Raw genomic sequence first — 144179 nt, forward strand, 5'->3', positions numbered from 1 at the left:
TCTCCTCTCCCTTTTATATCTCACGTTTGAGGGAATCACAACTTATCATTTCATGCCTTTTGACCATTCATTACCTGTAGTTTGAGGATGGACTAAGGATTAAGCCACTCCAAGGATTAGTCGAAAATCTACCTCGAGAAGCATGCCATAGAGTAAATTTTTCATTTTTTCACAAAAAATTTATGTAATGGTTCTTCATTTTTGAAAACAAAAATGAGGACAACAATTGGCTCTGACTGGGGAATTATTTCATTTATCCTTCAAGATTGTGAAACAAAAGAATCCAGAACTCTAAGTGCCTTCCTCTTATCCATTGGGTCATAGAGTCAAATAACACAAAAACAAACAAACAAAAGACAAAAATCAAACAACAAAAAGACATTATTTACAAGAAGTTACCTCAAACCTTCATTCAAATTAATGCTTCAAATGCTGACCATTATAGGGCAGCGCAAATGGTATATCATCATGATAAGCCAAGATAAAACTATCTTCTCTAGCAATATGGTGAATAGTGAAGGGTCCTCGCCAAAGAGAATCAAATTTTCCATGTAAACCTTTCGGTTCTCTTCGCTTATCCCAAAGAAAAACACGATCACCAACTTGGAATCCTCTTTTCTTTCCTTTTTTATCAAAAAGAACTTTGACTTGTTGTTGATGTTGAGCAATCCGATCCACCACTTGTGTTCTTTGTTCTTCCAACTGAGAAAGATACATAATCCTCTTGTCTAAAGCATTCTCAAAAGTTTGATCTTCAATTGCCTTAGCCAACTTAAGAGCAGGAAGTTCCAAAGTAAAAGATATTGTCTTTCTTGAAGGAAGAAGAAAGATTGTTGTCCCATCCCATTTTATTTTCAAAGTTGTAGTTAGATAGGGGGAGTCTTCCCTTAATTAGGAGAGTTTTACTCACACGCTATGGTTGAAACCACAATTTTGTATATTTCCTCAAGTGTACAAAATTTTCAACCGACAAGTTGCACAAAGAAACACAAGTGGGAGAAGGGAGATCATCTATCCCTACATGACCTAAAGAGAGGCTCGCCAAAGAAATAATAGCAATGGATGAGGAACCATTGGGTGACTTGGATAGTCTCCTAAACCGGACTCAAGAAATCACTTAAAGGAAGAAAGCAACAAAAATATCTAAAGTAATAAGTGATGACACAGATTATCGAATGATACAAATCGACACTCCAATGGTTGATAAATTTGAAGGTGGTATCACAACAGAGGAATATGATGTGGAAACTATTGATTTGGGTACACCTAACCCAGAGCAAGCATTGAGTGATATGAATGATTCAGTGAAAACAATTCACGACATGCTTAGGATGGAAGTGGAAAAGAATACGAAACTAGAGAGAGAAGTGCATAAAGAAATTACTTCCAACAATTTAAGGAGCCATTAAGGTAAAATGATCCATCAGTTACACCACCACCAACACTTCCTCTAGAACCAATGGATCATGCAGAGAAGATAAGGAATTCAACATAGCTAATGGATGCTTGGATTGATAAATCCTTCAAGATAGTTGATAAATTTATAAGAGACGTGACGAAGACACTTGATACAACTATAAAATTCTTGGGAGAACTCAAGCTCTTATGGTAGCATTTGATACTTTTGTCTACACCAGAGACGTCACTGTTCCTGTCTTGCAAAAAATGAGGAAGCCACCTAAGAAAATTTTGGTAAAAGAAAGGGTATTGAAGGACGGACAGTCATCGACCTTACTGCATTGGGGAAGCTTGCTTCACATAAGAAAGGTTGTTTATGAAGATATCAATAATGGGTGCAGTCAAGTTGATCAAGAAATCCACTCGATTCATGGAAAGATTGTATAAATCATTCTCGAAAAGGAGATAGAAGCTAGAATGCACATAGAGATTAGCAAGTTATAAGAAAGACTAAGGGTTATTTTCCATAGAATTGATGGATTGATAACAAAAAAGCAGCTAGATGACATACATACACTCATAGTTGGACTAATCGTCAAAAACTTAGCGAGTAGCAAAAACTCGCCGAGTTTTTGGGCCAGGCGAGTAAATTCAACTTCTACTACCCCAAAAACTTGCCGAGTTTTTGGCAAGTTCTCGGCTAGTCCGAGTTAAAAACTCGCCCATCTGTTTCATCATAGCCGAAAATGGCAGAAAGTATGGGCATTTTTTGTTTTTTGATTGGGTTTTGGGCGAAGAAGGGTAAAGTTGACTTGGAGTGACTTGCAAGGTGATTTGGACTGATTTTTGAGTGATTTCAAGTGGATTTGAAGGGGATTTGAAGGGGATATGAAGGGAAAATCAAATTCCCAAGTTAGTTAGTTTTTTTTTCTATGCTTTTTTAACACAATTTGTTTATTTTTGTTGCATTTAGATGGATTAGAAATGATTCCTAGGTAGTCTAAATCCTTTCTAAGTTATTTGCACAAGATTTAACACTAGATTTGACAAGTTTTGTTGAATTTTCACAATTTTTTTGAAGAATCTAGTTTTCAAAAAACAATTCAAACCTTACTTTTTATTTAAAAAAACTTTGAATGATGTCTAAATTTATTTAAACTAATGTAGATAGTTTGCTAAATTGTTTAACTAAAATATTTAAAAAAAATTCACTTTGTATGTGTAGGTTAAGTAAGCATTAATAATGGCAAGGGAGCAATGGCCACTAGATCCATGCCCTTCTGGATATATAAGCACCCATCCTAGAAGTGCTAGAGATGGGGCATGGAGGTATGCCTATGAGGGAGCTGATCCTAAGTCAGTTATATGCTTAAAGTGTGAGAAAATACTTCATGGAGGCATCAACCGCCTCAAATACCACCTTGCAAAAATAGACAAGCATGATGCTAGAGCATGCCCTGGGACCAATGAAGAAATAAAAAGACAAATGAATTCCCTACTTGCAGTTGGGGAAGAGAAGAAATTGCAAAGGGAGAGGGCAAAGCTAGCCATGAGATCAGCCATAGCTAAATCTCAAGGTGTTTTTGTTGACCTTGAAGAGGAACAAGAAGCACTTGAGAGCATAGTGGGCTCTCGGCGTGGCCCACATATCTGCAAACCCACCACCACCTCGCTCATTGTTTCTGCTTCCTCTAGTAGAGTAGTTGGCACTGTTCCACTTCCATCATCATGATCAGGGTCCATAGGTGATTATTTTGTGTCCAGGAACACACCTAGAGCATAACCATCATTAGAGGCTACTAGATGGAATAAGGAGGTACATGAGAAAACCGACATTGCAGTAGCCACTTTTTGGTACTTCAACAACATTGCATTCAATGTGGTGGACAATCCTTATTGGTTGAATTTGGTGACTGCTATGATAGTTTCAGGAAAGGGGTACAAGGCCCCTTTTCACAAGGATTTGACTCGGAGGTTAGTAAATTACTACATAGTCCACTTGATTTCATTTTTAATTATTTTTTAGATTTCTTGTTTATTAAATCAAAATTGTGTACTAGGACCTAATTTCACTTTGCACTTACAGGTTGCTCACAAATGCAGTTGCTAGGGCAAGAGAAGTGATGGAGGATCAAAAAATTGAATGGGCAAATTATGGTTGCACCATTCTTTCTGATGGGTGGACAAATCGCAAGAATTGCAAAATCATCAATTTTTTGGTTGCTTGCAAGGAAAATGTAGTGTTCTTTAAATTTGTTGATGCCTCCAGCAAGGTGAAAAATGTAGAAACATTGGCTGGAATGTTGGAGCATGTCGTCATTGAGGTGGGGGTAGAGAATGTGGTGCAAATCATCACATATAATGCAGCAACATATGTGTTAGCAGGTAGAATCCTTTTAAATTATCACCTTCAGGCATTAGCAATATTTTTATTTTTTGTCGCTTTGTTTTACTTGGTTGCATATTTCTTAAGAATAAATTCTTCTTTTGCAGAAAGAATCCTCCAAGAGAGGCACCCCACTCTTTTTTGGACACCTTGTGCAGCACATGTCCTTGACCTTCTTTTGGAGGACATAGAAAAACTTGAGTGGGTGACTCTAGTTGTGGAAGATGGAAGGAGGATCACCAAATATATTTACAATCACCCTTGGGTCCTAAATTTGATGAGACAACACACCCAAGGGAAAGATTTGGTAAGAGTTGGTGTCACAAGGTTTGCAACGATTTTCTTGATGCTGCAAAGCCTTCTTGCTACATTGACTTCTTTGAAACAAATGTGTGTGAGTGGAGAATGGCTTAACTCACCTTATTCAAAGAAGCCTGAAGGAGAGGTTGTCACATGCATAGTCTTTGACAACCAATTTGCACAAAAGACTACAGACATTGTGAAGGTTGTTACTTAAAAACTTTAAATTTTAAATTTTAGTTATTCTTGATTCAAGTCTCTCATTACTAATTTGTGACTTCATTATTTAATCTTTTTGTAATTTGTATATTTCAATTGTAGGTGTCGGAGCCCTTGGTTCGAGTTCTTCGCTTGGTGGATGCGGATAAAACCCCAATGGGATATCTTTATGAGGCCATGGATAGGGCCAAGGAGTCTATCAAAAATTACTGCAAGGGGGATAGACTCAAATTTGATCCCATTTGGGAAATTGTTGATAGGAGGTGGAACAATCAGCTCCACCAATCCATTCATGTAGCAGGGTACTTCCTCAACCCTCGTTTTAGGTTCGGGGGTTCTTACTCAAATCTGAATGGAGAAGTCATGGAGGGCCTCAATACAAGCATTGAGAGGATGGTACCCGATGTTGAGGAGAGACACCTCATTGTGAGTGAGCTCTAAAATTATGAGGGAGAAAGGGGTAAGCTATTCTCTTCAAAGTTGGCTAGGAGAGGAAGAACCACTCAAACTCCAGGTATAACATTTGCCATTTGGATTTTGGGATCTAAAATGATTGATAATTATGTTTTCTATTTTCTCTTTGCTTTCTAACTTTTCCATTTTATTTATTTTGCAGATGCTTGGTGGCAAAATTGGGGTGGAAACACTCCACATCTCAAAAAATTTATCCTCGAAGGCTTATGTCAACCTTGCAGTTCATCCAATTATGAGCGCAATTGGAGCTTGTTTGAAGCAATCCACATAAAGAAGAGGAGCAAGTTAGCACCGAAATGACTCAATGACCTTGTCTACGTGCAATATAATCTTCGATTGCATGTAAGGAAGGTAGAGGAACTAGAAGGTGGTCCAATTGACTTGGATGATATAGATCCTTACAGTGATTGGACATCACAGGAGTAGCCTCCATTATTTTTCGACACTGACATCATTGATTTGGAGAGGCAGGCTATGGAGGAGGGGCGTGGATTTGGTTTCACGCTGGATGACATTGAGGAGGAAGAGGATGAGGATGAGGATTCATTGTCAGTGCCAAAAGTAGGTGGAGACATAGCTTCATCCAGGATGAAGGATGATCCAGCCATACCGAGCGAGGAGGCACAATCACGCCCACAACAAACTTATACGACTAGACCCTCTAGTTCTACCTCTCCCCAATTTTTTGCTAGAGCTGGGAAGAGGAAGTTGTAATTGTAATTTGTAATGATGTGTAGTGCCCCGCCAGGAACCCTAAAGGATAGCAACACAACAAGGCAACTAAAAGGCGCAATAATTTTTTTTTTTAAAGATTAAAGGAAATAATCACAACTTTGCTCAATAATTAACATAAGCGGAAGACTAACATTACATCCTAAAGGGTTACCAATGAAGATTACTTCTAAATAAAACCACATCACAATATTAATCCAATCATCCATTTAAATTAAGGAAAGCCAATAACGATTAAATAATTCATATTCATAAATTGATCTCCAAAAGATAGGCTTAAAGAATTACAACATATATACTTCCAATGATTCATTTATACATAATAGGAAAGATAATTGAAACAATATATATCCCACGAACTTAAATTACAATAGTCCATAAATTACATGACTTCCATAGAACAATAAAATACAAAGGTTACAAGCTGTTGATACAATGACCACACGGGCCTCAAAGGTACAACATCAAGAACATGAGTGCTACACGAAGCATGAACCAAGATGCACCGGTGAAGCCAATCCTCGCATGAAGGTAGGAACAAGATATCCGATGGGGAGTGGCACTACCACCCGACCATGTGATCCCATAATGGAACCACCCCACCATGCTAGGAGATAGCAGAAGACCCTCAAGCAAACAAGAAAAGTACAACAGTACACATGACTCCGCAGTACACAAGAGACTCGACTCACAAAACACTAGCGACCCTAGAGAGAGAGTGTCATCACATGGCTTAAGATGGTTACCCTAGGTAGGTCTCCATAGGTCCCGGGCCCCATCTTGGGTTATCCTGGTAACCTCTCCCCGAACCCTCGGCTCCATCTAAGCATCATGCGGACCCTACCATCCTTTCGTGAGGACAAGGTGGTAGGTTTGCCATTCCAGGCCTTCCCAAACACCTTGAGCCTATACAAGCACTCAACCGTGTACGAGGTGCATTATCTTAATTAAATTAATAACTACCCACCCCCTAATCAAATTATTATGTTATCACTTAATAGTTGACTTTCGAGGGGTTATCCTGCCATCCACTTTGGGTGCGGCCCCCGCTCGAAAGCCACTCTCTCTACTAGGTCACTAACTGGATAAGACTATCTATGGGAACTCTATGGTGGACTAACAACCATAAATTATCCAGACATAACACAGGTGGAGGACTCACAGTCACAAACCCAGGGTTGACCATTAAGGACATAACACATAATAGCCCACTTCCTCAAGGTTTGAACATCGACACCTGACCAAGGGTAAACATCGACAACATAATGACAATTTTAAACATAATGCGACGACATTAAAACAACTAGACTGCAATTATTAAATACACAAGATCCTACACAAGCAATCTTTCTTTAAGCAGTCAACATTTAAATCAAATTAAACAAATGTAAATATCGGCTAATATAAAATAATTCCAAAACAACCACTATTCGTCGAATACAATCATCATATGATTATTTTACAATATTTGGATAACAACGCTAATATCAAATTTAACCTAAACTTTCCTTTATTCCAACATTAATACTAACCTCTAAATCATTTTATTTATTTTCACAATACCAGGCAAATAATCCTCATCACTAAAATTGAAAAATTATTAATTAATCTCAACATCATTACAAACTACAATTAACATATTATTATTATTTTAATATTAAATAATAAAATATTGTTATTATCGTTTAAATAACAATATATTATCACTTAATATTAACACAAAATAACACTTAATGATTTTATTTAAAACACTAACAAAATTATAATATCATTTCTTTTTTTTAAAACTAAAAAAAAATAATAATAAAAAAAAACAATTTTAAAATGCCCAACGTGGGGCCCCCAAGCACCCACGCAGCATGCTGCTGTTCCCAGACTGGGGAATGCAGCGCTTGCTGCATCCTCAGTCTGGGGAAAGCAGCGAGGCTGCAGGGAGAGGGGAGTAGCGTGGGCTGGGTTGAGCCCAGCTCCCCACCACCGCCCCCCAATCCCAAACACCAATATATTAAATTTTTTTTGTTTTCAAATTTTTTTCTGTTTAAATAACAATTTAAATTTCGTTTTTGGACAAAAACGCCTGAGACAAAAATAAAAGAAACTAATAACAGAGACAGAGGTGAAAACCTCTGTTAAAACAAAATTAACAATTAATTTCCCAGCCACCATATTTTTGACAAACATACAACCAAAAAAAACAAATTAAAAGAGTCACTGATAATGCCAATTTTACCAGCAATTACAAATCTTCTGAGACAAAACAGGGGCAATAAAATTTCATTCAAATCAGCCCAGTTCACTCTAAAATTCAAATTAAATGGGAATAGAATTAATCTCTAACCTCCAATTGAATTTCTTGGCTCCCAACAAGCATGAACAAGAGAAAAATTAACTCATAACCATCATTTTAAACTGAAATTTACCAGAGAGAGAGGTATTTTATGAATGCTTGGCAAAATTTTGCCAGCATAACACTACTAAAACCCAACAAAATTTCCAATTACAACAGCATAATAAACCAAGAAATTTCTTGCACAAACAAAGATGAAACAACACAAATTAAGTTAAGAACTACATGGAGAAAGTTTGAGTTTGGAATTTTGATAACAAATTGATAGAATCCTTCTTCCACAAACCCATGACAAACAAACACTCAACACCCAAAATTCACAATTCAAGCTTTTAAACAAATAACAGAAAATGGGAAGAAAGCAAGGATTTTTTTGTTGAAATAAACAAGGATTCAACCAACCTCTATGATTTCCAAGCAGGAATGGTATGCTTCAGCAGGAATCCCAGCTAGTTCAAACCCAAATCCACCCTTCAAGCAATTTTTCCAGAATTTCTTTTTCCTCCTCCAAAATAAGCATAACCCCCAAAATCCCCTCCAAGGTAATTTAGTATGACAATCTCTTTAACCTAATTTTCTAGGTTGCAATATTTCTATTTAAAAAAACATTAAAATCCCAAAATTGACTTTCTTTTATTTTCTTTTCTTTTTCATATCACTCAAAACAAATAAATGAAAATTCCCTTTTTGAAAATTACATTTTTCATAAATAGCAATTAAATCAACTTTTCTACTAAATAGGAAAACAATGAGTTAGCTTTATTTGCATATATTAAAAGCAATTAACTAATTTATTCTATTTCTTCCGTTGGATCTAAACACGATTACTTTGCCAAAATAAGCAACTAAAAGTTAAAATCTAATAAACTAATCAATTAAGCTTGATTCAAGACATAAGGCATAATAAGGAATAAATCGCTCAAGCCAACAAATAATGACAACTTAAACTTTAAATAAATAACTGAACCACTATGGCACGCAAATCGAGGAAAAGTAAAAAGACTCAAAATTCGAACAAAAGGGATGAACGACCGACTGACGGCACTCACAATAATAGACTGAGGTAAGGACTAGGGTCAAAAGCTATCTCCTCCACTCCCATCGGACATATAAGGCACGCTCAGACCTGTGAAGCCAAGTGGAGACGATACCCCGTACCTACCCGGTACTTGTACCTGCAATATCTTGCATCATCGAAGCATGCATACATGCATATAAATATAGAATACACGACACGCACACCGATGAAGGAGAATCGCGACGTTCCCTGTCTCATCGAAACGAGTGAAGGAAAATCGTCCCCTTGCATCCAATACAATAGCAAACACGCAACATATATATGACACATCGCCTAGATAAAGTAAGATGTCAGTACGAGCAATAATCCATGAAATACTAGAAATCACCAATACTGAAATACTGAAAATAACTCATGCATCCAATATCCAGATAAACATGAAATAATATCAAATACATCTGCAAAATGACGAGCAATAAAGTGCCAACTGAATAGTAAACTGCAACACAAAATCAGTCTAAAAAGTCCGATCGAGAAGGGGTACTACATGATGTATTTACTTTTGTTTTTACAAAAACTATTTACTATTTTGCTTCCAGCCATCAACATTCCTCATGTGGATGCGATTTTGTAAACACTTTGCATTTAAATATATCTAGAATCATATTGTTTCTTTTGTGTTATCATTTATTGACTCATTGGATGCATCTTTTCATTAAATTTTGCAAAAAAAATTCATTTTTTATTAAATTTAAGTGTGTTTGTAAGTTGCCGAGTTTTTCGCCGAGTTTTTCCCGAGTTTTTTTTCCAAGGGCTTGGCGACTCGAGCCGAGTCACGAGTAGTCCAACTATGCATACACTCATGGTACTAATTAGTAAGACAAGGGATTTCAAGCCTGGATAGGATTCTAATTTTGTCATGGCCTATGAAGAAGTTATCTATCTAGAACAGGAATTGAAAAATCTGCCAGTAGCTCCAACAACTGAAATTGAATGCATGACAACCAGGTTCATTGAATTTGCTAGAAAGGAAAAGGAAAAAGGGAACAAAATTCTAGATGACAACTTGCTATGATCCTATGTGGCAATTCATTTTCTTATTGGAGGATTCTTCCTCATTATTTGTGCCAAGTTCCTATTGGCTGATATTTTTGATAATGTTTATCTAGATAGGTTTTGAGTGTATTGAACCCTAATAGGGTTTAGGTGACGAAATCTTGACCCTTGATCTACCAATCTTAGCCATTTGGCATATTTGGAAGCACTATATAAACCCATTCATTTTCATTTGTAAGAGGTTAAAAAGTTAGAGAAAAGTTAGAGAAGTCAAAAGAGAGACTTGAAGAATTGTTGCTATTTTGTTGCTGAGATTAATAAAGACATTGAAGTGTGATGTTTTCTATTCATTCTTTGGAGCATTTGCATGGTTATTCAACTTCTCAAATCAAGCTTTAAAATTAGTTTAAGTATTTGAGTAGAATGTTAGATTGTTGTCTATGATTCATGGTGAAACTCCTAATCCATACCACTGGCAGTTTGTTGATTGCAAATTTGCCTTGTGTGGTCAATTAGAATTCTTGAATGTGCTTAAGTTCAATTGATATTCAATCATTGATATGCATTCAATTGATGGTGTCTATGCTTGGCAATAATTGGAAAATTCATTTGATCTCCATAGAAGATTGCATTAGCCTTAGTGGGGTTGTTCTTGTATGGCAAAACTAAGATTGATAGAGTTTCACTAGAAATCACCCTTCATCTATGCATTCTTAGGCGTATTTTAGCAGTCCTCAACCCTCATATTTTGCATTTTCTTTGATATACATCTAGTAGAATTAGCAAGTGAACCACATTGCATATCATTCGAACTTCATTCCTTGAAGTCAAGGCATTCATCCTTTAAGAAGTACGTAAGGAACCTTAGGAACCTTGGAGTCTTCCAATCGATCATATAATTTAACATTTGGGATGATTTTGCTCAAGAGAGGATTTATTCTGTGTTTGATTATGCCTAAACAACACATCTACAAGTTTCCCTTTTAGTTTGGTCTTAGTTTAGTTGCATCAATCTTAGAATAGCTTCCTTTTATTGCTTGGTCGGGCCAAGGTTTCAGTTTGCATTGAGTCATTACCTCATGCCTTTGTTGGCTCCTTTAGGTTAGTTAGTCTTTTAGTTTAGTTTTCTTTCGTTAGCTTAGTTTGCTTTGGTTAATTTTGAGGGATACCCACAATTGAGAAGGCGATCATACTCAAACACACTGGCGTTTTCAAATATTAATCATTCTTGAATGATTTTTCATAAGGATCTCCATAATACGAAGTTGTTCTTTTAGTGTTATCATTTGTTTGGGATTTATACTTAACTTGGAAAAGTCACTTATTGTACCTAGATGTTGACAACTTTTGATATTTTTACACACTAATAGACTTCGGGTTATTGTAATTCAAAAGTGAAGTTGTGAATAGTGAAAAATCTAAAGTCTTGCGCTTCAACACCATTGTATTGGTTAAACCCTAGTGAGCTTTATTTCTTACAAGCCAAAAGGCTAAGTGAAAATATGTGAAAAGAAAGCAATATCATGAAAAAATGACGAAGAAAAACAAAAGAAAAATTGAAAATGAAATGAAATCGAAACCAAAGTACTTGGCTATGGGAATATGAGAATAACTCCATTGGGGCTCTAGACGCCCAATGGAGCAATATTCATGAGGTCTGCAATGATAACCTTGTCAAGGCCATAGACGTTCCAACTGGCAGCAAGGCTCTATCTAGGATGGTTTTGGAATTAAGATAAACTACGTAACCATTCACAATATAACTTGAGAATTGCAGTCATCCTGTGAGAGGAAATTAATACAAATGCACACGCATTGGTTATCATAGGTTAAGTCACTTGGTACAATTTGAGTTTTTTTCTTAGTTTTCGTATATTTTCTAACCTTTAGATTTACTTAAAGAGCTTTTTCACAAATTCTGGGTTTTGAATGAATTTTATTCTCGAAATGTTCAAGAACATTTCTTCATTGGAATCACCAAATGTTGTGACCAAATCACATATCACCCCATCATAAATGAGGACCCCTCTTTGCTTTGTCGTAGCTTAGATTAAGTGTCGAAGTCTTCTTGTGAGATGATGCAACATGATCAGCATGTAGTGAGTTGAGCAATTCACCTTTAGAACTTGAAAAGCATCAAAATTTGACCAAGGCATGAAAACGAATTAGGTTGTCATTACTCTCCGCACCCCCTGTCAGTGCTCTCGGCACGCCCTTCCATTGCTCTCAACACCCACTTCCATTGCTTCTCGGCACGCCCTGTCAGTGCTCTCCGCACCCACTTCCATTGCTTCCGGCACCCCCTTCCATTGCTATTGGCACCCTTTGTCATTCACTTCGATGAAGTGTGAAGGAAAGCAAAGATTTGATTAAGTCAAGTTCGAGTATAGAATGAAGGGTGGCGATGCTTTGAACCCCACACGATGCAAGATGCATTGAATAAAGAACCACAATGCATGCGATGCATTCGATAACACTAAGCTTCCACGATGAAATTTTATGCTATGATCAATGCAGGTTGCAAGTACAATGAAGAATTCAAATGGTGATCGATGAAAAGCATTTAATAAGGGTTGCCGCACCAATGCAAGTATTCGAAATCAACGCCTTGTGATGTTTTAAAACTCGAAGTGGCCTATGCAATCTCAATTAAAGATCAAAGTTCTAAAAGTTCTAGGTTGGCAATTAAATATTTGAAGGTAAAATTCGATGCAATTCATTAATGATCGACCAAGAGACATTTAATGAAGGTGGCAAAGCATTTCGTTTTAATTGGACCTCATTTAATATATGATCCCTTTGAGTTGCTCTAATGTGTTTGATCAATTAAGGTGACGACTCTATCCAACTTAGCAATTTTAAAAGGATCATGATTTGATCGCTTTACTGCAAATAACATTAAATGTAAGAGCTCAGCGATTTGAGATATCAAAAATGTCATTTAGAATTCGTGAGTGATATTCAAAAATGGTGGTCGAAGTGTGAGTGATATTAAATGCAGATCGCCTAAACCAAAACCTTGTGATGGGTTATTGATCCATCCAAATGACTATAAGCTTGAAATTGATCATTGCATTTGAACAATTTCAAAATCGATATTGCACTTGAATTTAGAGTTAGCAATCTTGTACGAATTATGAATGCATAAATGATCTTGAGAAACAGCGACTCATGTAAGGGAGGTAATTTTGATCAGCAATTTGTATTTTTATCTATTTCGAATTCACAGCCACATCAACAGCAAAATTGCATCATTTTGGAGGATAATTGATTCTGGTCTGCACATCGAAAGCAAGACAAGATATTAATAAGGCAGCGAATTTGCATCTATTTTGATCACTGCGTTTGATCAAAATATCCATAAAGGGGAATTGAATCAGTATATCAGGTCTGAGAGGTTTCAAATCATCTTAAATCATTATGTTTTATAATAATCTGGTTTTTTGTCTTTGTCTGATCCTGATTATAATAATCTTCTTTATTTCATTTTGATCACTTTAAGAGCTTTTGTAAGCAATCATTAGCTTAAGACGATTATGTTTCAATGTAGGGCTAAAGGAGAAGCCTAGGGTTTCAAGATTATTATTAGAATTAGGTTCCTAGCTTAGATGATCAATTCATATTCGCAAGCAAACATCATTTCATGAAACTAACAGTGCAACATTCACTATTTTCATAATTTTAAAGAAATTTAAAAGTATACCAATTCTCGTAGGTGCAAGATGGCGGGAACAAGGCAAGCCCTCATCAAAGAAGATAAAGAACATAATTGTGGAGTCCAAGATCATCTAGGCCAGATTGATATGAAGAAGTTTCAAGGCTCACTTTACACCACCAAACCAATAAGATACGTCAAGTAAATGATAGATAGTGCTATTGTGCAGTGCAATGCAATGAGCTCATCATCGAATGTGCCAGACACTATGATCCAAATAGAAGTGTGATTGACATCCGATGGAAGAGAGACCACTACCTATCCTAAGAAGCAATCAACGAGGCCTTTCATATACCTCAATTCAAGAACATGATATACAAGAACATTGATAGTGCAAAGACGATCCAGATAAATGTTAAGAGATAGTTAACAAGTATTGGCTATTGAAGAGAAAGCCTTGATCAATTGGACAAGAATCATTAGCAACAACATTAATTTGCAATTCAGGAGGCTTGAACAAACGAAGACATTCTGCATGGGCTCATACATTATATACTCACTTTCTTGGGCTTATCGGTATGTGGGACTTGTTGGGACTCCAAAAATTTTGTTTAATTTTGAAGACCTAAGCTCAAAATTGTGTGTTCCATTCAGAATCGCCCTTCAGAGCAAGCCTATGTAGCTCATTTGGTGAGCTTGTACTTTGCATCAGAGAATTGTCAAGTGCAATCCTTTTGGGGGATGGTTATACACCTTATGGAGATGCCATGTGTCCGTCTACAGCTTCCTCAAATCAGATTTGATGTGTTTGTGAAGTCTCCTTCGGAGGTCCTAAGGTTAAGGCTGCATATTGCACCTTTCTGCATTTTTCTGAGTAGCCTTGTTTGACGCCTTGTTTTGAGGCCTTGTATCTTTTTACCAGTTGATTGTCAAGACAAACGGAGAGTTTCTAGTGATTCTCTACTATTTTTTGAGCTCCCATGCCAAGTGGCTAAGTCCCATCAATCCGTTTAACTAATTTTCAAAGTTGGTTCTATATGCAAAAAGTTCAGTTCTGCAACTGAACATAGTCAAACAGCAGTTTGAAGGCCACTTTGAAAATTTATATTTCATGCCCAGTCGACCTTCACTTCAAAGCAATTGTTCCCCATGATTATCTGTAAAATTATCTACCATATCCCAGATTTGTAGCGCCCCAGCTCGTCATTTGCTCAGTTTTCTAGACCCATTCCAAATGCATTTTTTCAAAGTTTCAGCATCAGCATGTTAAGATTTTCAGACGAGCCAACTTTGAGGGTGAGTAATTTTCACATGTGACTTAATCAGGTCAAACCCTCTTGCACACTCATTCAAGGTATATTGATGTGCTAATATACCATTTGGTGGCTTCTGAAGTGTTGATTTGATATTTTTTCAAATTAGGGTTTGAAGGCTACTCAGGTTGATTCAGCAGTTTCAGATTCTGAAACAACTGAGTAGGCAAATTTTAGAGGTCAGAGAATTTTAGAGGTGTAATTAATCAGCTAGCTAGAATAAGGAATAGAAGATGCCAATCGGTAGAGGAGATCAATGGAGTTTGTCCACGAAGCACCGAGTCAGTAAGCAGGCATATGTTGATTTTGAAAGGGCTAGCTTGAACAAGCCTTATACCCCCTTGCCCTATACTCTAGATAGTTTCCTTTCCTGTTTATACAAAATCTAATCTTATAGGTCAAGAATAAATGATTTGAATGTTGTACAACAATATATTTGCAATCAACTATTTTCGTTGCGGTTAACAAACCCTTACCATATTCCATTAGATTTCCTTTACACACTTGTAAGCCTATGCATTATTCCAAAACTAAATACTAAATATTAATGTTATTAGAAAAGCATGAGTCTAATTAAATCTCAATATATATGTTAAATCGTACTTCCTCCTTCCCATGAGGCATTAGGAAGCTACAAGAAATTTCAAATCGTATCACACAATGAGGCTACGAGGGGAATTTATCCTAAATTGAAGCCATAACTTTTTTACTATTGCTGCACATGGGTATTTGCCACTGTAACATGTAACAGAAAATTTATTTCTATTGCCCATCATCAGATGATGTTTAAACAAACCCTCTCAATAGATAATATTAATGCTTAGTACACTCCCACTCTACAGTTCAAGTCCAAAATGGTGCTTCTATCAGTTGTGTTCGTAGATTTGCAACTGCAACCAAAGTCTTCAAAGTCGGGAGGATGTAGTGAAACTGTTAAAATGACAATTTTCGAAGTCTTGTTCATAGGTGGAAATCGTGGGGAATATAGGCCGTTATAATTTTCAAACTCTTTCATCGTAAGTGTGGAAATGTAGATAATCATAATTTCAAACACATATTACAACGGCTATAATCCATTTTGAATAGTGTACATGATTAATTTTTTTTATTTTCATTGATGTGGAGAGATGTTGGAGGCAAAAGCAATATATGTCTATCACAAGAAATGGAAAATAAATCTAAACTCTAGACAAACACACATATGTGGTCTACAAAAATGACAATAAAAATAATACCATTTACAATGTATTTATCCAAATCAAGAAAAATTGATCAATAATTGGAAACCCTCTGCAAATATAAGCAATCCAAACATTCCGATGACAAATGAAAACCTTCCACAATTTTTTTTATTTCCTTTTTTTTTTAAGCAATAGACAAGAGAGACAATTTTACCTGATTTTGTAACTTGTTTGCTGCTTTTCGTGTTGTTTAAGCTCTCCCCTGCTGCTTTCATGCCCTACCATTGTGAGGATCGGCCCCCAAAACGAGTGACAATTTTCTAACCTCAAAAAATTTGAAGACACAAAAGGCATCAACTAATAAATTCTTGTTAGATGGTTAATGTTAGAAAATATCTATTGGCAAAACGCACAAGATCTAATTATAATAGATTCTAAATTTCCCATGATTGGAAATATTTTGTTGCTAGATACTAAGTTAAGAAGCAGTCAAAGAAGCAGTCTTAAGTAATCCTGAACTGAAATCTATATGAAGACCTAATCAAGGAAATATTTTGTCATATGCTAAAATATTTTACCGTAAGGTATATGTGGATTGCTTTGTAGGATAAATCATGACTGGACCATGCTTCAGAAGGTTGCAAAATCCTAATAAGTTCAGAGAATTTACATGAATTTAGTTTGTTATCATAAACAATCTACACGAGATATTTATCCCAGAGACTTGTTACAATAAAATCTGTCTCGAAGCTGCAAAAATTGTTACTAGTCCTCTGTATTCTTGTTGATTTTGATTGTAATGCCCCTGTCTAAATATTCAGGGCTAATAACTTTAAACTGTACAATATTTGTAACAAGATAATACAAATCTAAACTTCATTTCAAATGTTTGTATCCATTAATATCCTAGATTCAAATTTGGTTACAAATATAAAATAGATTGCAGAACCGTCCTTATATTCAACAGGACTATAATACATCATAAAATGTAAGAAGGTTCTGCGATCTATTTTATATTTGTAACCTGATTTGAATCTAGGATACCAATGGATTCTTGTTGATTGTAAATATTCAGACTAAATCATTTTAAAATGTGCAATATTTAGAATTAGATAATACAAATCGAAACTTCATCAAATGTTTGTATCCATCAATATTGTAGATTCAAATAAGATTACAAATATAAAATAAAAATTTTCTTACATTTAATGGGACTATAATACATCATGAAATGTAAGAAAGGTTTCTCCAATCCATTTTATATTTGTAACCCAATTTGAATCTAGAATACCAAAAGATGCAAACATTTGAAATGAAAATTTAACTTTATTTTCCTTGAATATTTAGACAAGGACGTTACAATCAGCAAGTACAGAGGAATACAGAGGATTAGAAGCAATTTTAATTCTCATTGCAAAACCTTTCTTATATTCAATGGGACTATAATACATCACAAAATACTGCTACAACTTCTTTAACAAACTACAGATAGGACAAGGAACTCTTACCAATTTTTCTCTGCAAACACGTCTTATTTCCTCTGCATTTTTCTCTGCGAACACGTATTAGTAGACAGGAATGATTGAACCTTCCTCTGCATTTTTCTCTGTAAACACGTATTATTTCCTGCCTTCAAGCTGCCCCAAAATCGCCTCCACCCCATTCGCTTGCATTCTGAGGTTTATATGGCTCTAAAAATGCTCGAAAAAACACATTTTATTTCTCTCATAATATTCTCAAGAAATTAATTAATCAGACGGTCTCTCAGCGAGGTTATTTGGGTGCAGGTCACATGCGAATCATACTGACACTCAGAACAATGACAATGCCACGACCCTCTGCCAAATTGTTTGCACACATCGCAGATAAAAGATTTGTCTGGATAGGAAGGAACGAAACAGAGAACCAATGTGTGCTGCGGATGAACTGGGTGATTAAATTTCATGGGCAGATTTACACTTGAAGGATGCAGATCTAATTTGCAAAGACTGCAATAAAACGAAAACCCCTGCCTCATCTCTTGCCCACATGCACCACATAAACAGGCCCCTTCTGCACAAGCCCATGTACTAGAATTCAAATTGAGAGATGATTATCAACAGGATAGTTGATCTGCTGAGGGATTTTTGCACAGCTTGAGTGAAGATTAAAATTGCAGCGCTCACAACAATAGATCAATTCATTTGCAATGGGTCTGCTGCATCCTCTGCAATATTGCTCCCCTGCACAAGCCCATGGACTAGAAATCAAATTGAGAGATGATTAGCAACAGGATAGTTGATTTGCTGAGTGATTTTTGCTCACAACAATAGATCACTTCATTTGCAATCCTCTGCAATATCGCTCCCCTGCAGCTCCTCCTTCCTTGCAGGTCCTTGCTAATATTTTCCTAAAACGGAAGGGGACGCCATGGCACGGTCACCCTCCCCTGCATAGTGCATTCCTAGGCCATACGACATTAATTCATAGGTCATTCGGCATTAATGGAATATCTGAAATTCCTTAAACCACAAAACAATAATCTCGAGAAATGAGTAAATCATAATGAATATCAAAACTAATAAGGCGAATAGCTAACTGTTGAAGATGAATAGTCAGATCATATATATGAAGTACTGAAACATGCTTGTACACACTCATGAACCATGCTTGTACCAACGCAGAAAGAGGAAAAATATCTAGCCGAGGGAAAAATTCTAGCCGTTTTTATTTTTAAATTTGAATTGGGAATTGGGGAAATCAAAGAAATTTACTCGTTTATATTTTCAAATTTGAATTGGGAAATCAAAGAAATCTAACCGTTTATATTTTTAAATTTGAATTGGGGAAATAAAAATATCTAGCTGTTTATATTTTAAAATTTGAATTGGGGAAATCAAAAGAATCTAGTTGTTTGTAGTTTTAAATTTGAATTGGGGAAATCAAAGGAATCTAGCTGTCTGTTTATATTTTAAATTCTGAATTGGGGAAATCATAGATCGCTATACCACGTGGAGACAACAATAAAAATAAGGTTAAAAATAGATTTAGTTTCCTTGTAAAGACACATATTGTCTATCACAAATCTATTTAAGTATGCAAGTATATTTGAGTGTCTACGAGAATAATTTCTTAAAGACAATATCAATATAGTCGAATCATCCTTTTCACATTCATCATTGGTATGAATTACAACCTTCCACAAATTTTAACCATTTTTTTAATAAGATCATTTTGTAGTAATTTTTTCAACTTTAACAGGTGAGTTTAATCCATTTGAAAGTATGAAGAAGGGAAATGACAAACTAAGCAAGCCTTATTATGAGAGGAAACACTACTACATTTTAACATAGTCATCTACATGAAGTGGCTTAAAACATATAAAAGAATTTTTTCATCTTCTCTGTAAGTAAATAATGGAGGAGTATTATAAAGGAGATTAAGTTTGTAGACTTGGAGATATGGAGTCTTGTCTTGTGTCTCAAGCATAGGTAATCTTAGAGATTTTTAGTCTTCTTGTTCAGCCTATTTACCCTCTTTTACTCCCCAATATAGTTTTGTAGATCTCTTATTTTCTTACCAAATTTACGTACAACTTGCCCTAGCTTCCTTATCTCATCCAAGCCTTTAGAAGCCCATCTAGCATCTTTTTTATCTCCATTTGTTAATTTCTTATATCCCTTTTTTCCTTTTTGTTGTCTTTGTACTCCAACTACTATTTTGACATAGATCATGAAATAATACTAGTAAATGCTTGAGAACATAGCTCTATAAACAACAACAACAACAATATTTGCTTGAAAGTTTCTCATGCCCTCAAAAAAAAATACCAAACGTAAAATAAAATGCCACCTCATATGATATTTTTCCAACCAATCACATCCTTGTCTCTCCTTCCACACTTTCTATGCATGACTACCCTATGTTGGCATTTTTTATGTTTATGTTATGATTGTCATTGATGGACACACACTTGCATTGAGATCCCCTTTATATGTATGAGCTAGAGCTCAATCGGTATCCGCTCCAACCGGTATGTTGTATTCTAGTCTTTAGACTATTGGTGATTTTGCAAAATGTGTTTCCCGGTCTGAAGCGGCATGTCGACCCCAAGCGGTTCACAGATCTCAAGCAGTATGAGGAAGCAAAGTGGCATAACACATTCTTACCAGTCTTCATTTTTGTCAAACCGGCAACCGGTATTTTGTATGAACCGTTAATACTTTGTGATGAGTTACCAACTGGTATTTTGTGATGAGTTACCAATCCACCGATTGTTTGACGGTGCCGACACACTGACGGTGCTTCTTGTTTTGTGTTACTGAGTATGTCTAGATTCATTGAACCTAGGAAATTGTAATATAATCCTATTGGACCGACATGAAATCAGATTCCTTTAAAAGGACATCATGTTTGGGTTTTTAGGTTGTTGTTGAAAGGGTTTATGTTGTGCTAGGGTTCAAAGTGGTTGATGAGTTGTTGTAAGAGTGATCTTATCTGAGAAGATCAAGTTGTAACTGAGTGAGAGATAGAGAAGACTGAAGTAATGTTGGAATGCATTAGCAGTGAGCTATACTGGATCTAACCAAGCAGTTTGTGCTATTAGATAGTGTAGACGTATAAAAATGACCATATTCCTAAATGAATATTTTATGTTCATTTCTCTATTTAATTAAATCCAATTTAATTAAAATATCCACATTCTTCTATTTTATTAAGTAAATTACTCAATTTATTTAAATAAAATTCACTATACCCATTTAATGAATAAATCATTTTATTCAATTAAAACCCCCCTATCGACTTTTAATTAAATTCAAATTTAATTAAATAGTTATCCTAAATTAAATAAATCTAATTTATTTAATTGCAACCAAATTGAATTAAATTACTTTATTTCAATTAAATCCTATTATCCCTCCATCCACTTGCAAAATCCTACATCTCCCACTTGCCTTCCTAAACCCCTTTCTAATCCCTTCTAGAATCTTCTAATCATTTCTAATTAGCCTAACCCATCTTCTAAACTTTGTCACATTCCTAAGCAAAGGGGAGGTCACTTCTCAAAACCTCAAAGTCTTTGATAACCATTAAAGGCTTCAAACCTTCAACCACTTAATTCCTCAAAGTCTTTGATAACCATTAAAGGCTTCAAGCCTTCAACCACTTAATTCCCCAAAGTCTTCAATAACCATTAATGGATAACTCAAACCCTCTTACATGGTTAAAGAATTTGTTTTAACTCAACCTTCACCCAACCCAAAGGTCTCATCAGGCCTTTAATGCTTTGACCATGATTATCTCTTAATCATTTGCACAAAGGTTTATCCTTGGATTAACTCTTAATCCATTGGGTAAGCCTAACTTAAGCTTAACCCTTATCTCTAAGGTAACCATAAAGTCTTCTCAGGCATTTAATGCCTCCAACCCCTTCTCTCAACCCAACCCTATGTTGACACTTGTCACCATTTCATGGGTGCCATTTGCAAACATGGATCCCCAACTTTCAAACTCAACCCTTGATTAAACCATTTAATCTTGACCATCCATTTCCTTATTTTTGCTATAAATAGAGCTCTCATTCCTCCATTTCGATCATCCTCCAAATTTGTAGTATCACACTTATGCTCAAATACATTCAAGCTCTCATATATCATTTTATGCTCATCATTTAGCCTCTCTTTGGAATAGAAATTAGTCTAAATATGCATGTTTAGAATACTTTCTTTATCATTTAGCTCAATCATAGACTAAATATATCATGTTAGGATAGTATTCATACTAACCTTGTCATCTTATCATCTAGTTTATTGCATTTATAGAATCATGCATAACTTAGAATACATTTCATTCTAGAATTTATCGAAACATCCCTCGTTCTTGCATTTGCCATCCCTAAACCATTTTGCTCAGTGATCTGAGAGCAAAAACATTGGTTTGAGGGACATTGTGAGATAGAGAACCATGGGACCCACCTTGGGAAGCTGAGTAATACTTCGTTACTCCATAGCTTGCACCAAGAAGTCCTGTGTGTGTGTGTGGACAAGTCTTTTAGCAATATTTTCACATATTGAGTTTTATCGACCCACTTTTCCCGCATACAAATAGATCAAACAATTGTTGATTACTCACATCTTTGACAAGTCTGTAGCCCTTAACTGGGTAGGCCCAAAAGCCTTTGTAAAATCCTCTAACAAGGTGGTTCACCTCTATGAATCTAAAATCCTCTAGCAAGGTAGTCTTTAATCGAACTTATCTCCTAACAGAGATTGAGATTCCTAACAGGATCTGTTCGGGTGAAGGACATTGTAAGACCTTAACCGGTCTGGTTTCTATTCTGTAGATAGTGACTTGTGAGTTCCATCTCACTGTGGTTTTTCCCAGTTGGGTTTCTACGTCAAATATCTTGTGTTATGGTTGTATTGCTTTTGTGGGTGAATGCTTTATTTGCATTTTGGTTTGCATGTGTGATAACCGATCTGTTTGTTAAACTGCTTTACCGGTTTATCTTCAGACTGCTTAAGTGTTTTAGGACAGAGATTTTTGGCATACTAATTCACCCTCCCTCTTAGTATTCATCACCCTATTCTAGTTACATTTCATTTTTTTATTACATAAGATTAAAAATCTTTTCAACAAATTCATTTTGTGTATATCTTATAATTGTGGTGTTCATGAGGTTGCAACTCTTTGAGGTGTTGGTGTTTTTGTAAGGACGCGAGGACTTTTCCATTAGTTTTTGCTTTCCCATGTTCATCATCATCCTCCGATTCTTGTTGGAAACAATCAAGCTCCACTTGAAGGCCATGGTGAAAATGATGTAAATAATGAATTGTAATTTCTTTTACTTGGTGTGAATACTATAATCAATAGTATATAGTTTGATATCTTCAGTTTTATTGGTTTGTCTTGCACTTTGAAAAGAAATACATTGAGGTTTTGTCTTCTTCGCATATGATATGTTATGTATCGTGCTATAGTCATTTTCCCTTTACGCTATATTTTTTTATTCTTTATACTATTATTAATAAACATTCTCGCATTTTGCATTTTATCCAAAACTTATTTGTCATTTTATTTGTGTATGCTTGACAAATTTGCCAATTATACCAAGGTGAAGATTTGAAGATGAAAGTTAACATTTGTAATTATGCATATCATTTTTTGAATCTTGAATTTATGATTTGGTGAATCTAAATTTTAAAAGACCTATATTTTATATTACATGTGATCTTTGAATGTTTTTTAATTTATCAATTATGATTTGTATGTACGTCAATTAATTTTGAGACTTTTGTTAACAATTCTAGATAAACATTAATGAATGTCTAGTGGATGCAAATTAAATTTTATGACTGTTGGTGTGAGAATTTGTCAAGATCTAGAGGCAATGGAAAGCACAAATAAGAGAGAACAAAAATGTGACAAGAATAAACTGATTCCTGTCAATGATGAAAACTGTGATCAGCTGGATCATCAAGATTTATTACACACAATGATGACATGTGGCTCATTAAAATGCAAGGGTAGGTAGGAGAAATAGTAAAATATTCCACATGAGGTGGATCACCCACCAAAGGTGGAATTGTCACACCACAATAAGCGGATATGATAAAGTAATACCAAGATCACACCATAAAAGGTGGAAATTCTCCTACATACACACTCCCAATGTAGCACATCCCCCTAAGTGTCTCATATGCAAACTACCATGATATGCATGTACCTAAGTAAACTTAAGTAAAGTGTAATTATATCCAAGATGAATAAATAATTACACCAACACCCCCCTTAAGTGCAACTTAGGGGAATGCACTTAAGTCTACAATGCAACTAAGCAATGCAAGATGGGTCCCAGCTACTAGGCCATGTTAGGTACCATGTACAAATGCAAATGCAATCTCCCATAAAGCGAGGAAAGACAGAAAAACCCAATGGGAAAAAAACCTCCCCCAAAAGAGAGATGATGAAAGCATACAATGCTCTCAATGATGAATAAGAGAGAAGAAGAGACCATGAAGCCCCCCCTCAATGTAAAATCTCCTACAAAGATGGTCCAATGATGTTGACCAAAATACCTCCCCATTACGAAGAAAGAGAACCAATGTTGCACCAATAATGCCAAAGAGCGACAAAACCCAGTACTAAGTCGATGATGATGAATCACTCGCTACAACAAAATGAAGATCAGGCACAGAGACAACATGCTTTGAGCATCAACTGGATACTTGTAAATAGCAGAAATACTGGTACAATCAAAGTCTCATGGGAGCCATGCACAAATGTGTACAATCTAAGTCTCAACTGGAGCCATGCACCAAGTCTCACAAGATAATCTTAATCTACGTGTACAAGAGGATTACATCAAATATGTCATCAAAGACAAGATACAAAGAGGTGTAGAACTTTATGATAGTGCGAGTACAACATTGCTTATGCAAGAGCATGAAAATATGGAAACATGAAGATGATGCCGCCAAAGAAGCCCTATAGAATATTGCAGATGAAGATGCCTCTGATTGGGATGTCGCCAAGCAAAATATAGGAGCAATAGCCCCCCCCCTTGGTTGTCAGTTGGAAGAACTTTAAGACAGGTGTGAAGTGGACAAGAAAAAATTGTTCCCAATTTGACTTATTAAAGAAAATTGTGTTTTTAAAAGATTTTTAAAAAGTCCCATTAAAAACAATTATTAAAAACCATGTAAAAAAAATGTTTTTAAAAAATTAACAAAGAAAAAATCACACCATGATTTTATTTTTCAATATAAAAAACTTAATTAAAATTTCTATTAAAAACATTCAAGTTTTTATTTAATTGAAAAATCTTATTTAAAAAAGCATATTTAAAAAGTTTTAATATATTAAAAAAACTTTTAAAAAAACTAAAAAGCCCCTTGCATGGGGGCCCATAGAGCCTGTGGCTACCCACAAGTACACTATGGGACCGCAATGCCTGCGATTACCTACGTACTTGCAAGTACTTTGTAGGACTGCAAGTACACTACAATTGCTCATAGTGCCTGTGGTTACCCGCACGTACACTACGGTTGCTCACAATGCCTGCGGTTACCCGGAGGTACACTGCGAGACCTACAGTGCTTGTGGTGTACCCACAACACCTGCGACATAATAAAGCCTCCTACATAATAAAGCCTCCTACATACACACAACACCTGCGACACAATAAAGCCTCCTATATACAATGTCGATGAGCCTTCTTATAAAGGCAAGACTAAGAGACAAGAGAGCACACAATGATGACATGAGACTCAATGAGATGTAAGGGTAGGTAGGGGTAGGTAGGAGAAATAGTAAAATATTCCACATGAGGTGGATCACCCACCGAAGGTGGAATTATCACTCCACAATAAGTGGATATGATAAAGTAATAACAAGATCACACCATAAAAGGTGGAAATTCTCCTACATACACACTCCCAATGTAGCACATCTCCCTAAGTGTCTCATATGCAAACTACTATGATATGCATGTACCTAAGTAAACATAAGTAAAGTGTAATTATATCCAAGATGAATAAATAATTACACCAACAGTTGGCAACAATAATGAAAGAAAACTGAGAGGGGGGGGGGGGGGGGTGTGAATCAGTTTTCACCAGATTCAACAATTTAAGCACAATCTTATATTTCAATCAACTGCAACAAGAATAAAGATAAAGACAATAACAAAAACACACATAACAACAAGATTTTGATGTGGAAAACTCGGTTAAGGGAAAAACCACGGTGGGAACCTACCCACAATAAGATGATACTTTGCAGTAATATGTTTAAATAATACAATGGGGAATGCACATGCATTTAGGCACACTGCTAAGAGCTGACTGCTAAAAACACAATGACCCAGAAGGCTCCAATCCTCAAGGAAGGTTCACTACCTTCCACTAATGTTCAGACTACAATCTGGAATACATGAACTACAAAGATAGCATCTGCTAATACCTAATGACAGTTTTGGTTAAGCTCATTTGTCTAGTCTGCAACAATATCTGCTCAATACATCATACCAAAGGATAAATTTTATTATGTGCACATACACCACTATTTGATAATATAGACACAACATTGACACCCAAATTACATGAATATAACACCTATTTATATAATTCATCAACCTTGACTACAAGGTCGACCAAACCCTCAATTACAAAATTACACCACACGATACATAAATCAACCACTAGACCAATGCAATGCCATAGGTGACATATCATGGACCTAAATCAAATCTCCAAACATGTATTACCACCAAAAATCTCGCCAAAATCAACCGCAACACACTACACCACCCAAAATATGCATAACATGAAGAATATCATCGAATCAGCAAAATAACCAATGCCACTCACAAGGATCAATGTGGACCACCAGAAAAAATAGGACATGATCAAGAAACACCAAAAATGACATTAGAACCATCCACAATAGCTACACCAACACCACTTAATCAAATCTTCATCGATCAACACGCTAACACTCAAGAGCACTCAACAGCAATTCGGACTAGAACGATGACTTGCGGAGCACCAAATCATGAACCATCTAAAATGAAGATATACATGAACATCCAAAACACTCACCCAAATCTGCAACCAAACATATAATCATACCGGAACACAACGAATCAAATACCAGAACATTGCAGCACCGAACACTAAAGAACAGTCTTCATACCAAAATCCACAAATCGATCAAATCACCACATAGCTTCATGGAATCAATAAGGAATGAAGTATATCTATTTGATTGAGCATCCCAAATAGATAAACCAACCAGATCAACTCAATGCAATCACCAAAACATCAAACACATGAATATGTTAACATCAATGCCAACAACATATCCTAGCAGCAGTAATATCCACTGATCTCCCCTTTGGCATTGATGGCAACATATGAATGTACAAAACAATCAATGCAAAGAAATGAATCAACACCAACAAACTCCCCCTAAGATCATGCACACAAATCTCCAAAGATAAGGCAATTTTTCACATGCTTCTCTCCCCCTTTGACAAAAATGCCAAAGAGAGAATACAAATCATGCATCTCTCCCCAAAACTCATCTTATAAGAAGGAAAATATCTCCCCTTAGGATAAACTCACAATTGGTCATCAGAATCACACACAAACTACTCTGACTGAGTAGCAGTACCAACTCATCAACCCGAATAAAAAGATAAGGCTTTGAAATCCACCGAATTGATGCAACTCCATGCATCTAGTTCTCAACAGGAGGGGCAAAGACCCCTAACTTATCTCTCAAATAGACAAATATTTCTATAGGAAAAGTTTTAGTGAAATATCTGCAATCTGATCCTTTGTAGATACATATTCCAATATGACTTTGTCATCACTGACTTTCTCTCTCAAGAAATGATACTTTTAATTGACATGCTTTGTTTTAGAATGTAGTATCGGATTCTTGAAAATATTGATAGCACTTGAGTTATCACAATAAATAATAGTAGGCTCATCGTAAATCACTCTAATATGCTTCAACATTTGCTTAATCCAAACTACTTGAATACAGCTACTAGCAACAGCAATGTATTCAGCTTCAGCAACAGATAGAGATACAACATCTTGCTTCTTACTAGACCATGAAACAAACTTCTTTCCCAAAAAGAAAGCTCCATCGAAGGTGCTCTTTCGATCATCAACATCACTTACCCAATCAACATCAATATAGACACATAACAAGAAATTATCATTATTTGGATATCATAAGCCATAGTCAACAATCCCCTTCAAGTATCTAAAAAATCATCTTCACAGCAGTAACATGAGTCTCTTTAGGATCATCTTGAAATCTAGCACAAAGACAAATAGCATGCATAATGTATGGTTTATTCTGAGTTAAGTACAACAACCCACCAACCATAGATCTAAACAAAGTCTAATTAACTTTCCAAGATTCATCATTCTTAGACAATTTACATCTAGTCACCATAGGAGTTCCAACAGGTTTTGAATCATCTAGCCCAAACTTCTTCAATAATTCCTTCACATACTTAGATTGAGAAATGAAAATGCTTTTGTCAATTTGTGTAATCTACAATCCTAAGAAGAATTTCATTTCACCTATCATAGACATCCCAAATTCCTTTTGCATATCATCAACAAACTTCATACTCAAACCATCATCTCCTCCAAAAATGATATCATCAACAAAGACTTAAACAATCAAAATGTTATCATTCTCAACCTTAAAGTATAAATTACTATCAGCAGTACCTTTACAGAATCCCAACTTCAACAAATACTTATATAATCTGGCATACCAGGCTCTAGGGGATTGCTTAAGTCCATATAGTGGTTTCTTCAATTTACATACCATGTCTCCTTCATTTGATAAACAAAATCCATCTGGTTGCTCAATGTAGACTTACTCTTCCAAATAACCATTCAAAAAGGTTGACTTAACATCCATCTGATATACCTTGAACTTCTTGTAAGTAGCATATGCAAGCAGCAATCGAACAACTTTAATTCTAGCTACCGGAGCAAAAACCTCCTCATAATCAATTCCTTCCATCTGAGAACACCCTTTACATACCAATCTTTTTTTTTTTCTTACCACTTCACCACCTTCATTCAATTTATTCTGGAACACCTATTTAGTGCCAATTACATTCTTGTCTTTAGGCCTTAGAACAAGCTCCCAAGTATTATTCTTCTCAATTTGATTAAGCTCTTTCTCCATTGCTTTTATCCAATTCCCATCCTTACACTCTTCTACAAAATCTTTAGGTTCAATCTTTGAAATCAAACATATATCTTCAGCATCAATCCTTCTCCTAGTCATCACACCTTTATTCTTAACAGCAACAATCTGATTTTCTGAATGATTCAATCTTACATGCCTCAGAGTCTTCTAATTGTTTTGTGTTAGAATCAAAGATCATTGAGAGGTGGGGGGGGTGAATCAGTGATCTATCAGAAACTGAAACTGCAAACTTATTCTTTATCCACCGATTAATAATGCATAATAGATAAGAACATAAACATGCAACAATAAATACACAAATCCACAACATTGAATTTTTTACGTGGAAACCCAGAAAGGGAAAAACCACGGTGGGGCTGGAACCTACAATATTCATATACTATGACCAGAAGTACATAAATATTACATAGATGGGGAATGCACTTGCATTCAAGCTCACTGCCTAGAGCTCACTGCTCAATAAAGTTGCCTGGAGGGCTACAACCCTCAAGGAAGTCTCATTGACTTACAATTTGTTTGCAATGTGTAAATACAATAAAATAAACTCTTAATCAGCATTTGACTATGCAAAGATGAGTTCTGGTTAGGCTCTGAATCTATGACTATCTATGTTCTGTTAAATACTCTATCTCTGTCTCAATCAGCAACCAGTTGATTTGAAAGCAAAATGCACATGTGAAATTACGCTCAATTTCACCAAAATGGATCACCATACATATAACACATCAAAAATCAACCACCACAATGATCTTGTATATCCGGTCTTACCACAAAAATAGTCTCCTTCAAGTCGGCTTTAATAAGTGTAACTTGTAGATTAAGTCGGCTTCAATCATGAACAAAACATAGCACCGAATAAAAAGATTATAAACAAACACTTCCTAAAGGTCTTCAGTATCATAGAGATAACAAAAATAATCACCAAAAGCACCGTAATCATCGGAGATCATTCTGGATCAAAGCATTACTCAAATACCTAGTTATACCTTGTTTCATCGATTAACTGTCTACCGGTTACCTCTATCTTCCAGATAAGTTGGATCATGACTGCCGGATCGAATCACCATGAATATTTTTCATCAATGACAACCCTAAAAAAATAATCAACCACCGAAAGTCTCCTGAAATCAACGAATGAGTGTCAATTGCTAACAATCTCCCCCTTTGGCATTGATGGAAACACCTATGAAAAATGATAAAGTGTTGAAACCTATACAATCCAGATGAAAGATTAAAATAATTCCAAGACTCCCCCTTATATCAATAATCCATGAATCAACAATACAGTGGACTGTACACTCCATACATATAATCAGTTTGTATACTGTACATTTTTCACCTCATCTCTCCCCCTTTGACAACAATGCCAAAGATAGGGTGTGTACGGGTTAGTGTAGGATCAAGTGGGGCCAAAAAGTGGCGATGTGAAAAAAATAGCCTTCCTCACTCGCCTAAAAATGCGAAAATCCGTGTTGACTTTTTGCTTGGCCTGGGTGTCAGTACACCTTGGCCTGGTAATTACCTATGCAAATCGGATATCGGATAAAATCCGATATCCAATTTTTATTTGTAATTTTAATTAAAAAAATATATTATATGTTACGTATTATATAATACAATATTATATTATATATGTTATTTAAAAATAATTTAAGTGTTGAAATCGGATATCCGATTTTCTACGACTTTTATATTTCGACAGTGACAGTCCCATGAGTCATTTTTAACTCACGGGTCGCGCAAATTCGTCAAAATCTGATATCCGGTGTTTTGACAAAAAATTGCTAAAAAATAGATTTAGAGGTAAGAATTTTGTCGTTTTGAATCATTTTCATTCATTTTTTGTATTTTTTGTGAATGTTTATTTGATTTTTCATTGAAAATATGTTTTTTTTTCATGAAAACTAGGTTTTTTTTAAATCAATTACCTAATTGTTTAAATTTGTTAACTAAATTTAATTGTTTACATTCAATTAGGTTAAAAATGGGGGATAACAATGAAAACATTGACCAACCACAACTGTAACAACCAAACCCTCATTTGCCAAACCCCCCCTCAATTCAAGATTTGCAAAAAATTTGAATGAATTGAGGGGGATTGCAGAAGTATATTGTAGGATCCCTTGTCTAAACCCATTGTTTGATCCTCTCACGCCAATCGTAAAATTATGGAAACCATGACTGAGGAGCACGATGCTGCCCTTTTGTGGCGAGATTCTATGAAGAAAAAATATGTAGATGGCTTGTTGTATAAGGATATCAAGGATCTTGAGATATCCAAAGCCGAAATCGCCTCATTATTTGTCAATCCCCATATTGGTCAGCTCGTAGATCCCAAAAAAACAAAACTTTCTATCAAATGGTGCACAAATTATGGGATTGTGAAAAACTTTTGGGATCGTTGGTGGATGGTTTTCGACAAACCACCCAATAACAATCTTGATATCCCCTTCTATTTCATAAAAAAATTCTATGCTGAGTTTGTTTTACACAAACATGTGAACTACTTTGACATCCAACCTTTCCAGGGTGTACGTTTAGGTATGCCCCAAAATAGACCTAGGGCAGTCAGAGTAGTCCAGGGCCCATATGTCCCCCCTCCTCTTGTTGATCCCCCACCTGCAGTTCAACATCCTGATATCATTTGTGAGGCGGCTTCACAGACCATATTGGCTATTCACTCTTTGAGTAGCCTTTTGGTTTCTCAGGCTGCGTCAGTAGCTCAGCCTACTATTGATGGTAGTGGTGCATTCGATGCCGGTGACACGTCATCCTCAACTCCACACATATGCATGCCCCATAGTTGTGTCATGTGTGGGCACGTATGCTTGGGTCCAGTTGGACAGCCCGTTGATCCTATTGTGGATAGTGCAGATTACAAGGTGCATGAGATGCATGATGCACCAAAGGTTATTACACAGACTAGAGGATACCCTGGGGAGTCCTCACATGCTAGAGGCGAGGAGGCACTATCATCATACATTGATGATGTATTGGTAAGATTTGTGTTTTCACAGTTCATGTTATATTTTAATTAAATATTTATAAATTAGATAATATTAAGTACTAATTTTTATTTACATGGTCTATTTAACAGTTGATGACTGAGGATGAGGTGAGACAGATTCAGGAGCGCACCTTGTCGGCCATTGCATTTGGCCTCGATAGCTTGACGGTACATATATTATTGCACCTAGTCGTTTGTATTTTATTGTACATACATGCTCATCATTTATATTTGTATTAATTAGATTATGTAGTAACTTGCATGTATATCTTATTTTACTCTTGTAGGGGACAAGTAGCACGAGTGCGGTGCAGTGTGATCTAGGATCTAGTAGTGCAATTGGAGACAAGGGAAAGGTAATTGAATGCAAATATGATTGAATGAATAGTTTAAATAACTTATAGTGATTATACATGTCTAGACATAGATTGATAGTTTCATATACTTGTTGTGTATATATACAGAGAACTCTTGGCTTCACATCCTTGATGACTACACCTAGTATACCTGAAGAAGAAGAAGAGATGCCTTGAGTAGATGTGTGTTTATTTTATTATTTGATTAGTAGATATAATTTTTTATTATCAGTGACAATTATATGCTAACTTGTATCAATCTCATATTTCTGAACATATGTAGGTTGTGTATCAAAATATTCAAAACATACCTCCTCTACCAAAGACATACATCAAGAGTCCTGCAAAGCTGAAGAGAAAACGTGGAGATGAGGTAAACATGAATAGTTCATTTTTATGTTAACTTTTCGAATGTGAATTATATAATATAACTAATATTAATCGTGCTTTGTTTTTCTTGTGCAGGATCCTTAAGAGCCGAGCAGTGCGGTGATGAGGATCAATTTTGATGATCCATCAGCAACTTAGGATGTTATAGATAGTTTTGGGATGCTTACATGTCTAGTTGGCATGTATATTTTGTATATGGACATACATTTTGTTTCAGTTGGCGTTTATGCCATATTTGTGTATGGACATACATTTGTAATCATTCAACATTTTTATATATACAGAAGTTGATATTTGATCATATAAATTGTTGCTCATCTGTGTGTGGTGTTATCATAGAAATATTTAATCTTCATTCCAATAATTAACAATGGTTAATAATGGCTATTTAATGAGCAATACAATTCATTTCATTTCATCATAAGTGTTGTTTTTATAATGAACAATATAATTCATTTAATGAACAATACAATACAATTTATTTAATGAACAATACAATTCATTTAATCAACAATACAATACAATTCATTCAATGAACAATACAATTCATGAACAATATAATTCATTTAATGAACAATACCCTACACATGCTCCTATTTTGCCCCCCCACTCGATCGAACGCTCGGGGTCATACCCTACCGGCGTCGTCCCTTGAGCACCCCAAGTCCTCAAAATTGTCAAACACGTACAGGTCCTAACTCGGAATCCGTGGTACCTGCGAACTAGCCGTTTGACCCTATGGGGCCATGAGAGGGGTCCCTACAAAAGTCTGTCTCGGTTTTTCAAGTTTCCCTATGGTTTTATTAGGGCAGCAATTTTTTGGTTGACGAAAAAATCGTCAGTCTCACTCAATGGAATGTTGTTGCATGGTCGATTTCTCGTTCAGCTCGTCGTGATGACGAACCATCAGCTCTGACATGTCTAGTTAAGCATTATTACCCTATGCATACTCCTATTTTTCCCCCCACTCGATCGAACGCTCGGGGTCATACCCTACCGGCATCGTCCCTTGAGCGCCCTAAGTGCTCAACATTGTCAAACTTTGATGGGCCCTAACTCAGAATTCGTGGCACCTGTGAATGATCCATTTGAACCTACGAGGCCATGAGAGGGGTCCCTACAAAAGCCTATCTCGGTATTTCAAGTTGCCCTGCAGTTTTATTAGGGCAGCAATTTTTTGATTGGCGAAAAAAACATCAGTCTCACTCAATGGAATGTTGTCGCATGGTCAGTTTTTCGTTCAGCTCGTCGTGATGATGAACCATCAGCTCCAACATGTCTAGTTAGGCATTATTACCCTATGCATGCTCCTATTTTTCCCCCCCACTCGATCGAACGCTTAGGGTCATACCCTACCGGTGTCGTCCCTTGAGCCCCCTAAGTGCTCAAAATTGTCAAACTTTGACGAGCCCTAACTCAAAATCTGTGGCACCTACGAATGATCCGTTTAAACCTATGGGGCCATGAGAGAGGTCCCTACAAAAATCTATCTTGGTTTTCCAAGTTACCCTACGGTTTTATTAGGGCGGCAATTTTTCAGTTGGCGAAAAAATCATGAGTGTCACTCAATGGAATGTTGTTGCGTGGCCGATTTCTCGTTCTGCTCATCACGATGATGAACTGTCAGCTTTAACATGTCTAGTTAGGCATTATTACCCTACACATGCTCCTATTTTTCCCCCCCAATCAATCGAATGCTCGGGGTCATACCCTACCGACGTCGTCCCTTGAGCGCGCTAAGTGCTCAAAATTGTCAAACTTTGAGGGGCCCTAACTCAGAATCCATGGCACCTGCGAATAATCCGTTTGAACCTACGGGCCATGAGAGAGGTCCCTACAAAAGCCTATCTCAGTTTTTCAAGTTGCCCTACGGTTTTATTAGGGCAGCAATTTTTCAGTTGGCAAAAAAATCGTCAGTCTCACTCAATGGAATGTTGTCGCGTGGCCGGTTTCTTGTTCTGCTCATTGCGATGATGAACCATCAGCTCTGACATGTCTAGTTAGGCATTATTACCCTACGCATGCTCCTATTTTTCCGCCCCACTCGATCAAACGCTCGAGGTCATACCCTACCAACGTCGTCCCTTGAGCAACCTAAGTGCTCAAAATTATCAAACTTTGAGGGACCCTAACTCAGAATCTATGGCACCTACGAATGATCCATTTGAACCTACGGGGCCATGAGAGAGGTCCCTACAAAAGCCTATCTCAGTTTTTCAAGTTGCCCTATGGTTTTATTAGGGCAGCAATTTTTCGGTTGGCAAAAAAATTGTCAGTCTCACTCAATGGAATGTTGTCGCGTGGCCGATTTCTCATTCTGCTCGTCGCGATGATGAACCATCGACTACAACATGTCTAGTTAGGCATTATTACCCTATGCATGCTCCTATTTTTCCCCCCCACTCGATCGAACGCTCAGGGTCATACCCTACCGACGTCGTCCCTTGAGCACCCTAAATGCTCAAAATTGTCAAACTTTGACAGGCCCTAACTCAGAATCCATGGCACCTACGAATGATCCATTTGAACCTACGGGGCCATGAAAGAGGTCCTCACAAAATCGTATCTTGGTTTTTCAAGTTGCCCTACGGTTTTATTAGGGCATAAATTTTTCGGTTGGCAAAAAAATCATCAGTCTCACTCAATGGAATGTTGTTGCGGGGCCGATTTCTCGTTCTGCTCATCGCGATGATGAACCATTAGCTCTAACATGTCAAGTTAGGCATTATTACCCTATGCATGCTCCTATTTTGCCCCCCCACTCGATCAAACGCTCGGGGTCATACCCTACTGACGTCGTCCCTTGAGCGCCCTAAGTGCTCAAAATTGTCAAACTTTGATGAGCCCTAACTCGGAATCCATGGCACTTGTGAATGATCCATTTGAACCTATGGTGCCATGAGAGAGGTCCCTAAAAAAGCCTATCTCATTTTTTCAAGTTGCCCTACAGTTTTATTAGGGCAGCAATTTTTTGATTGGTGAAAAAATCGTCAGTCTCACTCAATGGAATGTTGTTGCGTGGCCGATTTCTCGTTCTGCTCATCGCAATGACAAACCATCGGCTCCAACATGTTGAGTTAGGCATAATTACCCTACGCATGCTCCTGTTTTGCCCCCCCACTCGATCAAACGCTCGGGGTCATACCCTACGCATGTGACATCCATGAGAGAAAAGCTTCATATGAGAGAAAAGCTTCATTTTATCTCAATACAGTTGTACCTATTTCATTATTAGAAAAAATAAATATGCAAAGATCTGTTATTAGTATCCTCTATATTATGGATTTGAATTGATGTTCTCAATTAGTTATTATATGTTCAGCTTTTCTTCATAAGGCACAACCATGTGGTGGTTATCATATCAGGACAACCATCCATGACTTTCAAAGTAATTGATATTTATTCCTACACCTCACACTCACAAGATTAATAATGGAATGACATTTATGATTCATCAAATGCTAACAAAGTCTAATCAAATTTTAACTTCAAGATGTATACAACATATCATATTCAACTTCAAGATGCATACAACTTACCATATTCAAGCTCATGCCAACCACCACTTGGATATTGTTATATGTCAATTAAAGTACAATATATGTTATAAAACCATATAGTCTTACCAAAAAGCCATCATAGACCATCTATGTCGATTAAAGTACAATTCATTTGTAACAGGGGCACACTCATAATCTGAAGTTGCAAAGCCCTGTGGGAAGCATCAAATTAGAAATTTACTAATCTGACTCAAAGATGCTACTGCTAGAGAACACCATGCTCCATTGTGGAGAGAATATTAGGTGCATCTGATGTCAGCGTCTGAAAATGAAACAATGTTATTCAATTGCCAAAATCTGACTGACTTTATTTTATAAACCATTAATGAATAAAAATAGACAAGGTTACCTGAGTGCAAGTTCGATGACCACCTTGACTAGTAGGTGTTGATGTTGAAGGCCCAACATTAAAAAATGTCAAATGTCAAATGTTTGATTCAACAGACCACCTTGAACATCAATGTCAAATGTTTGATTCAATAGATCATCTGTCATGACAATTTGATCCACTACATATGTGTCCTGGCCACATGCATTTGAATCATCTTCATGATAATAAACACAACAAGACCCACAATTTAATCTTATTAATGCACAAAGGAATATGTACCATCACCAAGAGAGGGTCTTGTCAATGACGAATGATCTAGCATGAACCTGTATTTTTAAGAATTGTTAGTCTACACATAAAATGCATGGATGAACATAAAGGATTTATGACAATCACTTCAACTGAAATGTATAATAATAATTGAAAAGGTGGGATTATATACCATAAAAATACGTCCCTTCGAATTATATCAACAAAACCCACTATGTTGACGCAAAAATCGTAATGTGATACTGTTGTATATCATCAAAAAAGACCTTCATGAGCATAAAGGTTATGTGATAATTATATCATAAAAAATTATCAAATAGTGTTGTCTAATAACAAAAATTGTAAAGCTCATCAAATGCATGATAATAAGCCGTGTTGCAAAAATACGTCCCTTCCAATTATATCGAGTGTACTCGCCATGTGCATGCAAAAACCATGTTGCCAAGAAAAAAACATTCATCAATAGACCTACATTTTGAACACATCCTTAATATACACGTAACAAACTTGAACATTAAGGTTTAATGATCATTGTTTGAAATCAAATGCATGATAAAAAAATAAGGCACCATTAAAGACCTACTACTCAAGTGTGCCTGAAGGGTCATCTCTTTGTTTAAGAGTATCCAGTATTGCTTCATGATCAGCAGTAGTCACTGTCCATATCTCTTTGGTCTCGGTTTTGCTTGATGCTTCAACAACTTGACATTTGTAGTTATAATAAGGTGTGAATACATTATAATGGTTTTGTGTCTCTCATAGTCTTCAAATGCAAGTATGCCATTCTTTCTAATCATGTATGTTCGCAACCAAGTTCCCACAACAACAACTGAACCTGTAGGATATGTGAACCCATCATCATCTGTCACTGGTTGTGTTAGCTTTTGTTTTCCCTATACACATCGTGCCAACCAATATTCTGATCTCTCTTCATTCCTTTGTAGTGCAACAACTACAAAAACATGTCCTGGCTATACAAGATTTGATAGACGATCATACTCAAGTGAACTTTCCATGTCATCGTTTGATAAGGATATTGTTTGAGATAAAGGAGTTAGATAGTGGGGAACCCATGTATCCACCCACTCACTTGACTCGCACTTATCCCAATCACACCAAACACAACTCTGACAAAAACAAGCCAACGCTTGTGTCTAAATGGTTCATGTACTTGCATCTGAGATGAGCAATAAATGCATCTTTGAAGAATCTTTAATTGTTTGACAATCCAATCTATCTCCCACTATTCCCTCCTCAACCAACCAAAAGAATTTGCTCACTGCTAAATCAAGAGTACCTCCATGTGACAATGCTGATCTACACCAATCAACAATAGAACGTGCATCAAAGAAATTTGTACCTGAAATCCTCAATTGCTCCTTAACTAGAGCTCTCTTCAAACATGCACCTGCTCCATCATGCTCTCCCTTCCCATGCCTCACCTCAAAAAAACACCAAATATGAGGTATACGCCTCTCCACATGCATTCTACTCAACCAATAAAACATATGCGCATTCTTGAATTGACCTATACAGTTATCTGACCATATTATATGTCAGTCAATTGCAATATCTTTCTCATGCAAGAACTCAAAAAAATACTCAACCACTGAGACCTATGGGTGTGCCTTACATACTTGTAGAAAAGATTTTCCTTAAAATCCAAAATAAAATCAGTAATACTCACTTCTCTTGAGACTAATTCACATCTAGAACCTTCACCTCCACTCTTCAAAGTATATTTCACTGTCTCATATCTTTTTTTCTCAACATAATTATTTCCAAACTCGGGTTTGTTTCCCTCATGAAAACATGAAACAAACTTTGACAACCCACCACATTTTGAGCACTTCTCATTCAAACAATCATTTCTATAGAAATAGCAGCCATCATCTCTAGAGCATAAAAATAGATCTTGCAAGTCTCTTGATGATCTCGGAAATAGCATTGCACTACACTCTTGCAATATCTCATTAGTATGCATCATAGAATGAATATGACATAAAAGTTCATGGTACATTGAAAACTCCACATGGTACTTGCAATAACAGGTATTGCGAATCTTAAGAGGAACACAATAAAATGGTTTCAAAGATTCAAAGGTCCTTTGTGATATTTGCAAAGTTGGATGTAATTCACAAAAAAATTTGTACAACATTGTTTGGCTTGATTCCAAGAAATGTTTGGGATGCGGTGTGTGGTCTCGGTTGCCAATTCTTAATTTCAAAACATCCTTTACATTGGGTGACACTCTAGAATTAGAGTACCAAAATTGTTGAATCTCTTCCTTCACATTGTCAGTCAACTTTCTATCAACACGTGGAAGCCTCCCACCAAATGCCCATGTATCTTGTTGAAATGGATCGTCAAGTCTTTGTCTTCGTGCAAGTTCTCTATCCAAAGTTTTACGGTTTATGTTAAAATCAACACAGGTTTGTCTCATTTGACGAGCCTTCCTCAATTGATGGCTTACTAAGGAGGTTGTAATCACTCTTCGAGCGGCTCTCTTATCTCTTTCTTTGGTATTCTTTCCAATAGAATTGAGAGCGTCAAATAGATTTTTTGCAATAATAGAATTTCTCTCCATCTTCTTGTTCATACAAATCTTCAATTTGTTTAGCAATGATCTCATCTTTATCATCTTTAGAAATTGAACAAAGAGTTGGCATTGCTCGGTCAATGTCTTATTACTAAAATTTTGGTTGAAAAGTTGTGTAGCCCACAACCGAACGGTTCTTGTTGACCTCTTGCCTTCAAGATTCACAATAATGTTCTCATCGATTTCAAATAACCATTTTGGGGTTCTTGAAGGTCTTGGATTTGGAATTTGTCTTTCATCTATGAGAGGGTCTTCATTTCTAAAGTAATTAGGTGTTACATATGGTTCACTTGGTTGAGCAATTCCACCTTCAACATTAAAGTTTTCCACATTTTCACCTCCTATGTCAAAATTTTCCACATGTTGAGCATTTTCATTATCACTTTCAACATTTTCAAAATTTTCAATATTTTCACTTTCAAAATCTACATTTTCATTTTCAATAACTTGTGGCACATTTGCAAATTCAATTTCATCTTCAGTTGAAGTAACATTAGCAATATTTAACATACCTTGTCTTCTCCTCCTATGACATTCTCTATCTCTTTCTCTATACACTTCAATTTGGTCATTTGAAATTTTTCTTTTGCATTTAGACTTCCGATGACTACTACTCCCCATTTCCCTCCACACATGCACCTTCGTGATTGACAATGTAAGTTTTCACTTTAAGAATCTCCCAAAAGCACAAATTTGTCTCTAGCTATCTAAAAACTCATGATCCTCAATAGAAAATAGAATATGCAGACATTGGGCCGTTGGAATCTACAGAATGGCTCACAAACCCTTTTTCTCTCAGTTTTTTGCACAAAAATTGGATATCAGATTTTATCCAATATCCGATTTTAGTACAAAATTTGTGGTCCCCCAAAAAAATTCCCATTGCCGCCATTTATTTGTAATCTGCCACATTGTAGAAATCTGATATCCAATTAAATTGGATATCGGATTTTAGTAGTCATAGAGAGAGAGAGAGAAAGAGAGAGAGGGAGAGAGAGAGAGAGAGAGAGAGAGAGAGAGAGAGAGAGAGAGGAGAGAGAGAGGGGTGGAGAGAGAGAGGTGGAGAGAGAGAGAGAGAGGAGGAGAGAGAGAGGAGGAGGAGAGGGAGAGAGAGGTGGAGAGAGAGGGAGAGAGAGAGGTGGAGAGGGAGAGAGAGAGAGGAGGAGGATAGAGAGATAGAGAGAGAGAGGAGAGGGAGAGAGAGGGAGAGAGAGAGGTGGAGAGAGAGAGAGAGGTGGAGAGGGAGAGAGGGAGAGAGAGGGAGAGAGAGAGAGAGGATGGGGTTGTATGGTGTCATTAGGGGTCATATGGTGTTGTTAGGGGTCATATGGTGTCTTGGGACACCATAGGACCTCTTAAGACACAATATGACCCCTAACAACATGATTTTGTGTCTTAAGGGGTCCTATGGTGTTGTTAGGGGTCATATGGTGTCCATAGGACCCCTTAGGACACAATATGACCCCTTAAGACACAATATGACCCATAACGACATGATTTGGTGTCTTAAGGGGTCCTATGGTGCCGTTAGAGGTCATATGGTGTCCATAGGACATAATATGACCCCTTAGGACACAATATGACCCAAAGCAACCCAATATGGTGTCATTAGGGGTCATATGGTGTCCTAAGAGGTCATAAGGGTTCATGGGACACCATATGACCCCTAACGACATGCTTTGGTGTCTTAAGGGGTCCTATGGTGTCCCAAGGAGTCATATGGTGTCTTGGGACACCATAGGACCCCTTAGGACACAATATGACCCCTTAGGACACAATATGACCCAAAGCGACCCAATATGGTGTCATTAGGGGTCATATGGTGTCCTAAGAGGTCATATGGGTTCTTGGGACACCATATGACCCCTAACAACATGCTTTGGTGTCTTAAGGGGTCCTATGGTGTCCCAAGACACCATATGACCCCTAACAACACCATAGGACCCCTTAAGACACCAAATTGTGTCGTTAGGGATCATATTCTCTCTCTCTCTCTCCTTCCTTCTCTCCCTCTCTCTCTCTCTCCACCTCTCTCTCTCTCTCCCTCTCTCCCTCTCCTCCTCCTCCTCTCTCTCTCTCTCTCCCTCTCTCTCTCTCTCCCTCTCCTTCCTCTCCCTCTCTCCCTCTCTCTCTCTCTCTCCCTCTCCTCCTCTCTCCATCTCTCTCTCTCTCTCTCTCTCTCCCTCTCCTCCTCTCTCTCTCTCTCTCTCTCTCTCTCTCTCTCTCTCTCTCCTTTCTCTCTCAAAAATATGACTAATAAAATCCAATATCCAATTTAATTAGATATCAAATTTCTGCCATGTGGCAGTTTACCAAATAAATGGCGGCAACGGGAAATTTTTTGGGGACCGCAATTTTTTGTATTAAAATCGGATATCAAATAAAATCTGATATCTGATTTTATCCGATATCCGATTTTTGTAGACAAATTTTAAAATTTCCAATTTAGGCTCGGGAATGCTTTGGTATTTGGCTTGGAAGTGACATGCCTGGAAAGTCAACTGAAAAAACGTGTTTTTCAATATTCCTTGATTTTCCAGACTTTGCACTAGTGGCTGACGACTTTTTTTGTAACCAAAATTGACAAAACAAAAAGGGTTTTTTAAAGATGTTCCCAGCTTTCCAACAATATAAGGCTTGCCTTATTTTGACTTTAATAAATAATTATTATTTATTTTCTAATTGAATTCTGACAATAGTCTTGATTGATATATTGATTGAAAAACACTCATAACTTTCAAACGGTATAACATTTTTTGAAACCGAAACATGCATCACATCCTATGCTTTGTCTACTATAGGGAAAAATAAAAAAATAAAAAATTTCATAAACTTTTGACCAAGTTAAGGTGGTCAGATGTAGGAGTTTCTGAATTTCTGAAAAGTTGTAACAAAAAATTCATAAATAATTATTTAATTTATAAAAAAAATTTTAAAAAAAAGTGTCACATCCGGACATGAGTCTAATACTTATATTATAAATATTATAAAAAAATATTAATATTTGATTGTGATTAGGGTGGTCAGACATACGTCTACTTCTTATTTTTTCTAATATTTTAGTACCACTGCATTGAAATTTGAAATTTTCATCAAATAGGATTTTTTTTTTCCAAAAAACAACTAATAACTTAGAAACTTCATTCAATTTTCTATATATTCTCTTCTTACATATTTTAAAAATAATGTTCACAACTTATTCAAATTTTCATGTCAAGTTGCATAACTCTGATTTTTTGAAATTTCATTACCACTTAAGGGCCTGTTTTGGCACACCATGATCCTGCACATACCCATACCAAAATCGCCTGTACATACATATATACAGTCACTGGAGGATTAATTATATACATGCTTCAATACATCCACATATTCTATCTTCAGGAACCCAAGATATGTGTTCCATCCTGCTCGCAACTTCTCCAAAATTGAAACAAAACCATTCAAAACATAGGCATGAAACTCTATAGTTGCAATTTTAGTAGGAGTATCTTGAGACATGTTTTGAATGCAGTCCATTTTATGATATACCAAGGTGTCCAACCAGGGAACAATTAATTTTCAGAGTTCACGTGTTCGCCTGATCATTCTCTCTTTCTCCTTCTTAAAATTCCTAATCTACTCAGTGATGTTCAAAATTTGTCCCTCAATACTACTGATTAAATTGGTTGTGGGATCATAGGCCTGAGAAATCTTAGCTAACTGCCCTTTACAATTCTCTATTTTCTTGTCTATCTTAGTAGTAAAATTGGTCAAAATTAGACAAGACTTGTAAATTTTACCGCCTTCCACCAAGGCCTCATCAATCAGTTTCAACTCTTTATCTAACTGTGTCTTATTATTATTAATCATTTGCAAAAAATGTTTGAATTTTAGCATCCTTAAACTTTTCCATAGCTTGTCGGGTTGATGCTTTAGATAAAGAATCAAATTTGGTGGATATATGATCAATTAAATTATGAATCTTACTGGATGAACTGGTACTCGCATGAAGTTACAGATCTGGTACCACCTATTCCAAAAATTTAATAGATTTTTTAATGAGTTTCTTTTCTTCTGATTCTGATTGTGCTAACTCTTGACTGGTTTGTGCCTGAAGAGCAGCAACAACTATCATTCTATCTATCAGAGATATTTGATCAAAGGGTATCAAAATTGATGTTGAACTATGGAAAAATCCTTAGGCTTTGGGTTTTGGCAGTGTCAATTGCCACAAGTACCAGAGTCTCCATTCCCTTACCCTTATCCTTATCTGGTTCATCTTGTTTCACCTCTTCTTTTTTCTCACCCTCAACAGGTCTGGATTTAACTTTTTTAGATGCCACTTGTGCACTAGTGTCACCACTTGGTGCACCATCCTCTACCTCTGTTGGTTTGCCATTATCTTTTGTAGGCTCATCCACAACAGAATCCAAAATTTCTTGTTCACCAACATTCTGAGTATCCTCTTCCTTATTTACATTGTCTGTTGGTTGATCTTCTTACTAAGTGGCATTATCTAGAGTGGCAATATCTACAAGTCGGTTCTCAATGGGAAACTTTTTCCAAATTTTACTAGTTTCTCTCCTTATTTCTTCAACTTTGTCGACCATTAGACTGTTGACCCTGTGCTTTCTTTGGAATTCCTTTTTATTTGCCAACAAAATTAAGTTGTCAATTTCTTATATTGTGATATTGGTTCACTGATTAACCAGTTCACTCTCCTTTATTTCCCTATCCATTTGTCTAGCAGATTTTCTCCTAGCATCAATTAGGCTATACAAATGTTTGGGAAGATATTTCTCTAACTCAATTAATGACTTACTAAATACATCCATATACAAAATTACTGCTTCCTCAATCTGCCCCTGATCTTTATCATCCATATTTACATAATATATAGGGATATTCTTTAAATTTCCATCTTTAATAATCTCATCAATTAATTCTTGAGTAGATAAATGGAGGAATAATATTGTATATGGTGAAAATGGATAACAATAATAACAATATTGAAAGGCTAAATGAATTCAACCACAAAAACCCTAGCCTAACAATCAACAAAGATCCACCATAACATATGAAGATTACCTAAGACAGTGCAAATCAAATGAAATTACAAAGATTATACCATCACATGTCCAATAGGGTTTTGATCTCCATTCTTCCTATCTCCATTGATCTTGCTTGATATATTTGCTCTCAGATTTTTATATGCACAAGAGCTCAACAAAGAACGGAATGTGGTTGCAAGTAGGATCGTAGTGTAGTCAAGTCCTTAAGATTAGTCATTAGGATACATCATTAGGGTTTGACAATGAAGAAGGCATCTCCTTAAATAGAAGACACAATATGAAATGGAGGGATAAGATTGAGAGGTGTAAAAAGAGAGGTCGGCTAAGATTAGAGGGTAGGTAAAAGAAATACCAAAATAATGAAAGAGGTAGGTAGTGTAGGAATTAAGAGATGAATGACATGTGTCATGTGTAGAAAAAGCTAATGAATTAATTAAATAAATAAAGATTTATTTAATTAATAGAAGAAGTAGGATAATTAAATAAATAAAAATATTTATTTAATTTAGGAAAAGGATAATTTAAATAAATAAATGTATTTATTTAAATGAGAAATAAGGCTAGAAGAGGATAAATGAATTAATTAAATAAATAAAGATTTATTTAATTAATAGAAGAATTAGGCTTAGATAATTAAATAAATAAAATATTTATTTAATTAGACTGGACAATTTTAGTGTCTACATTTTGCCCCTCTTTGAGACAATACGGCTTGTCGCGTTGTTTCAAAGAAGATAAGATGAACTGATACAAAGTTACCCCAGAATGGGAATGATATGCCCCCTCGAGAGATTGGATGAAAATGTCTGAAAAGATGGCAGACAATCTCTCGATAAGAAAGAAAGGCTAGAATGGACTGACCGAATAAAGTGACAAAGTCACAGGACAAAGAAGACTGACTCGGGAAATGAAGGCAAGGGCTAGGGTAGGCTATAAGATAGACCACGGGCAAAAGACATCCTCATTGTCATCTACACCCTCACGAGATCACAGTGCAAAGCGAGAAAAGAGCAGCAGCAGTCAGCAGCAATGACTTTCATACATAGATTCAACCGTGTTCGTCGATTTCAGAGACCAGCAGAGGCAGGAGAGCTGGTAAGTACCACCAAACCTCCTCGTACTTTGACGCATTTGCTTTTGTCATTAATGCATGGTAGATAGGGCAATAAATGCGCTTAGAAGTAGGATGCAAAAAATGCAAAAACTGGGAAACCGCGTCTGCGTCGGTGCCAGGCGCATCTGTGTCCGACAGGCGCGTCTGTGTCGGTGCTAGGCACGCCTGTGTCTGGAACCGCGTTTGTGCCAGATGCGGGCGCATCTACGTTCTCCAAGGGCGTTTATGTTGTAAAGTCACGTTTGTGACAAATTTAGGCACGTTTATATCAAACAGGTGTGTCTGTGTTGGTTAGGCGCGCTTGTGCAGTCAATAGGCGCGTTTGTGAGTTAGAAACGCATTTATGTCCAAAAAATGCAAGGTTTTATCTTCTAGGTCTGTGCTGCTAAGAGGATACACTCAAGTAGGTCCTCTAGGAAGACTAGGATAGATCAAGGCACTTTGTGATGAACAGGGAGCACCAAGATAGAGTACTTTGTGATGAACAGGGAGTACCCAAAGTATGAGAAGCACTTTGTGATGAACAAGGAGTGCAAATGTGAGTAACACTTTGTGATGAACAGGGAATGTCACACACGTAGTACTTTGTGATGAACAAGGAGCACTACTAGGATAGATAGCAACACTTTGTGATGAACAGTGAGTGTCACTAAGATAGATAACCATATGCATTTAGATAGCGAGTAGCATTTTGTGATGAACAGTGAATGCCACGATGACTAACATGATTGATTTGTTTGACTGCAGGAGTATTTGCCTATGTTAGAGTCACGGGAGAGATTCCCGTCGACATAGAGGTTGCGACCGGATTTGTCATTTCAGGATAGAGCTGCCATCGAGGAGATGGGTTTGAGACACATGCTGTATGTGCCTGAGTTTCGGGCAAACATGGGTTTCCTGACTGCACTGGCTGAGAGATGGCATTCAGAGACATGTACATTTCATTTGTTGATGGGGGAGATGACAGTCACCCTTGAGGATGTTTACAGGATTCTGCGGATACCGATCGATGGAGATCTGATCCCATACGATCGAGATGGAGACAGGGAGGCCTTGAGACGGGTGTTTTAGGATCCCGACCTAGAGATGAGGGCAGGACATGTGGCATGGGACACCATGACCACGACAGGGTTAGCTTTGCCAGCTGTGATCAGAGGAGCTATCAGTGGGTTCCAATGTCCGGACAGGGTGACACGGGGATTGGCAATGGGCTGGGGAGGAGCACTGGAGACATTGGTGACACATCACACCAGATATGCGTGGGGTCCATGTGTGTTGGCCCACCTATATTATGAGCTTCACCAGTTTGTATACCATGGATCAGTGGGATTGGGCTGTGGAGTGACACTATTGCAGGTTTGGGTGTACGAACATCTGCCTATCACACGACCGATACATTTTAGAGGGAGAGGTCATGGACGGAGTTTTGTTCATCTGTATGATATGATCACGTCGCAGCCTCGGATTGGTAGGTTAGAACATTGGCGGCAAGTGATAGATGACATTGACGTAGTCATCTGGAGGCCGTATCTGGGATGCGAGGAGTGGGAGGATGACGCAGTGGAGCTACCTTACACCTTCCAGAGCAGGTATCTGATTGGGCGGACGCCCTATATACTGGAGAGACAGCTGGTGGATAGAGTATGCAGGCAGTATGACAGGATCCAGAGGATGCCACAAGGCTCGGGTATGTATGCCTGTACAGTGAGGGATCAGGCGCAGTTTGGGCCTCTATTGTCATATGATCAGGCGCTGACACAGCTGGCAGAGATGGTGCCCCTACCCTGGGATATGTGGCCAGAGATCGAGGACGCCGGGATGGATGCAGAGTATTCAGCATATTGGGCCGAGCATCCATTCCCTCGATTGACAGATCCAGGAGAGCTACTGGAGGGAGATGGAGGAGGAGATGATGATGATGATGGTGGGGGTGATGGGGGCCAAGGCCGACAGAGGCGGAGGGGAGTAGTTGGGGAGAGGAGAGTGGCACCTCAGAGGGAGGGTGGACAGGAGGGACAGGCCTAGGTGGTGAGGGGTCGCGGTGGATTGCCCCTGCAGGTACCAGCAGCATAGGGTCCTAGAGTACAGGGACAGAGACAGGGACAGGTGCAGGGAGAGGTGCCAGTACAGGCACAGGTACAGGGATGAGGACAGGTACAGGGACCTAGACATGTACCGAGACAGGTACCCATTCAGGCACCAGTACAGGTACAGGGACAGGCACCCGCAGAGGGAGAGCCACAAGCAGAGGCAGAGGGTGGGGATCCGGAGGAGGATGAGCTGATTGAGATCAGGGAGATCTGCCAGGGCCAGGCAGATGAGATCCAGGATCTGGAGAGGGACTGACTCAGGATCAGGCTCAGGGATACTGAGTGGGAGAGGGATCAGGCAATTTAGCGCTACACGGAGGCTGAGACAGCACTGAGGGCAGGGAGGCAGGCGACAAAGGACACAGGAGTAGGCTACGCATATGTCCTACGAGCCGGAGAGGAGATTGCCTATTGGAGGGACCTGTATTATGGTGTTGTGCCAATAGATCAGTGGGCGAGGAGCTTCCATAGACCATCGCAGACAACGACAGCTACGGGAGGGAGCCGGAGGAGACAGGCATCGAGTGGTGGGGTCATGGGTCCTCCACCACCACCAGACAGGCAGGGTGATCTTGGAGCGGGTCCTTCTAGAGCTCAGAATTCATCGAGGCCAGGTGGCTCTGAGGGAGGGAGTTCATCATAGCCATAGAGGGCTCCCTTGTATCAGTATTTGTACCATTTTTTTGTATTGTAGACACCTACGAGTGATTGTAGCCATATGATTTTTTGACATCATTGTATCATGACACGTTATATATATATGAGATGATTCATCTTTGCGGCAGCTATATGCATGTGTACCTATGTGATGAGATGTTCTTATGTGATGCTTATGATATGGATGCAAATATATACATGATGTAATGCATTTTTGTTCTTTTATGTTGTATATGTGATGCATGATGCAAATGTGAATGTATGTAATGCAGATGAATATGATAATGCAAATGTAAATTGTGCTAACAGGTGTTGTGTGCAGGATGTGATGCAGTTGTGATATCTATGTGTATGTATGAAATGCTTATATGTGGTAATGCAGGTGTAAACTACATGAAACGCAAATGTTTTTGGTGTGTCATTATACTCAGTCATGTGATAGCGGGCTACGCGGACTCGAGAAGGACGATGGAAGTCAATCAAGAAAGGGGGATGAAAGATAGAAGATATGAACGTGAAAGAGCTTCGTGTGCGTTATCATCATTGAGCTTTATTATGGCAAAATAGGTTATGACAATCGAGGCATATGTTCGACCCAAAAAGTCATTGTACCTATTTGCATGGAGATAAGACAGTCACAAACAAGGAATGCCCCAGTTCACACTAGACTCTTAGTGTCCTCATATCCTTGGACAAGTCATAGCATTACTAAAAGACAATCCACAGACAGCAAAGAAAAATAGGTGACGATACCCCATCCTCGCCTTTCTAGTCAAAGACATCCTGGAGATAGAATCTCTAGTCAAAGACATCCTGGAAAAACTAAAAGACATGTCACCAAAAGATAAAATAAAAAAGAAAACCAAGACTCGACACCAACATCCACTGTAGTCCTCAAGTTTAGTGTCTCTTGTCACTTGTATAAGTCTTATTTGATTGTGGTCACAATGTTTACTTTCACAAAAAGGATAGATAGCACTGAACCATATGTTGTCTGAGTCTATTGAAAGATTTGATTTGTTGAAGCCCATTGTTGCTGCTGTGTCTCATCTGAAACTGACTGAATCCATGAAACTAATACTTTATTGTGGAGAAGATGAAACTTTATTGCGGATCTGTGATGCAAATGTTGCTTTATTGCGGATTGTGCACGGATAGACTTGAAGGAAGCTGGAAGAAACTGTACTCCTTGAAACATGTGATGTTCTTAGTTCCACACCCATCACTAGATGTAGGAATTGCCTTAGCCACAGATAGGATCTGATTTATTATGGATGGAAAGGGAGGTTTATTATGAACGGCTAACCAATCTTGGGTAGATCAATAACAAGCCATGATGGGAACGGGTAAGTTTATTGTGAGTGAATAGGTTGTGAGTGTGTGCAATGTGAGGTGATGAAAGTGAATCCTGAAGGAGGGAGGAGCAATGTCTCTACACATAGCGCTGGTGACCTAGTTTTCACCATGGTACTTGCCCAGGGCGCCACCGAAGTGGTTTTCACCGTTGGATGAAATTATTTCTCTTTACTTTTTTTGATTTTTCAAATTTTCAATTTTTTTGTGTCACAAGGCGCCTGTTTGCCAGGTTTTCACCAAGTAACAATTTTTTTGTTTTTGTAATTTTTTTGTATTTTTGAATTTTTTGATTTTTTTGTATTTTTGAATTAGGATATTCCTAAGAGCTACGTGTAGAACCTGCGAAGGTGCATGCTGTTGATAGGATCCTCCAAAGGTTCACCTTCTGTAGTAGAGAGCTGATATGCACCGGATCCATAGGCTGCTGTAACGATGTAAGGACCAAGCCAGTTTGGTTCGAACTTGCCCTTCTTCTCTTTGTCTTGCTGATTCTTGGGGTTTTCTCTGAGAACCAAGTCACCTACTTCAAATGTGCGAGGCTTAACTTTGTGATTGTAGCTGCGACTCATTCGTTGTTGGTAAGCCTTGAGATGATTAAAAGCAGTTTGTCTTCGTTCATCCAACAGTTCTAGTTCTTGTAAGCGAGAGACCCTGTAATCTTCATCGTTGATGATGTTTTGCAAAGAGACCCGTAAAGAAGGTAACTCGACTTCAATAGGCAAGATGGCTTCAGCGCCGTAGACAAGTGAGTAGGGTGTAGCTCTTGTAGGTGTGCGGACACTTGTACGGTAGGCCCAAAGTGCAGGATTGAGTTGGATATGCCAGTTACGGCCAGCGTCGTCGATTGTCTTTTTAAGGATTTTAAGAATTGTTTTATTAGACGCCTCAGCTTGGCCATTACCTTAGGGGTAATATGGTGTGGAGAAACGATGGGAAATATGGAAGCGGTCATAGAGTTCACGAACATCCTAATTTTTGAAGGGACGCCCATTATCAGTAATAATAGAATTAGGAATACCATATCGGCAAATGATATAGTTAAGGATGAAAGTAGCAATTTGTTTCCCAGTGACTTGTGTGAGAGGTATGACTTCAATCCACTTTGTGAAATACTCTGTGGCTGTGATAATGAATTTATGACCATTGGAAGAAGGAGGGTGAATCTTGCCTATGAGATCAAGTCCCCACTGACAAAAGGGCCAAGGAGACGCAAGTGGTTGTAGTTCTTGTGCTGGTGCATGTATGAGGTCTCCATGAATTTGACATTGCTTACATTTCTTGACAAACTGATATGAGTCTTTTTCCATATTGGGCCAATAATATCTAGTCCTGATGAGTTTCTTGGCCAAGGTAGGACCACTAGCATGCGGACCACATATCCCTTCATGCACTTCACGTAACACAATCTGAGCTTCGTCGCTTTCTAAACATCTAAGAAGAGTGCCATCTAGACCTTGTCGGTATAGGATATCAGCTAGAATGACATATCGAGAGGATTGGCGAATGAAAGTGCGACGTTGGTTATTCGATAGATCAGGAGGTAAGATATTGTTGCGAAGATATGTGAAGATGGAACCATATAACTGGGATTCAGGACCAACAACGCATATCATTTCAGTAGGAGTGATCTCATATGAAGGAACCAACAGGTTGTCTACCAAGAACTCATAGCAGGTCTCATTTTGAGGTAGGTCAATTAGTGAAGCAATTGTAGCCATGGCATCTGCAGCACGATTCTGCTCTCTTGGTATCTGCTCAAAATCTATCTTTGTGAAGTGTTGTTTCAAATCATCTACCAGTTGTTTGTAAGGCATTAATTTTTCATCTTTTGTTTGGTGATCATCAGTTGCTTGACGGATGACAAGTTGAGAATCCCCAAAAACACGAAGTTCTTGGATCTTCCACTGGATTGCAATTCGTAATCCAGTTGTTAATGCCTCATATTCCGCTATATTGTTAGTGCAAGGAAATGATAAGCGGTATGATTTTGGTATAGAATTGCCTTGAGGAGTTATAAAGAGAATACCAGCTCCTGCCCCATGTTGTGTGTATGAACCGTCAAAGTATAGTTGCCATGGCTTTGCATGTGATATTGTTAAAATGGATTCATCTGGAAACTCTGAATTTAGAGGAACATCATCTATCATGGGAGCCTCTACTAATTGATCCGCGATTGCTTGTCCTTTTATTGCTTTTCTGTCTACATACTCGATGTCGAATTCACTCAGGATCATTACCCATTTGGCCAGTCGCCCAGTAAGTGTAGCTTTGTTGAGAAGATATTTTAATGGATCAATTCTTGCAATCAACTTAGTCTTGTGAGTGAGCATATAATGTCATAATTTCTGTGAAGCAAAGACCACAGCGAGACATGCATGCTCGATTGGTGTGTAGTTTAGCTCATATCCCACCAATGTGTGACTGATATAGTATACTGCTTTTTCCTTGCCGTCAGCAATTTGTTGTGCTAGGAGTGCCCCCAGTGCTATTGGAGTAGCTGATATGTATAGTAACAAAGGCTGATCTAAAATTGGTGGCATCAAAACTAGCGGATTCAAAAGATAATCTTTGAGCGTCTGAAAAGCTTGTTGACAGTTATCGTCCCATTTGAACTTGATATTTTTATGTAGCAGGTGCTGAAAAGGATTACACTTATCTGCAAGTTGTGCTATGAATCTTCGTATAGACTGGAGTCTCCCTTGTAAGGATCGGAGTTGACTGATATTTCTAGGTGGCGGCATGTCCAAGATAGCCTTGACTTTTGCTGGATCGGCTTCGATTCCTCTTTTGGACACAATGAATCCTAGGAGCTTCCCGGAGGTTACTCCAAAGACACATTTCTTAGGGTTTAATCTTACTTTGTATTTTTCCAACCGATCAAAGACGACTGAAAGCATGTCCAAATGTGTATTTCTATCTATTGATTTACCCAAGAGATCATCAACATAATCTTCCACAGTTATGTGCATGAGATCATGAAAGATAGTGGTCATCGCTCTTTGATATGTAGCACCTGCATTTTTCAGCCCAAAGGGCATGACATTCCAATAGAAAGTTCCCCACGGACAAGTGAATGATGTTTTGTGTTGATCCTCGGGTGCAATCCTGATTTGATTATAACCAGAAAATCCATCCATTAAAGATAACATTTCGTGACCTGCTGTGAGATCAACGATCAAGTCGATATTTGGTAATGGGAAGTCATCTTTCGGACAAGCTTTGTTGATGTCTCTGAAATCTATACATATTCTGATGCTGCGATCTGGTTTACTGACAGGTACTAAATTGGAGATCCATTCGGGATAATCAATTGGGCGTATGAATCCGACATCCAATAACTTCTCCAGCTCTGCTTTGACTAGTAATGCCACTTATGGATGCTTTTTTCTTAATTTTTGTTTCACTGGCTTTGCCCCCGGTTTGATTGTCAAATGATGCATTACCAAATCCGGATCTAGTCCAAGCATATCAGCGTATGACCATGCAAAGTTGATTTGTCATTCTTTGAAGAAGCTTATGAATTTTCCCCTTTCAGACTCTGTCAATGATTGAGCCAGGGATATGTTGTGTGGAACCTCTTCTGTACCAATGTTTGTTTTGATAGTCTCCTCTACCAACATGGATGATTTTTCCTCATATGATGCTGGGAGAATGTCGAGCCTTCCATCTTTGGGTGCCTCAGAGAGGTTTTCGCCCTCAGATACGTCCTTTCTTTTTACTTTTTTGGAATCAGATAGCACCACAGTGTGGTTTTTGCCATAAGACCCTTGATTTGTTCTTATTTTCACATTTTTGCGACTAGAAGGTCCGACACCCTCACCAAAATATGCCATGTTGTTGAGTTCTATGGTGTATCCTGCTTTGTGGTCCCCAAGGGGAAGATCATCTCGTATGCCAAGATAGTCAATAATAGCTTCATCATTTTGAAATGTGTCAAATTGTGCTGGTCCTTCACAATCCCAGTCAATGAGTTGGTGGTGAACAAGGGGAAGGCCTTTAATGTTTTCGGAGTTTGCAGGGCTAAGAGTGAAGATGTGGTTATATTCGGGTATATCGAGGCAATCGTCGAGGTCATCAATGGAACTCTCCTCATCAGTTTCGATCGCAAGCGAATCCAAATTGTCATCACTAGTAGCGCCTTTCGGGACAGGTGTCCTCATCCTATGTGATTTCGACCTAAGACCTTGAGACGAAGACTGTGCGGAATCCTTATGGGTTGTTTCTTGACCAACTCTGAACTTTTTATAAAATTCCTCTTCTTCTGTGGGTTCATCTGGCTCTCTGAATGTCTCGGCGAGCTCATAGTCACTGGAGGATTTGTCTGAACCCCATTCCCATTCGTTGGAATCTGTGGAATAGTAATCTTCTTGTTGAACTTTGGCAACTTTGATTTGTGATGCCTCTTCTATCCTTTTACTGTGGATCTTGGAAGTCAGAAAACCAAGTCCCTTTGAGCGTTCCCTTTTTATAGTCAATTCAGGTTGTAAGGGCTCCATGACACCTTCTTTGCGTAACCCAAGAGGGCTTTTTCCATCATACCCAAATTTTTGTAGAATCTTGAAGCCTTTGCCATATTTCTCACAGGGTATATTAATCTGATCATGTGTGTCCTCTTCAATGTCTTTGTAAAGCATTTTGTATAAACCTTCCTCTTCTAGTTCGCCCCATCTTTGGAAGATAGTAGGATCCCATTTGAGCATCATGATGGATATTTGCTTGTTAGGATGTGGCCTTCCATATTCTTTTGGAGAGCTCATGACTTGTCGTAAATACATGGTTTGATTTAAAGTGTATTCTCCAATGCCTTTGTCTTGAAATTTGCCTTTAAGTTCACCTTGTTTTGATGTTGAAGGTTTCAATGACTCAGGGTCAATGTATGCCGAAGAAGGAGCAGCCTCACGATTACTGGGAATGATGGTCTCAGTATGTGATCTCAGGTTATTGCAATATATGAACGGATTAGGATCACCGTTAACTGTTACCTCGACTCCATTATGAGGAAACTTAATGCATTGATGATATGTTGATGGGACTGCCCTCATTTCATGAATCCAAGGATGTCCTAGCAATATTTTGTATGTGAGATCCAGATCTAGGACTTGACAAACCACATCCTTTGTGACTGGCCCAATTCTTAGAGGTAAGGTGACTGTGCCCTTGGATGAGCGCTCTTCATCATCATATGCCTTGATGGTGATTTGATTTGTTGAATTCACAGCTTTATCAGAATATCCCAATTGTTTAATGGTGCTCAATGTACAAATGTTTAGACCAGCTCCTCCATCTATCATGACTCACTTTATTCGATGTTTGTGTATGAAGGCTTCAACATGTAAAGGTGCATTATGAGGCTGACTTACAGAGGCATCATCGGTTTCTATGAATGTGAGGGAGTGTGGAATGGAAAGGTATCCCACCATGGCTTGAAACTGGTCCACGTTCAGATCAGTAGGAACGGCAGTGTCTCTCAAGATTTTGTCAAGAATAGCTTTATGAGCGGGGGATATGCGTAAGAGCTCAAGGATGGAGATGAGCGCGGGTGTCTTCCCTAACTGTTCTACAAGGTCATACTCAGGTTTGGTTGATGAAGAAGCAGTATTTTTAGTAGAGGTGCCTGGCAACGTAATCTTACCTCGACGAGTTGTAACATGACATTCAGAGGTAGGTTCAGAAGAAGATCCCACACTTCTTAGAACAATCTTGGGTCTCTGAGGAGGATTCTCAGGATTTTTATTCTTGATGGTAATAGTAGAGATATGATTGTCCATCGAGATGTGATTGATAGTTGAGTCATAATTGTAAGGTGCTCTAGTATAGTTGGCTTGATCATCTGTGACTTTGGCTTTTCCTTTGTCATGCTTTGGGAATGGTTCCTTAAACATCTCATGTTCTTGATTAGATGAGTGTCCCTCAATCTCAATATCACCTCTATCAAGGAGATCTTGCACAATGTTCTTCAGTCGATGACAATTACCTGTCTTATGACCCTTGCTCTTATGAAATTCACAATACTCATCATCGTTCCACCAATTTGGTTTGACCTTTGGTTCATATGGAGGAAAATCTAGAACTATGATCACTTTATTTGCCACAAGCTTTTTGAAGACTGGTTCAAGTGGTTCTCCCAATGGGGTGTACTTCCTTCATGATCTAGAAGTTGTTTGAGTATTCACTTGATTGTTTGTAGAACTTGATCCAGAAAAGATGAATTTGGGTCTCACTGTGTTAGCATCAACAACACCATCATTGACTGTGTTTTTGTTTTTATTCCAAAATCTTGGCTTGTCTTTTCCTTTGAAGTCATCTTTGTTTTCCTTGAATATCTTAATGACTCCCTGTTCAATTAGAACCTTTTCTGTTGCTAAGCCCTTTTCAATAACATCCTTGAAGGTGGACAAACAAGCTTTCCTTAGATCATAGCCAATATCCTTGTTAACGTTTTGAGTGAACATTTCTACCATTTGTTTCTGTGGGATTTCGCAAGAGCATCTGCTAGCTAGATTTCTCCATCTTTGTAAAAATGACGCAAAAGATTCTCCCTCCTTTTGCTTAGTATTGCACAAAGTAGTGACTGAGATATTTGTTTCTATATTGTAGGAGAAATGCTGAATAAATGCCTCTGCTAAGTCACCCCATGAGTTAATACCAGGAGGTAATTCAGAGAACCATTCCATAGCTTGATCACCTAAGCTCTGTGGGAACAACCTCATCAAATATGTTTCTTCTGTCGCTACCTCAATGCAAGCTGTGAAAAATTGTCGTATGTGTGCCTTGGGGTCTCCTTTTCCTCTATACTTGTCAAATTTTGGCGTCACAAAGTGTGCAGGAAATGGAGGCATTGGAATGCTCTTATCAAATGGATAAGGACATATGTCTCTCATAGTGTATGTTGGTTTTGGTGTACTCATGTCCTCCATTTTGTTTTGTAAATCTCTGATTTGTTGCTCCAAATTGTTCTTAGGTGGAGAGCGATTTCTTGTAGCATACCCCATGTTTGAGACACCAATTTGAGGAGGAGCTTGTTGCATGTATGGATGATATTGATCATAGACATGTTCATATGGAGGAGGTCTATATTGATGCGGCATATAGGGAGCACTTGGTATAGCTTCATGTTGAGGAACCCCATATCTATTTTGTGCATGTATACCATATTCTATAGGCATTTCATGTTCTAATGTATTGCCCCCAAATTTGACATGAGGTTTCCTTGTGTCCAAATTTTGAGCAGGCCTTTGAGTATCCAATTGTTTTGATTGATCCATAGCTTGAGCATGTGATTGAGCATATCTATCTGCATAAGGCTTCCATAATGGTCTTCGATGGTAAGTATCATATGTTTGAGCATATGTATGTGGGACTTCTGATTTTTGAAGCAAAGCTGAAGGTGATTCAGGTACCATATGCGGTCCTCTATTTCCTCCACTATTGGATCTCCTTTGATCCATGTTGGAGTGAGTTTGTTGCGAGGGTCGGTTTTCCATAAGTTGAGACATGTCAAAGTCATGAGGTATTTTAGCTCCACTTTGTGCCATCATGTGTAAAAAGTACTGTCTATCCCTCTTCATTATCTCTTCAACCAATCTATTGAAATGGGGATTCATAATGGATTCTTCTACATCTGCTGATTGTATTGAAAAGTTGTCCACATTGTCATTGTGTGTAACATTGTTGTTTGTAGTGTCTGCGTTTTCCACATTTGGATTGTTTCTATAAACATCCATGTCGGGTAATGTAGTGTGCTCAGGATTGAAAAATAAATCATTGTCATATTCATAAGAACTCATGTTTGCGGATTCTTGAGCTTCTTTAGCTTTTCTCCTAGATTTTTGAAGACGGCTTTCAACCATGAACTAGGTGTTTGACCAAGATGTGAGAGACTAGATGAAAAATGAAAAGAGTATGGAAGACCAAGAGTTGTATGGAGTGTAAATGAATCTTGAGGTGTACTTGCAATGTCCAAAGTGTAAGACCAAGTATGTATGTAGTAGAGTAGGTGTGACTTCCAAAGAGATGATAGTTTCTCTTGATGAGGTAAGCTGACCTTGACTCTAAGTAAGACCAAATGAGACCCAAAGGTAAGAAACCTTGATGAGGGACCACTTAGCAAAGTGTAGTTGTATGTAGTGTGTTGACAAAGTATGATGAGGACAAGCAAGTGACCTTTTGACTCAAGTTTAGACAAGTATGAATGTAAAATGAGATGTGAAGCAATGATGGACTATATGAGACCCAAAGACAGGTTGAATGCTAGATGAAACCTGAAGAAACAACCTAGGAAGCTCAAGTATTCCGAAACTGATTTCTTTTGTTTGCTGGACTGTAAAAATTTTCAATTCTGGACACAGACGCTTCTGTATACTTCACAGACGTGATTCCCAGACACAGACGTGTCTCTGTTTGACACAGACGCTGCTAGACACACAGATGCTATTATGCCCTTCACAGACGCGCTTAGATGACCCAGACACGGTTAAAATAGACACAGACGCGTTTCTGTAAACTTCGTGCAATTTTTCCAATCTGTGAAGTTGTTTTGTTGTGACCAAATCCGACTGTTTGATTGTTTTTCGTGACAAGAGGACACAATGTTGATGAGGACTCAATGTTTGCAAGTGTTTAGACTCCAAAAGTGTGTTGTTTGATGTAAAATTGTTTTGCATACACTTGAAGACACAAAAGACACAATGTTTTGTTGTTTGGTCTTGAATGTTTTAACATAAGACAAGCACAATTCTTATGGCTAGCCAAGACAATAGTTGTTGATCCCACATAGGGTTTTACCCCCGAGGCTATGCTATTCAGAGTGGATACTTAGATGCTTGACCTCACTGGCTCCACCCTTGGCACTCACTTCTCGGGTCAGCCAAGCATCAATCCCCATGAAAACTCCCCATGGCGAACTTTGTATCTCTACTAAGAACCATATGTGTGTGGGCCGCTGCCAGAGGTCCGACCTCCTGCCTCAACAACTAGAAGGATTTGGGCTTCTAAAACAAAAAGGTGCTAGTAAGGGCATCCGCTCGTGTGGCCATACATGCGGCACTTTCAGCTCTGTAAATACAGAAGGCTCCCAGCCGGTAGGGGTTACGCCCTATAAATGATCAAATAAATTTGATCAAACGGGTTTATGGGGAGACACAGTGTCGGTATGAACTAATCAGCACACATTATTCATAGTTTTCACCATGAATACATTTATTTATAGTGGTTTGGAAGAAGATGGCTTTTCTTTTGCTACCACTTGGGTCGTTCTCTTCTCACTAGTAGTCCTAATGACCACACGGGAAGACAGGCCCTCTAAAGATTAAACAAAAAAGAGCCTATTGCTCAAGACACAAAAGACAATGATTCAATTTTAGTGCACCAATGGAAGTGTTTGCTAATCTATGAAAACAAGGCACACAACAAAATTTCAAAACCCTAGCCAAGGCCCTGCAACAAAATTTGTTAGTAGTTTGGGTTGTTTCAAATGATCACCCCTTCCTGCAAGCACACAAGTTAGGTAAATTTTAGAAACCCAAAAGACTTTGTGAAAGAGGGGCCTTCAACAAAATGTTTTTCTTTCAAAACAAGCTACACAAACTTAGTTAGCTAGATCTGAAAGGGTTAGTCCAAAAATAAACTAGATTTGAAACCCTAGGTGCGAAATCCGAAAACCGAATCAATGAAAATTTGTAAATTTTGAAACAGTAAAAACACAGACGCTATTACCACAGACACAGACGCGTCTGTATGACACAGACGCGGTTTTGTGTTTCATAGACGCGGCCAAAAAACACAGACGCCCTTCTTCGACACAGACGCGAGCAGAAACAACACAGACGCGCTTATGAAACACAGACGCTCCTGTCTGAGACCTGCAAAATAAAATTTGTCTAAAACACAGACGCGATTCTAGATTCCGCAGACGCTCCTGAAACTCAGAGACGCGATCCGAAAGTTCGCAGACGCGGAAAAACCTAAAATGTCGTAAAAAAAATGTCCGATCTGCAACTTCAAAAACGCAAAATCTACAACAAAAAGGTTAAATGCAAAGGGACAAGAGTCCCACCGGGCGTGCCAAAATGTATATGGTGAAAATGGATAATAATAATAAAAATATTGAAAGGCTAAATGAATTCAACCACAAAAACCCTAGCCTAACAATCAACAAAGATCCACCATAACATATGAAGATTACCTAAGACAGTGCAAATCAAATGAAATCACAAAGATTATACCATCACATGTCCAATAGGGTTTTGATCTCCATTCTTCCTATCTCCATTGATCTTGCTTGATATATTTGCTCTCAGATTTTTATATGCACAAGAGCTCAACAAAGAACGAAATGTGGTTGCAAGTAGGATTGTAGTGTAGTCAAGTCCTTAAGATTAGTCATTAGGATACATCATTAGGGTTTGACAATGAAGAAGGCATCTCCTTAAATAGAAGACATAATATGAAATGGAGGGATAAGATTGAGAGGTGTAAAAAGAGAGGTCGGCTAAGATTAGAGGGTAGGTAAAAGAAATACCAAAATAATGAAAGAGGTAGGTAGTGTAGGAATTAAGAGATGAATGACATGTGTCATGTGTAGAAAAAGCTAATGAATTAATTAAATAAATAAAGATTTATTTAATTAATAGAAGAAGTAGGATGATTAAATAAATAAAAATATTTATTTAATTTAGGAAAAGGATAATTTAAATAAATAAATGTATTTATTTAAATGAGAAATAAGGCTAGAAGAGGATAAATGAATTAATTAAATAAATAAAGATTTATTTAATTAATAGAAGAATTAGGCTTAGATAATTAAATAAATAAAATATTTATTTAATTAGACTGGACAATTTTAGGTGTCTACAAATATGATACTTTGTTTTGGAAGATTTCATCTTATCGGATTATAAGCCCTCATCCAGATCAGACTTTGTCTTCTTTCCTTTCTTAGGTTGGCCTACTGGTTCAGGTTCAGATCTAGCCTTCTTCTTCTTCTCCACAACCTTCTCACCATCAGATCGAGGTTTCCGGATCACCCTAGCAAATTCACCTTTCTTTAGTGCCTTGTGAATATCTAAATCAGATTTTGTCTCTTATTGCACCAAAGTGACCGCCACATACTCTCTTTGGGTCTTCTACTTCTTCCTCAAAACACCTTTGCCCTTTGCAGATACACTGGAGGGTTCAACATCAGTAGTAGGTGTCTTCACGGGAGTGAGAGAAGGTCCTATTACCTTTATTTTAACAGGAGCAGATGCAATCTTCTATTTCTTTTCTTTTTCAGCTGAATCCCTTTCTTCCCTAGCAACCCTGACTCTCTATCGGGGATGGCCTTCCTCTACAAGAATATCTTCATCAATCTTCGCCACATTCCTCTTCCTTTCCAATTTGGTGAATTTGGAGTGTAACTCCATTGACTTTTCTTTGCAGGTTCCAAACCTCTCCTCCTTGGTGTCTTCTAGAGAATTTAGCAAGTGTTGAGCATATGATTCCAAGGCAGCCTCATCGACCTCATACCCCATTGGCATTATCCAAACAGTCCGGGGTTGAACTACTTCCATCAGACATTCATCCTTATTCACAATAAATCACATCGTCTCCTCATATTATTTGATAATTTCTTTGGGGATTCACACTCTTTGCTTCATTTTATCCTAGAAAGTTTTGAAGAAATCCCATAATGCATCATTTTGATTATCTTGATTTCCAAGATTGTCAAGTCCTTGCTTAATCTATTGCGCAACCGGTCTGTCATAAGCCCAGTGGACTCTGTCGGTTCCAAGAATTTGGTTCATGAAGTATAGGACCAGACAGATGATCAAAGATTTGAATTGCAAAACATGTTTTTTATCTTGTTTAATCTTCTTAAAATTTATCAGTAGCTCCTCCAACAACACACTGCATAGTTCATAATGACCATCTTCCTTAACCATTTGTAAGCAACATGAATTGTAGTGTCAGATACCGAATTCAGTCTGTTGGATTGATACGCCTTATAACCAATCACCATAGCAACAAATTTAACATTTCTTTTATTGTACTAATCTTCACTAATCACCCGTCAAATTTTGCATCAGTTAGCTTGTTCATGGTAGGGTTTTTAACCTTTCGTAACCTTGACTTTTCATCGGTTTGATTCAAATAGGTAACTTCCTTAATTTCTTCCACAATGATCTTGTAAGGTTTGTCCAACCACATAAATTCAGTGTGGATCCTGCTCAACACATATCTAACCCACTCCTTCTCATCAAAAGTTGGAAAATTCATAAATTGGGTGAAACCCTTTCTTTTCAGTTGTGCAAATTTTGGCTTAGGGATGTCATCCATGATTTTGTCAATATGCAGGTCCAAGATGTTTTCCAAGTTGGTTTCTTCAATTTCATGGTGAATATAAGCTCGGACATCATCGACATGCAAAACTCCATGTGGAACAAAGGAAAATGCTCCAACCGGGTCGTCTTCCATGGATTTGTAAGGGTGTTTCTTGAATACAAGACGAGTCTTGTCCTTAACCTCAACCACCAATGGAGTAGAAATGGAGGATGCAGATGCCATTTTAAAATATCAGAAAATCAGACTCAGAAAAATGTCGTTTGAGAAATACCTTAACCAATTGTCGAACGCCCTAGATCGCTTCACCGAATTTCTTTAATCTCTTTGATCACCTGGAAACTTTCATTGCCTTGTTCTTTAGCTTGAAAACACTATTCTCAAATTGAAGAATTATTCTTGTATTTTCCCTTTTAACTTTGCAAACCCTAATTTCACTTTGAAATAAATGCACCTCAAATATTCAACTAGATGCCCTGTTTAGCTACTGGATGTCGCAATAAACCATCTGAGTTTTTGATATCAATTTCCATCTATAATCCATTGACCACAAATCTCATCAAAGAGAACTGCAAGATTCTCATTGGTTTGCCTCCCCCTAAGGCCAAAAGCCCTAGTTACCGAATGAAGATCTTGCACTGGATTTGAGTGCAGATCCATTATCTGCCTTAGATTCATCCTTCTTTACCCATATCTTCTTATGTTGATCTCTGATCTCTTCCACTTTCACTTTACCCTTCTCATCTGATTTATTTTTTTCTACCGGAGAATTATTTTTGCTTCTGGAGTACTTTGCAATGTGACTGGTTTTGTTGCATGCTCTGCAAACAACATTATTATTCATAGGTTTGAAGTTCATTTGGTTTTTTCTTGTCTTGCACTGATTAGAGATATGTCCAAACATTCCACATGCATAGCATCTTTGTTTTAGAAAGTTATTTATTACTTGTCTACACACATTTGACTGTGTCCAGAATTATTGCATATGAAACACTTACCGGTAAAGGTAGAAACATTGTTCATATTGTTCATCATATTTTTATTGTTCATCATTCCATTATTCATCCTACTTCTGCATTGACTTTCCATATGACCAAATTTGTTGCAAATAAAAAATCTACCATTAAAATTATGAGCATTAGGTTGTCTTACCGGAGAATTCTTTCTATTCATCTGATTGAGTTTAGTATTGCCTTGTCCAGATCCAGAGGATTCACCTTTCTCATATCCTAGACCTCGCATATCCTTTCCATGTCTTTGAATTTCTAGCATCTCATCAAGTCTTGTTGAACTAGCTTTGAATTTGTCTTTGTATTCTTTTGTAGTAGCAAGTTCATCCCTCAAGGTAACAACCTATCTTTCAAGTTCTTGATCATTATTCCTTTATTGTGTCAACTCAAGCTTCAACTGATCATTCTCATAGGTAAGCTTGAAGAATTCATCAACTCTTTCGTTCAATGATTGTACTAGATTCTCCTCATTTTTCTTCCGGTCCTCAATCTCCTTAGTCAGTCTCATCACAATGGATTGAATCTCATTCTTCAAAGCAACATTCTCTTGCTCAAGCTTATCAACTTCATCAACTTTTTTTTGGTATTCCATGATCTGATCTTCTTTCTCCTTCAACTTGTCCATTGATTTCTTCCTCTTTCCTCTGTAGATACTCATTTGATCCTTCAGTTCACTAATGAATTCATCAGCTGCATTCAGATTCTTCTTCAAGGTACAAACCTCACTTCTAGTAGCATCAAGATACTCAAGTGCCACATTGAGTTGTCTTTGGAAACCAGAATCCATTGAATCAATCTCCTAGATCTTCCTCAAGCGGTTAAGCTTCCTCCGAGGAACTAGGCTCTGATACCAATTGTTAGAATCAAAAATCACTGAGAGGGGGGGGGGTGAATCAGTGATCTACCAGAAATTGAAACCATAGACTTATTCTTTATCCACCGGTTAATAATGCATAATAGATAAGAACATAAACATGCAACAATAAATACACAAATCCACAACACCAAAATTTTTACATGGAAACTTGGAAAGGGAAAAACCACAGTGGGGATGGAACCCACAATATTTATATACTATGGCTAGAAGTACATAAATATTACATAGATGGGGAATGTACTTGCATTCAGACTCACTGCCTAGAGATCACTACTCAATAAAGTTGCCCAGAGGGCTACAACCCTCAAGGAAGTCTCACTTACTTACAATTTGTTTACAATGTGTAAATACAATGAAATGAACTCTTAATCAGCATCTAACTATGCAAAGATGAGTTCCGGTTAGGCTCTAAGTATCTAATTGTCTTTGTTTTGTTAAATATTCTATCTCTATCTTAATCAATTGTCGGTTGATCTAAAAGCAAAATGTGCATGTGAATCTGCACTCAATCGCACCAAAACAGATCACCATACATATAGCACACCAAAAATCAACTACCACAATGATCTTATCTATCTGGTCTTACCACAAAAACAATCTCCTTCAAGTCAGCTTCAATAAGTGTAACGTGTAGATCAAGTCAGCTTCATTCATGAACAAAACATAGCACCAGACAAAAAGATTATAACCACACACTTCCTAAAGGTCTTCCATATCATTGAGATAACAAAAATAATCACCAAAAGCATTGTAATCACCAGAGATCATTTTGGATCAAAGCATTACTCAAATACTCTGTTATACCTTATTTCGTCGGTTAACTATCTACCGGTTACCTCCATCTTCTGGCTAAGTTGGATCATGACTGCCGGATTGAATCACCACAAAGATTTGCCATCAATGACAACCCTAAACAAATAATCAACCACCAGAAGTCTCCTGAAATCATTGGATGAGTGTCAATTGCTAATAGTTCGGATTGTCAGGCTCTTGAACTTCTTCACCGACAACAACAATATCCGAATTACCTGTGTCTACCAAATCATTTTGCTTTAAGATCTCAGTCTGCACAAGCTTAGAAATTACATCTTCATCATCAAACTCATATCCACATTCTCTGATCTACTTTCCAAGACATTCATCATCCTTCACATTTGCACTCTCTATTATCTTTCTCAGTCTCTTGTTGTAACACTGGTAGGCCTTACTCTTAGTAGAATAATCCAAGAAGATTCCTTCATCACATCTTGCATCAAAATTTAATATATCCTCATCCCTTTTGATATAACATTTACGTCCAAAAACTTTGAATATCTAACTATAGGAACATGACCAAACCATAGCTCATAAGTAGTCTTACCAAAATCACCTTTTATATGGACCCGATTGAATATGTAAATAGAAGTGCTAACAACTTCTCTCCAAAAGGTTTGTGCAACATTTCCTTCAATCAACATAGTCCTAGAAGCATCCAAATTGGTTTTGTTCTTCCTTTTAACAACTCCATTCTATTGAGGGGTTCTAGGAGTAGATAGTTGTCTTCTAATTCCATTCCTCTCACAGAATGTATCAAACTCTGGCAATGTAAATTCTCCTCCTTTGTCAAATCTCAGGAACTTCAGCTTCAATCCTATCTCAATCTCCACTCTAGCTTTGAATATCTTGAATTTCTTGGACGCTTCTTATTTCTCCCTTACAAAGGTAACCCACATCATCCTAGGATAATTATCAATCAACAACATGAAATGTCTATCTTCCTGCATGCTTCTCACTCTAGTAGGACCACATAAGTCAGTATGCACTAGATCTAACAATTCATTAGATGAATACAACTTACTCTTGAATGTAGTTCTTGTTTGCTTTCCCAACTAGCATTCTTTACATATCAGATTAGATGGCTTCACAATCTTAGGCAAATATCTAACAACTTGAGTAGAACTTATCCTTATTATGCAGCCAAAATTAGCATGACACATCCTCCTATGCCATAACCAAGTTTCATCAATCTGAGCAATCAAACAACTTTTCTCACTAGCATTCAAATGAAAGATATTATCTTTGGTCTTTGTCCTTGATGCAATCTCTACACTAGAGGCATTTAGGATCTTGCATTTACCATTCTTGAATTGCAAATCATGTCCCTTATCAACCATCTATCCAACACAAAAGATTATGCTTTAATCCTTCAACATACAAGATGTTATCAATATTACGCTTAGCACTAAAATATATAGAACCTCTAACATGAATTAGACAAGCTTTATCATCTCCAAATATCACTATACCACCATCATACCTCTCCATACTCACAAATTTACTTTTATCATCTGTCATATGATGTGAACAATCGCTGTCAATTACCCATTCATCTTTCTCTTCAATCTTAGGAGCCAAAGCTTTCTCCTCAACAATACAACTTGTAGAATTCACTGGTACCGGATCATCTTCCTTGATAGCAATAAATACAAACTTATCTTCTGAATTCTCATTCTCTGATTCTTCATCTATCACACCTTCATTAGTAGCATAATAACATCTCTTCTAATATATGAACTTCTGGTTGGGCTTATAGGGCTTATCATTCTTATAATGCTTCTCATATCTATCATACTTATCAGATCTATCATGCTTTTCAAATTTATCATGCTTATCATAGCTAGACATTCTCTCAAGGCACCTAGAAACAAAATGTCATATCTTATTACAAGAGAAACATTTCAAAGGTAACTTTCCATCATACTTACCATCTCCCTTAGGCAATCTCTGAGAAATAAGGGCTTAAAGCTCATCCAATTCTCTTTCTTTCTCTTTCATCTCTCTCTTTTCTCTTTCATATCTAGATACCCAACATGAACTTTCTCCCGGATCATACTTATATTTCCCAGATACAAAGGCTCTGAATGCAGTCTCAGATTTTCCATGTGATTCTCCAAATTCACTCAACTCAAATGTAGCAAGCTTTCCAACCAATATGTCTTTATTCATAGTAGTCACACTTTGAATTTCATCAATAGAAGCTACTTTATGCTTGTAAGCAGTAGGCAATGATCTCACCACTTTAGCAACAATCTCATCTTATTCAAGAGTTCCATCGACACATCTGTTGTTCATGGAAAGTTCATTCACCTTAGCCATAAAGGATGTTATGTTTTCATCTTCTCCCATTTTCAATGATTCATACTTTCCTTTCAAACTCTGCAACTTAGCTACTTTAACTTGTGCATCTCCTTCATACAAGGTCTCCAACTTCTTTCAGATCTCATGTGCAGTCTTCAAACCCATCACATTAGTCATCTCTGAATCATTCAAGGCACTCAACAATGCTTCCTTATCTCTTATGTTATGTTCAGCATCCTTGATCTCAGCAACAGTAACCAGTCCATTTTGAGGAACATTGTAGACATTCTTTGTAATCTTTCAATACTCATCTCCAAGACACTTCAAGTGAAATCAGATCCTTCCATACAATATAATTGCTTCCATAAAATTTAGGAATCTCCTTCTTGAATACATAAGTTTCCATCCCGGACCTTCTCAAGCGGTCAAGCTTCTTCTGAAGGATCTAGCTCTGATACCGATTCTTGGCAACAATAATGAAGGAAAACTGAGAAGGGGGGGGTTGAATCAATTTTCACTAGATTCAACAATTTAAGCACAATGTCATATTTCAATCAATTGCAGCAAGAATAAAGATAAAGGCAATAATAGAAACACACAACATCAATATTTTGAAGTGGAAAACCCAATTAAGGGAAAAACCATGGTGGGAACCTACCCACAATAAGATGATCCTCTGCAGTATTATGTGTAAATAAAACAATGGGAAATGCACATGCATTCAGGAACACTGCCTAGATCTCACTGCTCAAAATACAATGACCCAAAAGGTTCCAACCCTCAAGGAAGGTTCACTACCTTACAATAATATCCAGACTACAATCCGGATTATTTGAACTACAAAGATAACATTTACTAATGCTTGATGACAGTTCTGGTTAAGCTTATTTGTTTGCCCTGCAACAATCTCTGCTCAATACATCATATTGAAGGATAAATTAGCTTAAGCACACATACACCACTATCTGATAATGTAGACACAACATTAACATCCAAATTACATGAATACAACACCTATTTATACAATTCATCAACCTTGACTACAAGGTCAGCCAAACCCTCAACCCTTAATTAAGAAACTACACCACATGATACATAAATAAACCACTGGACCAAGACAATGCCATAGATGACATAGCATGGATCTAAACAAAATCTCCAAACACACATCACCACAAGAAATCTTTCCAAGATCAACCACAACACGCTACACCACCAAAAATTTTGCATAACAAGAAGAATATCACCGGATCAACAAAATCACCAATATTGTGCACAAGGATCAATGCTGACCACCAAAATAAATAGGAAACAATTAGGAAACGCCAACGAGCACATTAGAACCATCCACAATAGCTACACCAACACCACTTAATCAAATCTTCATCGATCAACATGCTAATACTCAAGAACACTTAACAACAACAATTCAGACTAGAAATATGACTTGCAGAGCACCAAATCATGAACCATTTGAAATGAAGATACACATGAACATCCAAAACACTCTACCAAATCTACAACCAAAGATATAATCATACTGGAACACAACGGATCAAATATCAGAACACTACAACACCGAGCACTGAAGAACAGTCTTCATACTAGAATCCACAACTCGATCAAATAACCACATAGCTTCATGAAATAAATAAGGAACAAAGTATCTCTAGTTGATTCAGTATCCCAAATAGATAAACCAACCAGATCAACTTAGTGCAATCACCAGAACACCAAACACAAGAATATGTTGACATCAATGACAACAACATATCCTAGCAACATCAATATCCAACAATGACTTCACATTAATATAACAATTTAATTGTCCACATAATTAAAATTTTGTTTGATTTTAATGTGGTTGTGCCTAGAATCAACTTTGACCATTTGTAAATTGCTAAGTAGGGGCATATAAGGATGGTTGGAATGGAGCCCTTCCTTCATCGGCTAGTCAAGTGACTCCAATTATGTATACATATTTAACTTTAAATTGGTGAAAAAGAGTTAAAATAATATTGCTAACCAACTATTGAAATTTCTAGGAAGCTTATACATTATGCAATAGCTTACAATTTGTGTTAAAAAGGTAAGTTCACAATTGTAATCAAATTGCAACTACATTTAAAATTAAATTATTATAAAATTGACATATTTAAACCTTGAAAAACACCTTTAGAAATGTAATATTAACTTTCCATGTCATTTTACAACTTTGTGAAACTATGAGTTGTGAGGGAAATCAAAATGCTATAAAGTACTTAAGAAGATACACCTATCAAATTGTATTGAAAGTTCGTTATATTTTCCATTGAGATCTAATCTTGAACACTTAATCACCTTTACAAATTAGGTTGATGGGGAAGTTTGCAATAGAAAAAGGTGTTGGCATATGATGAACCGGCGTGTTGATATGATGATAATGTATGTTGTCATTGATGTCAACAAGTGCAAGTGAACCGGTATGAAGAGATGCAATGAACTGGTGTCGGGGTTTCACTAAGTGTGACTACCGGTTGGTAGTTTCAGCTCTAGGGTTTCCGATTTGGCAATCCAGCTTGTGCAATGCAACCGGTGACATTTTGTGATGAGTTAGCTAAGAGATGAAGATGAGATCGAGATGCCACGTCAGCTTTGTGCATGTGAAGGATTTTCTTGAGGATCTTGCATGTGAAGATCAACTGCATTAAATGTCTACCTCAGGAATGAACATTCTTCTTAGTGGTATGAGAAGAAAGTGTGATGAATTACTGATTTCTTTGTGTGGTGAAGAATGGAAGATGCAGATTGTCTTGTGATCTATTTGAAATTGTATTGCTCTATGCAAAGTGTTTGGATGGTCAAGATTGGATCTCTTGTATTGTAAACCCAAAATGCTTAGGGTTTAGGGTTTATACTACTGACCTAATTGTTGTCTATAAGGTCGATGATGTTTGTTATTGTTTGTGTTGGAAAATTTTGTGTGTGTGTATCCGAGTGATGAGATACTTGCCAAACTAGTATGAGGAAAATAACAAAGTGTGATTGCAGAGTAGAGGAAATGAAAAGGATCTGCCTTAGCATATAGTGATGTTATCAGATCAAAGTTTTACCTGTTGTCTTCTAACAATTTCAACATAAAGGAAAATCCTTTTATCGAGTAGCTTTAACAGGCTTATTGTAAATCCTCTAACCAAGTGACTCAAGATCATTGAGTTCTTCAAATCCTCTAGCAGGGTAACCTTTAACAGGGTTTCAACCTTTAACATGGTATATAGCCATCCCTTAACTGGGTGATCTTTAACAAGATCGGTTCCTAGAAGAACCTTATTATAAAGTCTTTAACCAAACTAGGCTCCTAATAGAGCAAGCTTCAAAAGAGTTCAAAACAAGCTTGTGGGTATTCATCCCCACCGTGGTTTTTCCCATTTGGGTTTCCACGTGAAAAATCTGTATGCTATGAGTTGTGCATTTTTCATGTGATGATTAAGTATTCTATATTTAAGTGATTATGCATGCAGAGCTAATGGTTATGGTATTGTTGATACACCACATGCATATGTTTATGGGCGAAGTAGTTATCAAGTATTGAATGTATCTTAAGGGTTCAGTTTTACCGATTTATGTTGTCTAAAGTCTTACTGTGTTTAACTGGTATTGCCATGGTTAAGTTCAGTAATGAAGACAACTAGTTAGCATTGTTTTAACTTGATAAGTTGTGGAGAAGTTTTTGTATGTACTGATTCACCCCCCCTCTCAGTACCAGTTAGGGTATCCATTGTTCATCATTATTCATCACAAGGAGATTGAAATTAACTTCATGCCACTTATGACTACAACAAATAGTTGACAACTTTCCCTTGATAAGTAATTCAACACTTCAAAATGGTTATGAATGTATTTGAACGAGACTTAAATGGTGCAAGAATTATTGTTTTCAACTTGATCAAATCAAGGTGAAAATGTAAATTTCACACGTGACATGAAATATTGATAAGACATTCTAGAGATCAACTCCATAATTCATGTCTTTTTGATGAAAATGAAAAGTTGAATTTCTTTTCCAGGTAAAAAATAAGGATAACAAGTAGGTATCATTTAATATTTCCATTTGTAAGGTTTCTTGTCAAGCTTATTTCTATATGAATTATTAGATTCAAAATATATTAGATAGCATGATTCAATTTCAAGTTGAATGTCAACTCTTGCATAGAAATACTTCATTTAAATACTAAAATATTTAAAGTGACTCCAAGACAAGTGTGAAAAAATGCTAGCAACGTGTAGTTTCCACCTGTACATTTGTCTCCACTTTCTCTTACATGTAATCGATCATGAATCATAGATGTCAAAATAAATAACCAACATGAAATTCAATAAAGAATATACATATAAACATGAGATATATATGAATGATGTCTCATTTACATTCCACATAATACTTGCTTCATCTTCAACCCCAATACATAAATTCCATCAATAACATCTAATAAAAATCTAAAATAAACATCAACAATAACTTAAACAAAGCCATTGTTCATTGAATAAAAATAGAAAAATAAAAAATATAATAATATCTGTTGCACTCAAAATAAAGAAAGTTGTTGGTGTTCCAATTTGATGCAAGAGATGAGTTAATTCTTCTTGACATTTTTTCCAATAAGACCATGTACCCCTTGGTGTTGTAACAAAACGCATCAAGCAGTTAGCTAGATGTGAGTGGGAGATATTTTCAATATGTTCTCATATTTAGTGAGCCTAAAACTAAGTCACAAGGCAAAGAAGTAGAAGTCTTAGACTAGAGATGTATACCAATAATAATAAATTTATACAATATAAGAAAAAAATTAAGGCTTCTCACTTAAATAAAATAAATAAAACTAACCACTCAGAATCTTCCAATCATACATAGATTTTGTATCAAAAGATGTTTATATTTAGAGATGTAGAAGGATATTTTGTTGAGCATTGAGAAGTTTAACATCATGAAAGGACCACATGAATGAAAACTACTAACAAGTATACCCACAAAGTAATATGAATATTTAGATGATAATTTACAAGTAAATATTTAAATATATTAATGACATTAATTATATCTACATAAATATAATATTTTTTTTTCATATTTAAACATATATATTATATTAAAAATAATTTTTCTATAAAAATATTTTTAAATAAATAATTAAATTTATTTTAATATTTTATATAATTTTATAATTATATATTAAATTAAAAAAATTAATATAAAAACATTTTTAAATCAATAATTAAATTTATTTTATTTATATGAATTTTAATTTTATTAATAATAATTTGAATAAGTTTCTCTCACATATCCCTTCAAAGAGAGTAACGGTCATGCAAATTTAAAATATGAATTATCAAGAAAGAAAACAATTTAAGGACAAAAAGTTTAAGGGTGTAATATAGAAAAAGAGTAAGAAATGATTAAAGAACATATAGAAAAATATTATTTTTAAATTATTTTGTATTTGAATTGATAAATATAATAAAAATTACTGATTTTATTAATTGTGTGGATTTTCCCAAATATGTGGATATCAAATATATATTTTTTAAAAAATTGGCTATAAGTTTTTGTTATATATTTTTTATATTATAAAAATTGTTAGTAATTAATTTTATAATTATAAGGATGGATGTTTAGAGTCGAAGACCACAACAATCATTTTTTTAGGGCAAAGGGAGGGGATTACAGAAAAGACACACTCTTCCATGGAGACCACCGTAGAGGGTTGGGGAGGATCAATTTCTTTGCTCAAGGATTTCTGAGAGATGGATGAAGCACCCAAAAAACCTTAGAAGAAGATAGTCACCTTTGAGATGATGGGGTGTTTCAGAGATGTTGTCAAATAGAAAAGGGAATGTGGGTAGAGTGATAAAAAATATGTGGAGACTGAAAGAGGATAAGGCTACAACAACCATCAAACCTAGGGATATTTAGATAAAGGCTGGGAAAAGAGTATCCTTGCACATTGAAGATTAGGAGTGAAAGCTTGTAGTGAGCTCTCTAAGAGAAAAGGGGATTTTCATTAAATGGGCAAGGGACTGGCCGACTCTACCTAAAGTTCAGAGGTGGTGTGAGAAAGTTTGGGGAAAAGGTTACATAATCAAATCCCTTCTGAACGATTTTTTCTGGTCATTTGCAGAGATGCCAAATGCAAGGAGGATGTTCTACAAGGGGGTCCATATATGATGGGAGGAATGGGGGTGTATATCAAAAACTAGGAACCAAATTTTGACCCCCTTAAAGAAAAAGTCGAAGAAGTGCCTACATGGATTAGGCTTTACAATTTGCCTCATGAGTACTGGGAGGAGGAAACACTACAGAAAATAGGGAACAAGCTAGGGAGATACTTATGTAGAACATAATATATCATTGAGAGGGGGGTGAATCAATTATTATAAACAATTTCAAACAATGTGTGCAACCACTAAGATAATGAAAACACTAACAATTAACCACACACAAGAGCACATCACATAACACCAAATATATGACAAAAACCTAATGTGGGAAAAAAATTGGTGAGAAATGTTGCTGGAGTCTATTGCTCCAATCCAACCTCACAATGAAATAATAGTTTTGCAATGTTTTAGGGAACCAACCCCTAACAATTTATGGGCACCTACCCAAAGGAGCACCAACCCCTGATCTATTCTGAGCACCAACTCAAGGAGCACCAACCCCTACACTGAGCACCCACTTAGTGAAATACAATGAGATATAAAATCAATACAATGATAAGCACCTTTTTACAAATGAGTTTTGTAACTTTTGCAAACTATTCACTCTGCCGGTTGAACTATTTTTTGTCACACTTTTTCTTCTTTACTGAATCTTAGTTCTCTCTGTCTGAATCCTCTTCAAATCACCTTATGCCTAGTCGGTTCTCCTCTCACACACTCTCTTCTTTTCTTCACTCTCAGTGACTAACTTACCGGTTCAATCTCTATCAGTTTAATGGACTGTTATGCTTTGTAACAGTTTATCGATTACCTTAAACCTGGCTGGTTAAACCCTTCTTTTCGTCTCTTCTTCTAACACTCAGTCACTTGAATATTTTTCTATCAACACTCAGACTGATCAACTCTCCTCTAGCATGATCACAATTTTTCGTCACACATCCATTATCCTACTGCATAAGTCTTTGATCTGCATATTTATACACATGCTTTCTCGCCAAAACAAAAACTCAAATTTTACGTGCTTAGGGTTTTCTTCACCGATCACAATCCATATCAAATCAGATCTCATCTTCTTGAATTGACAACCTGTAACAAATCAACAAAAAGATCTGTCCTTTTTTATTCTTCCAATAAATGTTTACTATATTTAGCAAATTGGATCCTATTCATCGGCCTTGATTTTGTCGATTACAATAAATGATCTAGTTGTTTCCTTCTCTAGATCAACAAGATGATCAAATAACCTTCTTTGATCATAATATCAAAAAATAAAATCTTTGCCTTTCGATCTACTTTAAGCCGCAATCCTCTGCAATCGATCCATGATTTTCGTAGTCTTCATTTAATATCGACCTAGTCGGCAACTACCTCACCGATGCACTATTCACCTACCACTGCATGTTCGCCACCTGGAGTCCACGTGACATTTCTGTCAGGATCTAACACACTTGATTGTATCGGTTCAAACTTGGTCACCGTTCAAACATGCTGTCAATATACACTAACCGGTTAACCTTCATATTGTGCACTTCTTTATTCTGCCAGTTAGAACATGTTATCATTTACTAGTGATAGTCCTCAACCATTTTGCCAAAGTGGCAAACACTTCACATCCTTTCATCTTCTTATCTAGGTCCTTCAATTTATCTCTTTGATTGCTTACCGGTTGGCATACTTACTGTAGAACACAAGATATCACCGAGAGGGGGGTGAATAAGTGAATTTAAATCATTTCAAACAATGTGTGAAACTGGTAGGATAATGAAAGAACTAATTAGCAACCACACACGAGCACATCAAATAAAACCAGATATACGAGGAAAACCCATTGTGGAAAAATCCTCGGTGAGAAATGCTATTGGAGATCTACTGCTCCAATCCAGCCTCATAATGAAATAACAATTTTACAATGTTTAGGGCACCAACCCCTAGCAATTTATGCACACCTACCCAAACGAGCACCAACCCCTATTCTATTTTGAGCACCAACTCAAGGAGCACCAACCCCTGCACCAAGCACCCACTCAGTGAAATACAATGAGATATAAAATTAATACAATGATAAACACTTAGTTACAAATGAGTTTTGTAACACCTGGAAACTATTCACTCTGCCATTTAAACTTATTTTTTGTTTCACTGCTTCTCTGTTCTACCGGTCTTCTGTTCTTACTTTCTGAATCCTCTACAACTTAGTTTCAGTGTTGCCAGATCTTCTCTAAAACTCACTTTTCTCTCCTTCACTCTTTGTTTCTCTCTTACTGATTCAGACACTGCCAGTTTAACAAATTGTTATACTATGTAATATTTTACCAATTACCTTAACCCTTTTCGGTTAAACCTTCCTTACAGGTTCTTCTCCAACACTCAATCACTTCAATATATTCTATCACGCTCAGACTAGTCAACTCTTGCCTCACAGACATTCACTGTATCATAAATCTCTCATCAAGCATCCTCTCTCCACCTACTTTAGTTTTTGATCTACATATTTATATATATGCTTTCCTGCCAAAACAAAAACTCTAACTTTATGCGCTTAGGGTTTTCTTCACTGACCTCAATCCAAATCAAATCGAATCTCATCTTTCCTGAATCAACAACTTGCAACAATACAGCAAAAATATTTGTCCTATTTTATTCTTCCTATGAATGTTTACTATATTTAGCAAATTGGACTCTGTTCATAAGTCTTGATTTTGTTGATCACAATAAATGATCTAGCAGTTTCTTTCTCCAGATCAACTAGATGATCAAATATCTTGCTTCGATCATGATGTCAAAGAATCAAGTCTCTTCCCTTTGATCTGCTTTGAGTCGCAATCCTTTGCAATTGATCCGTGATTTTCGTAGTCAACATTTAATATGGACTTAGTTGGCAACTACCTCACTGACACACCATTCACCAACCACTACACGTTAGCCACCTGGAGTCCACATGACATCTTTGTCAGCATCCAACTCACTTGATTGTGTTCATTCAACTTTTGTCACCGACCGAACATGCTACCGGTATACACTAACCAGTTAACCTTCATATCGTGCACTTCACTATTCTGTCGGTTAGGTCATGTTATATCGGGTTGCACTTACAGGGTTTGCTTGCTTACCGATTGACATCCCATACCAATTGACATCAACATGCCAACAATCTCCATTGCCGGTAGCAATATCTTGCATACCGGTTGACATACTTATTGGTTGACATCAATGACAATACAATGCCAACAATATCCCCCTTTGGCATTGATGGAAACATCCATATTATTAGGTTAATCTCCACAACCCAGGCTTATAATATACACATCTCCAACTATGGTTCTTTCTCCAATTGCTAACTTTCTCCCCCTTTGACAACAATGACAAAGGGCCAAGACAACTTTCTTAGGTCTCCCCCTTTGCAAGTAATTCATGAACTACTATACTTTATCTCCCGGTAGGCTAGAATACTTTTCCCTTTCACCCTGCAGTCCAATTTGTGTTTTTTCTTAAGTACAAATTGAATAGACACTAAAAAAACAACCACAAACATGGACTGATGAGAACATTCTCCCGGTGACGTTACTCTCCCGGTCAAGTTGATTGTGACTTTAGTAGATAGACAAATTGAATAGGCAACTTTCCAAAGTCCCAAACTTGATTTCCTTTTTGATACTAAGAATTTTGTCATTCCTATGAATTGAAGAGACAACTAACACAACTATAAAAATCACAAACAAGCTGGGGATGTACACTCTCCCCCTGAGTACAACATATGGTCCAAGAGTAAAAAATGTATGGCTATGAACTCCCCCTGAACCACAGATCTCCATACACATTTAAGTGCATAAATATGGTCAGAAAAGTCCTAACTTGTGTCTTAGATATTCAAATGTGATTACCAATAGAGGTTTTGTAAAGATATCAACAACTTGCTCACTTGTAGGAACATATTCTACCTTTACTTATTGCTCTACAACCTTCTCTCTGAGAAAGTGGTGTTTGATAGAAATGTGCTTTGTCTTTGAGTGCATAACTGGATTCTTTGAAATGTTGATTGCACTTGAGTTATAACACAGGATTGAAATAGGGTCAGATATTTCTATCTGAATATCCTTGAGAGTCTTCTTCATCCATAACACCTGAGAACAACATGTATAAGCAGCAACATATTCTTCCTCGACAGTAGATAAGGAGAGTGAATCCTATTTTTTGTTGTGCAATGAAACTAACCAGTCACCTACAAAGATTGCACCACCACTTGTGCTTTTCCAATCATCAATACAGCCTACCCAATTAGCATCAGTGTAGGCCTATAAAGTGAAATCACCTTTCTTTGGATACCATAAGCCATAATTAAGTGTTCCTTGTAGGTACCTGAAGATTCTTCTAATTGCATTCTCCTGTGACTATTTAGGTGCAGCTTGAAATCTTTCCACCATACATACTACCTGCACTATATTTGGTCTTGAGGTCGCAAGGTATAACCAAATACTAATCATAGATCTATATAGGGTTTGATCCACTTTTGATGACTCATCAACCTTGCTCATGTATCCGATCACCATGGGGGTACTTACCGGTTTGTTGTCTTCCATCTGAAACTTCTTCAACATATCTCTGACATACTTGGTTTGAGAAATAAATATTCCTTTATCTTGTTGTGAAATTTGCAAGCCAAGAAAATATGACAGTTCTCCAAGCATTGACATCTCAAACTCTAATTGCATCTAATCAAAAAATTCTTTACACAAGATATCCTTGTTGCCTCTAAATATTATATCATCCACATATACAACAACAATAATCAAGTGATTTCCATCTGATTTGATGTACATATTACTATCTGCACTTCCCTTTTTGAAACCTTGCTCTTTAAGATACTTATCCAACTTTGAATACCATGCTCTTGGAGCTTGCTTTAAACCATAAAGTGCTTTCTTCAACTGACATACAAAAGTTTCATCATCATGCAACAAAAAAACTTTCAGTTGTTCTTTGTAGACTTCTTCTTCCAAATTACTATTCAAGAAAGAAGACTTGATGTCCATTTGATATACCTTGTATCCTTTGAAGGCAAAGAATACTAAGAACATTCTAATAGCCTCAAGTCTTGCAACCAATGCAAATGTTTCTTCAAAATCAATTCCTTCTACTTGAGAAACCATTTGCACACTAACCTTGCTTTATGCCTGACAATATTACCTTCTTCATTCATCTCGTTTCAGAAGACCCATTTAGTACCTATGACATTCTTATCTGTTGGTCTAGGAACTAATTCCCAAGTCTTATTGTTTTCAATCTGTTGCAACTCTTCTTCCATTGCATCCATCCATTTCTCACTTTTGTTGGCCTCATTGAATGTTTTGGGTTCCATTTCAGTCATGAGGCAAAAATTTACTTGTTCATTGTTCCGGGCAATTCTTCTTCTTGTTTGTACACCGTCACTTTTATTTCCTATAATATGCTCTTTCATGTGATTTTTCTGTACATATTTATTAGGGGTCTTGCTGGGTGCTTCTCCCGATTCATTTTCTGACTGGACTTCATCTTCATCACATGAATCATCATACCAGTTTATATGTGCTTGTTTGCCTGTATGCAAATCTTCATCAACTCTTACATACACACTTTCAATGACTCTTCTCAATCTTTTATTGTAGCATTTGGAGGCTTTGTTGTGTGTAGAGTAACCCAAGAAGATGCTTTCATCACTCCTAGAATCAAAACCACCAAAACTATCTTCATCTCTCTTGATGGAGCATTTACTTTCAAACACTTTGAAATATTTAACTAATGGCTTCTGGTCATACCATAGTTCATAAGGTGTCATTTTTCTATTTGTTCTCAGCCGAACCCAATTCAATGTATATACAATAGTATGTACAACTTTCTTCCAATACATATCTGGTATGTTTGTCTCATTCAACAAAGTTCTTAACATCTCCTTGATAGTCCGGTTTTTCCTTTCTACAACACCATTTTGTTGTGGTGTTCTCGGAGCTGAATACTGTCTTCTAATTCCATGCCTCTCATAGTAGTATACAAACTCATTTGATATAAACTCACCACCCTGGTCTAATCTCAGACACTTCAGCTTGCATCCACTTTCCTTCTCAACCATCTTCTGGAATATCTTCAACCTCTCATATGCTTGTGATTTGTCATGTAGGAAAGTGACCCATGTCATTCTTGAGAAATCATAAATGAACAACATGAAGTATCTCTCACTGGCTAAAGCTCTTGCTCTGGTTGGACCACACAAATATGTATGCACAAGTTCTAAGGGCCTTGAGGTATTATGTTCTTTAATCTTGAAGGTTACCTTAGTCTTCTTTCCTCTTAGACATTCATCACAAAAAGTACTTGCCAGTTTGATAATTGGTGGTATATGTCTCACATAACCTTTCTTGCTCATCATAACCAGATTATCAAAGTATTCAAAAGACTGAATCAGCCTTCAGAGCATCTGTTGCACCATCTAGAAAAGGCAAAGAATCCAGTACCAGTGGTGAACCAAGACAAAGTAGAGAAATGGATGATGAGGAGATCCTGATAGAATTTGAAGCTCTTATTGCCAAAAGACTTCCCAAGAGAACTAGTAAATACAGAGGTAAGCTTCCTTTGAAATGATTTTCTTGTAACCAGATAGGACACATTGTTGTAAACTGCCCTAATGGTGATAACAAGGACAAACCGGAAAAGTTTAGAAAGTTCAAAGGAGGAAACTAGAGAAACTGTTTTGTTGTAGTTGATGAAGGTGTCACTGATGAGGAATAAGAAGATGAAGAAAGTGAAGATATTGTGTTTGTAGCAGTCAAGGAAGATGTGTCAGACAAGAAGGCTCTTGTCTCCCGCTTTGATAATTCCAATGATTGGATTATTCATAGTGGTTGTTCTCACCATATGACTGGTGATTAGAGTAAGTTTCTATCTCCGGAAGAGTATGATGGTGGTGTGGTTCATTTTGGTAATGATGCACAATGTATGGTAAAAGGTAGAGGGTCCATCTCTCTGAATGGAAGAAGCAGTGCTGACAATGTGTATTGGGTAGAAGGTCTCAGACACAACCTTTTGAGTGTTGCTCAACTGAATGATAATGGACTCATTCTGGAATTCAAAAATGGAGTGTGCAAAATCAAAGGAAAGAATGGTGAACTGATGGCTACTGATATGCAGACCAAAGGTAACCTATTTCAGCTAAATGCTAATTTCAGTACATGTCTAATGGCTAAGTTTGAGGATAGTTGGATATGGCATAGGAGACTCTGCCATGTAAATTTTGATAATATTGTGAAGGCCAGTAAGATCAAGGCAGTTAGAAGATTGCCTATACTGAGAAAACTAGAAAATCCTTTGTGTAGAGAGTGTCAACTGGGGAAAATGTCTTCCACAACCTTCAAAGGTAAATCTTTCACTGTATACAATTTACTTGATCTTGTGCATACTAATTTGTGTGGTCCTATGAAAACTAGGAGTGTGCGGGGAGATAGGTATTTTATGATCCTTACTGATGATTGCTCAAGAATGATGTGGGTCACATACTTGAAGGACAAATCTAAAGCTTTTGGAAAGTTCAAAGCCTTCAGAGCACTGGTTGAAAAAGAAAGTGGTAAGAGGGTTAAGTGCTTAAGAACTAATGAAGGAGAAGAATTCACTTCTAGTGAATTCAACAAATACTGTGAAGAGAATGACATCAAGAGGAAACTGTTTGCCCCCCGGACTCCACAGCAGAATGCCCTAGCAGAGAGGGACAACTGGATTGTGGTTGAAGCATCTAGAACTGTGTTGATCCAAGGGAAGGTTGCTCACACCTTTTGGAGAGAAGCGGTGAGCACTGCAGTCTACACAATGAACTAGGTACTCATCAAAAAGGGTAAGGATAAAACACCTTATGAGTATTGGACCGGTAAGACACCAATGGTAAGCTACTTTAGAGTGTTTGGTAGCAAATGTTATATCAAGAGGAGTGAACATCAGAGAAAGTTTGATGCTAAATGTGATGAGGGAATATTCCTAGGGTATTCCACAAAGAGCAAAGCTCTAAAATGTTTCATCAATAAGACTCAGAGAATTGTTGAAAGCATTAATGTTAGAGTTGATGAAACCTCTGAGAAATCTAAGGAAACTGGCAGTGATAAAGTAGGAGATGAACCAGTAGTAACCTTCTGGGAATCGGTTGCAAAACATCCTAGCACCAGTAACAGTGCTCCTACACCCATAGATGATGATGCTAATAAAAATGAGCATGAAGAAGAAAAGCAAGAGGAAACAACTAAGATCATTCCCAGGTATGTAAAGCCGAATCATGATCCAAAGCAGATCATAGGAGACAAGGATGCAAGAATTCTTACAAGAAGAAAGATCAGAGAAAACTCTTGCATGATCTCTGAATTTGAGCCTAAAATATTCAAAGAGGCACATAAAGATGAAGACCGGATCAAGGCAATGGAAGAGGAACTTGATCAGATAGAAAAGAATGGTACATGGTCTTTGGTACCTAGACCTGAGCATAAAAATGTCATAGGCACCAAATGGGTTTTCAAAAATAAGTTGAATGAAGATGGCACAATGGTAAGAAATAAAGCCAGATTGGTGTGTAAAGGATATGCCCAAGAAGAAGGAGAAGACTATGGATAAACCTTTGCTCCTGTAGCCAGATTGGAAGGAGTTTGTATGCTTCTTGCATATGCAGCATTCAAGGGATTCAAAGTATATCAAATGGATGTAAAATCTACATTCTTGAATGGAATACTAGAAGAGGAGGTGTATATAGAGCAACCAGATGGGTTTTCCCTATTAGAAGATAGTGACATGGTGTGTAGGCTACATAAGGCCTTGTATGGACTAAAGCAGGCACCTAGAGCATGGTATGAATGCTTGCACTCCCATCTTGTGAAGATTGGATTAGAGAGAACAAGTGAGGATAGTAATATCTACCTTAAGTCAAAAGGAGATCAAATTCTAATCTATGAGGTATTTATTGATGACATGTTTTTTGGAGAAGATGACAAGATGAGTCATGATTTTGTAGATGAGATGAAAAAGGAGTTTGAGATGTCACTTATAGGGGAGATTAAGTTCTTCATTGGACTACAGATTCAACAAATGAAAGATGGAATCTTTATCACTCAATCCAAGTATGTCAAAGAGGTATTGAAGACCTTTGGCATGGAAGACAACAAACCGGTTAGTACACCAATGGTGATTGGTTGTAAATTATCAAAAGAGAATGACTTAGGGTTGGTAAAGGAGAAGGAATATAGATCAATGATTGGTAAATTGCACTATGTAGTACATAGCAGACCGGATATTGCACATGCAGTGGGGATTACTGCACAGTTCCAAAAAAGCCCAAGAGAATCCCACTTGGTAGTAGTCAAGCAGATTCTGAGATATTTGAAGGGAACTATTGACTATGGATTATGGTATCTATACAGTAATGATTTCCACCTGAAAGTGTTTATAGATGCTGACTGGGTTGGTAATGTGGACGACCGGAAGAGTACAACTAGTGGTGCATTCTTTCTTGGTGGTAGACTAGTTTCTTGGATGAGTAAAAAGCAAAGCTATATCTCTCAGTCTACAATAGAAGCAGAGTATGTTGCAACATTTATGAATTGCACTCAGACAATTTGGATAAAGCATGTATTAAATGGCTTCAGAGTTCATGTATATGAACTGGTAAGTATATTTTGTGACAACACAAGTGCGATCAATATCTCCAATAATCCAGTTTTACATACTAGAGCCAAGCACTTCGAGCTCAAGTATCATTTCTTGAGGGAGAAGTGTCAGAACAAAGAAGTTGTACTGGAACATGTTTCTAGTAAGGAGCAGTTAGTAGACATATTCACCAAGCCTCTACCGAAGGCTACCTTTACCTATTTGAGAGGTGAGTTAGGGGTGCTGCCTCTTGAAGAGGTGAACTAAAGGTGTGTGCTCCACATCAGTCAGGTCTTACATTGATATATATTTTTTAGGATTTGTGTGTTGAAGGATGCTACTCCTTAGGGGGAGCAGCATAGTAGAACATAGATATTTATGCCTTCACTTTGGCATTGTTGTCAAAGGGGGAGAAGATGTGAATCGGAGAAGATATCTACAGTATTGGGGGAGAAGATGTGAAGCAAAGAGATATCCTTGTATATTTCCATCAATGCCAAAGGGGGAGATTGTTGGCATATGTGCAGAGTATGATGACATGATGATATTGTATGTTGTCATTGATGTCAATATGTTGAAGAGTGAACAGGTATATTGAAGTAAGAAACTTGCAAGAGAATTGGTACGATACTAAGAACCGGTATAACATTGTGAACCGGTATATGGAAGCTTTGCATGACTACCGGTTGGTAGTCTCAACTTCATGGTTTCCGGTTGAAGTGTTCTATGCCTGTGTGATTCAACTAATGACATCATGTGATGAGTTAGCATTGTAATGAAGAACAGGTTGTGTTGCCACATCAACCTTATGCGCGTGAAGGAGCTTGCATGAAGGAGATTGATCCTATCCACCTTGGGAATGTGCGAAGTCTCTGTAAACGGTGGAGAGCGCATGATGGGTTATCTACTTCCTGAAGTGGCAAAGAATGAACCATGGAGAGCGTCTTGAGATATGTTCAAGACTATTGTATTCAATGCAGTAGTTTCAATGGTCATGATTGAACCGACTTAATTGCTTAACCTAAATGTTTTGGGTTTAGGGCTTATGCTACCGACCTATCTATTTCCTATAAGTTTGATGTTGTTCTTCATGTTGAGTTTGTTGGCAAATGTTGTGTGTATCTAAGTGCAAAGATACATAATTCTTGCTAGACCAGATAAGAGAATAGATACCTGTAGAGTGTGATTGCAGAAGGAAGGAACCAAAGTGGATCTACATTTGCATTGAAGTGCTATTACCAAATCATTGTAATACCTGTTGACCTCTAACCACTTCAACAGTTGGAAAATCCCTTAACATGGTAGCTTTAACCGGCTTGCTGTAAATCCTTTAATAGGGTGACTCAAAATCATTGAGTTCTTAAAATCCTCTAACAAGGTAACCTTTAATAGGGTTTAACCCTTAATCAGGTATTTTAGCCATCCCTTAACTGGGTGATCCCTAGCAGGATCGGTTCCTAATAGAACCTGTTGTAAAGTCTTTAACTAGACTAGGCTCCTAATAGAGTGGACTTCAAGAGGGTTCAAAGAACATCTTGTGGGTATTCATCCCTATCATGGTTTTTCCCAGTTGGGTTTCCACGTGAAAATTTGTGTGTTATGTGTGATGTTTTTCATGTGATGTTTTGTTATTCTCTGTCAAGCGGTAAAGCATGTTGAACCAGTAAGTCTTTACATTTCGGTTGTTGTATTACTAGTGTATGCATATGGGTGAAGTGGAAATAAGATGTTAGATTGTGTGGAAAGCCCAGATAGGTACAAACCACGATGAGATGGAACTCACAAGTTAACTATTTGCAGTAATAGATAACTGACCGGTTAAGGTCTACAAAGTGCTCTGCTAGGAGCAAATCTTGTTAGAGATCCCAAAGCTTGATTAGAAGCTCATACCCTATTAAAGGTAGTACCCTATTAAGAGTAACCTCACTAGAGGATTTAAGAATCCAAGTTAATGGATCACCCTATCAGAGGATTTATACATTTAAGCTTGTTAGAGATTACCCGATTAGAGGATTTGATTCTGTTGTAATTGTTAGAAAACAATAGGATTGGTTTGATTTGTTATAAGTAGCACGATACTTGCTTGATCAGATCCTTCTAAACAATCTCAACACTGCTATATAACATACTCTTCATCTTAACACTTATAGCTCTTCGACATGAAAATATTTCGCACTACATGCACACCAACATCATAGAATCTATATGAAATGATTCACTAAGATTCCATTAAATAGACATTCAAATTTTATGTTGGCCTAAGGAAATTATAGCACAATTTCCTAGGTGCAGTGTATCTAGTCAAGTGATCATAACTCATCACAAAAATTACCGCCAAGCAGTCGGTGCAGGTAACTCATCACAAAATCAACAAATACCGGTTGGAACAATTAATATCGGTTTGAGTTAAATAGAAAAGCATTATCCTCTAATCTTTTGTTATGATCTTCGCTTGATCTTCATCTTGATGCCAACTTACCATAACCACAGGTTGTCTCATATGCACATATCGACTGACACAAAGTACCAGTTAGGGATAACCACTAAGAATATTGGTTGATAGTGTAAACAATTGAAGTTAGACTGGTAGTCAATATAATCATATGTGTGTGTGAGAGTGTTTCATCAATGACAATATATGGTGAATACATTACAATCATCATTATGCCAACAATCTCCCCCTTTGGCATTGATGGCAACACTTAGAAAATTTTACAGTAATACCGCTAAGTGTGCATACACAACAAACAATAAAATTTACACATATATTTATGCTCCCCCTTAATGCATATATTATACAAAATTTTTAAACACACATACATATTTCTACTCCCCCTTTAACACCAATGCCAAATTGATAAAGCAAATATATATATATATATATATATATATATATATATATATATATATATATATATATATATAATGTGTATCAAAGTGTTTAGTATGTACACAAAAACTTAAATCAAAGTTCAGGCAAAAGCAATTCACATAAAAATAACATTGTAGCTCTTCTTCATCTATGACAAGGAATTTTCCCATGACTCCAACATGTTCTCAGTAAAATTTAATGTAGACATCAACTGTGAATGAAATTCTTCCATTGAGTCCAGTGTGCAGGTTTTTGGAGTTGCTAGGATAGCTTCTGCATTGGAGTAGGGTCTCTGAAGTATGTCTACTTGTGATGTGAGAAGACTTTTGAGTTCCTTGAGAGACTAGAGTCTCTTTTCCTTCTCATTATCATAGATGTCCAGCCTGTTATGTAAGTCATTTACAAATTTTCTAAAGGAAAAAATAGAAAACCTGAAGTGGGACATATGCTTTGCATATCCTTTCCAGCTCTTGCTCTATTTTTGTTTGACTTTTTGAAATGTCAGAATAAAAGAATGAAACATTAGAGGTGGAAGTAAGAAATTTTCCTCCTATTTCAATAACTTTAATCAACAAATCTTTATTGTGTGATAGAGCCATCTTTCCATTATCAATATCCTTTGCCAATTTTTCTCCATATTTCTTCTTGTGACTCTTTTCAGCATATGGTTGAGCAACATCTTCTAGTGACTTGATTTGATCAGTTTCATCTGCAACTAACTGACCAAGCTTGCTAATAGGTGTAGGTAGATGTGTTGTAGATGTTTCGGGTAGCAGACTAGATAAAATATCTACTGCCGTTTGATTTGTTTCAGCTTCAACCTTCTGCTCTTTTCGTCTCTTCTTATGTGCTCTGGATTGCATAACATTAGCAATATTCATCATTTTTGATGTGCTCATATTGTCTACATCAATAGTTCCTAAAATATTTAATGAATCATCATCATCCTCATCAATTTGCTTTTGCTTTGCTGGTTTAGAGGATATAACTTTAATGATTTCTTTCTCAGTATTCTCCTTCATTTCCTTTTCAGGGGACTCTATGGCAAATTTTTTAGTAGGCATTTACTGAGTAATTTGAATGACTGGTGGAGATTGGGGTTTCTCTAGTTGTTTAGTGACCAGTGGATTGATCACTTTTAGTTGAGTTGTCAGTTGCTCAACTAACTTGCCTTGTAAATTTGTAACTTTATGAGGCTCAATATCCGGTGTAGTAACATTTGCAAATATATCATCATTAGTCACATGAATAGTAGTGTCATCCTTGATAAGATAGACCACATGTGCTTGAATAATTTCTTCTTCATCCATTTCTGGTCTGTTATTAGTAACATTTTCTGCATTCTTGGATGATTGTACAAGTTCTTCCATCCTTTTGATATTGAAAGCTATATGATGGGTCTCAGTTTCAACAATTGACTTCTTTGCACTATGAAGCTTCAATCTTCTTGCTTTAAACATAAATCGAGCTTTGTACTTTTCTACAAGAGTGCTAATTGCATCTTTAGAAACTTCAGGAAAATATTGTACAAATACTTCATCAATAATTTCTTTCTCAATCTTTATAACTTCTTTCCATTTATTTAAAAGAATTGTATACAAAGAATTTGAAATATCCTTCTTAACATCATGAGGAAATATAATATAGTGACACAATTGAGTGATTACTTGTTGAACAACTTCTTCTTTCTCATCTACAGTGAAGGAATCAAAATATTCTTTAACATTTTCAAATCTGTTTCTCCCCAATGTCTTCATTGTCCTTTCAAAATGACTCTCAGGTTTGTACTTGGATATATCAAGAGGTATAGTTGCCTTTGGCACTTCCTTAACCTTCTTAGATACTCTGTCAGTTGTCTTTACCTTCTTTGGTTCTTCATTAAAATCCGTTCCCTCAGACTCTGGTTGCAAATTAATTTTCTGCCTCTCTTCTTTGTCTCCTTTTTAATATATACTTTAGGTTCTGATTCCTTTTTGGTTAGGATACTCCGGGTAACCCTAGTACTCTTTAGTGTTGGAGGTGCTTCATCAAATTTCTTATTCTTTCCTTTTACACTTTTAATAGAAGCAGTATTGGTTTGTGTCGGTGCATCTTGGACTATCATAATGTCCAATTTTGTCTTCTTTTTGTCTTTAGGAGATGCCAACAGGTTATTATTATATTCGACTAGTAAGTCATAATTCACCTCATAACTCATGTTTTCCATCTCTTCTTCTCTTGGCTCAATTTCTTGCATCAGGCAAAAGTAAGTGGTAACGGTAAAGATTATATCTTTTTCAAAATGTTTTACCACTTCTTTTGGTAATCTCATCCTCAAGCTCATTTTATTTTGGAACTCATTAAAATACTTATTCATGGAAGCAGGGAAAGTATTCTTTATAGCCTTAATGTTGTTCTTAATTTGTGCCGAGATCGGTGAGTCCTTTGACCATTCAATGTCTCCAATTCCCAGTAGAAAGTTCTAAAAATAAAAAAATAGTCCAACTAATAGCTAACCAAACTTGAATTTTAGACTGCTATCCTTTTTGATAGATTGCAAATTCAGAAACAGTTGTCTCCTGATAGCTTCACAGAGATCATAATTTGCAATATCAATAATCATTCTGTGAGCAGTATGAATTGTTGCTGAAGGAACACTATTGTCTACTAGAGTAAAATACTTGGTAGCCTATCACCATTGCTGCAAGTTTCACTGTAGGGTCTTTAATGTTGTTAATAGAGAAAGCACTCCTATTAGATGTAGAGCCGGTTAAGTTGAAAATAGTATCCTTCGAAATTATCCTTAACTTAGGTACTTCATTGGTTGAGAAATAACCAATTACAACCTAAATGGCTTCCTTGGTAATTGTGTGAGTTCTTTCTAAATACATGTTCTCTCCATGAACTCGACTCAAAATGATTCTGATATGTGCTTCCTCAAAATATTCAAGAAAGTAGGCAACATTATGAAAACCCTTTTCAAAAAACCCTAGCATATTTTGTTTCAATCTTTCCGTTTTTATCACAAAGTGACTTTAATTGAGTATAAATGTATAGAGATCCTAAACCTTCTATTTTGCAGTCAATATATCAAGACAAATTAGCTTTGACCATAAATCCACTCAGAACTTGTGATAATGCATTGTATGACATAATTCATTCTCCCTCTACAATTTCTATAGGCTCTAAAGTAATCATTAACCTCTCTATGGGTTTTGAAGATGATGCCATTTTAGATGAACAAGACTTCAAAGCAAAATTTTCAAGAAAATACCTTTTCCTATGCACATTGCTTTGTTTTATCGGTAGTATGCCCAAGTGAACACCAACTCAATCTTTCTGCAACCTTCAACAACTTGATTACACAAATCACAAAGAAATTTGACAAATGATAGCAAATAATCTTCCTTAGCTCAGTAAACCCTCCAAATTTATCTCTCAATTGTGTTAGGGTAAAAATAACAAAGTTAAAACTTCCTTTTATCCTTTTTACCTATTGCATTAAATGCTTTCTCGTTAGGGTTGCAAACCCTAATTTCACCACTCAAGAAGTAAACTGGTTGATAACATATCAAGGAAAAGTTATCAAAATTTTCATACCACTTATTCATCTTAAGGGGTCTAGAGGTGGATTTACCGTTTAAGTTCCCCTTAGCCATATGACAAGGCTTAGTTCACTGGTGCAGGGTTCTCTTCACTAGGTGAAGGAACAGTTTTCTCTATCGGTGAGTCATCATTATTTTTCTTCCAAGCACGGTTCATTTCCTCTCTGGTTTCTTCAACAATTACTTTTTGTTTACCTTTCAGATCTTTTGCAGATTTGACTGGTTTGCTATTTCTGTATCTACAGAATTTTGCTAAATGCCTTGATTTGTTGTAGTGATAGCAAGCCATACCGAATGATCTCCAAGGTCCAGCATTTCCTCTTCATGTTCTTCTTCTACAATTCATAACCACATGAAAAAAGTTATTATAGATGGTGCAAACAACATTTGTTACCTTTTCCATCTCAAATGGACTAAACAGGTTGTTGTAGGGTCTTTGCCAGTTCATGTTTACTCGGTTGTCAAAATTCCTCATCCTGTTGCCATTAGGTCTTGGATGCACATGCAATACAAGATTATTAGCTCCATACATTCCACAACCAAAGCAATGACCTTCAAACTTCTTAGATATGAGTCTAGCATTAAAACTTGTATTCCTGTTAGGTTTCTCTTTACAAACATTAGCAGTATGACAAGGATTATGGCAAACAAAACAAACAAATTTATAGACCTTCTTACCAGTAGGCATTCTAACCTTATGAGCAGAGTTGTTCTTAGGAATGTTTCCCTTGGTATCGGAGGTTTCACCTTTTTCAGATGTATGAAAACCAAGTCCAGAGATATCACCTTTCATCCTTTGAGACTGAATCTGCTCTTCTAGCAAGATTGAACTTTTGAAAAATTTGTCCAACTTCTAATTTGTTTCAGTGAGCTGTTTGGTGAGATCTTCATTAAGCTTAGATAGGTTCTCTCTCAGAGATGAGGCTGAGTCAAGATCTAACTACAAATTTTCCTTCTCTTCTCTTTCAGAATTCAAATACTCATGCAAGGTAGCATTTTCATGCTTTATCTTGGCAATTTCATGATCTTTTTCCTTGATAAGATCCTCAACTACTCTTCCGGCTTCCAGTTCTTGACTCATGCGAATAGTAAGACTTTCCAGTTCTCTTCTTAGGTTCATCTTCTCACCATTTATTTTTTCAACCTCCTCAACCAAACCATTAATATTGGCTTCATCTGAAGAACTATTATTAGATATCTCCAATAGTTGTTCAGTAAGCTCTCTTCTTTTATTTTCGGAAGCTTTCAGTTTAACCCTTAGGTTTTCTATCTCATTTCTACTAGCTTCTAGCTCTCTAGCCATCTCAAGGTAGCTCATATCCCCCATGGTGGTTTCAAGACTTCCTTCTAAGCGGTTAGGCTTCATAGAAGTTAGGCTCTGATACCCATTGATGGACTTGAAAAGCACTAAGAGGGGGGGTGAATCAATGACACCAAAATGAAACTACTTTAGACACTAATCGGTAGATGAACTTAACAAAACTTTTAAATGCAATGCACACAATCCAAAATGATATAATAGCACTCACAATTAGTAACACATCCACCATAACACAAATATTATATGTGGAAAACCCAGATAGGTAAAAAACACGGTGAGATGGAACTCACAAGTTAACTATCTGTAGTAATAGATAACTGACTAGTTAAGGTCTACAAAGTTCTCTGCTAGGAGAGAATCTTGTTAGATATCCCAAATCTTTATTAGAAGCTCATACCTTGTTAGGAGTACCCTCGTTGAAGGATTTAAGAATCCAAGTTAATTGATCACCCTGTCAAAGGATTTATAAATTTAAGTTTGCTAGAGATTACCCGGTTAGGGGATTTGATTCTGCTGTAATTGTTAGAAAACAACAGGATTGGTTTGATCTGTTCCGAGTAGCACAGTACTTTCTTAATTAGATCCTTCTAAACAATCTCAACACTGCTATATAACATACTCTTCATCTTAACACTTATAGCTCTTCGACATGAAAATCTTTTGCACTACATGCATACCAACATCATAGCAACTATATGAAATGATTCACTGAGATGTCATTAAATAGACATTCAAATTTCATGTCGGCCTAAGGAAACCATAGCACAATTTCCTAGGTGTAGTGTATCTAGTCAAGTGATCATAACTCATCACAAAAATTACCGCCAAGTAGTCATTGCAAGTAACTCATCACAAAATCAACAAATACCGGTTGGAACAATTAATACAAGTTGGAGTTAACTATAAAACCATTATCATCTAATCTTTTGTTATGATCTCCGCTTGATCTCCATCTTGATCTTCATTTTGATGCCGACTTATCATAACCACAGGTTGTCTCATATGCACATACCGGTTGACACAAAGTACCGGTTAGGGATAACCACTAAGAATACTGGTTGACAGTGTAAACAATTGAAGTTACACCGGTAGTGAATATAATCATATGTGTGTGAGAGAGTGTTTCATCAATGACAATGTATGGTGAATACATTACAATCATCATTATGCTAACATCCTCATATACGTATAAGAAACAAAAACATTAAATTCATTGGAAGGGGATTTTAATATCACATGCATTCTCATCTAACATCCATAGAAATGTATCCATGCTACCTTCCAATAATTAACTATATTAGTAGAAACATTATCATCATAATTACCACTAGATATAACAAATATCTCTATCTACTTTGACCAACACTTAATACTTACATAATTTGTATTTAAGTTTAGGTTTAGTATTATAATACCAACTTATCGTGTGAGGGCTAGCGAGGTATTAAAAATGAAGCTATTTAAGAGATATTACAACTAAGTTTTAAAAATTAAGCCTTTCACTACTACTATAAGAACTCAAATAAAACTTGGGAAAATGGGACTCATTAGTTTAATTTTTTAAACGAAGGGATTAATGTGGACAAAAGGGAACATTGAACTTCCAACACTTCTGATTTTCCTACTAAATTTATCTAAGTACAAGGGATGTTTGCTCCATGATGGCCTTCTTTTTGGTCTTAATGAAAATAAGAGAGTATAAAATTTCTAGCTAGGGGCTCTACATGAAATGAAGACAATCGTCCAAATCAATTTTTTAAATTTGATTTTACTAGGATGATTGTAGACACAATTAATTTCTAGCTAAAACATTTTAGCTATCAACAAATTTTAAGTATTATTCTTTTCTTCTTCATTTGATGTTGCATCAAAGTGCTCATTTCTCCTAATTAGATACACACCTCTCAATTATGGATGAATAATCCAATACTCAAAAAATCATACTTCCATCTACTTGGACACATGTGGTATTCAAACATTTGTATTATTATGAGTTTGTAGAGAACAACTTTTCTTTTTCCTTGTATACATAAGTTTTAATGAGCACATTTCTAGGCTCAATGAGAAACAAAATGTGTTGATGATTAATAATAAGATCCCATGATGTGATTAGCTCTTTAAGGAACACTACATAATGGTACAAATCCATGAATTCAAAGACAATCCCTTTAGACTCCCCAAAGTTCTAATACATTGATTCATAGATATAAAATTTTGTCAACAACTCGATGTTATAGATTTTGATTTGGACCCAAAAGAAAGAAAATTTCTTATGAAAAATCCCCTTCAAATTTGCAAAGGTATCAATCAACAAGAGAGTTGTTGAATACCTCATGAGGATGAAGTTTGTAGAGGACACAATTAGAGGTAATTAAATATTTCTTGTCATATGATTTGTATAGATTCATGCAAATTTGGGTTGATAGATTGAAAACTAAGGTAGTGTTTGTGCACCAAATTCAGCCAACCATCAAAACAAAGTGGTCTCCTACCAATTGTTCTCAATAATTTTATATTGAAATACATGTACTCCTTCCAAAACAACTCTATCCTTGGGAGGATTTTAAGACCATTGTGCATGTTTAGGGTTTATTTATGATCCATCAAAGATCATGATGATTAGCCACTACAAGGCTCAAGGAGAGAGAATGAAATGAAGATAAGATAAAAGCAATTTAGAAGTATAGACAAGAAATTGTAAAATAAAAAAGAACATATGAGCATATTCCAATCGATAACACTTGGGAGACACTTTTAGGTAAGGAACATTCCTCACTCAATTTGGGGTTTAAGAGTTTGAGAAGAAGACTATAAATATATTAAAGGTGCATCCATAGCTAATAATAGTGGAGATTAAGTGATATAAGTTCCCATGTAGATTTGGTTATATCCCTTACATCAAATGGAAGCACAAATTCCAAAAAACTCCACTCATTTGGCTCAAATAGTTTCAACATCTAGGAGCCTTAGAGTAGAATTATAATTATCCCATCAAGCCACTCAAGAAACACTATAGTATGAGTTGGAGAAATTTCATAAAATTATAGATTAGGATCATCCTTTCACACATCGATAAAAATCATAGGTAGTGGTCACAATTGGAACATAGGTAAAATCACCTCTAACTTTATCCTCTACAATTGGAACATTGTGGAATCACCTATAGAACAACTAGTAGAGAGTAATTATGTGGGAGAACATGAAACAAAGAGTGAAATTTAATAATGAATTTTGGATCAAAAGGAGAACAAGAGGGCAAGATAATACTACCAAAAAGACTTGTCATGATGGTTGTGATCTTAACATTTGCATAGGAAAGTACTGCTACTCCTCTTATCTCTTCTCATTTTCTTTTAATTTTATGCACATACTCACTCCCACATTGCAATTTACATCTACGACCTCTCCCATGTCTACACCTTTTTGTGGAAAATCCAACATATTTAGTGCAATGCTTCCGTTTGGCATCGCCTCCTTTGTTGCTCGCACCAATATTTTTTAATTTTACACGAACCTATTCAACACCTAGCACAACTTTTTTGCTTGGAACAAACACCCATCTCACTCCTAATCATACTAAAATCCTTCCATCTTTCTCCCCACTAACATTCATGGTATGTTCCCCTTTTCTTCCCAAAGTTGTATTAACTCCTATCTAGGAGAGAGTCACCTTTTTGTTTGGTGTCTCATAAGGTACTTATTTCGTAGTTTTTCATTGAATCACCTATATACTTGCACAAAAAAATAATCACTATGTGACAATCCTATTGACACAAAATTTTGCACCTTTGTTGAGCTATCAACTCAACAACCTTGAAGTGTGAGACCTTACTCAATAGGGTGGAATCTTCAGAGAAGGCCAACTTCCTTTTAAATCTAGGTGCAAGTGTTGAACCAACCCAACACTTCCAAGTCCTACTTCTAAACTTATCCTAATAGCTTGTAGAGAAAATAGGAGAGAAAATGCAAAATGAAAGGAGATGATGCACCAAAATAGAGTTTTGTTTCTTCCTTCCTATGACTGCACATGGCATCAATAAAAGACACCAAAAAATATACAAATCTCTATCATAATTAGTCTCCTAAGACACATATAAAGGTTAGGACATATATAATGTTGGATGAAAAGAGAAACATTCACAAAGAAACATTCATGAGCATATTTAACAAAACATACAATCTAGAAATAGAGAAAAGAATGCTTTCAAACAAAAGATAAGATAATTCACACAATTTGTTTGAACTAGAGAAGAGGTAAGACAATGAATTTTATTGATGCAGAGGCAAGACAACATTTACAATTACAAAACATGAATCTCTATCAAATAAAAATATTACTCCTTAAATATGCTACACAGTTGCCTTTATAGGTTAGAAATAATTGAGATATTACAATTTTTTCATAAACCCTAACCTAGTTGGGGTTGCTATAGAGACAGTCCAAAAATAGATCAGATCAACAATCTGATCTTGGCGTGCAAATCTTGGACATTAGGAAGTGAATGACAACTCAATGATTGCCTTTGCAATCAAGAAGAATGAGCCCATGTAGGCTAATTGACTTTGGAGGTCTACAATGACGCATTCAACAAGGATCGAGGCCCCTTGCAATGATGAAGAAGTATGGTGCACTTATGTTGGTTTTGTAGGGTAGAACAATGAGTAATGGTGTCGTCCTACATGTCGAGTCTAGAGAGGAGGTTGTTGGAGTAGCTATGCGTTCAATTCTCCTTTTCTACATATAGTCCACTTGGTAGCTATTGGAATATAAATGCAATTAGTCTAATAAAGATGCCCATACATGGTCATTGATCATCTAGATCATTGGCCTCCTATTGTCCCGTAAGGAAGAATGAGACCTAAACCTTGAAGATAACTTCAATAGGGGGTCAGTGGGGTCATAAAATGATAGCAAATCCTATATGGTCAAGATGAAAACTACAACTCCTATGTGTATATGCATAAGTTCATTATATGACCCATCCAATAGGTGTTGATAATAGCCCACAGATAGTGGTTTTTGATGACTTATGCCCCCTAAAGACTATACATTGCATATATTAGGATTGAATCTAGCTCAAGGACAACCTAGAGACCAAGTTTATACTCATGGAAGAAATATATAACTCTATGACCATAGAATAATCAAAGAAGAATAAAAATTTAAAAGAGAGAACTAAATCTAAGGACAACAAAAATAATAATGATGTGATAGTTGCATGCTAAAGTCAAATCATGAGACCTTGAGTTATAAAGAGTGAACACAAAAATCCAAAATATTGTTTTGTTAGATGTGTTAGGGATCCCATAGATACTGAGAGGGGGGGGGGGGGGGTGAATCAGTATCTAACTGGTATATAGTTTTTCTTAATTTAAAACATGCAGAACATAATATAACAGAGTGCCGGTATGCAAGAAATAATGCAATAAACAGAATTAAGAACATCCACATGAAGAGCACACCATAACACAAGATTTTAACGAGGAAACCCGGTGTGGGAAAAACCTCGATGGGATTTGTGACCCACAATATTCACTCATTGGCCAATAAGAGAATATTACTTACAATAGGGGCCTGCACATGCAGGGAGGCCAACTGCCTAGAGCTCACTGCTCAATGGGAAGTCTCACTGACTTACAATAAGGATTATACTAATCCAATAACTTGTACTACTTTACAATAGCATCTTCAATGCCAGATTCAGTACCGGTTCCTGCTCTATTCTTTACATATACCCCTTAACCTATATTTCGCATAATAGGTTTTCCTAATATTTTCCTTAATGCTTCTACTCATTATTATTTCAAATGTCTACAGTGACCTCTTTAATATATAAGAGTCATTTTACAATTTTCCAAGTCGGCTTACAATAATAAACAAAATATAATATAACAAAATCCTATCAGCCTCTGTGCTGGTATACTTCCTTTCTTCTGTGTTGGTGCCGGTGTCCTGAGTGCTAGTGTAGAGTGTGATCTGCTGATGCCGATATAATGCCTTTGTTGGTGCCATAAGATTGCAAGGTTTCCATCAATGACAAAACCTTCAATAACATACAATGTCTCATTGGAGTGTGCATATGCCAACAAGATGATGATTTAAAAATAAAACAAGCCAAACTAGTTGCCCAATACTCCAAGCTAGAAAAGTTTGATTTGGTTATTAAGGGGTATAGACACATCCTCCAAAAAGTAGAAGAGAGAAAAAATAATAAAGTAATAGAAGCTATTCAATATCATTCTTAGCTTAAAAAACCCAATGGACTCAATACAGTCAACAAATTTTGACTTCTTAGCAAAAGATAAATTATTCCAATAACTACAAATAGAGTTAAATGCTTCTATCTATGCACCTAGGATAATCTTGATTGTTAAATATATTTATGTTTCTTCATGGGTAATAATAGTAGTGAACACAATCGAGCGCAAATATTCTTTTAAATTTACAAGTAAAAACTAAGATACATCAAACTTTGCTATAACTCTCCTAAATTATCATTGGCTTAAGCCTTGGTTGAGAAATTAAATATAGACTAATATATGAGATTCTCCTTTCTATAGGAGTTGAAAATTGAAGAGCTCTAGTATGAAAGTTAATGAGCTACTAAGTTGTAACAAACCCACTCTAAAGTGTAAAATCCAATTAACTACTTTAGAGTAGGTTATAAAAGAAGTGAGAGGAAATATTGTCTCTTTGGTCCAATAAGGGACCCCCTCTTTACTCCAGGATGATAATAGTGTTTTAGAAGAATAAGAATTCAAAGGAATTCTTTTAGGGAAACAAACATATTGGAAATCTTTTCGAGGTTAGGTATAGACATTGTGCATTGTTAAGATAGAATCAATTCTCTATTGGCAACAATGCAACAAATTGAGAGGGGGGTGAATCAGTTTGCCCACAAACTTTTGCAACTTAAACCAAAACAAATTTGATAATGAACAGTTAAAGCATGAAACAACACTACATCAATAACACATAGCACCAAGATTTTTGATGTGAAAAACCCGATTAAAGGAAAAACCATGGTGGGGACACACCCATAATGAGATAATACCCTGTTCGAAGTAAGTGAAATATTACAATGGGGAATGCACATGTATTCATGCACACAACCTAGAGCTCACTACTCAAATTACAAAACCCAAAGGGCTACAACCCTTAGGGAAATCTCAACAAGTTACAGGAAGTCTCACTGACTTACAAAAGCATTTGAATTACATCCGAAGAATCATAAACTGATGATATAACATCTCCACATGCGTGAGTACAGTTCGAGTTAAGCTCATTGTCTGATCTTCTCTGCAACACACTTCACACAACATCACTGCTATTGAATGATTAATACATTATTCCCTCATAGCATGATCCCTTTCAATGATTATTACATATATTTATACAAGACATCAACCTCTATTTCAAGGTCGGCTCACCACACACTGCATATAACAAAAATATAATCACACGCTACAATTATGCATGCAAACCAAAACCATGTCAGCTAAGATATAGTCTAGACCTAAACAACCATCGTACACATGAAACACCTCCAAGAATTACGCCTCGATCATCTACAACACGCTTCACCAACATGAATGCCACATAACATGAAGAACATCATTGAACACGAAAAATATTCAATAACATGCACAACGATCAATGCAAGCCACCAATACGTATAGCACACAATCTAGAAGTATCCATAAGCAGCTTGAATTGCACTGCAACAACTTGCATTACTAGAAACATCAACAACATTATATTGAACATCAAGAACACTCACAAAACTGACTATCAACCTAAAATATTTGCTTGTAGATTTCCAAGTCATGAGCCACCCAATTTAAAGATACACATCAATGTCCAAAACACATCCCACACATCTGCAACCAAAGGTTTTACAATTCCAAAACAACACACACAGATTTATCAAACTCTGCTAATACTAAACAACTAAAATACCAATTGCAATTTTGGATCTCATAACTTGATCAAATATCCATGCAGATCTCTGAAAATTCTCCTAAATCAACTAGAGATACTTATCACAAAACCCATTAATTTGCATTAGCTCATCTACAACATACATGTTCAACCAACTCACTGAATCTAATTGCAACACTAAAACACATAGAGAACAAATCATTCAACAATCTCCCCATATATGTTAATATAAATGTTGACATCAATGACAACATATTAGCCAATCTATAACAATTTCCCCCTTTGGCATTGATGGCAATATATGAATGTGAAAAATAATCAATGCAAAAGATCAACTCCCCCTTTGATAAACAACTTAAATCATTAACCTTTGAATCTCTACCCAATATGCTTTAGGGTTTTTCACATGCTTCTCTCCCCCTTTGATATCAATGACAAAGATGCAATCACGAATCTCTCCCCCTTTGAACTAGCTTACAAATTTGAACATCTAAACCACAACACTGACAATCATTTCCTCCAAATATAATGTCATCATCAAAAACTTTAACAATCAAAATGTTATCCTAATCAATCTTGAAATAGAAATTACTGTCAACGGTACCTTTATTGAATCCAAGCTTCATCAATTACTTATCCAATCTAGCATACTAGACTCTAGGGGCTTGCTTCAATCCATACAATACTTTCTTCAACTGGCAAACCATATGATTTTCATTTGTCAACTGAAATCCATCAGGTTTCTCTATGTAGATTTCTTCTTCCAGCTCACCATTAAAAAAGGTTGACTTGACATCCATTTGATAAACCTTGAAATCTTTATGAGCAGCATAAATAATAAATAGTCTAACAACTTCAATTCTAGCTACCAGAGCAAAAGTCTCCTCATAATCAATACCTTCCATCTATAAAAAAACTTTACAAATAAGTCTAACTTTACAAATAAGTCTAGCTTTATTACTAACAACTTCAACCTATTCATTCAACTTATTCCTGAATACCCATTTAGTTCCAATCACATTTTTATCCTTAGGTCTATGAACAAGAATCTATGTATTATTATTTTCAATCTAATTTGGTTTTTCTTCCATTGCTTTAACTCAATTTTCATCTTTATAGGCTTAATCAACATTTTTAGGTTCAATCTCAAGAACACTCACAAAACTGACTCTCAACCTGAAAGATTTGCTTATAGATTTCCAAAACACATGCCACACATCCGCAACCAAAGGTATTACAATTCTGGAGCAACACACAAATTTATCAAACTCTACTAATACTGAACAACTGAAATACCAATCACAATTATGGAACTCATAACTTGATCAAATCTCCATGCAGACCTCTGAAACTTTTGTTGAATCAACTAGAGATACTTATCACAAAACCCATTAATCTGCATCAGCTCATTTGCAACATACAGGCTAAAACAACTCAATTAACCTAACTGCAACACTGAAACACATAGATAACAAATCATCCAACAATCTCCCCATATATGTTGACAACAATGACAACATATCAACCAATATCTAACATTCTCTACCCCTTCTCAGTTGAAATTCCAAATCAAGGTTCTAGTACAAAATTAGAATAACGTATCTGATAAAGAGATAATCAATGTAGACAAATATTTTGAAGCCTTGAAAACAAAGGGGTATTCTACAAATGTCAAGTGGGCACTATTGTAGGTTACCCTTGAGCTGCTATAAGTTTTCTTCTCATTTTTTATTAAAATTTTTGAGTTTTGAATTGACTCCAAAACCTAGAAGGTTATCTAGATTCTTCTTTGTGAAAAATATCTTCTCTAAGATTGTTAGAATTGTAGAGAATTTCACTACATTCACTCTTTAAGTAGGATTATGTTTTTAAAGTATCTCCGTAATTACCATGTTTTCTAATATTATTCAACAATTTTAGATATTTGGTATTTTCACCTTCTAGTATAGTGTTTTCAAAAGTATGGGTTTCTTGAATCCTACATTCTCAAATTTTATTTCAGCCATTTCAAAGCCAATCATTTTTATAATTGTCAATAGAAGATATAGATCAATAAACAACACATTTTAAATCTTATTATTCTGACAACATTGAAACCTTGCATAGTTGGTTGTTTTCAAATAAATAGATTTAAATTGTTTAGAATAATGCACTTAAAAAAAATCCACAACTACCCGTTCATGGGTTCCGTAGGGTTAATCCTGTGAATCTCCCTATGAATGGGGAGATGGTGAAATGGTCAAACCAGAGAAAGGGTGGGTGAAAATAAATTTTGTTGGGGAATCAAAAGGTAATCCAGGGATTTCAGGGGTGGGATGTGTGGCTTGTGATTATGAAGGGAAGATCTTTTGTACATGTGCAAGAAGGCTATGAGATGCTACTAATAATGAGGCGGAGGCTCAAGCGGCCTTACTAGTAGTTGAACTGGCAACAAATATGAAGGTGACAAAGGTACACTTGGAAGGTGATTCCTAAATTGTAGTTCAGACCTTGATTAAAGGCAACACCGTGTTGGAAATTGAATAAATATGTACATAATATAAGTGAAAATTTGAAATCTTTCCAAAATTATTGCATCTCACATGTGAAAAGAGAAGGAAATGTTATTGTGGATGGGTTGTCGAATGATGCATGTGAGATTCTACTAGGGGAAAGGAGGTGGCATGACTACAAAAAAGAAATAGTTAGTTGGAGTTGTAATGCCCTGCTAGGAACCCCAAAGGAAAAACCACACAACTAGCAACTAAGGGTGAAATAATATTTTTTCAAAGTATAAATCATATTAAGTGCTTTAATTACTACATTGCACATTAATTATGCAAACAAAAGACTAACACAAGAATTCCTAAAGGGTTACCAACGAAGAATTATACGACAGGTTAAATTCCAAATTAAAGATTAATCCAATTAACCATCAATTACTTATAGAACAAAATAAACCATATTCACATAACAGATTTCATCATTGAAAGATTTAAAGTATTACAATATAAATTACTCTTCAAGAAAGCATTTGCACAAAGTATATAATAACATCCATTAACTTAAGATTACATTATTCATCAAATACATGGCTTCCAATAATACATATAAAATTTACATCATTACCAATTACGAGGTTATATAAATCCATTGATACAAATGACCACATAGGTCTCAAAAGTGCAATAATCTCCAACATGAGATGATACATGAACCACAAGAATATCTGCTAAGCAGATCCTTGCATGAAGACATGAACATAAACATCCGATGGGAAGTGGCACTACCGCCTGACCATGTGATCCCAAAACGAAATCACCCCACTGTGCTAGGAGATAGCAGAAGACCCTCAAGCAAGCATAAGAAAAACATGGACGACAATACAAGTGTGACTCCACAATAATTCAGGTGAACTCAACATCACAATACACTAGTGACCCTAAAAAGAGTGTCATCGCATAGCTTATGATGGTTACCCTGGGTACGCCTCCATAGGTTCCGACCCCCAACCTGGGTTATCCTAGTAACCTTTCCCAAACCCTTGGTTCCATCTAAGTCTCATGCAAACCCTACCGACCCTTCGTGAAGACAAGGTGGTCGGTTTTCCATTCTAGGTCTTCCCACTACATCTTGACCCTATTCGAGCACTCAACCATGCGTGGGGTACAATATCTTATTTAATGTTAAGAACTACCCACCCCCTAATCAATTATTAGGTTATAACTTATTATCCCACTTTCGCGGGGTTATCTAGCCAACCACTTCAGGTGCAGCCCCCACTCGAAATCCACTCTCCCATAGCACACCATATGAACATGGTCACTCTACAAGGACCCTGTGGTGAAACAAACATCCATAACACCACTACAAAAAATACAGGTGACCAAAAACATACTCTTACTAACCCTTGGTAACCATCAGGAATAAGCACAATATGGTTAAAACAACAAGGTCATAAATACAACACTTGATCAAGAGGTACAATGAACACCACAACAAGACGACTAAACATTGACAATAATTTGCAACAAAATAAGCCACTTGCAAGAAATTTCAAATTCACTAAGACCATACTCAAACAATCATTTGAAATTAATAAAATCATATACATTTGCAATTCGACATTAAAATTTAATAAAACACAACCATATTGATTAAGAGAAAATCAAGTCATCATTAATCTAATAAGACTAGAAATCTAACTAAGCAAATAGAGGAGATTTAATCAATCTCTTCATTTCTTCCACACACACGGAATATCATGGATTTACAAAAAGAGGGCAAATTGACAAAATTTTGCTAGCATAACCCCCTGATTTTAACAAATAAAAACTTACAAACATACATAATATCAAATAGAGAGAATTAACAAAACTAAATTTTGCACAAACTTGAAAGCACGCAGGCAACTAGATTTTGGACAATCTCTTCAACAAATACATATTGATTTGGGAATTGATTAAATTCAAGAGCAAATTACTCTATTTCCAAACCAAACTTTCAATCTAGAGTTTCCAATAAGATTTAACAATTTCCAAGCACACAGACAAGAAGAATCTCAAAACATTAAAAAAAAAATTTACAACAAAAGAAAGAGTAAAATCTACCCAACCTAAAAAACAATCGAGGAGGAAAATTGTAGAAGAGCTTCAATCCTGCACACCAAATCCACAATGTAGATTTCTACTCCCAAATTTTGGCTTTCAAAAATTCCTCTTTCACTTCTCGTGAACTCACAAGTAATATAGGAAAAATATTTTTAACCTAAACTTTTAGGTTAAAAGTTTTCCTCAACCAATAGGAATATAATATATAAAAAGTAAAAAATCTAATTTTCCCCTTTTTTATGACACAATTCTTTTAATCAATAATAAAAATCTAAAAGCTAACAATAAAGTCAATGGGTATTACTTTTTATTTATTTTCTTTTCCCCATATGAATTTAACTCAACATTTACACTAAAATTCTAATAGCATAGCATTTAACAATATAACATGCAATTTAACAACTCCAGTTATTTATTTACTATCTCCACCACTCCCATCGGACAAATAAGGCATGCTCAGACCTATGAAACTAGGTGGAGACGATACCTCGTACCTACCTGGTACTTGTACCTGCAATATCCTGTATCAACGAACCACACATGCAAATCGACATATATATAAAAGAAGACACAACATGCACATCGATGAAGGAGAATCATGGCTTTCCCTGTCTCACCGAAGTGAGTGATGAAAAATCATCCCCTTGCACCCCATACACTTGTAAACATGAAACATATATATAACGCATCGCACATATAAAATAAATGTGTCAGTCCATGACAGTAATCCATAAAATCACATTTATCATTAATAAGCAAATACTGCATGAAAGCATACACTACGAATCGAATTAAAGCATGTAATAATATTGCATAAAGTCTGAATAAAATATAACAATAATGTATCCACTGAATAGTCAACCGAAATCAAACATGAGTCTACAAAGTTTGATCCATAAGGGGTACTATATTCTACCCCCCAAAACTAGGCTTACTCCTAGAAGCCTAAAACAAATAAGAATAAAGCTCTCATCTTTGCTGCATCCTCCCATGTCGCCGAGGTCTCATTATTTGGGTCACATAGGACCCTTACTCGGTAGATGGTACAATCCATGAGGGTCAAATCACGATGTTGAAAAATGCGCATGGGCTACATGGAAAGTTTGTCCTTGACCTGCAAAGCGTTCCAATCAAGAACATGAGTCACGTTAGGATGATAAGGTCGAAGAACAAAAACATGAAATACATCGTGGATGCGGGATAGGCTCAGCAGCAAGGCATGATAGTAGGCGACAACTCCTATCCTTTCAAGGATCTCAAAAGGGCTAACAAAATGAGGTGCCAACTTAGAACCCTTTCCATAATGGACCAGACTCTTCCGCGAACACACTCGCACACTACGAATCAAATTAAAGCATGTAATAACATCACATAAAGTTTGAATAAAATATAACAATAATTTATCCACTGAACAGTCAACTGAAGTCAAACATGAGTCTAAAAAGTTTGATCGAGAAGGGGTACTACATTCTCCCCCCAAAACTAGGCTTACCCTTAGAAGACTAAAAATGATAAGAATAAAACTCTCTCATCTTCGCTGCATCCTCCCATGTCGCCGAGGTCTCATCATTTGGGTCCCATAGGACCCTTGCTTGGTCGATGGTACGACCCCTGAGGGTCAAATCCCGACGCTGAAGAATGCACACGGGCTCCATGGCAAGTTGCTCATCCTCGACCTACAAAGTGTTCCAATCAAGAACATGAGTCACATCAGGATGATAAGGTCGAAGAACAGAAACATGAAAGACATCGTGGATGTGGGATAGGCTCAGCGGCAAGGCAAGACAGTAGGCAAAAGTAACTATCCTCTGAAGGATCTTAAAAGAGCCAACAAAACAAGGCGCCAACTTAGAACCCTTTCCATAACAGATCAGACTCTTCTGCGGATGCACTCTCACACTACGAATCAAATCAAAGCATGTAATAACATCGCATAAAGTCCGAATAAAATATAACAATAATGTATGGGTATGTGCAGGATTATGGTGTGCCAAAACAGGCCCTTAAGTGGCAATGAAATTTCAGAAAAATTAGAGTTATGCAACTTGACATGAAAATTTGAATAAGTTGTGAACATTATTTTTAAAATATGTAAGAAGAGAATATATAGAAAATTGAATATAGTTTCTAAGCTACTAGTTGTTTTTTGGAAAAAAAAAATCCTATTTGATGAAAATTTCAAATTTCAATGTAGTGGTACTAAAATTTCAGGAAAAAAATAAGAAGTAGACGTATGTCTAACCACCCTAATCACAATCAAATCTTAATATTTTTTATAATATTTATAATATAAGTATTAGACTCATGTCCGGATGTGACACATATTTTTTTAAAAATTTTTATGAATTAAATAATTATTTATGATTTTTTTACTACAGCGTTTCAGAAATTCAGAAATTCCTACGTCTGACCACCTTAACTTGGTCAAAACCTTATGAAATTTAATTTTTTTTAATTTTTCCCTATAGTAGACGAAGCATAGGATGTGATGCATGTTTCGGTTTCAAAAAATGTTATACCGTTTGAAAGTTATGAGTGTTTTTCAATCAGTATATCAATCAGGACTATTGTCAGAATTCAATTAGAAAATAAATAATAATAATTTACTAAAGTTGAAATAAGACAAGCCTTATATTGTTGGAAAGCTGGAAATGTCCTTAAAAAACCCTTTTCATTTTATCAATTTTGGCTACAAAAAAAGTCGTCAGCCACCAATGTAAAGTCTGGAAAATCAAGGAATATTGAAAAACACGTTTTTTCAGTTGACTTTCCAGGCTTGTCACTTCCAAGCCTAATACCAAAGCATTCCCGAGCCAAAATTTGAAATTTGAAAATTTAAGTACAAAAATCGGATATCAGATAAAATCGGATATCGGATTTTATCCGATATTCGATTTATTTTTGTACAAAAATTTGCTATCCCCAAAGAATTTCCCTTTGCCGCCATTTATGAAGTAAACTGCCACATGGCAGAAATCCGATATCCGATTTATTGGTCATATTTTAGAGAGAGAGAGAGAGAAGGAGAGGGAGAGAGGGAGAGAGAGAGAGAGAGGGAGGGAGGGAGAGAGAGAGAGATATCTGATTTTTGTACAAAAATTTGCGGTCCCCAAAGAATTTCCCTTTGCCACCATTTATGTGAGAGAGAGAGAGAGAGAGGGAGAGGAGAGGGAGAGAGGGAGAAAGAGAGAGGGAGAGGGAGGGAGAGAGAGAGGGAGAGAGAGAGAGAAGGAAGGAGAGAGAGAGAGAGAGAGAGAGAGAGAGAGAGAGAGAGAGAGAGACCATATGACCCCTAACGACACAATTTGGTGTCTTAAGGGATCATATGGTGTCTTGGGACACCATAGGACCCCTTAAGACACCAAATCATGTCGTTAGGGGTCATATTGTGTCTTACAACTCATAACTATGACCCCTAATGATAGTTATGTGATATGGTGTCCCATGAACCCTTATGACCTCTCAGGACACCATATGACCCCTAATGACACCATATTGGGTTGCTTTGGGTCATATTATGGTCTATGACCCCTTAGGACACCATATGACCCCTAACAACATGATTTGGTGTCTTAAGGGGTCATATGGTGTCCGTAGGGGTCATATGGTGTCTTGGGACACCATAGGACCCCTTAAGACACAATATGACCCCTTAGGACACAATATGACCCAAAGCGACCCAATATGGTGTCATTAGGGGTCATATGGTGTCCTAAGAGGTCATAAGGGTTCATAAGACACCATATGACCCCTATGGACACCATATGACCCCTAACGACACCATCAGACCCCTTAAGACACCAAATCGTGTCGTTAGGGGTCATATTGTGTCCTACGACCCCGTAAGACACAATATGACCCCTAATGTTATGATTTGGTGTCTTAAGGGGTCGATTGGTGTCGTTAGGGGTCATATGGTGTCTTGTGACACCATAAGACCCCTTAAGACACCAAATTGTGTCGTTAGGGGTCATATTGTGTCCTACGACCCCGTAAGACACAATATGACCCCTAACAACACGATTTGATGTCTTAAGGGGTCCTATGGTGTCATATGGTGTCCCATGAACCCTTATAACCTCTTAGGACACCATATGACCCCTAGTGACACCATATTTGGTCATATTGTGTCCTAAGGGGTCATATTGTGTCTTAAGGGGTCCTATGGCGTCCCAAGACACCAAATGACCCCTATGGACACCATATGACCCCTAACGACACCAAATCATGTCGTTAGGGGTCATATTGTGTCCTACGACCCCATAAGACACAACATGAACCCTAATGACATGATTTGGTGTCTTAAGGGGTCCTATAGTGTCGTTAGGGGTCATATGGTGTCTTGTGACACCATAGGACCCCTTAAGACACCAAATCATGTCGTTAAGGGTCATATTTACACCATAGGACCCCTTAAGACACAATATGACCCCTTAGGACATAATATGACCCAAAGCGACCCAATATGGTGTCATTAGGGGTCATATGGTGTCCTAAGAGGTCATAAGGGTTCATGGGACACCATATGACCCCTATGGACACCATATGACCCCTAACGACACCATAGGACCCCTTAAGACACCAAATCATAACATTAGGGGTCATATTGTGTCTTACGACCCCGTAAGACACAATATGACCCCTAATGTTATGATTTGGTGTCTTAAGGGGTCCTATGGTGTCGTTAGGGGTCATATGGTGTCCATAGGGGTCATTTGGTGTGTCGGGACTTCATAGGACCCCTTAACACACAATATGACCCCTTAGGACATAATATGACCCAAAGTGACCCAATATGGTGTCATTGGTCATATGGTGTCCTAAGAGGTTATAAGGGTTCATGGGACACCATATGACCCCTAATGACACCATCGGACCCCTTAAGACACCAAATCATGTCGTTAGGGGTCATATTGTGTCTTACGAGGTCGTAGGACACAATATGACCCCTAACGACACAATTTGGTGTCTTAAGGTGTCTTATGGTGTCACAAGACACCATATGACCCCTAGCGACACCATAGGACCCCTTAAGACACCAAATCATAACATTAGGGGTCATATTGTGTCTTACGGGGTCGTAGGACACAATATGACCCCTAACGACATGAGTTGGTGTCTTAAGGGGTCCTATGGTGTCGTTAGGGGTCATATGGTGTCCCATGAACCCTTATGGCCTCTTAGGACACCATATGACCCCTAATGACACCATATTGGGTCGCTTTGGGTCATATTATGTCCTAAGGGGTCATATTGTGTCTTAAGGGGTCCTATGGTGTCCCAAGACACCATATGACCCCTAACGACACCATAGGACCCCTTAAAACACCAAATCATAACATTAGGAGTCATATTATGTCTTACGGGGTTGTAGGACACAATATGGCCCCTAACAACATGATTTAGTGTCGTTAGGGGTCACATGGTGTCCATAGGGGTCGTATGGTGTCTTGGGACACCATAGGACCCCTTAAGACACAATATGACCCCTTAGGACACAATATGACCCAAAGCGACCCAATATGGTGTCACTAGGGGTCATATGGTGTCCTAAGAGGTCATAAGGGTTCATGGGACACCATATGACCCCTATGGACACCATAGGACCCCTAACGACACCATAGGACCCCTTAAGACACCAAATCATGTTGTTAGGGGTCATATTGTGTCCTACGACCCTGTAAGACATAATATGACCTCTAATGACATGATTTGGTGTCTTAAGGGGTCCTATGGTGTCGTTAGGGGTCATATGGTGTCCATAGGGGTCATATGGTTTTTTGGGACACCATAGGACCCGTTAAGACACAATATGACCCCTTAGGACACAATATGACCCAAAGCAACCCAATATGGTGCCATTAGGGGTCATATTGTGTCCTAAGAGGTCATAAGTGTTCATGGGACACCATATGACCCCTAACGACACCATAGGACCCCTTAAGACACCAAATCATGTCGTTAGGGGTCATATTGTGTCCTACGACCCCGTAAGACACAATATGACCCCTAATGACATGATTTGGTGTCTTAAGGGGTCCTATGGTGTCGTTAGGGGTCATATGGTGTCTTGTGACACCATAGGACCCCTTAAGACACCAAATCATGTCCTTCTCTCTCTCTCTCTCCTCCTCTCTCTCTCTCTCTCTTTCTCTCCTTCTCTCTCTCTCTCTATCTTTCTCCCTCTCTCTCTCTCTATCCCTCTCTCTCTAAAATATGATCAATAAAATCCGATATCGGATTTAATCGGATATCGAATTTCTACCATGTGATAGTTTAGTTCATAAATGGCAGCAACAAGAATTTTTTGGGGGGACCACATATTTTTGTATAAAAATCAGATATCGGATAAAATCCGATATCCGATTTTAGCACTAAAAACCAAGAAAAAAAGGGTTTGTGGGCCATTTTGTAGATTCCAACGACCAACAGTCTGGGTCCTATGTTTTTTGTCGAGGATCAAGGGGTTTCAGACAACTAGAGACAAATTTGTGCTTTTAGGAGATTCTTACGGGTCAATTCAAGAATGCTCGTATGTTTTATTGGTTAAGTAGAATGCATGTGGAGAGGTGTATACCTCATATTTGGTGTTTTTTTGAGGCAGAGCATGGGAAGGGAGAGCATGATGGAGGAGGTGCATGTTTGAAGAGAGCTCTAGTTAAGGAGCAATTGAGGATTTCAGGTGAAAATTTCTCTGATGCACCTTCTATTGTTGATTGGTGTAGTTCAACATTTTCACATGGAGGTACTCTTGATTCAGCAATGAGCAGATTCTTTTGGTTGGTTGAGGAGGGAACAATGGTAGATAGATTGGATTATCAAACAATTGAAGATTCTTCAAAGATGCATTCATTTCTTAGCTCAAATGCAAGTACATGGACCATTTGGACATGAGCGTTGGCTTGTTTTTGTTAGAGTTGTCTTCGGTGTGATTGGGATCAGTGCGAGTCAAGTGAGTGGGTTGATATGTGGGTTCCCCACTATCTAACTCCTTTATCTCAAACAATATCCTTGTCAAATGATGACATGGAAAGTTCACTTGAGTATGATCGTCTATCAAATCTTGTACAGCCAGGACATGTTTTTGCAGTTGTTGCACCGCAAGGGAATGAAGAGAGATTAGAATATTGGCTGGCATGATGTGTATAGGGAAAACAAAAGCTAACACAACCAATGATAGATGATGACGGGTTCACATATCCTACAGGTTCAGTTGTTGTTGTGGGAACTTGGTTGCGAACATACATGATTAGAAAGAATGGCATACCTGCATTTGAAGACTATGAGAGACACAAAACCATTATAATGTATTCACACCTTATTATAGCTACAAATGACAAGTTGTTGAAGCATCAAGCAAAACCGAAGACCAAAGAGCTATGGACAGTGACTACTGTTGATCATGAAGCAATACTGGATACTCTTAAACAAAGAGATGACCCTTCAGGCACACTTGAGTAGTAGGTCTTTAATGGTGCCTTATTTTTTTAATCATGCATTTCATTTCAAACAATGATCATTAAACCTTAATGTTCAAGTTTGTTACGTGTATATTAAGGATGTGTTCAAAATGCAGGTCTATTGATGAACGTTTTTTTTTGGGCAACATGATTTTTGCATGCACATAGCGAGTACACTCGATATAATTGGAAGGGATGTATTTTTGCAACACCACTTATGTTCATCCATGCAATTTATGTGTAGACTAACAATTCTTAAAAATACAGGTTCATGCTAGCTCATTCGTCATTGACAAGGCCCTCTCTTGGTGATGGTACATATTCCTTTGTGCATTAATGATATTAAATTGTGGGTCTTGTTGTGTTTATTATCATGAAGATGATTCAAATGCATGTGGCTAGGACACATCTGCAGTGGATCAAATTGTCATGACAGATGATCTATTGAATCAAACATTTGACATTGACTAGTCAAGGTGGTCATCAAACTTTCACTCAGGTAACCTTGTTTATTTTTATTCATTAATGGTTTATAAAATAAAGTCAGTTAGATTTTGGCAATTGAATACCATTCTTTCATTTTCAGACGCTAACATCAGATGCACCTAATATTCTCTCCACAATGGAGCATGGTGTTCTCTAGCAGTAGCATCTTTGATGCTTTTGACAGTAGCATGAGTCAGATTAGTAAATTTCTATTTGGATGCTTCCCACAGGGCTTTGCAACTTCACATTGTGAGTGTGCCCCTGTTACAAATGAATTGTACTTTAATTGACATAGATGGTCTATGATGGCTTTTTTGTAAGACTATATGGTTTTATTACATATATTGTACTTTAATCGACATATAACAATATCCAAGTGGTGGTTGGCATGAGCTTGAATATGGTAAGTTGTATGCATCTTGAAGTTGAATATGATATGTTGTATACATCTTGAAGTTGAACTTTGATTAGACTTTGTCAGCATTTGATGAATCATAAATGTCATTTCATTATTAATCTTGTGAGTGTGAGGTGTAGGAATAATAACTAATTGAGAACATCAATTCAAATCCATAATATAGAGGATACTAATTTATTTATTGCAGTTTAGTGCAGAACTTATTTATTTTTTCTAATAATGAAATAGGTACAACTGTATTGAGATAAAATGAAGTTTTTCTCTCATATGAAGATGTCACATTGGCAAATTGGTCTATATTATAGTAGACAAGATGTAAGTAAAATCAAAATGCTCTCATCAAATCCTTCCAAACTCTATGTTAACTTGTGACTCATTACTGTATGTTGGGAGAGGGAAGGGTGTGTGGCTTCAGGGTACAGTTTTGGACTTGAACCATATTACATAAATCTCAAGGCTTCAACTTGATTATCATTAAAGGTTTCTAATTGTTTACAAAATATCCTTTCATATCCCTTCATGGATGTCACATGCGTAGGGTATGACCCCGAGTGTTCGATCGAGTGGGTGGGCAAAATAGGAGCATGCGTAGGGTAATAATACCTAACTGGACATGTCAGAGCCGATGGTTCGTCATCACGACGAGCAGAAGGAGAAATCAGCCATGCGACAAATTATATCTACTAATCAAAAAATAAAATAAACACACATCTACTCGAGGCATCTCTTCTTCTTCTTCAGGTATATTGGGTGTAGTTATCAAGGATGTGAAGCCAAGAATTCTCTGTATATATGATAGTTCTTCTCTGTATATATGATAGTTCTAATACTTAATTGTTAAGTACAGATGCCAAGCTAACAAGATGAGAGGGGGGGGTGAATCATACAAACTTAATCTTCCATAAAAACAACAGATTCAACCTCGGTAACATATACTTCAACAATATAACCAAAACTGCTAAACATGCAAACTCATGAGCATATAAACATCATAACACTCATAACACCAGATTTAACGTGGAAACCCAAATAGAGAAAAACCACTGTGGGATTTCAAACCCACTAAGAAATATACTCTTCTAGAGTATGCTCGGTTAAAAGAAAATCCTGTTAAAGATTACAAACACATTGCTAGATGTGACCCGGTTAAGGGATTTCCCTCAGATCTGTTAGGATCTTCACCTTGTTAGAGGTGACCTTGTTAAAGGATTTCAAACACTCAATCAGAATGTCACCTTGCTAGAGGGTTTTACAAATAAGACTGTTAAGTCCACTCGGTTAAGATATTTTCTGTCACTTCACAAAATAACAGTAATAAAAATCTATCTGCGACTTCACATCTAAAATGCTAAAGCAGATTCTTATTTGCTCAATACAATCTAGTCATAGGACTTATCTTGTCCCTCTACTGGGCTCTATACTCTGTTAATCAAACAGGTCTTCAAGCTTCTATGCTCGGTAATCACTATGTAGCATCCTTGTGCATACACTTGCCCACATACATTGTTTATCAACAGTTTCCTATTTATAGACAATTAGATAACCGCTTAATCTCTTTGATCACATGGAAGTTACTACATAATCTAATTAATACCAATATAAATGATGAGCATGTATGTACAATAAAATACAAATGACTAGGTGCAATAATATATATACCGTCAAGCTATCAAGCCCAAATGAAATGGCCGATAAGGGGCCCTCCTGAATTTGTCTCAACTCATCCTGGGTCATCAACTGTTAAATAGACCATGTAAATAAAAATTAGTACTTAATATTATCTAATTTATAAATATTTAATTAAAATATAACATGAACTGTGAAAATACAAATCTTACCACTACATCATCAATGTATGATGACGGTGCCTCCTCGCCTCTAGCATGTTTGTGGCACTTTCTTTTCAATCATCAGGGTTCTGGCACAATCCACAATAGATCTATTTCTTCTCTCAGCTATCCCATTTTGCTATAGAGTTCTCGGTGCAGAGACTTGTCTTTTTATACCATGATCATTGCAGAATAAGTTGAACTCATCAGAAGTGAACTCACCTCCTCTGTCAGATCTAAGACATTTCGGTTGTCTTCTTGTTTCATTTTCAACTCTTGCCTTGTACCATTTAAACATTTGAAAAGCTTTTGATTTTTCTTTTAAAAACATAACTGACATCATCCTTGAATAATCATCCAAAAATAATATGAAATATTTATCACCATAATAACTTTGAACTTTCATAGGACCACAAAGATCAGTATGTACTAGATCTAAAATTCCTTTTGAAGTGTAAGACTTACTTGTAAAGCTTGATCTTGTCATCTTACCCATCTGGCATCCTCGGCACATAGCATTCACAGGTTTTTCCAAACTTGGTAGACCTCTTACTCGGTGCCTCTTACTTATTTTGATCAGATTATCAAAATTTACATGACAAAACCTTTTATGCCATAACTAGGTATCATCTATCTTTGCATACAAACACTTGTTCCTAGTTGAGTCAAGATGAAATGTATTACCTTTTGTTTGTGTCCCGGTAGCAGCTAACTTTCCATGCTTGTCATGAACTTTGACAATTGCTTTCAGAAATTCTATTCAGTAACTTGTATTGTTTAGTTGTGCTACACTCAACAAATTATATTTCAAACCTTCAACCCAATAAACATCATTACATTTAGCATTGTCAAGAAGTATTATGGATCCTTTACCTTTTACTGGACATGGTGCATCATTACCAAATCTTACATAACCTCCATCATAATCTTCTAACATAACAAACTTGTGTTTATCACCTATCATGTGATGTGAGCATCCACTATCTATGATCCGAGAATCATTAGTATTTATGTGAGATATTAGGGCTTTTTCTTCATACCTTTCTTCATTTGATTTATCTTTGATAGCCACATAAACTACTTCCTCTGTATCAGTTTTATCTGATTTATCATCATTGGATTCCTCATCAGCTATTAGGCATGACTTTCTATCTCTTCTTTTGAAGTATCGGTGTCCTCTGTAATGATTATTTTTTTGTCTGTCATCTTGGTAATCTCTCTTTTCACTGGATTCTTTGTCAGGACAGTTAGAAGTCATATGTCCTATTCTATCACAGTTAAAACATTTCAAAGGTAGTTTTCCTTTATACTTACCTTTGCCTCTTGATAACCTTCTGGCTGATAGTGTTTCAAACTCTTCTTGCTTTCTAATTTCCTCATACAGTTTGTGTACTTCTTCCATGTTCTTACGAAATCTTTCACTTGCTCCACTATGATTCCCTTCAGAATACTTATACTTTCTATCATTCTAGTCATCAGATTCATCAAAATGAAAAAAATTGAATGCAGATTCAACTTTATTTACCGAAGACCCACTGTTATCAAAATTACTTAATTCAAATGCATGTAGCTTACCAATAGTAGCACCAAAGAAACTAGCATATTGGGTACAGACCTTAATTCATTGATTGCAGAGACTCGGATTGCATAAGCAGGTAGAAGGGTTCTCAATAACTTACTTGTGATATCCTTTTCTTCAATGGTTCCTCCTGCTCCTTTGATTTGATTGACAATCTCCTTTAGTCTTGTACTGTACTGGGTTATGTTCTCACCTTCATTCATCCTTGTAGATTCAAGTTGTCCTCTTAGACTATCCACTTTTGCTCTTTGAACATGTTCATCACTGCCATACACAGATATGAGCTTGTCCCACATTGCCTTGGCATCATTGCAGCCTTCTAGATCATTAAACTCTGAGTCGGTCAATGCAGATGTTATTTCAATCATTGCTTGAATATGTTCTTGGTTTGCCTTTATCTCTTCCATTGTTAGTGGATAGGTGCTAGGTGTAATGAAATCATTCTCCAGATAATATACAACATATTCTCCAACTTCTGATAGATGCAGCTTCATCCTTTTCTGCCATGTAGAGAAACTAGACTTGTTCAGCTTCGGTGCATCCCTCTTATACATCTTTGGATCTTTTCCTCAAGTACCTTTAAACTTTTTCTTCCGGAGTCCAAAGCTCTGATACCAATTGATAGTTCTGATACTTAATTGTTATGTACAGATGCCAAGCTAACAAGATGAGAGGGGGGAGGAGGGGGGTGAATCATACAAACTTAATCTTCCATAAAAACAACAGATTCAACCTCGGTAACATTTACTTCAGCAATATAACCAAAACTGCTAAACATGCAAACTCATAAGCATATAAACATCATAACACTCATAACACCAGATTTAATGTGGAAACCCAAATAGGGAAAAACCACTGTGGGATTTCGGACCCACTAAGAAATATACTCTTCTAGAGTATGCTCAGTTAAAAGCAAATCCTGTTAAAGATTTCAAACACATTGCTAGATGTGACCCGGTTAAGGGATTTCCCTCAGATATGTTAGGATCTTCACCTTGTTAGAGGTGACCTTGTTAAAGGATTTCAAACACTCAATCAGAATGTCACCTTGCTAGAGGGTTTTACAAATAAGACTGTTAAGTCCACTCGGTTAAGATATTTTCTATCACTTCACAAAATAACAGTAATAAAAATCTATCTGCGACTTCACATCTAAAATGCTAAAGCAGATTCTTATTTGCTCAATACAATCTAGTCATAGGACTTATCTTGTCCCTCTGCTGGGCTCTATACTCTGTTAATCAAACAGGTCTTCAAGCTTCTATGCTCAATAATCACTATGTAGCATCCTTGTGCATACACTTGCCTACATACATTGTTTATCAACAGTTTCCTATTTATAAACAATTAGATAACCGCTTAATCTCTTTGATCACATGCAAGTTACTACATAATCTAATTAATACCAATATAAATGATGAGCATGTATGTACAATAAAATACAAATGACTAGGTGCAATAATATATATACCGTCAAGCTATCAAGGCCAAATGAAATGGCCGATAAGGTGCCCTCCTAAATTTGTCTCAACTCATCCTGGGTCATCAACTCTTAAATAGACCATGTAAATAAAAATTAGTACTTAATATTATCTAATTTATAAATATTTAATTAAAATATAACATGAACTGTGAAAATACAAATCTTACCACTACATCATCAATGTATGATGATGGTGCCTCCTCACCTCTAGCATGTGAGGACTCCCCAGGGTATCCTCCAGTCTGTGTAATAACCTTTGGTGCATCATGCATCTCATGCACCTCATAATCTGCACTGTCCACAACAGGATCAACGGGCTGTCCAATTGGACCCAAGCATACGTGCCCACACATGACACAACTATGGGGCACGCATATGTGTGGAGCCGAGGATGACATGTCAATGCCACCGGATGCACCGCTACCATCAAGAGTAGGCTGAGCTACTGACGTATCCTGAGAAACCAAAAGGCTACTCAAAGAGTGAATAGCCGATATGGTCCGTGAAGCCGCCTCACGAATGATATCATGATGCTGCACTGTAGGTGGGGGATCAACAGGAGGAGGGGGGACATATGGGCCCTGGACTACTCTAACTACCCCAAGTCTATTTGGGGGCATACCTAAACCTACACTCTGGAAAGGTTGAATGTCAAAGTAGTTCACATGTTTGTGTAAAACAAACTCAGCATACAATTTTTTTATAAAATAGAAGGGGATATCAAGATTGTTGTTGGGTGGTTTGTCGAAAACCATCCACCAATGATCCCAAAAGTTTTTCACAATCCCATCATTTGTGCACAATTTAATAGAAAGTTTTGTTTTTTTGGGATCTACGGGTTGACCAGTATGGGGATTAACAAACAATGAGGCGATTTCGGCTTTGGATATCTCAAGATCCTTGATATCATTATACGACAAGCCATCTGCATATTTTTCCCTCATAGAATCTCGCCACAAAAGGGCGGCATCGTGCTCCTCAATCATGGTTTCCATACTTTTTATGATCGACGTGAGAGGATCAAACATTGGGTTTAGACGAGGGATCCTACGATATACTTCTGCAATCCCCCTCAATTCATTCAAATTTTGTGCAATCAAATCCTGAATTGAGGGGGGGTTTGGCAAATGAGGGTTTGGCTGTTGCAGTTGTGGTTCGTCAGTGTTTTCATTGTTATCCCCCATTTTTAACCTAATTGAATGTAAATAATTAAATTTAGTTAACAAACTTAAACAATTAGGTATTTGATTTAAAAAAACCTAGTTTCCATAAAAAAAACCATATTTTCAATGAAAATCAAATAAACATTAACAAAAAATACAAAAAATGAATGAAAATGATTCAAAACGATAAAATTCTTACCTCTGAATCTATCTTCTAGCAATTTTTTGTCAAAAAACCGGATATCGGATGGAACAGATATCAGATTGTGATGAAATCGCGTGACCCGTGAGTTAAAATGACTCACACGCTGCCACTGTCAAAATATAAAAGTCTCAAAAAATCGAATATCCGATAAAATTGGATATCCGATTTTTATACTTAAATTATTTTTAAATAACATATATATAATACAATACGTATTATATAATATATTATTATATTATATAATACGTATTGTATTATATTATATATATTATAATATATAATATAATATAATAATATATTATTATAATATTATATTATATTATAATATAATATAATATTACATTATTATGTTATATATAATATAATAATATATTATATTATATATATTATAATAATATATAATATAATAATATATTATATTATATATATTATAATATATAATATAATATAATATAATACGTATTGTGTTATAATATATAATATAATATAATATAACATTATTATGTTATATATAATATTATATTATATTATATTATACATAATATAATATTACATTATTATATTATATATATTATTATATAATATATATTATATAATATAATAATAGATTATATATTATATAATATATATTATATAATATAATAATAGATTATATATTATATAATATGTAACATATAATATATTTTTAAAATTAAAATTACAAATAAAAATTGGATATCCGATTTGCATAGGTAATTACCAGGCCAAGGTGTATTGACACCCAGGCCAAGCAAAAAGTCAACACGGATTTTTGCATTTTTAGGTGAGTGAAGAAGGCTATTTTTTTCACATCGCCAATTTTTGGCCCCCCTTGATCCTGCACTAACCCATATCCACTAAATAGTCAACTGAAGTCAAACAAAAGTCTAAAAAGTTTGATTGAGAAGAGGTTCTACATTTAAGAAGTTTCTTGCCAAGTTTGTATGTCAAACAGTTCAAATTTATTGTCAGATAGTCGACTTTTCTTTTGTGTAAGGTAGATTTAATGAGAATTTATTTTGAAATGCTCTCTGAAATGGCAGCCATGGTGGAGTGCTTTGCATTGAATACTAATTTTGAAATACCCGCACATTTAATGAAAAGAGTTGGTAAGTTGGTGAAGCCAAATTTTGGACAAATTTCATCGAAATTATTTGCAACTATTCAATGAGTATAGAAATGGAACCCAATTTCACTCTGGAGTCTTCCAAGCTTATGCCAGCTTTTCAAGGACTCGTCCCCTTCAACAAGCTTGAGAAGATGTTCTTGAAGGCAATTCAACTGGTTTTGGGAGAAGAGGTGGCGGTTATCAGCCACCGATATAGGTGTAGAGCTGATATTTACTCGCTTATCATGGCGTGGGGACTGAAGCTGGAATACACCTGTGAAGAGGTGAGAAAAGTGTTGAAGAAAATCATTCCAAAAGATTACTTGTTAAATTTGGAGTCCCTACTGGAATGGGTTGTGCTAGGATGGGGTTTCAATCTTGTTGAAGGCATCCCTGAGGAGAATAGGGAGTTGTGGGCGAGGCATTCATGAATCCACGTCCTTCACCACCGTGAGAAAGCCAGAGCCTGCTTTATAGATGATGCGAAGGGTTGACAATTTTTGTCCAGATTATGGATATTGAAGATGAAATTCGGCAGGATGGTGGGGAGAGAGTTGCGGAGGAGTTGATATACAGCAGGTCGATCACACAAAAAATTATTTGCAGAAATGGTAAAACAGGGTACAGTGGGTGGTGCGGAGGGTGGAAGAGGTGGTGAGTCAGAAAAATCAGCTTCGCGAGGGGCAGTGGATGAGGATGCAGAAGGAAGAACTAGAGATTCACACGTCGCTGAAACAAGGTACCTCTGGGCACATTTTTATTTAGATGTTTTATTTTTCAATAAAAAAACTTAAATCTTTAATTCTGTTAAGTGATGAACTTATTGGCTAGCTTTTGGCAAGATGTAATTTTGATTTCTGATAATGTGGGGGTGGGTAAGGTCTGAACAGTAAACATTTTGGAATACCATGGTATTATACAGTAGGACTGGATAGTTGTTTGGGGTGGTTTGAGTGAGTGATTTCTCTTTTTTTGGAAGTTTGATGCATATGTATGTTTTAGTTTAAATAAATAAAATATAACTATTACTGACCAAAAAAAAAATCCACAACCATCAATTTCATAACAAGAGTTTAGAATGTGAAAATATCTCACAACAAAGAATCGTCAATTTGATAGTTTTTACTATGCACCATTGGATTACATCCCTTCCAAACAATTGTAAGGAGAAAAAATATATGATATCATTTTTTTATGAAAAGCAATAGGGTCACTAAATTTATATTAATATATTTAGAAAGACACATCTGACCCACCACCCATATATACAAAATCCCCACTGAAAAACAGAGCAAAAGAAGAGCGGGGTGGCAGAAGATACAAAAGGTCAACAAAATTTGCACCATAAAAAAAGGTCTTCGAGAAACAGAATATCAAATACTACCAAAAACAGGAATCAGCAATGAGAAAAACATCAACAACTGCCACTGGAACTATGGAAATCTAGAGGAGGAGAGACAGTAATCACCGAATTCATAGAGATACTAAAGAGGTGGTGAAGAATAGAGAACTGATAAACATTTGAGAATGGAGTCTGTCAACAATGAGGAGTGTATCATCAAAAGCATCACATAGAAGCCCCAAACCAGCGGTGAAAAGAAGATCAACGCAATTGGCATTGGAAATGAATTCCATTTTTTCCATACAGCCATGACCAGTCGGATGAGAGCCCACATTCAAGCAGTATGAATTCAACAGCGGTTCCAAAACAAAAAGAGAGAAAATGAAAGGCTTAACATAAGAGTTATCCAATGCACTAACCATCTTATAGTCCAGTAAGAGATCCATGCAATTTGACAAGAATAGAGACACCGCCTGCGAGAAGAGGGCCCTTGGATTAGAGAGCAACCAGTCTTGTCCAATGATCATTCAACTGGAAATTTTAACATGAGCACAAGGGAAAATAAATGCTTTAGTTTCTCATGATTATACTCCACAAGGTCACTGCGCTCCTAGAAGCACCTGGGAAGGAGAATCTACCGTTGATGCACCATGAAATCACCACCATGTGTCGCATTAAGGAAATCTAGGAGGCATGTGTAATAATGAGAATATGCCAGAGAGAACATGAAAGACGAGAGTTGACTACTCATGGGTTAGAGATAATTTTATAGAAGACACGAAAGATCTTTAAAATTTCATCGAGTATTAATGGAGATCGGGCAGAATAAATCCAAAAGGATTCCTTGCACACTTCAGCAAGTGCAATCATCATGAAAGAGAACTCAGGTATACTCCCAAGAAATAACCTCCCAAATAAAAGATGTCACACAACTAAGATAAGACAATTCATTTCAACTTCGCACAAATGAAAGCAAGAGGATCCAACATTCAACAACACATCGAGCATAGTCATACCACTCCAGATAAGAGAAGCTCAGGACAATCTGATCCAAAACAATCAATTTTTCAACCGAATAATTTTGGAGGGAACGAGCTATCCCAATAGAAACACATAGGTGAGGAGTTGTTGCAAAGAAAACATGACATCAATAAGGGCAAAGACCTCCAGAAGCTGAGACATGACAATATGAGGTTAGGAATTAATGATGCCACAATATAAAAAGAGTTGCCAAACAAGAATATGAAGCCTCGATCAAACAATCCAACTCAACAATTGAAAACAGTCTCGAAAAAGGAGAGACTTAAGCAGATTGTGGAGCTAAGGTACAGGAATCAGAAAGAATCTCTAGATAGTTATTAATGATCAAGCTAAAAGATGGTACAACTAACTTTTGAAAATGAAGCATTTCATTGCAACTATAAGAACTTAAATAAAACTTGGGGAAATGGAACTCATTAGTTTAGTTTCTTACACTGAACTTCCACCACTTCCAATTTACCTAGTGAAATTCTCATTGAGTACAAGGATGCTTGAATAAGAGTACAAAATTTCTAGGTAGGTGCTTAAAAAAAAAAAAAAAAAATCACTCTAAATCAAGTTTTAAATTTGATTTTATTAAGATGATTGTAGACACAATTAATTTCTAGCTAAAATATTTTAACTATCAACAAATTTAAAGTATTATTCTTTTGTTCTTCATTTGATGCTATATCAAAGAGCTCATTTCTTCTAATTGGATACACACCTCTCATTTATGAATGAATGATCCAATACTCAAAAAATAATACCAGTATTTACATGAACACATTTGCTACTCCAAAATTTGGATTACTATGAGCTTGTGGACAACTTTTCTTTGGTCCTTACCGATATAAATTTTGATGAACACATTTGCTACTCCAAAATTTGGATTACTATGAGCTTGTGGACAACTTTCTTTGGTCCTTACCGATATAAATTTTGATGCGCACATTTATAGACTCGATGGGAAACAAATTGGGTTGATGAATAGTGATAATATCCCATGGGATTGATTCTTTAGAGCACTACATAATGTCAACTCCATGAATTCAAAGAAGATCCCTTTAAACTCCTCAAATTTCTAGTATATTGAGTCTTAGCTATAAAAATAAATTTGTTATGACATCCCATTCACATTTGCAAATGTAACAATCAACAACAGAGGTGTTGTATACCTCCCGAGGATGAATTTTATGGAGGATGAAGTTAGAGGTTATTAAAGATTGCTAGTCATGTGATCTGTATAGATTTATGGAAATTTGGGTTGACAGATTCAAAACTAGGTGGTGTTTGTGCACCAAATTTGGTCAACAATCAAAACAAAATGGTCTCCTACCAATGATTCTCAAGAGTTTCATATTCAGATATATTAAATCCTTACAAAGACACTATCCTTGGGAGGATTTCAAGATCCCTGCGCATATTTATGACCCATCAAATATCATGATGATTAGTCTCTACAAGAACCTCAAGGAGAGAGAATGAAATGAAGATAAGATAAAAGACTATTACAAGTATAGGCAAGAAATTGCAAAATAAAAAAGAGCATACGGGCATGTTCCAATCAATGACAATTGTGAGACACTTTGGGCTGAGGATCATTCCTCACTCACTTTGGATTATGATGTTAGTAATATTCAAATGGATGGGGTTTAGTAGTTCGAGAAGAAGAAGAAAAATATATTGCAGGTGCATCCATAGCCAGTGATAGTGGAGAATAAGTGATAGAAGTTCCTATGGAGGTGTGGCTATCTCCCCTACATCAAATGGAAGCACAAACCCCTCACTCATTTGGCTTAAACAGTTTTAGCATCTCGTAGCTTTAGAATGGAATTAAAATTAAGTCCCATCAGGCTTCTCAAGAAACACTCTAGTAAGAGTTGGAGAAAATTCATAAAAGAATAGAGTGGGCTCATCCTTTCACGCATCAAGAAAAATCATAGGTAGTGGTTACAATTGGAACATAGGTAACTGTTGTGCAATCAATAGACCAAGCAGTATCGAAAGAAGAATAAGAGGTCAAGATAATACTACCAACAAGACTTGTCATGATGGTTGTTACCTTAGCATTTTTACTCCTCTTATCTCTTCTCATTTTGCTTTTGATTTTATGGACGTACTCACTCCCACATTGCAATCTATATCTATGACCTCTCTTATGTGGATAACCAACATAACTACTACAATATTTCTTTGGCATCACCTTCTTAGTTCATTGCACCAATGTAACACTCATTTTCCTCCGAAGCATACTAAAATGCTTCCAGCTTTCTCCCACTAACATTTGTGGTATGTTCCCCTTTACTCTCAATTTTGTATTACGTCCTACCTAGTAGAGAGTCACCTTTTGTATGGTGTCCCATAAGATACTTCTTTCATAGGGTTATTCATTGAATCACCTGTAGACTTGAATAAAAAGAAATCACTGTATGACAATCCTACAAGGCCAGGACCTTGAGACCTTGAGCTATGAAGGGTGAGCACAAAAATCCAAACTAATGTCTTATTACACAATTTACAAGTAAAACAAACGAAACTAGTTGGCCAGTACTCCAAAAAGTAGAAGAGAGAGAAAATAATAAAGTAATAGAACCTATTAAAATTCATTATTAGCTTAAAATTTTTTTTCCAATGGACTCAATAGACTCAATAAAATTTGAGTTCTTAGATAAATATCGATTATTCCAATAACTACAAATTGAGCTGAATACTACTAGCCATGCACCTAGGATCATCTTGATTGCTAAATAGTTTTATGTTTCCTCATGAGAAAATATAGTAGTAAACAAAATCGAACTCAAATTTTCTTTAAAATTCATTTCCTCTACTTAGGTTTCAAGTTCACAAATAAAAACAAAGATAAATCAGACTCTACTATACCTCTGTCCTAAAGTATCCTAGACTTTGAGTCTTGGTTGAGTAATTACTAAATAAGGTTCTCCTCTCTACAGGAGTTGAAAACTGAAAAGATACAGTTTGTTTTAGAAGAAAAAGAATTCAAAGAAATGCTTTGATCAGAAGAAAATTCGAATTATATTATTTTTTTTACTTTAGTTTGTCTATATGTTAGTAATTTGCATTTTTTAAGGTCTTAAGGGCATTTTTAGCCCTTGCAACTAGCAAAAGAGCATAGCTAGTGTATGCTCTTTCAAATTTGTGTCTACAACTCTTGGAGACCTTTCCAACGAGATCAACGACTCCTAATTTCGAGTCCCGAGCAGAAAGTTATGTCTAGTTGAAGTTAGGATAAAATTTGATATAGTTTTTTTGAAAATTTCGTAGTTTTTAGATTTTATTATGTAATGAACAAATGTGACTATTGGACTTTGATTCTTAAGAGGTTTTTTGTGACTCTTGGAATCTCATGAACTTCTATATGTTGGGTTTTCGAATGAGATAGATTACTTTTTGGCTTGCTCCAATTCTATGATTTCTGGTTCTTGTAACAGAATTTACAATACCGCAGGTTCTCACTCAGGTGTTGTCATTCGAATCCATAATTCAGATTAGTGGTATCAGAGCAAGTTCGCTCATGTATGTCATATCACATGCGATCAACATATCAAAGATTGGGCTTGGAAACAAGGAATCCTTCAGACTACCTTCCTTTGAGATGCACACGATCGTAGATGGCTAAGTTGCAGACAGATGATGACATTAAAACATTAGTTGAAGTTGCACTAGAAAAACAACGTGAAGAAATGACGGAGTAGTTCAAGCAAATGCTGGAAAGTCGTGGGTCACAAGCAAACCCACCATTCATAGGGCATACACCATTCAAGGTGCAAGTGAATTTCAATATACCCACATTCCAAGGAAAGATCGATGCAGATGCTGTTGATGATTGGGTTTCAAAACTGGAAAGATATTTCTTTGTCAATCAGTTCCCAGATGAAGAGAAGATAACTTTCGCTCTCCTCAAAGCTGAAAACCATGTGAAAGATTCGTGGGAAGCAAAATTAGCATCCAGGACAGCAAAAAATGGCAGCACTTTTATTTTTGATCAAAACCCACATGGGGAGAATTTATGGAGCACATAAAGGAAGAATATTTCCTATTCATACATTTGAACAAAAATATATGCAGTGGCAATTGCTTCGATAGAAGAAGGACCAAACTCTTCAGGAATATACTAATATGTTTCATGCCTTAATAGCAAGGCTTGGCATCAAAGATTCTGAGAAGCATCGAGTTTTGAAATATCAGAGTGGACTCCACAGGTACATCCAAACCGAAATGGAATTCTTGAACATAGAGACTTTACCTAGTGCATATAAATTTGCAACCAAAATTGAGGAGAAATTCAAACAGAAAGGAAGGAGAAATAATTTCACAAACAACAGATGGAAGAGTGAAGGTGGCAAAACTACATGGAAACAAACCTCTAAGGAACCCTCTCCCAATTCACCCACAAAAAAGACATGGAGTATGAAGAAGACACAAGAAAACGGTATGTGGTGTGAATTCCATAAGAGTCCCTCGCATAATACAAAAGATTGCAGAACCATAAAAAGATTAATGATGGAGATGCATGAAGACAAGGCAAAATCTAAGGTGGTAGAAACATGCACAGAAGGAAATCATGAACAGATCATTGAGGCTGATCCATATGTCACGGTAGGTACTACAAGGATATTGCCTCGGGAGGATGAGGAGAGATTGTTCCATTCACAAATGTGGGTCGGCGGAAAAGCCCTGCACTTTATTGTTGATAGAGGAAGTCAAAAGAACCTAATATTAGCAAAGACCGTGAAGAGACTGAATCTGAAAATAACAACCCACCCGCAACCCTATTCAATGGGATGGGTTAGTCAAGGAAGAGATATCTAGGTGCACCACCAATGTCGCCTTTCATACTCCATAAAGCCTTTCAAAGATGAGGTAATTTGTGATGTGGCTCCCTTAGATGTTTGTGATGTTCTGTTGGGACAACCATATATATACCAACGACATGGTGTTTATGAGTCCAGGCCTTACAACGTGACCATCAGATTACGTGAGCAGAAATACCGAATACCAGTGGTAAGCCCTGCATACACTACCTCTTTGATTAGTGCCGAGCAATGTAAGAGGTTAGTTGCTAGAATGGGAACATTCATTTTATTGATGATTCATTCTGAAGAAGAAAGGAAATCTGTTTATAACTCCCACACCATCACAAACACCACAACACTGCAGAAAAAATCAATGGATCAAATTTTGATGAAATATGACAATCTGTTTAAGCTAACAACTAGGGTACCTACACACTGCCAAGTGAGACATACTATTGATTTGATACCAGGAATTCCATTACCTAATGAACCAGTCTACCGTGGGTCAGTATTAGAGAATAATGAGATTAAGAGGCAAATACAAGAATTGATTGAGAAGGGACATATTCGTCCAAGTGCATCACCCTATGGCAGCCCCATTGTTCTAGCAAAGAAAAAGGATGGAACCTGGAGACTTTGTATTAACTATAGGGCCTTGAATAAAATTTCAGTCAAAAATAGGTATCCACTTCCCCGGATAGATGACCTCTTGGACCAGCTTAGAGGGGCCCGATTCTTTACTAAAATCAATTTGAAATCAGGGTACCATCAAGTACCAATTGAATCAGCAGATGTCTGGAAGACAACATTCAAATCTAAAGAGGGATTGTTTGAATGGCTAGTGATGTCTTTTGGTCTAACTAATGCCCTAGCGACATTCATGAGAATGATGAATGATATACTTAGACCATTCACTGATTCCTTCGTGGTTGTATATCTGGATGACATACTCATCTTCAGCAAAACTTGGGAGAAACATTCGCAACATGTTGAAAAAATTCTCTTAACCTTACAAGAACATGGGCTTTATGCAAACAAAGAAAAGTGCTCCTTTGGTATACAGAGTATTAGATACTTAGGATATGTTATTGACAGTGAGGGTGTCCATGTTGATCCAGAGAAGATACAGATGATTAAGGACTGGCCGTCTCCTAGAAATCTCACAGAGTTACAAAGTTTCGTTGGGTTGGCAAACTTTTATCGCAGATTTGTGTTAGGATTTTCCCATCTGTCTTGGCCTCTAAATTAGTCATTGAGGGGGGAGACACAAGCAAAGTTTAAATGGACAAGTGCTCAACAAGAAGCGTTCGAGGGGCTAAAATGAAGGTTATGTTCTGCACCAATTTTATCTCTTCCTGACCTACAACAGTCATTTGAAATACAAACAGATGCATCAGAATATGCTCTAGGGGTAGTCCTCATGCAACATGGTCATCCAGTTGCATATCACAGTCAGACCTTTTCTGATACAATGCGTCGATATGCTACTTACGACAAGGAACTGTATGCTATTGTTCAAGCCTGTAAGCAGTGGAAATATTACATTCTGGGTAAGGAGACTGTCATCCACGATGTTGAATTTGCAGATGTTTATAATCAATTAGTGAAGGGACAGCAAGTGAATGATTTCTATTTGCAAGATGGAATGCTTTGTCACCTTGGCCAAATCTGTGTGCCCAATGCAGAACGCAAAAAGTTGATATGGGAAGCTCACTATAGTAAGGTTGCTGGTCACTTTGGTATAGGTAAGACTACTGCTATACTCTAGAAGTATTTCTATTGACCAAAATTACGGAATGATGTTATTTCATATATTCAAGCCTGTACCGCATGTGCTATTGCTAAGCCTACCAATCATAAACTTGGGCTGTACTCACCACTTCCTGTTCTTGAAAAACCTTGGCACTCAGTTTCTATGGACTTTATGTCTGGTCTTCCTACCACCAAAAGAGGCCATGATTGTGTGTATGTTGTGGTAGATAGGTTCTCAAAAATGGCAGTAATAGTGGCATGTAAAAAAACCATTTCTGCAGAGGACACTACAAAGCTATTCTTTGAATACATTTGGGTTCATTTTGGTTTGCCAAATGCCATTATCTCAGATAGAGACAACAGGTTTCTTAGTAAGTTCTGGTCTACCCTATGGGAGAAGATGGACACAAAATTGACAAAGTCTACTGCTTTCCACCCTCAAATAGAGGGCCAAACAGAGGTAGTGAATTGATGATCATACGCATCCTACGAATGTACCACTCAAAACATCCCTGCACATGGGATGAAAGTCTTCCATATGTTCAGCATATCTGCAACAAGGCAATTCACAGTTCAACTGGCCATAGCCCATTTGAGGTTTGCCTTGGTTATCCGCCACTTGCACCCATGGACATTGCCATACCACTTATTCAACCTGATCTGGTTCCACATGTTGGTAAGGAGGAAGATAAGGCAGCCCAGTTCATCGATAGAATTCATCATCTGCAACAACAAGTTCATGAAATTTTGGAACACACCAATAAGAAGTATAAGGAGAGACATGATGAGCATCGTACTCCTCATAAATTTCAAGTCTGGGACAAGGTGTGGTTGCATATCCAAAAGGAAAGATTGCAGGGTGCCAATAGGAAGCTTCGTCCTCTACGTTATGGGCCATACACCATCATCAAGCAAGTTGGTGATAATGCTTTTGAGCTTAATTTACCTCCATTTCTGAGTCTTCATCCAGTCTTCAATGTGGAACTCTTGAAGCCATATTTTCCTCCACTATTAGATGTTTCAGATGTGGTAGAAACAATCTCCACTACAGAATTGAATCCAAATGCAGCTACCCCATTCCAATGCGATCATATTGTGGACACCATGGTGAAAACACTCAAACAATAGCAGATTTACTTGTACAAAGTGGTTCGAGCAGGGCAGATTGCTCAACAAGGAAAGTGGTTTACCAAAGAGCAGATTCAAGAACGTTTTCCTCATCTCATTCAAAGTGTTGATGCAATGGGGCCCATTGCTTTCTAAGGGGGAAGTAATGATCAAAAGAAAATTTGAATTATATTATTTTTTTACTTTAGTTTGTCTATATGTTAGTAATTTGCATTTTTGAAGGTCTTAAGGCCATTTTTAGCCCCTGCAACTAGCGAAAGAGCATAGCTAGCGCATGCTCTTGCTCTTTCAAATTCATGTCTGCAACTCTTGGAGACCTTTCCAACGAGATCAACGGCTCCTAATTTCGAGTCCCAAGCAGAAAGTTATGTCTAGTTGAAGTTAGGATAAAATTTGATATAGTTTTTTGAAAATTTCATAGTTTTTAGATTTTATTATGTAATGAACAAATGTGACTGTTGGACTTCGATTCTCAAGAGGTTTTTTGTGACTCTTGGAATCTCATGAACTTCTATATGTTGGGTTTTCGAATGAAATAGATTACTTTTTGGCTTGCTTCAATTCTATGATTTATGGTTCTTGTAACTGAATTTACAATACCACAGGTTCTCACTCAGGTGTTCTCACCCGAATCCATAATTCGGATCATGCTTGCAGGTAAAAAACATACTAGGAATATTTTTGAGGATGAGGATAAACATTGAGCATTGCTAAAACAAAATTAATTATCTACCCTTAATTCAATTGGAATTCCAATTCAAGGTTTTGTAGAAAATTTGAACAATGTATCCCATAAAGAGATAATTAATATACACAGATTTTGAAGCCTTGAAAAGGAATGCTTATTCTACATATGTCAAATGGGCACTATTGTAAGTTACGCTTGAGAACTTCTAAGTTTTCTTCTCATATTTGCTATAAAAAATTAGTTTTGAATTAACTCTAGAACCTAGATTCTTCTTTGTGAACAAATATCCTCTCTAAGCTTGTTAGAATTGTATTCACTCTTTAAATAGGATTATGTTATGAAAGTATCTATGCAATTATCATATTTTCTAACATTGTTAGCTATTTTCATGTTCTCTTCTAGTATAGTGTTTTCAAAAGTATGGATTTCTTGAATCTCACATTCTCAATTTTTTATTTCCACCATTTTGGAGCCAATCATTTTTATAGTCGTCAATGGGAGATATAGATCAATAGACAACACATGTTTTAAATCTTCTAATTCTAACAACTTTAAAAGATTGCACCATTGGATATTTTAAGACAAGATGATAAAAGGTAGGTCACATTCACTATAATAGTTTACAATAATGCACTTAAAAAAGATATCTTCAAACCATCAATCTCATGACAAGAGTTTAGAAGATGGAAAAATCTCACAACACCAAAGAATTGTCGATTTGATAGTTTTTAATGATGCACCATTGGATTATCAATATGAGTCAAAACACTTTGTAGACATTTCAGAGTCTTAGTATTATGCCTATGCACTGTTGCATATCGATGGGATGTCATAAGTTTGAGGTTTTGGCTATTGAAATTTTGCAAATTGCATATGTTTATCTTAATTGTTAAAAAAAATTATTCCATGCTTACTTGTGTTTTCATAGCTCATACTCTCGGTTCTTTGGTAGGTCATTATCTAGTATCAAACGCCATGTTTATATGTTAGGAGTTTTGGTGTACATGAGCTTACTATGTTTGGCGTGAGTGGTGTGTGCTTATTACATTGTATTTTATGATGCTTTTCATTGTGATATCATGCCTTAGTATGGATTATTGATATGATCATGTTGTCCTACCCCATGCAATTTTGTGTAAGTAATGAAGAATGCCTCCTAAGGGTAGAGGTGGATCTTGTGATACTTGACAAAGTTCTTGATTGAATCCTAATTAGAGGGCTAATCAAGATGCGCATCATGATGACCATTAGTAGGAATATCATGCAGAGGATCAAAGAGGTCATGATGATGTGCTTGGGGAGTCCTCAGGTTATTAATCTAGGAGATAATAATCCAATTGGGGCCTCAACAAGAGGCATCTAATGAGGAGTCTCACCCATCTGATTAGTGTAATCAAGGTGGTAGAGGAGAGTGAGAGCGTTCTTGAAGCCTGTCATTCAAGACTTGACCAGTGGAGAGATTGAAAGTCCCTAAGTAGGAGACACACTAGCGGTACATGAGGATAGAATTCTTGTAGGGCATATGAGAGACCGTCTTAGAGCCCATCCAACCACTTTTCAAGGCTTATGTTGAGGTACTTGTAGTGTCCTAAATTTTGTCCAGTGCATTTATGACACTTACGCATGGCGTTCACTGCATTAATGACAAAATCATGATCAAAATTCTACTATTTTGACATCATGGGCTCAAAACACAAAGTGCCTCTATATGACTCAAAAACCCCTTAGGGCTTATTTTTGGTCAGATGCAGGCACGACGTGTGGACGTCCTCACGTTGCACTAACGTCTCAATAAACCTGCGGAATCTCGAATCTCTCAGAGACTCGAATGCTAGTCGATGTGTGTCCTTTGGCTCGTGTTTTGCTATAACAGCTCTTCGTGCCTCCTTCGGGTTTAAAGACACTTCCTAGCTCATTCAGAGGAGTTCCCGTTGAACACAAGTGTAGCGTCCTAAAATTGCGACACTTGCAATTTCGATCGTATTTGGGTCTTCACGATGGCGACGCAACACTGAACCTGAATGGAGACCCCGAAACTTGTTCATGACATCAAAAACTGCATTTTTCAGCACCCTAGCCTGATCCTCCTTGCACCCCGCTATCCCTGGAGGTGGGACCATGGCGCCCAACGCCCTGGTCCATGGCCCTATTTTGGGCCCAGTCTCTTTTGGGACCTTGGGTCTTTATGTTTGCAATTTGGAAAATAATGTTTCCTGGTCGACCTAAGGTCGGAAAAATTAGTCTATCAACTCTAATTGGCAAGTATATAAACTACATTTCCTCTCCCATTTTGGGTAAGAAGAAGATGGAAAAAAGGCGGAAGCGATATTAAAACATTCAAGCATTCAAGCATTCAAGCATTCCTTCAAGCAATTGATCATTCTAAGTCTCCATTCAAGGCTAAGTGTCGCATTCAAGACAAGGATTCAACCATTGAAGAGGAGATCACATACCACATACAACATACCACATACCACATACAACATACAACATACAACATACAACAACATCTACACCTTCGCATGTAAGAATACAAACATTCTTACAACAAGGTACTAGTACTTGTTTTACATTACAATCATTTACATTTACAACATTTCTCATTTCTTGGTTAATTCGAAAACCAGGGTTTGACCTAAGGGCAAACCCCTAATCCCTAACCCCCCAATCGTCCTCACTTTTCTGTGTGTAGGTTGCAGGTACGCAGCTGAAATTGAAGATCTGGAATCCTTGTGCAGAGACGAACAGATCCCCTTCGTTTCGCAGATTTTTTGGAGGACCGTGTGCACGCCGGGCGTCATCGTCCTGTCAACTTTCGCTCAAATTTGCAGGACAGCGCCCTCTCGACATTTTACTACTAATTCCAGGTCCGCAGCTTCATCCTATATCCCTATCTCAGTTTATAAGTGAATCTTTCTCACTTTTCATGCATCCCTAGCTTAATCATTCTATCCACATTCTTTACAAAAGAGGGTAGCCTTGCTGTCTTAACCCTTGAAACTCATTTAGAATCCAATCTTGCATTGAGTGGGATTGGATCTTGTGGGTTTCAACCCCTCTTTTGAATGTAAAGTCTCTCCTAAGTGAAAACCGTCAACCCTAGTGACCTCCTTCCCCTCTCCTCGGAGTGGTGGGGGGAACACTTGGGGTTCGCTCGCGATTTTCCTCTTTACAACAAGATACCACTGAGAGGGGAAGAGGGGGGTGAATCATTGATATCCAAACTTAACCCTTTTCTATGCTATGTGTGTATACCGATTAAATGATCTAACATAAAACAAACATACTGGTTAGATAGGAGGATAACACAAATACAACCACACATAAAAGGGACATCACATAACACCAGATGTATGAGGAAAACACAAGATGGGAAAAAACTCGGTGAGCAGTGCTGCTGGAGTCTACTACTCCAATCCAGCTTCACAATGAAAACCTCAATTACAACATTTAGGGCACCAACCCAAGGAGTACCACTCCTGCTTGAGGGAACACAAGGAGCACCAACCCCTGCACCAAGCTCCAACTCTGTGATCTACAATGAACATAATCAATTACAAAAGTAATAGCCTTGTTACAAAAGAAATTTGTAACTCTTCTGCTAGTCTCTTCACCGGGTCTCCTCTATCCACTTCATTGTCAGTTCTCTGCTCACCCTCTCACTGCTGCAACTCACTCTCTGCTACAACCTTACCAGTTCAGCCTCCTGCCGTTTGTCCTTCCTCTCTAACACACTGCTACTAGTCACCAACAGTCTTCATCACTCAGTCAGATATATACTATCTAATTATTGTGAGTTCTCAGCTTATCGGATCTTTACTGCAATCTTTTGTGGCTCTTCTCTGCTAGTTCAGTCACCATCAGTGTACTCCTCTGTCAGACTCAATGGCAGTCTACCAGTTTCTTCACTTTGGCCGATTGAACTATTCAAACTGGTTCTCTTTCTCATAAACTCAGTCTCCTCTTTGATTGACGTTGGGCACTTGACTAATTGGCTCTATTCACTAGCCTCACTCACTCATTCAGCGGCAACAACTATATCTTTGGCTCACACTATTATTGCCAGATTTTCCCGCCTAAACATTGGTTTGAACATTGGCATGCTAGGGTTTCCACCATGCACTGAATCTGCATCCAATCTGATCTCTAATCATCATGACATATTATATTCAATCAAATATCATGTCCTTGATTGATGATCAACACTCCATCAATGAGCATCGCCATTCTGTTTACTTTGTGAATCACGTCTTCTATCTTTCGCCGTTTGTAGCAAGATATTCGTCCTTTTGTCTGATCAATCACGTGCGTGATGTAGTTTCCTTCACCCTCTTCAATCTGCTCGATTGGTTTGTCTTGGATCTCTATTGTTTCCTTGATCTCGAGCCATTAAACATTGGACCAGTCACCAACAACTTCACCGACACACCACACTGACTTGTGCATGCCTGCCACTACAACTCCACGTGGCCCCTTTGTTGGCATCCACCTTTGCTAGGTCTTTTGTGTTGGTCCAGACAAGATCACCAACCAACCACACAACTGGGGTTATCTACCAATTCACAAACCTTGCCGGTTATACCCTAAGCGGTCTGCCTTCGACCTTGGGACTTTGCATCTCTTTCAGTGGGACACCCAAACCGGTCAGCACACTAGCCAACCTACCTCATGCACATCTTCAACAAATGGTATCCTTTCACTTTTGCACCTTGTCAGCTTTGCCGGTGGACATACTTACCGGTAACCACCTGGATGATACCATTGTATCAACCTCATCTTCAATTCGGTTGCATTCTATGTCTGCAACTACTCAACCTTGCCTTCTTCATCATTTGACCGGTTCACCTATCAACTAGTTTGTCAAAGTGACAAACATATCCTTCCTTCTCTGTACCAGCAACTCATCATGTCTACCCGGCTGATCCGGTACACATTCTTGATCTCATGCATCTAAAGCAACTTAGTGTTTCACCAGTTGATCCGATGTGAGCCTCCAAACACCTGTCTTTAACTCTTTTGTCTTATCTCAGAGGACTATGATGCATTCCATGCATAATAGGAGATAAGCTCCACTTACTGGTGGGAGTGGATCCTTGTCATCTGCATCTTGCAATGCACCAATGTGGCTTCTGTTAATTGAAAATTTTGTACAATTGGGTAAATATACAAAATTGTGGTTTCAACCAAGTGTGTGAGTAAAACTCTCCTAATTAAGGGAAAGCTCCCCCTATCTAACTACAACTTTTAAAAATAAAATGGGATGGGACAACAGCCTTTTTTCTTCTTTCAAGAAAGCTAATATCCTTCTCTCTTCACAGCAAAGTGATAGCAATCATAGAATAGCAGTAACAACTTTTGAAATGAAATGATAGAAAGGAAATGAAGTTTCTCTGAAAGCTCAAAGACTTATGTCACTTCCTTCCGGACGGGACAGCCATATCAAACTCAAAGTCTTGATTATATGAAGTCCTATCTACCCTTTTCTATCAAGAACAAATTATAGCAGCTCAAAAACTGCACTATCTTATTCTTTTCTACATAAAATAGTGGGAAGTAGTATAAGCTCAAAGACACAACTATTTCTCACAAAATATGCTTCTAGATTCTCTTACGAATAAGTGCAAGCACAAAGACTTACAACTCCTCTCAAAAGAATATTTATTCTAATTTATATTAACCTCAAATACTTGCAACACAAAGACTACAAATCAAATTTAATTAAGTTCTTTAAGAAATACTTGCAAGAAAGGTAATATGGAACACAAACTCAAGAATGTAGCACAAAGACTCAAAGCTTGAGCAATTTTCTTCTATTCCTTTCAATTCTTCAATTTACACATAAAAGCTCAAAGACTTCTTTGATGTAACTTTGGCAGAGGTTTTGCTTGCTTTCTAAAAGATAAAGATTGCAATAGACCCCCTCAAGTATATAGGAGAGGAGTCATGAGAAAAAGGTGGGAGGATCCCAACTAACATGAAAAATTCTCTCAACCACCAAGACTTATTCAATAACTAACTATGACTTATTCCAACTACAGTCCTCATCGAACTCAACTTGTAGTTTCCTTATATGTAATTACAAAAGTGCAAGTAAAGACTTGACTTACAATTTATAAAAGGCTTTTACATGTAACTTGTCAAAACAAAATTACAACTTAGAGATTACAAATCTGGAAAAATACAACATAAGTGTTGAAAAACACTTAAGCTACAACATGTGAATACATGAATCCTTCGAACTTCTGGATGATCATTCGTAGCTCAACCTGATTTGGTTCGTGGGTGTTCTTGGCAACAACCATGGTCTTCACAATAGTATCATGGCATCGAAGAATCATAGAGTTGTTCTTCTCCAAGATGGACTAGATTTCGTGCAAATATGTTTGATGTTTCATTAGAGCCCGAATTGAAGCAATTGAGAATTGTTCATTCCTCCATTCATTATGAATCCTCATCTGTAGATCTGCAAGAACTTCTTCTTTCGGTATCAGCTCTCCATTCCGACTCATTATGTTGCAAGAGGCTTTCTCACAATGGGAAACAATACCTTGAAATACTTCACCCTGCAATCTTATTGCATCATCAATTTCTTCAATGAGGGATTTGAGAACAAGGGCTTTATTCTCCAGAAGTTCTTCAAATTCCAAGTACATAACCTTGCAAGAAATAATGACATGCTACTGAAGAACACTCAACTATTGTTGGGGCATGGTGCGCCAGATTGTCAAACTATCTTCAACACTTTCCAGATTTTGTTTGAAAGTGTTGGAAGTATGATTCAATTTCTCTTCAATGGCCTCCAACTTAGCCATCATTTGGACAATGTCTTTCAGCACTTGTGCACATAGATCATGAAGTTGATCCACCCAAAAATCCAATGCCTCTACTTTCTGGGCAGCTCTTTCAACTCCACGAATCGACTCTTGGGAACTAAAAGAACTTGTAGGATTACTCCCTTCAACAACGGGTATTGTAATTTTATGAACAGCTGCAACAAGTTGTCGGTTCTCCTCTTCTAGCTTGTCTTTCTTTGCTAGGAGTTCGTCATACCACTACAATAGTGAGGCTACAGATTGTTGGGCATCATGTTTGACCACTTCATGCATTTTTTTGCCCAATTCTATCTTTGTAACCTTGTAATCAGCAGCTTGCATTTCCTCACATGGCTTATCCGCAAGGGGCTCCACAATTTCTACCACTTTTATCTTATTGCTATCAATAGTTACTCTTGAGATTGTCTTGGCCTTTTTAGCAACCTTGGGCCTACACTGTTTGAGTTGTTGATAATCAAAGACATTGAGAGAGATTTCCTGCTTCTTCCTCTTTAAGGTAAAATAACTAAGTCATGGAGGTAAAACAACTGGTTCTCCTCTAGTAGCTGTTGAAAGTGAAGGAGAAGCAGTTTCAGTTTGAACAACCGTGGTCACCCTAGGAGTATCTGTTTGGATGGTGACCATGGTTTTCTTAGTAACAAATGGGCATGAAGATTGCCTCATAAATTCTTCAAAGGCAGAAGTAGAGGTATCAATCTCTAACAAATGGATACATGTAGGAGTATCCTCAGGAATTTCCAGCAAACCCTCTTGTTGATGATCAGGTGGCGGCTCAACTGCTGAAATAGGAACGACATTCTGAGGAGACTCTTCCACTATTATGTCAGGAGGAGAAAGAGGCGTCTCAATGGAAACTGAGGAATGAAACTCATGAAGTGAGTCCCAAACTAGAGACTTGGGAGCATCATCTGATTGTTGTCTTTCTTCTGGATTATCAGGATCGATCACATGAACGTGAAACTGAGACTTTTCCTTTCCACGAACTGTCACCTCCTTAAGAGGAAGCACTATTGCCCGACTAACCCGCAATTTGATCTTGGTGTCTGAAGATGATGCACCTTCCTTGTTGTCAATTTGAATCTCAGAATTAAGTCCAAGAGGCCCGTAGAGTCACCTTCCTTCCCAATCTTGATTTTGATGAGTCTAAAACCATTACCTTTAAGCCAAGAGCTAGTGTTAGTAATGATAGGCTGAAACCTTTCAAGAATGGAAGTGCACTTTGTGTGACCATTGGATTAAAGGAAGTGGAGCTTCCTCAACCCTTCGTGAAATATATTATGGGTCAAGCACATGACCATCATCGATCATTCCTTGTGGAATATCCACCAAGTTCAGATCAATAACCTGCTCAACAATAAGCCTACAGTAGTCCATCTTGAAAACCTCAATTTCTGTATGAAGATCTACCCAGATATCCTCAATACGATGCATGTGCACAAAGGACTTTTTGATCTTTTCCTTCATACCCCGGTAATCAAAATTTGCCCTGTATTTAAACATTTTGAGTTTAATCTCTTGCATCTCAGTCTCCATAGCTTTGGCTTTGACAGAAGTAACAAGAGAATACTAGCCAATTTTCAATGGCTTTGTTGTAGAATTCCCATTCCGACCTTATGTCTTACAGATTGATGAGCGTGCACAGCCATAATCTGTCTTCCCAACTCCATAAGAATGATTTCAAAGGCATCTTGAACTCTTTTGAAATGTAATCTATTGGATCTCAAAGGCAGCTGATCATAATATTCCCACACAAGTATAAGCGAGCGATCACCCTTGGTAGAATGTAAAATTCCTTTACTAGGATCTCATTTGCAGATAAACAATAAACTCAGTTCATGTGTAATTTTGTGTTTTCAACTCAGTCATTGTTGTTTGTAATTCAAAGATATTAAGATCAATTTATTCAAACCCTTCTATTTATTTTCTTCTATAACATATTACCAATCTGTCTAATTGCAAATACTGTTTGATACAGAGATTTCAAATAGACTGCAATTATTTAATAACATTCTGAAAGGAAATTTGAAGTTTCAGTGCACCTAAAAATAAAATGGAGATACCAATTTATTGTTTGCAGAAGATTATCCAGTCCCAGCACGAGCAACTCTTCCCACGATTCTGAAATTGATTCCACGCCAAAGATGTATCGGTAACCTTATTTACTTGCTGGCACCCTGTTTGTGAATAATAGCGATAACGAGTCTGTCATATAAGTCTACAATTACCGGAGAATAGATTGTTCCAGAATTTAAAATAGTTCGTACAGTCAACAAGGGAATCACTGTCTGTATTTTCAAGGATCCGCTATGTCATGAAATGCACCAGGCTTTCTGTAATAGCCGACGTTTTAGCATGAAAAGAACAACCCCGCAAATCTTCGAACCACCATAGATTGCGCCAATTTCATAACCAAAAACGGAAAACCAAAAGAGTTCGCAAATACAACACGGTGTTACACACAGAAGTGCAACACGTCAAACTCCAGTTTATTCATGTGCACGAAATAAATCTTGCCGTCGTTTTTAATTAAAACTCATCGGAAACTCTTCGAGAGGACTGAAGCAGCGATGAAATTAAATCACAAAGACATTCGACGCAATCAGAGTATGGACGGGATAAATACCAAAACTTTCATACTTCAATTGAAACACCGCTTGAATTATGAGATGGTAATAATTCCACACTATTTTGTAGATGTTGGACCAATAGGTCAATTGAGAATTCTAACAAAAGGCCAAAGATGAACTTACAATTTCTCACACAAATAAATTAATTCAAATATATTCGAATTCTTCTGAAAATCCCGCCTGTCTGTCTCAATGAACAATGGTTTATTTAAAGCCAAGCTATCGAGAAAAAAATCCCGTAGGAAAACCAATTTCCATCAACTGCCGCTAAACACACTGGGAATAACTATTTTAAATAATAGTTTACACTAATATTTAAATATTAATCTTTATTGAGAAAAAAAAGAACTAAACTTAAATTATAATATATTAGTAAATTAAAGAGTAATTTAAAATAATAAAAGTTTATTTTTATTCAAATACTTCCAAAAGAAAGTATTACTTTTTAGGGGACATCACATAGAAAGTCCAGGGAAATGTCTACGTGATGCTGCCAAATACACTAGGTATGAATTCGTGTAAAAAGTCATGGTGGTAGGGACTACTGCAAGTTGCTCGCATAAAGCATTGTTGATAATATCTCCCCATGATATATGATGGGATTTCCTTATGATCATGGTAAACTAATACATCCAGGGTTCAAAAACATTAGAGTGTTCAAGACCCATCATCTTGCTGAGGAGAGTTATGATGTCTCCAAATTCCCACTTAAAGTCACAACGGTACAACTTAGCCCACCTTGAGAAGGCGGCTCATGGCTCATGAATCCACCTGTTAATATGACGTTTGCAGTCCTTTTCCCTCTTAACATAGTACTCAGTTGCACTATCCTTTAAAATTGCCATATAAACAAGTGTTGGTGGTATCCTAAAGACTTTCTCAATTGTATTTGCATCAAGGTGGATTATTGCCTCACCATCATCATTTTTAATGGTTCTTGTCTCCTTGTCAAAGCGGGGCGCAAGTGAGAACAAATTCAGGTTCTAGCCATTGGAAAAGAGGATGCGTGATGGATGTGGTTGGCCAACAGCCACTGCATATTACTATCCTGCGAATCCTTCACTCTCTTGACAAATTCTGACATGTCCACATGCCCTATCTTTGTGTCTTTGATGCGATCCAAAGAAGAGGAAACTTGCGAACATGAAACTTCACTCTGGTACTTGTCATATTTATACTTCAACTTCTTCAGAATAGGAGAGGATGGTAAATTTGATATTGAAGGATAGATAACCTGGTATACTGCGATGAATACTTAAAAGTGTCAGGGCAACATCATAATCAGTTGCAACTAACATTTTTCCTTCTTCAAATGTGAAGAACTCCAACCCTTGCACTTCACGACTTTGTGAGAGAAAGATGGGAAATAAATGGGAATGGTGGAAATTTGACTTTGACCAATTTCGGATCTTGGGTAAAATTTTACAAGTATACAAGTTGGGAAGAGTGCACATGCAATCGGGTCTTTAAAACCCGAATGCGAGTATACTTGTAAAACAAAAAATGGAAAAATGAGTGAAAAATGAGAATTAGACTTGCGGGATGACGTGAATGGAAAGTATGGATATAGGAAATATCGATAGATAAAAATGGGAAGATTATGGGAATGTCATTTCCAAGAAAATGGGAACAACTTTGGACATGCAATCCGGTTCTAAAAACCTGATTTTGGAAGGAAGGGCATTTTTCATCTTTGCAACTTGGAATTTTAACAAAAGATGGTTAAATTCTTATAACCATAAGGGATGAACAATGATTTTCATCCAACTTGTAATCGGGATTTAAAATTCCAAATACAAGTAAAGAGGAAAAATGGGGAAGAACAATGCAATTCAAAAATTGCTTTACAAAGGGGAAAATCTCTCTCACAAAACCGATTTTTGGGGCAAAATAAACATATAAACAAATTTATAACTAGAAAGGAAAAAACAAGAAGACAAGAAAACAAGAAAAGAAAAGAAATCATACCTTACTTCAAACTGAAATGCCTCTTCAAAAAGATGATCAATCTTTGCAAGAAGGGAGGAAAACTCTTAAATAGAGATTAACCACATTGTAAACCCCTAGCCACATTTTACCAAAATGCCTTGGGCAGAAAAACGTGGTACCAAATGCAAACTTAATGGCACAAGAAGTGATCAAACCTCCATCAAACCCCAATGGCTTAGCATAGCAAGCAAAAAAAACTTAGGAGATTGGAGATCCATGGCAACTTGGGAGAGAAAATCACGGTTTTGGCAAAAAACGTGTTTGCTTATTCAACACCAAAAAACCAGCAATCATACATCCCAAATGGCGCAAATGCATGAGAATAGGGAAGAATCCCAAATGCCTTCTATCTCCCAAAAAATATCCACAAAAAAATGCTTCAAATTTCTAACAAAATTGCCTTCCTTCAGCTAGTCGGGTTTTTGTAAAAGGAATGCAAGTTTCATTTTAGATGCAATAAAGAAAACCAGGTTTTAATTCCCATATAACAAGTTTAAAATGTTACTTTTCTCTCAACAAGGCAAAATCGGGTTTTAGAAATCCAATTACAAGATTAAAATTCCTCAATTTACACTTTATGGAGAAAATTGGGTATTTTGGGCATAATAGCAAGTTTAAAATTGTCATGTTATTCCATTTCTAAGCAAAATCGGGTTTTGGAGAGAGATATGCAAGTTATAAATAACTTGTAAAGGGAAAATAAAATCCCTACAACAAGTTTTAATAACTGAACACATGTAATAGGGGAATAAAATCCCCATTACAAGCAAAAGACATTAAAATAGGGGTTTTAGAAAAGAATTACAAGTTATTTATAAATATGCAATTTAAAATTAACTTTTAACTTATCCAAAAAATCCGTATTATGACTTAAAAAGCTAAGCAGTATCAAGGGGGAAATAAAAAGTAAGTTACAAGTTCTTTTTTCAATAAAGTGCACTTGTAATTAACCAAAAATTTCCCTACAAAGACAAAAACAAAAAAAATATTAAAACTTGCAGTTCAAGGAAAATTTCCCACCTGCAGTCAAGGAGAAAAAACTCGAAATTGAAGGAAAGACATAGAAAACAAACTCAAAATGCGATAAAATTTAAAATGTGGTTTGAGGATGGACTAAAGATTAATCCAGTCCAAGGATTAGGCGAAATTATGCCTCAGGAAGTGTGCCACAGAGTAAAATTTTCATTTTTTGACAAAAATTTCATGTAATGGTCCTTCATTTTTCAAACAAAAATGAGGACAACAACTAGCTTTGAATGGGGAATTCTTTCATTTATCCTTGAAGATTGTGAAAGAATAGAAACCAGATCTCTAAGTGCCTTCCTCTTATCCATTTGGCCACAGAGTCAATCAACGTAAAAGACAAACAAAGAAAAAGACAAAAAAGACAAAAAAGACAAAAGAAAATAAAAAAGAAAAAAAACATTATTTACAAAAAGTTACCTCGAACTTTCATTCAAAGTAATGCTTCAAATGTTGGCCATTATAGAGCAACGCAAATGGTGTACCATCACGATAAGCCAAGATAAAACTATCTTCTCCAAAGAGAGTCAAATTTTCCATGTAAACCTTTCGGTTCCCTTCGCTTATCCCAAAGAGAGTCCTCACCAAAGAGAGTCAAATTTTCCATGTAAACCTTTCGGTTCCCTTCACTTATCCCAGAGCAACACACAATCACCAACTTGGAATCCTCTTTGCATTGTTTTTTTGTCAAAAAGAACTTTGACTTGTTGATGCTGAGTGATCTAGTCCACCACTTGTGTTCTTTGTTCTTCCGGTTGAGAAAGATACATGATCCTCTTGTCTAAAGCATTCTCAAAAGTTTGATCTTCAATTCCTTTAGCCAACTTAAGAGCAAGAAGTTCCAAAGTGACGGGTATCTCTGCATTGATCCCATAAAGAAGCTAAAATTGTGACATTCCAATGGCCCTTTTGGGTGTAATTCGGTCTGCCCATAAAGCATCATAAAGATCCTTATGGCAAGACCTCTGGTTCTCTTCAACAAGCTTGCAAATAATGGTAATCAAATTCTTGTTACTTGATTCCGCCTGACCATTACCTTGGGGGTAATAATCAGATGAATGAGTTAACAAAATAATATATTCAAAGCAAAATTGTGAAATTTCAGAGGAAGAAGATGTGGCTACATTATTAGTCATGATATTGTATGGAACACCAAATCTGGAAATAATATTCTCCTTGAGGAATCTGCACACTATCTTAGAAGTAGCATTCTTTACCAGTATTGCTTCCACCCACTTTGTGAAATAGTCTGTAGCAGTAAGAACATACGAGTGGCCTTCACTTGAAGAAGGATTGATCACACCAATGAAATCAATGTCCCATTGTCGGAAAGGTTCTTCAACAATTACCGGTTTCAATGGTAACACTACAAGCTTTTGTTTGCCCACAAACTGCTGACAATGTATACATTTATGCACCCATCTAAAAGCATCTTGAAAGAGTGTTTCTATGCATACTTATAGCAATAATACCAAGGCTCGTTGTACTATCATGTATCTTAGGGGCTTTATTTATACTTGGTGGTATATGGAGGAGAAAAAGCTCCATCTTGACATCACTTCAGTATCTTGGGAGATTGTATTAGAGAGACTTCAAGCATGTTTCCTTTTAGAGCACTATCATTAAAGGCATGGAGATGAGTTTCCTGAGTTGCATTCAAATGGTCATTGACATAGATCAGTATGCATGCCGCTTATTTGAGCTTAAGTAGTGTTGACGTGTTTTTTAGGACAACATCTAACACAAAATAAAGTCACCAACGGTCACCTTATCCTCTCTTGATTGAAATTAGTCTATATGATAGGATTTCTTAAAGTTCAAAGGGCTAATCCCAAGGTTCCTTCAGTGCGTGGATGTGACTCAGATGTTTGATGGGTTTGCTGATAACCCAAGGGGCCTTACATGTGTTCAATTGGAGAAGACTCATGCAATTTCAAAGTTTTTTGTGTGGATGATTTGCAATGAAAGTCCTGGTTTTGGATCTTTTAGGTTTTTGAATTATGCGGAAAGTAAATAGGAGTAGGGTAGAGAAAACTATGCTAAAGATAATTTAATCCTAAGAACAAGAGATGGGATTACTCATGCAAAATCAAACCACGCTTCGCAAGCAAGCAAAGCAAAACTACACGAAGGCGGTGCAATCTTTAAA

The 144179-nt window shown here is 36.8% G+C and overlaps 1 protein-coding gene across 1 annotated transcript; it reads right to left on the bottom strand.

Moving 5' to 3' along the window:
- Positions 1-43487: 43487 nt before the first annotated feature.
- Positions 43488-87383, bottom strand: LOC131874907 (RNA polymerase II degradation factor 1-like). The gene is made up of 4 exons (XM_059218855.1): positions 87294-87383; positions 86798-87185; positions 86405-86665; positions 43488-43786 (listed from the first exon to the last, which is right to left on the bottom strand). The coding sequence occupies exons 1-4, from the start codon at positions 87381-87383 to the stop codon at positions 43488-43490; spliced, it is 1038 nt and encodes a 345-aa protein (XP_059074838.1).
- Positions 87384-144179: the final 56796 nt, after the last annotated feature.

This window comes from Cryptomeria japonica, chromosome 4 (assembly GCF_030272615.1).
Source record: "Cryptomeria japonica chromosome 4, Sugi_1.0, whole genome shotgun sequence".
In the NCBI taxonomy this organism is placed as follows: Eukaryota; Viridiplantae; Streptophyta; class Pinopsida; order Cupressales; family Cupressaceae; genus Cryptomeria; species Cryptomeria japonica.

Excerpts from the sequence above, each read along its gene's own strand:
- LOC131874907 (XM_059218855.1), bottom strand. The coding sequence starts at position 87,383 with ATGAAGACATTGGGGAGAAACAGATTTGAAAATGTTAAAGAATATTTT. Across the intron at positions 87,186-87,293 it reads AAGAAGAAGTTGTTCAACAA|ATTGAGAAAGAAATTATTGA; the intron begins GTAATCACTCAA and ends GAAGTTATAAAG. Across the intron at positions 86,666-86,797 it reads TAAAGTTACAAATTTACAAG|AGTCCCCTGAAAAGGAAATG; the intron begins GCAAGTTAGTTG and ends AATTTGCCATAG.